Below are 144,179 nucleotides of genomic sequence, written 5' to 3' on the forward strand. Positions count from 1 at the left end.
GACTTAGTGGAAGAAATGGTGTGTCTGATGAAAAGTCAAGTTGAACCACTGACATAATAGAGGAAAGAAGGCATGAAGGATAACCGGTAAGGTGACATGTACTGACAAGGTTAGTGAACCGGTGAGCAAGCACTGATAATATTTCTTGGTTGGTGAATGAATCTAAACCAACTCAGTGGGCTGAATAGAGGTGGATGCCAACAAGGATGACAGGTGGATACCAAGTGGCAAGCATCTAGAGGTCGATGAAGTGTCCATCAACGTGGTAGGTGATGAGCAGGTCATCTTTAAATAAGGAACTTGTAAATTAAGGGTCAATGACAAAAGATGTGTGGCTCAAGGAAGATCAAGATGTAAAATATTTTTTATGTAAACCAAGCAAGACAATCCAATCTTCATTCTCATTGGTTGAAGGAAGCAACTTACGCATTAATGGTGATTGACATAGCAAAGTCAAAAAATAAGTTGCAGGTTGCTAAATATAGAAAGTGTGTATAGATGTCATAAGAAAAATGGTAGTGATGTTTGATCTACTACAGATCATCAATCGAAGAGATGAGATCCAATCAGATTTGATACAGATTGAGTTGTTGGAGAAAATCCCTAGCGCACCACTGTTTGAACTCTAGTCTTGGCGGGAAAGCCAGGTACAAATATGCAGACCAAAAATGAAAGAAGATGATGCTAGATGTCGGAAAAGACAAAGTAACTGAGAGAGAAAAGAGTGATTAAAGAGAAGATCAAAAGCATATAAGTGTTGGAGTTGACTGAAAGAAAAGTAGAACTGGTAAGAGGGTTTATCAGAGGTTTTACCAGTAAGATTAGAACAACCAACAAGATACCAAAAAGGATAAAATTTGTGTGAACCGGGAAGGGAGATTCAAGAAGAAAGTTGTTGAAGGTGAAGGAGAAAAGAGAGTGTACCGATGGAGGTCATGCAAGACAGAATGAGGGTGAAAAGGATATAAATAGAGGATAGCAAACAAGTAGAGAACTGAGTAGAGGAGAATCGGTAGAGAAGAGTTAAATTGGTGACATATTTAGATTGCAAGTGTTACAAAACTTATTTGTAACAAGACTATAACTATTGTATTGTTTATAATCATTGTGATCACTGAGTTGGAGCTCGGTGTAGGGGTTGGTGCTCCTTGGGTTGGTTCCCTAAATATTGTAACCATGTTTATTGTGAGGCTGGATTGGAGCAGTAGAATCCAATAGAATTTGTCACCGAGGTTTTTCCCACATTGGGTTTCTCTCGTATATCCGATGTTATGTGTTGAGTGTCCTTGTGTGTTTGCATTTGATCACTTTCCTTATCTCACCATTATATCCTCCTTGTGTTTGATTTGCTAACTGGTACCAAGATTTAGATTTAAAAGGTTTATAATATTGGGAAACACTGATTGACCCCCCTCTCAGTGGTACATTGTGTTCAAAAATTAGTATTACAGCCTAGGTTCCTGATCATATAAGATTTCTCTATCTTGGGTAAATTCTGGCCTTAGAACACAATGGCAAGAAATGAGTTCTCCTCCTCTTCTAAAGCTCCCATGTTTGATGGAACCAACTATGCTTTTTGGTGTAGAATAATGGAAACATATCTGTCCTCTCTAGGATTTGATTTTTGGATGTCTATAAAGAATGGGTATATTGTCCCTAGTGTTCCTCCCACTAACCTAGATTATAAGGAGTATGAGAACAATGCAAAGGCTAAACATGTTATTCTCAGTAGACAATCAGATAATGAGTTTGTTATGGTTATGCACTACTGATCTGCCAAGGAGACTTGGGATAAATTACAGAGATTATTTGAAGGAGATGCCAAAGTCAAGGAGGCCAAGCTGCAATCACTAAGAGGTCATCTTGAAGGCTTGAAGATGAAAGATGAAGAAAAGATTGCAGATTATCTTTATAGGGTAGACAAAACTGTGAGCTCCATTAGGGAACTTGGAGAAGAGGTTGTTGATGAAGTTACTATCAAAAAGGTACTTAGATCACTCACATCTAAGTATGATACTAAGGTTTCTGCTATATATGAAGCCAAGGATCTAAAAAACCTTCACAATGGATGAGTTATTTGGCTCCTTAACCGCTTATGAGATGAGGACAACTGAAGAAGGATCTTCAAGGAAAGAAGTTGCTTTCAAATCCATCAAAAAGGGAAAGGAAGAGGTTTCTCATAAAGGATCCAATGAAGACTCGGATGTAGAGGTAGCAAACTTTTTTAGAAATCTCAAGAGAGGATCTGGTAAGTATAAAGGAAAGTGGTCACTCAAATGCTTCAACTATGGTAAAATATGACACTTTTCTACAAAATGTCCCTATAGTGAAACCGATGGAGATAAGAACAGGAGCTCTAGAAGATCTTTCACCAAAGACAAAGAGAAGAAAGTTTACTGGCAACAAAGAAAAATTTGTTGAACATAATGTACCATTGGGAGGGGGGTGAATCAGTGGTTCCCAATATTCTAAACCTTTTAAACCAAACTCTTGGTACTAGTTAGATAATCAAGCACAAGGAGGATATATCGATGAGCTAAGGAAAGAGATCAAATGAAAACACACAAATATACTCAACACATAACACTAGATATATGAGGAAAACCCAATGTGGGAAAACCCTCAGTGAGAAATGTTTTTGGAGACTACTACTCCAATACAACCTCACAATAAGCATTGATTACAAAGTTTAGGGCACCAACCCAAGGAGAACCAACCCTTGCATCAATCTCCAAATTAGTGATGTACTAAAGATCAGATTAATACAATAGTTTTAATCTTGTTACAAATGAGTTTTGTAACTCTTACAATGAAAAACTTCACCAGTTTAACTCTTCTCAATCGGTACTTTGTTCTTTGTTTATACCTTTTTCTACCCATATTTTATCTTGCATAGCCTTCACTAGTACACTCTCTTATCTCCTTCACCTTCTACAAATTTCTTCCCAAATCCCCCTTGTTAGTTTAAACAATTGTAGTTCTATTTGGCAGCTTGCCGATTGCTCTAACCTTGTCGGTAAAACCTCTAATAAACCTTCTACCGATTCTACCTCTGTGTTAAAAAATCCAAGACTCAGATGATTTTGATCTTCTCTCTGACCAGTCTCTACTCTCTCAGTTACTCTATTTTTGTCGGCATCAAGCATCATCATCTTAAGTCTTTAGTTTACATATTTATACTTGATTATTCCCATCAACACCTGGATTCAAACTAGGCATGTTAGGGTTTTTTCTCCATGGAGTTTGTTTGTATTAAATCTAATCAGACCTTCTCTCCTTGATTGATGATTTGCATTAGACCAAACACCACCACCATTTCCGATGACATCTATATGCGCTTTCTATCTTTAGAAACTTGCAACTTGTTTTTCCAGCCTTTCTCTATCATTCACCATTAATGCCTCGGGTATTTCCTTCAACCATTGAGCACAAATATCGAATTGTCCTACTTGATTTATCTCACCAAAAACCTTCTACATCTTGATCCGCCTCAAGCCACACTTCTTCTGTCATTGACCTGTGATTCACGGGTTCTTTATTTAAAGTTGACCTACTCATCACCTATCACATAAATGGACGGTTTTCCTACCACTGCATGCCTACCACATGGAACCTACATGTCATCCTCAGACACCATCCAACTCAACCTAGTCTTCTATGTTGATTTCAGTTCATTCACTGACCAAGAAACATGACTGGTGTTTTACCAGCTCATATACCCTATTGATAGATCATATTGACTTGGAATTCTTCTGGTTTTGTGTCCATACTTCATGTGATTCAGCAATCATTCACTATGTTGGTTTTTCTTCTTCGTGTCCATACATGCTCACTAGTGGATCTCCTTATTTCATCTTCATACTCGTAACATACCTACCAATTGTCATTTCATACTAGTTTCAAATGTTGTCAATTGACACTCATTGGATTCATATGCGGTCATTGAAGGCAGCAAGATTCTGTAGAAGGCATACACTAGCATTGGAGGCATACATCGGCAGATACTGACATTGGAGTAATCAAGGTCATAACCAGCACCAACACTGACATCCAACACTTATGTGAAGCCGATATCAGTCTGGGATCTGAAAAGTTTTATTTAATCATTTTATAATTATTGTATAGGGTTGACATTGAATATCTTTTGTAATGTATTGTAATCTGACATAAGGCATATTGTTTTTAAAGGGTATATAAGTCAGTTTATTAGGTCATTGTGATATAGAAGAGTGTGTAGGACAAGGAAGCAAAATAGTGTGATGTTAAGGACATGTATATAGATCATTTGTATGCGAAAGTAATATCATGCAATGATCAGTAGATGGTTTGTAAAGCAATCTTGGAGAAAATGAGATATCAGTAAAAGGGTTTAAGAATTGGTACAAAAAAGAGCTATAACTGAAACTCTTTTTGGCATAGCAGATGCATTTTGTGAGCTCACCATTCTTGTTTTATCTTAGCAGAAGCTTGTAGTCAGTGAGACCTTTTTGTGTTGAGCAGTGTGCTCTAGGCAGTGTGCCTTCCGGCATGTGTAGGTCCCCATACTTTGCAATATCTTTCACATGGCCAGTGAATTGATATTGTGGGTCATAAATCCCACCATGGTTTTTCCTTTTTGAGGTTTTCCATGTATAAATTCTATGTGTTATGATTTTCATTCATGTGGCTTGTTTATTTACTTCATGTTATATGTTTCTTCATTTACCGGTTTATATGTGTATGTTGTAATAAGGTAAAATCTTATATTACCAACAGAACATCGATTCACCGCCCCCTCTCAGTGTTATTGGATTCATTGTTTTCAAACATCCAATACTTACTTGTCAATTATAATCCCATACCGGTTGACATCAATGACAACACAATAACAACAATCTCCTCATTTGGCATTGATGTCAACACACTCTATTCCTTCACCCTACCCATTGGACCATTCTCCCCCTTTGACAACAATGACAAAGGGTCGGGGCATCCTTCCATCTAATTCATTCTCCACCGGTTATACAGTGTATTCTCCCCGTTTTATTTCTATCCGTTCAACCAACAACATATAAGATGGAGGATAGAGACACCAACTGACATCAATTGTTCATAAGAGTCAAATGTGATTGTACTATGAGTGCTACAAATTGGGAAAGTAGATTCTCCTAATCATGAAATTCTCTTGGGTATTCCTACAATAATTTCCTTCTTCTACAATTTGTTCTTCCAATACACGTGTCTAGTGTTCCTTTCACCCGATGGTCCAATTGTGATTTGTATCGAAGTCAAAATTGAATAGACATTGAAGGAACTTTCAAATGAGGACCAATGAGTACTACCCAAAAGCTCAAGCATGTCGGTACTGTAGCATAATCACTTGATCTCTCCCTATGTCCAACATATGGTCCAAGAGATAGGAGATTTTACAATGAACTCCCCATGAACCATAGATATTCATACACATTTAAGTGCATGAAACAGGTGATACCACTCCTAACTTGTGTCTCAGATACTCAAAACTCTTTAGTGGTAGAGGCTTGGTGAGGATATCAACCACTTGTTTACCTATAGGGACATACTCTACCTTGATTTCATAGATCTATCACCTTGTTGGGAGTATTTAAAATTGAGTCAAAGTTTGTAGGCCTATTTCAAAATTTTGCTCAGTATGATAGAAAGGCACCTAAATAAGTCAGTTTGAATGGCTTAGTTTGCGAGAGGGCAGAGTAGAGCCGGTTGATTTTCAGAGGGTAAGGCTCGGGATTCATGCCCCACACCTTTCATTTGGCCTATTTAGTGATGTGCAACTTTCAGAATTCAATTTGGATAAGTTTATGAGGTACCCGTTTTGAGGGGTGAGCTGGAAGTGCATTTTAGGCACAAATGCAGATTTTATTGAGTAGCCTACTTTGAGCGATTACATCTTTTGCCCTGTTGATTGTCATGAAGAAATTAAATATGGATTCAATTCTATGCATAAATTCGAGTGAGCTCACAAATTTTCAAGTCTTAACGAATCCATTTGCTCAGTTTTTGAAGCCGATTCCGTTTGCAGTTTGTGTGTTTTGGCAAGTCTCTGTTTTGACAGCTAGTCGGAGCCCTGTTTCGCATAAGTGTAAAAGTTGCCTCAGTAAGCGTCATGCCATAATGTTTGTTCCGAGCTGATGTTGGTATAAATGATGAGCTAAGTTTCAAATTTCAAAGCTCTACCAATCCGTTTGATCGGTTTTCAAAAGAGCTCATTTCGCCATCAAATTCAGTTACCCGCACTCCAGTGTTAGATCAGTTAATGTTGCCATTTTTATGTGTGCGCCATTTGCATCCTGTCAGTCGGGTGATCGAACTGAGAATTCAAAGATTTAATATGTACTTAAAGGTACCTATGTTCTGAATTTGAGGACCCAAGGAGGTCGTTTGATATTTTTGAGAAAGGCGTCATGTGTTGCCAGGACATTGACTTCATCAGGTCTGTAGTGTCGACAAAGCCAATTGGGCATTTTCGGAAATTAATACCTCTTCGCTCGGGACTCATCTTGAGAAACCATTTGGTAGAAGTCATCCTTGTATATCAGAGTACACGCCTGTCAGATGGCGAGCTCCAGAAAGGTGTTTTGACAGGTTTGAAAATTACGTCTTCGCGATTAAATGCGAAAATTGTAGCGTAATTGTCTGAAGGTTGTAAAATGTGGATTAATGATCCGAAAATGATGCCAATCATTTCTAGAGGTATGTTTGAGGTCCGTGAAGCATTTCAAAGGCCAGTTGCTTGAAATCAAAATTTTTTTTAGTCGGACCCACTTTCGGGCCCGACTTGGCTCATGCCCGCGGATTGATTTTATTAGAGATTTTTGTTACTGGGGGAATTTCAGAATATTCATGAATGATGCAATTCACCAAGTCAAAAGTCAAGAAAGGACAGTTAATGAGTGTTTGGGGAATATATGGTCATTCATTAGGCGTGAAAGTCGGTGTATATTTTCATTTACGGGGGATGCAAGGAATGCACATTTGAAAAGGCTAGAAGGGGCAAAGGAGTGGCTTGAACTTCTGAATGTGGTTCTGTGGGACTATGACTCACTTTTCACTACAATCAATGGGTGTATTGGAGTTTTGTTTTTGCTTTTTTTTATGCAACATGCCTGGTTCCTTCATATAGAATGTCAAACCCAGAGTGATGATTAGTCCTGCTATGAAGGGAGTTTTGAATATATTGAAGGCATGTTTAGTGGCCAAAGTGAGGCATGTAATTAGAGCATCATCTATAGTTGATTCTATTTAGTACCCAAAACCTTGCTTATGAAACTCATGCTCCAGCAAGGTAATATTTATGTTTAACTAATGCAATTACAACTAACATTTGCAAAGCAAGTAAATCACGGTGCATATTCTTTCCTCACGTGATAGCTGGAGAAGGCGATGCCAAAGACCTCCCTCCAGTGGTGGCCCCTCCCTCACACTCCTCCCTCGCACTTCATAGCTCTCCCCTTGCGTGCAACGTGGAGTTAAGTGGTGAGCTACATGGTTTTTGGGAGCTATGTTAAAACAAAACAGATTCATGTAAATACAAAACCTCCCCCTCACGTGGTCTCAGCAGCAACCAAGAACCTGGCGGTGGATGTGTTTGCTAGGTGCTGAAAGCATGATCCAAAGCAAAGGCTTCCAATGGAAATTGGTATGCAAATTTTGGAGCTCCCTTCCACATCGTCCTCCCTGCACATTGCATGGTAGAAGACTGAAGTCTTCAAAACTCAACAAGGTGCTCGATGTTGAATCCCTTGCATGGAGTATGGTGGGAGAAGACAATGCCAACCGCATCCCTGCAGCGTGGCTATGGAGTGTAACCGAGCTTTGAGTGTTTCCCCTATGTGGAGTTAAGTGGTGAGCTGCGTGGAGTTTAGGAGGCATTCAAAACATTTCAAGCAAATAATTTGTCAAGTCTTCCCTCCTTCATGTAGCATTTGATTGGTGTCTGGAGAGGGCGTTGGAAATAATTCACAAGGGGCAAATTCTTTATGAGGTTGCAGAAGGTTCCTAGGTGATGCCTTTGCTGGGGAGTGTGGAGTGTTTCAAAATAAATCATGAGCCATGTGCCATCGATCTTCATATGATGGGGAGATAGGTGTGGGTTTGTTGGGACTCCCTGGACCATTCAACAGAGCTGAATAACATGGAATTTCCCCATCCTACAATGCTTGACTCAGGCAGTGGCGATTGCAAGGTTAAGATATGGTGCGCACGGTAAGATGCAAAATGTTTGACACATACTTTGTTTTGTTTTCCATTCTAATTGCTTCGATAGCTTAATGGAGGAGATAAACCATGGCAACACGGGTGCTCATATCCTCAAGGAAATAGGAGAACCTCCACCACTGGTGCCATTAAGACTTAAAGACCTTCAGAAAGTGCAGTTTCTGGGCATGTTGTTAATCCCACATTGATTGGGAGAGGGACATTTTTAGTATTTATATCCAAAAACGCACAATAATATAATGTCTAAGCTTTAAAGGCTTTTGACAGATGGTGCCCATGGGCGCCCAAGGTGGGGCCATACATGAGCACACTTCCCGAGGTGATGGAGGAGTTGACTGGACCAAGACAAAATGGACCCCATGCAGGCAAGCTTCCCAAGGCAAACAGGCAAAATTTTGCAGACGAAGGCCGGGTTAACGAGCGAGCAGGTTCGAGAGAGATCAATGGCTCGCACTATTTCGTGAAAGGAAGATGCACGTGAGTTAAACCAGCGAAATAGCAAAAGTGAACAAGAGCCGTCCATGTGTCGGTACAGTCAGCGGTCCAGCAGGCGGGTCTCAGTGAGGTGGCACCCAGTGGTGATGACGTGGCATATGAGTAAGCAGCCCAGTGGCGATAACGTGGCAGCCAAGTGGTAGAAGATGAGGTGTCATCCCAGGTGGCGCCCAGTAGACCCCATCAGCCAATCAGACCCCACCACATGGCAAGACATCAGAGCATAAATGGAGGCAAAAATTTAAATTTAAAATTGTTTATTATATAGTTTAGACTATATTAATAAATGAAAAATTTAAATGTTTGAGCACAATGGGGAATTAATTCGCCCAGGATTCAATGTTTGGCCAAGATATAAAGTGTTATATATTTTCAGAAAACTCTCTGAGCGAGGAATCCGATTATGAGGTTAATTTGGACAAATGTGAGATATTTTAGAAGCAGTTTCAACGGGAACAAAATTCAGTTACAGAGGAGAGACACTTGGCAATTTTCAGTTGTGAATTTGTTTTTCTTCCCTCCTCTTTTTATTCCCCATTCTTCTTAGTTGTAAGGGTTCCAGAACTCTGTGAGGAAGTGCTCCAGTTTTCATGGCTTCCATTTTCTGAAATTCTTGACCCAAACTTGTAAAGTTCTATGGATCTACTCAGGGTATAGAGGCTACATTGCAGGATGACAGATTGTTTTCTAGTTGCAGGTCTTACTTGTGTCAGGCATGAGTAAATTTCCCATGATATTGTCTTTGTGATATGTTTTTTCATTATTATGAATTCAACCCTCAAGGAGGATGAAATTTGTCATCTCAAGGAGGTTGTGTGACTGTTTATAGGTATCCTTCAAGGAAGGTTTTAAATTCTATAGTCAATCATAAATGATGAAATGTATTTCCAGATCTGATAAATTTGTGAATGAATCAAATAGTGCATTAATATCAGGTATTGGTGCATGAATATCTTGTTTAAGGAAAACAAATTTGCATCTATGATTCATATTTGCAGTTCTGTCTGTAGCTCTGTTGCCCAATGAACAAGGCACTGGTCTTGCAAGTTTAGGGATGGTTTCAAATCAACATTTTAAAAGACAAATCTATTTCCCTTTATGTTTAGGGGTGAGTTCTTCTCATTCCAAGCTCTGTTTCATCCTATTGTTTGTACAGATCTAGCCAATCTGTAATGTTCCCTAACCTGTTGAGCTTGTGAAATGATCTATCTGCTTAATGTTGATGCAGTTACATGTCTGTAATTGTTGTATTTAGTGCATCAAAAGGGTGTCCCCCCTTATGTCTAGCAGAACCTGAAGTGCAGGAGGATCAATTGGGGTCCTATGTTATGTTGTCCAAGCCCTGATGTGTTTTTGTAGACTAAAATTGGCCATTTCATAGAAAGATTTGCAGGTGTTCTTGGGTTATCACTTTTGGTGAACAACACACCTCTCTGGGAAAATGATATTTGATGGAAATATGCTTTGTCCTTGAGTGCATAACCGGATTCTTTGATATGTTAATTACACCAGAATTGTCACACTAGTCGGAAATAGGGTCAAACATCTCTACCTGAATATCCTTGAGGGTCTTCTTCATCCATAGCACCTAAGAATAGCATGTGGTAGCAACAATATATTATGCCTCAGTAGTAGATAGAGAAACTGAATCCTTCTTCTTACTGTGCTATGACCAACCGATTACCTGGGAGGAATGCACCACCACTTGTTCTCTTACGATCATCAATGTAGCCTACCAAATCAGCATCAGTGTAGGCATGCAAGATAAAATCCCCTTTCTGGGGATACCATAGTCCATAATCAAGTGTCCCTTGTATATACCAGAATATCCTTCTGACTGCAAAATCATAAAATGTCCTGAAAAAGATCTTAAAAATCATAAAATGTCCTGAAAAAATCTTAAAAATCATAAAATGTCTTGAAAAAATCATAAAAATAATAAAATGTCCTAAAAAAAACCATAAAAATCATAAAATATCTTGAAAAGCGCCTAAAAAATTAAAACATTCATAAAAAGCCTAAAAAAACCATAAACATCCAAAAATATGTAATAGACATTGTGAAGACACGAACACTTAAGACAAGCATGCAGTTTTGCACTTCAATGAATTCATGACATGATGAGATTATGATTGAGCAAACATAAAAACAACCGATCGACTTATTAAAACTAAACACATTAACTATGAACAAAAAAAACATTCGGCATGAAACATATTGTTTGCTTGTTTGCCTATTTTCTCTTGATTGTTTCTGATTTTCTTTTTTGGTGACATATCTTTTAGCTTTTCTAGGATGTCTCTGACTAGAGATTTAATCTCGAGGATGTCATTGACTATAAAGGCGAGGATGGGGCATGTTCACTTGTTTGCTACTTGTGGGATATTCATTAGGAATATGATGACACATCTTAGGGCATGATCACTTAAGATCATCAAGGACATATTGGTCTGATACACACTGAGTCATTCCTTTATTGTTTGATATATTTTCTTTCTCGTAATTGGTGTGACTGATTCATTTGGGTCTAATTGATATCCAAATGATTTTTTGCCTTTTTCTTAATTAGCTCAATCAGCTTAATCAGCTTATCAATTCAACTATACTGTTCATTTCCATCAATTGTTCACTTACGCCTCATCAACTGTGCATTTCTATTAAATGTACATCTCAATCTAATCACTTGTGCAATATCAATCATCCAATATTCTCTCTTGCGATCTATCGAGAGATCAATCTCCATCATTATGTTCAATCAATCTCTCGAGGGGGCATAGCCAATCAATCATTATCCTTACCAGGACACCTTTGGGGCATATATCAGTTGATCATTTTCTTTGAAACAATGCGACAAGCTGCATTGTCTCAAAGAGGGGCAAAATGTAGACACATAAAAATTTCCATTAATTTGTCCTCATTTAATTTTAAATTTCTCCGAACATCGGACGAGTCCTTATTATTACATTATTATTTCTCCATAATTCATTATTCATAATTTCCATCTTTTATTATATTATTATTAATATCTTATCATTTATCCATTAAATTTATTAAATAAAATATTATATCATATTTATGCATACACCTCCATGCATTCACGTTATACACATTTCTCTATTTATTTAATAAAACCCTTAAATATCTCCTCCTACCACTTACCATTCACCACTAATCTTCCCTATACCACTCATCTTGCATTATCACATATTCATCTGACAACATGAACTCGCCAAGAGAAAATCTATTTAAACAAGGCCCCCTCTCTTATTTGGGAATCTCATCTTTATGTGTCGAGCTTATGTCAATTTGCATCCCATTATATTAACATCTTATCCGCTATCTTTGCATTCTCAAATCTTGATTTCCTCATAGCTTTTTGCATAAGTGCTTCTGAGAGAAAATATATATTAAATGTAAAATCTTGGGGAATAAGAGTGCAATGGAGTGGATTTTTGTTGCATGCATGTGTGTTTTAGCTTAGATATTTTCATTTGCATGTGTGTGTTTTGCAGGTACTTCATTGTTGGATGTTGGAAGATTGAATCTTGTATTCAATCCTTTTCCTCCATCTACACTTATAAATATCCCCCACTTTGGAGCACAAAGGATCCCATCTCATATTAATTTAGGCATTGTTACTATAGGCATATCCATTCTAGAATATCATTTGAGCATTGTTATTATAGGCAATTTCATCTTAGATCTAGTTTAATTTGATCATTTTCTAGCTTAATTGCATCAACATCATAGTTTAATCATGCATATCATTAGCTTAATTATACTCTTGGATTAATCTATCATTATCAGTCTCATCTAGCTTTCATATCATCATCATTTCAAATCCTTCGTCTACATGTAGTCAAGTCACTGGGATTGCTTATCCAAATTTGAGAGAAAATCCATACTCGCATCTCTTAGGAGGCGATAGGTCTCTTTGTCACGGTTTATCTTCTGTTTGATTTCAATTTTCTAGCCATGCTTGTAATGATCTATGGAGTGTTTGTTTTGTAGCTGCAACTACCCTACTTCACACACACGACAGTATCTGTTAACATATTTGCTTGTTCAGATGTTTTTGGTACTTTATTGCTAGGTGATTTTGTGTTAGTTTCTTGTAGAGGTTGCCTCATATCTTCACCATCTGATTCCATACTAGGATATGTTGGTGCTCTCCTGCTTCTTTGAGATGAAGAGGGAAATACTCGTATTGTTAATAAATTATGAGGTATGTATTTTGAGGGTAGCGTAGGCTTGTTCAATATATCTAGTGTACGTTTCCTTGCCTCTGTTATCTTTGGTACATGTTTATATCCCAAACCTTTATTATTTGGGTTTTCATGTGGTGAAACAGGTTCTAATCGACCTTGCTTCTTTAATCCCAATCCTATGGTACCATCATGCCCATGTTTTTGTAGCATCTTGAAACTATTGTCATATTGGTGTAGAGGTAACCTGGGTATTGTCATGTCATCTTCTTCTCTATATATCCACTAATTAAAATCTCCCTTTAGAGATTCTTCTTGTAAGTCTCCCCATCTAATGAAAGAGTATGAATCTAAGTACTTCACTATCTCTTTTCCTTTATCTTGCTTCATCACTATGTTCTAAGGCTTCCCAAAAGACCTAGGCAAAAGGGATGATTGTCTGCCATTCAAGGTACTTGAAATGGAATATTACCCACAACCAGCTTCCTTAATTTGTAAAGAAGATGTGGTAGGTGTATTTTTTTCTATTTTTATGACTTTCAATGATTCCATTTGTAAGTGAAGTGGAGATGTTTGATTGTTTGGTACTTGATTGTCTATGCTCGCCCTTAAATAATTGCAGTGTTGAAAAGGGTTTGGGTCGCCATGAACGATGATCTGAATGCCATTGTATGGGAACTTCACACATTGGTAAAAAGTTGAAGGTACTTCCTACATGGCATGTATCCATTAACGACCTAATAGCATATTGTACCCCAATTCTTTGTTTAGGACTTGAAAGGTGATGTCTGTTGTGACTGGTCCTATTTGTATTGGCAAAGTCACTACACCCTTAGAAAGGTGTTCCTCATCATCATAAGATTTGATATTGATTCTCTTAGTACAATCAATATAATGTTCAGAATATCCTAAAGCTTTAATTAAATGCAATGTGTGTATGTTAAGGCCAGCTCCACCATCTATAAGTACTCTTTGAACTTTCTTTAGGTCAATCAAATCTTTCAAGTGTAAGGGATCATTATGCATGGGTCAATATGTAGGTACATCCTACTCAATGAATGCGACCTTTGAAGTTGCCAAGTTTCCAACTATGGAATGGAATGTGTTCTCGTTAATATCTCTGGCAACAATTGAATCTTGTAATGCTTTGTCAAGGACTGCCTTATGAACTGGCGAGATGTGCAGTAACTCAAATAATAAAATTTGAGCTAGATTTCGCTTCAACTGATCCACCATATTGTAAATGCTATTTGTTGAAGGGGGATTTGAAGTTACCCCTTGCAATGTGACCTTTGATCTTCTAGTGGTGACAACATAGTCTTTGCTTGTGGGATTTATTGTGATTGTAGCCACTATGTCATATACTGCACTAAGTGCGTTTATGGCATAATAAAATGCAACATTAGTATAATTGGCATTATTATTTTGTGCTTTGGAACTAGAAGCCTTTCCTTTGATCTTTGAAGATGGTATGATCTGTGTTTGGTGTCTTACTAGAATCCATAGTAATGTCACCTTGATCAATGAGATCTTGTATGAGGTTCTTTAGTTTGTAGCAACTTGTTGTATTATGACCTTTATTGCGGTGGTATTCATAGAAACCATTGTCATTCCACCAAGTGGGCTTAAATGTGATGGCATATGATGAACCGAAATGTGTTCATCATTATTCATCAATTGGTATTAGAGCAACTCCAAGTCCTCGGTGATATAAGCTTAACCACTTGAGGTAAAAGATCCCACCTTAATGATGAAGAGGGAAGGTCCTAAGTTTAATAGAGATAACTTCAAAATATGGAAGGACATAATGAAGATCTATATCAAGAGTTTGGGTGCTCAACACTTGAGCTATGTTGAAAATGTCTATGTAATTCCCATTGGCACTTTAACTGATGATAAAAAAAGAGAGATTCAAGAAAATGGGAAAGTCATGGAAGCCCTTATTAGCATTTTGTTTGATATTCAGTTCATTGATGTACAAGATAAGGACATTCCTAAAGATGTACAGGACACATTGGAAACTATTTATGGCAGTGATGAGCATGTTAGACAATCTAAGGAAGAGAGCCTTAGAGGAAAATTTGAAGACACGAGGATGGTTGAAGGTGAGACCATTCAAAAATATGGCATAAGAATCAAGACTGTTGTTGGAGATATCAAGAAAACTGGTTGAACAATTGATGATGCCACCATTGTCAATAAAGTCTTGAGATCATTGTTACCAGCCATGCAATCAGAGTTGCTACTATTAAGGAACTAAGGTCTATTGACAAACCCAAGGTATCCTTAGACTCTATCATTGCAAAGTTAACTACATATGAGTTGAATAGCTATGATGGCAGTGTTCAAAAGACTGAGTCATCTTTTAGAGAATCTGTTGCACCAACCGGAAAAGGAAAAGAAGCAAGTACCAGTTATGAATCCATGCAAAGAAGAGGTATGGATGATGAAGAAATTCTGATGGAGTTTGAAGCTCTTCTTGCCAAGAGACTTCCAAAAGGTACTGGAAAATACAGAGGTGAGCTTCCTTTAAAGTGTTTTTCCTGCAATAAGATAGGACATATAGCTGTTAACTATCCTAACAATGAGAATAAGGATAAACTAGAGAGGTTTAGAAAGTATAAAGGAGGAAATAGAAGAAATTGTCTTCTTGCAGTGGATGAAGCTATTACTAATGAAGAATCCGAGGATGAAGAAAATGAAGACATGGTATTTGTAGCTGTAAAGGAAGAAGTGTCTGACAAGAAAGAACTTGTCTCTTGCATTGACAAATCTAATGAGTGGATAATTGATAGTGGTTGTTCTCACCACATGACTAGTGATAGGAGAATTTTTTTGTCTCTAGAAGAATATGATGGAGGTGTTGTCAGATTTGGCAATGATGCACCATGTTTTGTGAAAGGTAAAGGATCCATCTGACTGAATGGAAAAAGCAGTGTAGATGATGTCTACTGGGTAGAAGGTCTTAAGCATAACCTGTTGAGTTTTGCTTAGCTAAATGATAAAGGACTCATTCTGGAGTTCAAAGGTGGAGTCTGCAGTATAAATGGTAAAAGTGGTGAACTTATTGCCATCGGTAAGCAGACTAGAGGTAACCTGTTTCAGTTGAATGCCAAGATAAGTCGGTGCCTGATGGTGAAGTTTGATGACAGTTGGATATGGCATAGGAAACTTTGTCATATGAACTTTGATAATATTATAAAGGCTAGTAAGATCAAGGTAGTAAGAGGATTGCCTTTTTTGAACAAACTAGATAATTCTTTGTGCAGAGAATGTCAACTTGGGAGATGTCTTCCTCAACTTTCAAAGGTAAGTCTTTTTCAGCAGAAAACCTACTTGATCTTATGCATACTAATTTGTGTGGTTCTATGAAAACTAGAAGTATTCAGGGAGATAGGTATTTCATGATTCTTACTGATGACTGCTCAAGAATGATGTGGGTCACATTCTTGAAAGACAAGTCTGAGGCATTTGGAAAGTTAAAAACCTTTAGAGCATTAGCAGAGAAGGAAAGTGGTCAAAAGATAAAATGCCTAAGAACTGATCAAGGAGGTGAATTCACTTCTGATGAATTCAACAAGTACTATGAAGATAGAGGTATCAAGAGGTAGTTGTTTGCCCCAAGGACACCACAATAGAATGGCATAGCAGAAAGGAATAACAAGACTATAATTGAAGCGGCTAGAATAGTGTTGATCCAAGGAAAGCTTTCTCACACTTTTTGGAGAGAAGCAGTGAGCACTGCAGTCTATACTATGAACTGGGTACTCATCAAGAAAGGTAGAGTTAAAATCCCTTATGAGTATTGGACCGGGAAAACTCCCGTTGTGAGTTATATTAAAGTGTTTGGTAGTAAGTGTTATATCAAGAGAGCTAAGCATCTGAGAAAATTTGATGCTAAAAGTGATGAAGGAATATTTCTAGGATATTCCACTAAGAGTAAAGCTCTCAAGTGCTCCAACAATAGAACATAGAAAATTGTTGAGAGTATCAATGTCAAGGTTGATGAATCTCCTGAAAAACCTAAGGAAACCTGCAGGGAAGAAGTGGAAGATGAACCGCGTATAGCCTTCTAGGAACTGGTTAAGAAAGAAACAAGTAAAGATCTCGGTGTTCCTATACCGATAAATGCTGCAGTAGGAGAAGAAGAAGAGGTAAGTGAAGAAGAAGAAGAAAAACTAGCAGCACAAGCTAGAGTCATTCCTAGGTATGTAAAATTGCATCATGATCCGAAGAAAATCATAGGAGATAAAGATGCAGGGATACTCACAAGAAGAAAGGTGAAAGAAAACTCTTGCATGATTTCCAAATTAGAGCCCAAGACTTCCAGAGAAGCACTTACATATGAAGATTGGATTAAAGCAATGGAAGAGGAGCTAGACCAAATAGAAAAGAATGCAACATGGTCCTTGGTACCCAGAATAGAACACAAGAATGTCATAGGTACCAAATGGGTCTTCAGGAATAAGCTAAATGAAGAAGGCACAATTGTGAGGAACAAGGCAAGACTTGTATGCAAAGGATATGCTCAGGAAGAGGGAGAAGACTATGGAGAAACCTTTGCTCCTGTGGCTAGACTGGAAGGTGTCTGAATGCTACTTGCATTTGCAGCATTTAAGGGATTTAAGGTTTATCAGATGGATGTCAAGTCTACGTTTTTCAATGGAATCCTAGAAGAGGAAGTATATATTGAACAACCGGAAGGGTTTGCCTTATCAGAAGATAGTAACATGGTGTGTAGATTACACAAAGCCCTGTATGGATTAAAACAAGCACCTAGGGCATGGTATGAACGGTTACACTCTCATCTTGTGAAGATTGGATTTCAGAGAAAAAGTGAGGATAGCAACATCTATCTAAAATCTAAAGGTGATCAGATTTTGATCTATGAAGTATTTGTAGATGACATAATCTTTAGAGGAGATGATAAAATGAGTCATGCTTTTGCAGATGGAATGAAGAAAGAGTTTGAGATGTCTCTGATTGGAGAGATAAAGTTCTTCATTGGTTTATAGATTCAACAAATGAAAGAGGGTATCTTTATTACCCAGTCCAAGTATGTCAAAGAGGTATTAAAGACCTTTGGCATGGAGGAGAGAAAACCGGTTGGTACACCGATGGTGACCAGCTGTAAACTAACTAAGGAAGATGATTCAGTGTTGGTGAATGAGAAGGAGTACCAGTCAATGATCTGTAGGCTGCACTATGTGGTGCACAATAGACCAGATATTGCTCATGCAATGGGCATAGTAGCTTGTTTTCAAAACAATCCAAGAGAATCCCACTTGGTAGCTGTCAAGAGGATTCTTAGATATCTGAAAGGAACAGTTGACTATGGATTGTGGTATCCATATAATGGAAACTTTAACCTCAAATTATATACTGATGATAATTGGGCAGGTAATGTGGATGACCGAAAGAGAACAACTGGTGGAGCATTCTTTCTTGGTGGAAGACTAGTCTCATGGATGAGTAAGAAGCAGAGCTATATTTCTCATTCTACAGCTGAAGTAGAATATGTGGTAGCATTTATGAATGGCACTCAAGCAAGCAATCTGGATGAAACATGTATTGGAAGGGTTCAAAGTACTTGTATCTGAACCAGTGAATATATTTTGTGACAACACAAGTGCAATAAATATTTCCAGGAATCTGGTATTGCATGGTAGAAATAAGCACATTGAGCTTAAGTATCACTTCTTGAGAGAAAAGGTTCAGAATAAGGAGCTTGTACTAGAACATGTTTCCAGTAAGGAGCAACTAGCAGATATATTCACTAAGCCCTTATCGAAGACTACATTTACCTATTTGAGAGGTGAATTAGGGGCTCTACCCCTTCATGAAGTCAACTAAAGTTGTGTCATCCACATCAGTCAGGTACTATAGTGTCAAATCTTTCAAGATTGATGTGTTGAAGGATGCTACTCCATACGAGGAGCAGCATAGTGGAGAATGGAAGCTTGTGCCTCCACTTTGGCATTGTTGTCAAAGGAGGAGAAGATATTTGATGTATGGGGAGAAGATATCTGATGATGTAGAATACACTGGTCTATGATGTCTATAGTTGCAATGCTACATTGACTATTGCCATCAATGCCAAAGGGGGAGATTGTTGGCATATGATGAATCAACATGTTGATATGATGATAATGTATGTTGTCATTGATGTCATTATGTGTAAGTGAATCGGTATGCAGACTGGAAGAAGTTGGTGAACCGGTATGAAGAAATGCAGTGAATCGATGTCGGGGTTTCACTGAGTGTGACTACCGGTTGGTAATCTCAGTTCTAGGGTTTTCAATTTGGCAATCTCACTTGTGCGATGCAACCGATGAAATTTTGTGTTAAGTTAGCTAAGAGATGAAGATGAGATTGTGATGCCACATTAGCTTTGTGCATGTGAAGGATTTCCTTGAGGATCTTGCATGAGAAGATCGACTGCAGTAAATGTCTACCTCGGGAATGAACATTCTTCTTAGTGGTATGAGAAGAAAGCGTGATGAGGTACTGATTTCTATGTGCGGTGAAGAATGGATGATGCAAATTGTCTTGTGATCTGTTTGAAATTGTATTGCTCTATGCAAAGTGTTTGGACGGTCAAGATTGGACCGCTTGTATTGTAAACCTAAAATGCCTAGGGTTTAGGGTTTATGCTACCGACCTAATTGTTGTCTATAATGTCGATGATGTTTGTTATTGTAAGTTGTTGGCTAATGTTGTTTGTGTATCCGAGTGATGAGATACTTGACAGACCAGTAAGAGAAAACTACAGAGTGTGATTGCTGAAGTATAGGAACTGAAAAGGATCTACCTTAGCATATAGTGTTGTTATCAGATCAAAGCTTTACCTATTGTCTTCTAACCATTTCAACAGAAGGAAAATCCCTTTGCTGGGTAGCTTTAACAGGCTTACTATAAATCCTCTAATCAGGTGACTCAAGATTCATTAAGTTCTTCAAATCCTCTAGCAAGGTAACCTTTAATAGGGTATATAGCCATCCCTTAACTGGGTGATCTTTAATATGATTGGTTCCTAGCAGAACGTTATTGTAAAGTCTTTAACCAAACTAGGCTCCTAACAAAGAAAGCTTCAAATGAGTTCAAAAACAAGCTTGTGGGTATTCATTCCCATCGTGGTTTTTCCCATTTGGGTTTCCACGTGAAAAATTTGTGTATCATGTGTTGTGCATTTTTCATGCGATGATTAAGTGTTCTTTGGTTAAGTGATTATGCATGTAGAGCTAATGGTTATGGTATTGGTGACATAGCACATGCATATGTTTATGGTTAAAGTAGCTATCAAGTATTAAATGTATTTGAAGTGTTCAGACTTACCAGTCTATGTTGTCTGAAGTCTTACTGTGTTTAACCGGTATTTCCATGGTTAAGTTCAGTAATGAAGACAACTGGTTAGTGTTGTTTTATCTTGAAAAGATTGTTAGAAAGTCTTTGACTATACTGATTCACCCCCCCCCTCTCAGTACTAGTAAGGGTATCTATTGTTCATCATTATTCATCAAAATGGACCTAGTTCATAAGGTCTAACTTTTGGTAAAGTTATGGAATTACTTTGTATCAATTTTTTGAGTGTTAATTCAATAGGTTCACCAAGGGGTGTAAATCTTCTTCTGGGTGCCCTGCCCTTGGTGGTCTTGGATTGCTTGATTTTAGTGCATTGGTGTTGTTTATTTGAGCTAGATTCTTACTAGCAAGATCAACTGGTCCTTGTAGAGATACTATTGGTTGAGCTCTATTTACAACACATGCATAAACAACTCCATCATTTGTGACATTCTTGTTCCTAGACCAAAATTTTGGTCTTTCATTGTTTGTACTTGTGTTTGGCCCATTATCTTTGTGGTGTTTCATTATCCCTTGCTCTAATATGCCTCTTTCACATTTGATGCCTTTTTTCGTCATGTCTTTAAAATTGTTTAGGCATTGCATTTGTAATGGATACTTAATTGGAGGTACACGATTTTCATTGAAAATGTCTACTTGCTCAGCTTTGGGGATATGACTAAGACATCTATGGTATAAACCTCTCCATCTTTGCAAGAATGTAGTAAAGGTTTCTCCTTTCTTTTTCTTTGTTGCACATAAATCTATCAAGGTAACTAGAATATCTATATTGAATGTAAATTTTGATATGAATAACTCAACTAGTTCACCCCATGAAGAAATCTTAGGTGGGAGGTGTGAAAACCATTATAATGTTGTCCCTCCAAGACTTTTGGAAAATAGCCTCATTAAGTATGTATCATCGTGGGCTACCTCGATACATATCATGAAGAATTCACTGACATGATCTCAAGGATCACCTTTCCCTCTATATTTGTTGAAACTTGGAGTTTCAAAATGCATGGGAAAAGGTGGCATGTATAACTTTTTATCAAAAGGATATGGACAAAGGTCCTCCATTGTATAGTTCCTTTTATCATTTACTGTTTGCATACTGGTCATCTATTTCTAAAGATTCTCCATTTGTTGAGTTAGGATCTATGTTTACATCAATGGTGTACTGACTTGATGAGTATTTCTCACAAAGGAACAATATTGGAGTAACTTGAGCTTTCTGAAATGTAGATTGACCATGTAGTTGTGTACCATAAGTCCCACTAGGTTGTGTAAAGTATGCAAATTGTGTATTGACATTCGACTAAGTTGATCTTGTTATCCCTTGATTCACATTTTGGCCACTGTAGGTAGATCCACCTAAAACTGAAGGTTGAGTTATACTTGTTGAAGAAGGGTTTTGAGCTATTTTAGCTTGCATTGTTACACTAGGCATTGTTTGAGATTTAACATTAGTACTTGCCAATGCAACTGTTGATGGTGTTGAAGTTGTAGTTGCTTGAGTATTTTGAGATACACCCTAGGTTGATGTTGCAAGTGTTGCTTGAGTCTGTGTAATAGTAGGTACTCAAGGAACAAAATTAATGCAATGTCACACTTGGCGGCAATATAGCCGAAATGTTCACTCCTAGAGGTAATTTGGCCCCATTTTGGACTAATCGTGCGAGATATTTGTCTCTATCATTATTGATGAGAGCGTTGCAAGATCTTGTTGGGCTGCTTCCAATTCTTTTTTAGTTAGATTATGTTGTATTTCATCAATGGAGGGCATCATGTTTATGTTTGTTGATAAGTTTGCGGGTCTCCAACTTGGTGTTTGTTGATTTGTGGACAAGTTCATATTCCATGTTGGGTTAACCGAAGGGTCATTATTAGGTTCCATCTAATGTTTTGCCTTTTGAGCACATGCTAATGGCATGAATTTTATTTCAACGTGATCTTGACTCTTTAAGACTCTCTAAAATGCGAATGCAAGACTCAACTAAATGTAACCAGGTATGCTTCTAAGACTTTCTAAAGACTAAAATGCAGACAATGCAATCTATGAGTGAAGACTTGCTATCAAGGATTTCAGAATTCAAACACAAGATCTTCAGTGTATTGCTGAAATGCTTCAAAATCTTCCTCTTCTTTGATTTGATTTTCATGGTCTTTGTCAATTTGTATTGACTTTCAAACTTCCTCATCTATGACAGCTTGGACTATGTCGTATTGGTCTTGATCAACTATCAATTCTTCAGCAAGAATATTTAAACCATCAATTATTTCTAATTGAACGTTGTTTGACCCATGATTGGGTTGCTCAAATGGGAATTTGTCATCTCCTTTTAGACCCATATGCTAAAGATTATAATGCAAACTATATGGAAAACCTAGGAATGATTGACACTTTGTTTTAAGGAATCTAACGAGGATTTAGAAACTCTGCTATAGTCTTTTCAACCAATTGTCTGATGGCTTCCTTTTGAGATGCCTTTTTTTTTTTTTAATCTTTTTCCTCAATTTTTCATCAAGATGAACAGATTTCTGGATCTCATTATCTATGATGGTCTCAACTATATCATACTGAGCACGATCAACTTTTAGTTTCCAAGCAAGGTTGTCCAAACTATCAATTATTCCTAATTGGTCATTGTTTGGCCCAAGATCGGGTTGCTCAAATGGAAATTCGTCATCTACTTTCAGACCCATGTATTGAGGTATGTTTCTTAGACTCTAATGCAATACTTAATTCTATATGAGTGGATGCAACTTGATTGAAGACTACTCTTTTTGTGATGTGAGGACTTGTGCAAAAACTTTGTGCAATATGATGACACTAAAGGACTTATACATTAACTAGATGTCTATGACTTAAGATCACTTGATAAAGACATGTTTTTCATCTTTGAATTTTGCAAAAGTTTTGGTTTGATGTTGGTGTTGATGTTGACACTTGACTTTGTTGAGGGACTTGATCTTGTTGATGTTTTGACTAAACCTGGTTGAGGTTCCACTTTGTTTTTGGTATTTTCTAAAATGTTTGAATTTGGTGAAATGTAGAAAAGGACACAATAGACACATCAAAAAGAATAATAACACATAAATAATACTTGTTTAAAGAACTTTTTCAAATTCTCATGAATGTTGGAGTCTTTTTTAAAACCCCATTTTGCTTTCATTGTAATTGGTCAATCGATAGAACATCAAACAGACTCTCCTAATGGTCAAAAGGTCACAAGTATTACCACAAACCACATCTTGATACTCCATTAGCTCAAACAACCCTATCACACCCTAGGGTGCGCCCATTCTTTTACCTTTTTTAGGAAATTAGACCAAAGAAGATTGCTCCTCAATTGGCCTGTTATCCTAGGAGATATATGGTGAGTGTCTTGGGAGGAAATTGTTCCCCACCCTTGCACTGTGATAATCCAAGTGTCTAGTTACTGACTTAGTTGGGCTTCTAATTTCTAGGGTGTTTAGAAAGAGTTTCGTTCGAGTGGTCACAATCAACATTGTTTTACATTCTGTTGAGGGAGCTCTCCCAGTCTATAGAAGTTACACTCTATAGATTTTAACATACCGTATAGGCACTGAGGGAGGCATAATGTTGTTGTGACAACATGTAACACTCATCGCATATGATTTTTATCACATATGCATTTATTTAGGATGGCTTGGATTACTTGGCTTTAGTCGTTTCCACTTAGGTTGTTCCCTCTCACTTGGCCTTATGGGATACTTGGGAGGCGAGCCTTCTAAAGGTGTTATCCTAATGTAGTAAATGAAATAAACCATGAAAAAGGTGGGTATGACTTTTTGATTACCCAAAAAAGGGGAGAGCATATACCTATCACCTTGAAGACATGAAGAACAATGATTCCTTTTAAACCTTCATTGCAATGTTTTCTAAACATTAGAGATGTTGCTCCAAAAAGGTATGGGGTTCATTTCAACCGTCATAGAAATGATGAAAATTGTATTGTTCTTTTTAACAACACCAAAAGAATTTTTCTACTCTAACCATACAGAGAAAATAACATTAGTAGACATATGGTGGGCTATCCAACCTAATTTTCTCAGTTAAAAATCTATATATTTTCACAAATAGAGAGCAATCTTGATAAAAACCAGAACTAAATAGAGATAGAATGCAAAAAACCTAAACTAGCAATTGTGAATTACTACGATAGAAATTGCAAATTGATATTTGAGCAATTGTGTAGCAATATCAGGTTAATTGCTCATCAGTTAAATGCAAAAAGAAATTTTTTTGTTTATTTTTAAATAAACAACAACAAAAGACAGAAGATAGAAATTTGATTCTGTAATGATTCTATCCAAAATCACATGAGCCATCACATTAATATCTTCATAAAATTTGTATTTGGCAATTAATCAATGGATGCTTCTATGATATTGGTCAATTGCTTATTTTTCTTCAATTTCCCAAAGCTCTCTATCTTCTTTTAAGAGTCTTTGGTATGCTCTTTGTTCTATCCTATCTTGTCTTTCCCTCCTTGCACTTGAGATTTCGAAGGTTACCTTTCCTACCATTGGATTAGACACATTTTATGCAAAAAGTAAAAAATTCTCAGAATTGAAAGATTTTTATGGGTTAGGTGCGCAAGATCAACTAATTAAGAAACAACAAATAAACAATTATTTTTCCCCTTTTTTGAGCAATTGCAGTGGATTTTACTGTCAATTACAATGGATTTTGATGGCAATTGCAGATAAATATTTGCAATTGCGAATTTTTGTTTGATCAATTGTGGATTCTGGTTTTCTGTGCACACACGTATCTGCAAAACCAATTAAAACAATAGACGAAGGTTAGATCTGATTCACGTCAGGTTCTCCAATTGTTCTCATGTATGAAATCATCAAATCCAAGCTAATTAGACTAAAAGGATGAATCACAAAATCCTTAACTAATTAAATCGATTTTAAACACTGTATAATGAAATGAATGATAGAAATAGAAAGATTAAACTAAATTAAAACTCCATATTCTCCACTTGTGCTTCCATTTTTCTTCTCCATAATTGTTGGTGTAGGTGGCTCTCAGGTATTGCATCGATTTCTTGCATAAGATGGACAATAACTTTGAAGACTCTGATTCTAGCTTGAATTGAGAAAAAGAGGTTGAATTTATATATTTTCAACACAAAGAAGGTGAGAATTTGAACTCAAGTGTTGATTGATAGACAACTAAAACTGATTGATCTGTTAACTCATTAGATTGATCTATTAATAGAATTGATTGAAGAGTCAACTCAATTGATTAACTAGTAGACTGAATAGACTAGCTAGTTGACTGAGTTGATGAATCAGATGCCTGAATTGATTGGAGAGATAAGTAGATTAATTGATCATTCAGAAAAGGTGATTGAGAGTTAAAAAGGGTGATTGATGAGTTAGCTGCATTAACTAATTAGATAACAAATTTGATCAATCAGTTCATATTTTATCATGTGTTGTAGGGAATTAAAATTGAATTTGATTTTCATTTTCAATTTGGATTTGAATTTGGACTTTCGAATGTTAAAATGCACATGAAATTAACTGAAATTCAGATTTGGTGAAAAATGAATTTGGAAGAAATGAAATTAATTGAAATGAAGTGAAATTCGAATTAGTGGAAAATGACATGAAATTAGATGGAATTAATTGGAATTATAATTTGGGGATTGGAAGAATTAATTAATTAATTAATTAATTGAAATGAAATTATTTAATCAAAGGAAATTGAATTCATTAAATCATAACGATTATTTAACTAAGGAAATTTTTGCAATTAATTAAATAATTGATATTTAATTAATAATTGAGATAGGGTTAATTGATTAAATGATGAAATGATAAGAATTCGATAATTAAAAATGTTAAATGTTCTGATCAGAATAAATATTTAACTTAATCAAATAATTAAAGAATTACTTAATTAAATAGATGAATAATTAGTGTAGAATTAATGAGACATTTTTAGGTGTCTACACTAATATTATTAGATAAATGTATAAATATAATTTTTTAAATTACATAATTAATTAAAAATATTGAAAATAAATTTAAATAAAATTTTAAAAAATGAATCTATTATTTGATAATTAAAATTTATTAAATATAAAAAAAATTATTAACAGATCTTAAGGAAATTTAGTTTCTTTTAATAAAATATGTTTTTTAATATTTTATAAAATAATAGTAAATATAATAGTTTGAAATAAAATAAAATAAATTTTAATAAATGAAATAGCTTTAAAATTGATATCATTTTAGATTTTCTCAAGACTATTGAAAATACCTATACCAATTTATATAATGTATACAATAATATTATAAAAAATATATAATATTCTATATGCGATTATTCTCAAGTAAATAAAATAATCTAAACTTGTATATGTACAACGTATAGAGTTTGAACTCGACGTGATGTTGCATTAATTAGATAACTAAAAATGGCTATTAATAGATAACGAAAATGGCAATGAATTTATGAAATTGCCAATAAAATATTTAGTTTTCCATAAATAACAAAATATTATCCAATAAAATTAAATAATTTTCAAATGGTAGATAAAAATCGCTAATACACTTAAATGATTTTTCCTTCGGAGTATAACTTTTCGCTTATACACTTATATATTTTTTCCTTTAAATGAAAAACATTTGCCTCCTACATTATATATTTTCACCACACAATAATGAATTATTCGCTAGGATTTTATGGAGTTTTCATACCCTAAAAAAATATCCACCAATACAAATTATTATTTTTTTCAAATTTGAAAAAAATTTCGCCATCAATATGAAATTTTCCCCCAAAAAATAATGTTTGTTTCAAAAGGATTTTACACTTTTGATCGGGGGGTGGTTTCTTAAAGTTGTCCCTATTGGCTAGTAACTGGGATAGATTGGAGTGTAAATGGGAACTACCCAAGGAGGGATGGTATAAATTAAACTTTGATGGAGCGGCCAGAGGAGATCGAGGAATATTAGGTGCTAGATTTTTTATTTCAGAATGGGATGGAAGGATCATAGATAAAATGACAAAGCCTTTAGAATAGGGTACCAACAATCAAGCAAAATTCCAAGCTTTGGTGTTAGGGCTTAAGAAATGTAGAGATCTAGATATAAAACTTTTAGAGATCCAAGGGGATTTTGCCACAGTAATCAATGAATTGAGAAGAGAGATAACACAAAATTAAAGATTAAATGCATTATTAAAAAAATCTTTAAGTATTGTTAGCTCCTTTGAAGCAGAGTGGTTTTCAACCATATTTACAAGGAAGGAAATTGGGCAGCAAATGTTTTGGCTAATAAAGTAGTAGACGGTATTCGTATAGATGTAGAGTATCCAATTTAAGTCATGTTTGGTTTGTCAATTATTTTTATTAGTTTTGGTTTAGTAAGGTTTTAAAATCCTTTGGAGCGGGAATTCAATCCGAATTTTGAAAATTAAAATGGAGACTTCTAGGCCCATAGTGATTTAAGTTGGAACGACACATCATCAATAATAAGAACGGGATAATAAGAATGGGCATATTTTATTTAAAAAGTAAAAAGAAATAAGAAGTGAAGTGATGTAGACAAATTGTTAGGGAAAGTATTGATGAGTAAGAAAGCATGCGATCATAGCATCATCATATAACATAATTGAGCGGGGATTCAAGAACTTTTTGCTAGATATGTCAAAGGAAGTACTCCCTTGCCAACTCTTTAGCCTAAAATCTTACAATGATCACACGAGTGAAGTTGGATACATATATTTCAATAGATTTATTTTGTGTGTCTCCAAGGATTCATTATGGGATGTAAATTTTGCGTGAGAAGCTTCATCGCCTCTATTAAACCAAGATTTTATAACCATTCTTCATTCATTTTCTCTTTGTGTTTAGGAAAGCTATGTGGATAATTTTAGTGGATTCTAATATCAGGCTGGTAGTGAAGAAGTGATAAATGGAACTCTTGGGTCCTATCACAAGTAGAATGCTTCAACAAGTGACAAATATTTCAAATCCACTCTTGTTGGATGTAATCTATGACATACTCCAGGAGTTTAGTTTCTCATAGCCAACCATAGGTATAGAGTCAATACCGACATCCCGACTCATTTCTTGGCTACTATCTTGAAATTGGGGGAATCCAAAGTGGTAGCGAAATCTAATTATGTTTGAGGATTTTTAAGGCAGGCTTTTTGGGGGATATGGACAGAGCTCTCTATGAGAATGATCACAACCTTATTATCCCTCCATCTTCCTTTTACAGGTTAGCAAGTAGGAATGGAGTCCCAACACCTAGGTTTCCAATACTTTTCATATGGGATCAAGAGTGTTGGGAAGTGAGTATTCATTTGAAGAGAAGATGCTTAGACTTTATCAAAAAATTTATGGGATTTGTAGATGATGGAGTTTTGGTTCCCCCTATAGGGGATGATATTGATGTCACTCTGCAGTGGGTTCGTGAGTTCAAACATTTGACTGGAAGGTGTGACAAAGATGATCCTTTCTCAGAGAGTGGGAGTAGCAACAATAGTGAAGAAGATGAGGAAGGCCTAGTTATAGGGAGGGAGTGAGCCCAATATTGACTTATAGCCCTATCATGGTGTTGATAATATATACATGATAATATTTAGAAAGGTATGTATGGTCGAGATATGATAGTAAAATATCTCTGGCTTTATTAATTGTTAGAGATAGTAGATCTACTATGGTTTCCATCCCTATTTTTCTATTTAGGGATTGTTGTAGCTTATAAGTCTCCTCCGAGATAAATTAGTAGTGATATGGCTCAATATATGATTTAAAGAGATCTGAGAAGGTTTATTTTTTAAGATGTAAATTTCTTCTTATATTAATACAAAATGACTATATGCCCTTTACCGAGCAAAATATATAAATCTGATTGTATAATTAAACATAGCTATTATATCATTTAAATTCTCATCATAACCTAATTGTACAATTAAATTGTAGAGAAACTAACAAATTAGGTTTATGTTATAATTGACATCTTTTTAAGATAAATAATGTACTATTATGCTTATCCTAACCCTAACTTTGATGTAAACCCTAAACATAATTGTAACCCTGACACTAAACCCTAACCATAAATGTCCCTAATATTAAATCGCATCCATAACCCTAATCCTAAACACAATCTGAATTGTAATCCTAAACCATAACGCTAGCCATAATCCTCAACCAAAATCAAACCCTAACATTGATGCTAACCGCAACCATGATAGAAATCCTAATCATTATCATAAGCCTAACGGTAAACTCTAACCCTAATCATAGACCTAACCCGAACCATGATGTAAACGTTAACCCTGACAATAACACTAAACTTAACCCTATCACCAACCATAACCATAATACTCATGATTAAATAAAGTTTAATATATCTTAGATTTTAGTATTTGCTTTGATCTTGCAACACATATATATTATAAAAAATAGTCTAAATAGATATATAAAATTTCATATATCTTTGTGTAATAATATAATAATATAATTTATTTTAATAGAAAGGTACTATATAAAATTATATATTGATTTATTTTATGTTTTCCATATTGTGCCGCACGACTTTGGCTAGCATATACACCTTAAATTTTAATTTAATCTATTTTATATAGATTAAATTACAACTTAAGGTATATATGCTAGTTCTTAAGCCTTCCTTACTTTCAATCATATAGAGCACTTTCTAAATTGAGGAGGAAAGGAATCATTGTACAATGGTAGCAAAGGTAGAGTGTAAAGGTGTGAATATGTTAACAAAGAACTTTATTTTGTATCTTCAATTTGACAACCATTTAGACATCAAAAAGTTGATTTATTTTCAATATTTGTTTTTATTATTTAGTTTAAACAATTGTATTTCTATATTTATCTAAAAATTATAGTTTAATTTAAAAAAAATTCTATTTATTTTTTATTTATTTTGAAATTATTATGTTTATATTAAATTAAATAAAGAACAAATAGAAATAAAATTTTAAAATACAGCTATATTTTTAGATAATTGTATTTAAAATAAATGATTAATTAAAAATATTGAAAATAAATAAAAATAAAATTTTAAAAATGAATGTAAAAAAATATTAAGATCTTAAGGAAAATTAATTTCTTTTAATAAAATATGTTTTTTGATATTTTGTAAAATAATAGTAAATATAATAGTTTGCAATAAAATAAAATAAATTTTAATAAATGAAATAGCTTAAAAATTGATATCATTTTAGATTTTCTCAAGAGTGTTGAAAATATTTATACCAATTTATATAATATATACAATAATATTATAAAAAAAATTATAATCTTCTAAATGTGATAATTATCAAGTGAATAAAATAATCTAAACTACTATATATTTAATCTTTAATAAAAACATAATTCTCAAGTGAATAAAATTAATAATAAGAAGAAGCATCTACCTTTACCAATTTATACAATATATACAATAATATTATAAAAAAATATATAATCTTCTAAATGTTATAATTCTCAAGTGAATAATATAATCTAAACTATTATATATATAATCTTTAATAAAAACATAATTCTCAAGTGAATAAAATTAATAAGAAGAAGAAGCACCTACCTTTGTTGTAGATTTATAAAGAAATTTTTTTTATTAGATTTAATGACATCGTGTGAAACAATGAAAATTAATTGAATTCAATAACAGTACAATCTGTGCAGGTATTAGGTAATTAATGTAAGAAAACCAGTGGTTAATTCACTTCTTTGCCGCCTGTTTTGTGAACTAATAAAGAGGCATTACAAAGTTATGTCTTAACAACAAAAAAAACAAAGAAGAAGAAAGAGTCGTTGTCTTAACAACAAAAAAACAAAGAAGAGGAAAGAGTTGCTTTGTTTTGTATGAGCTATGGATGGAGAGTCAAAGAAACAGAAGGAGAAGAAGAATTCGCAAAAGAGAGCCCTGCGCAGGAGGCATAATCTCAACCACAGCCTGCAGGCATAAGCACGAGCCCACACTTAATCTACACAATGCAACTTATTTAAGTGTAAGTCAATCTCTTACAATGCATCACTATTTTTATCACGGCTGGCAAATCCAACAAGTGATGTCCAGAGAAATAATTGGTTGTGTTCCTGAGATGGTGTTTCACTCCTTGTGTGCAATGTTTTAGTTTGCCCCGATTTGCCATCATATTTCTCCTTGTATTTTTATTGTATGCGAAAATGCATGTGGTTTAGAATGAAAAAACTTTCTTTTGCGAGAGGATGTTTCCTTGTGTCATAAGCTTTTTTTCTATTTGTATGGGTTCATGATTTATCATTCTTATGTATTTGCAACTTAGATTTAGATGATGTTTTAGTGTATGCGAAAACCCCTTCTATTTTTTTTTTTTCCCCCTTTCAAGAGGATGTATAATTCTGACTGTATCCAATCTTATGTATTTGCAACTCAGATTTAGATCATGTTTTAGTGTATGCGAAAACCCCTTCTGTTTTTTTTTTTTTCCCTCTTTCAAGAGAATGTATAATTCTGGTTGTATCCAATTTTCAATTCGCTTGGGTTTAGGGGACCTAAACCCACAAGAATTGAACACTTTCCTTTTGGTGATTGCTCCAACTTGTACGCTACAATTCCGTTGATGGTTTTAATTTTTGCAATGGCTTAGGTTTTGTTATGGAATATAACTAAGGTCTTATTTATAAATTTGGAGCGGGTAGGGTTGTATAGTTCAAACCAACATAAGGTAAATGGAAAAAATAAATCATCTAGTGAAATGCTTGCATGAGTGTACTCCCATACATCAAAATGGCGTCTTGTTTGGTGGTGATCTTAAAAAACTGATATCTTGTTTGGTGGTGATCTAGTATAGGAGTTGTCCTCCTAATTTTATTTTTAGATGTCTATGAAGTTATCTGATTGTCCATGAACTTGAAGTTTGGAAGATATCTAACATTTTTTCAGCTTTACATAGGGTAGAATAATCCCCTACTCCAGGGGCATTTGCTGTTATATTCTTAAGTCTTAACAGTTTCAGTTGATATCATAGTTAATGAAAACTTATTGTAAAGACATGTTAATAACAATGCAGTGTTTGTAGCCAAATGAAGAAATAAATCATATAAATGTAAACCAAATTCTTTGTTACTAGTGGACATTATTATAATTTCTTGGATTATATTTCATGCCTGTGTGCACTTCATGTCTTATGGTACTTATGTATACTTGCTTCATGCCTTAAGTGAATTCATGTGAATACTTCATGCATACACTTCATGATTTACATGTATTCGTGCCTTATGTGTATATTCTATGTTTTGCATGGATGCTTCTTGCCTTATGTAATTCATTTGTATACTTTGTACTTTACACCTTATGTGTATTCATGAGTATGACTCATGCCTTATGTATTCATCTGTATGCTTCATACTTGATGTATTGGATTCATTCATAAAGTGTTTCTATATACCTTTCTCATGTATGCTTCTGCCTCTATGTGTATTGCCTCCCATGTGTTCATCCATGGATGTGCTTTGTATCTTATGCAATTGTTTCATGTACTTTCAGCACTAATTTTTTTTGTTTTGAATGAATGCCCCTTATCTTACATGTTTTAATGTGATTGAATATGCTTAGTTATTCCATGAGTATGCTTTATGAGTACTTATAAATGGGGTGATTGTTTTAAATCACCTGGGCCCTTCTTTTTGCAAACATGGGTTTCATACTCCTAATAACATGGGAAGGACAACATAGGGATTACTGAAACATGACGATACCATGAAAATCTATAGGATGAAAGAATGTGTAAGAGTAATATAGGAAGGAAGAATGTGTAAGAGTACAACTGCTCAAACCATGAGGTGATAATATAAGAGCTCGATGAGTATAGAGATTTTGCCCATAAATCGTCATAACAAGAGAAAGGAAACATGTTGAGAATGCAGTCAGACAAAGATAATATTAGCCATGTTCAATTTATTCGTGATATATTTAATACCAATCTACCACCTAAGTTTACCAATACGTCAATATCCAATCATAACAATCTATATGGTTACAGACTGTACAACATGAAGGAGTGATACCAGACTTAATTAATTGAGATCTTATTCATTACCCACCTCTATTTGGTAACTATGATGTCAGTGACATTCACGATGCCCACTAAAATTTTTCATTGACTAAACAATTTCCAATATTAATACATACTCTTTATGGATATTAAGATTAAGCCAAGTTATTATTATTAACTTTTCATGTTGTCATCGAGATCAAACATCTTGCACATTCTCTAATTAATACAACCTCTACATTCTGGGAAATTTATCCCTCTAATTGGGGATTCAGACATATTCATCCAACAAATTATAAATCAATAAGTTTAGACATATCTCATATATGTATTCCTCTCATGAACAGTATGTAATGATAGAGTAAAATCATCATTTGTGGTTTCCTTAGAATAACTCCTGCAATTAGAAGTGATACTCAAAAACAGTATTTATCATTTCACAAACTCCTTATCACAAAATGTTATGTTGAAAATTTGTACCAAGCGTGACTAAAAATAATCATCTTCCACGATATCAAACCCCTTTACAAATGTTATAGCATTTTATCATTTCTCGAGCAATGGTGTTAGGCTACAACTACCATACAAAACAACAATATTTAGTGAACAAATTTCTAAGGGCCCTATTCTATAAGGCATTGGGAGCATGATAATCTCACAATTAAGGTCATTTTTCAAATCATCATATTGCCAACCTAACTAGTTTTTGCAAACACAATTGGATGGCCTTGATCCTTTCCTCTAGAAGAGAGCGTGCTTGTCTTAAGCTAAATCATGCCAATTTCCCACTATTGGTTATAACTCACACTCAAATTAAAGGTAAAAGCATATATGCCTTAATTCAAACCTTCAACATGTAGCAATATCAGAGTAGAGTCATCTTGAGCACTACCATTGTGATCACCCTAATTTGAAATTGCTTGAGGACAAGCAATCTGGGGAAGGGAAGGCTATCATGTCCCCACATTTATAGTAGAAATAATTACTATAGTTTTTGCCATATAAAATTATATGTTAAAAACATATCAAAATTATATTATATCACATTAACATTAAAATAATATTATATATTATCAATTTACATTTTATATTGAATGATGTTATTATATTAATAATAAATAATATTATATTATCAATTTAAATTTTTTATTGAATTTTATTATATTAACAATACACATTATATTATAATGGTGGTTTGTATTAAAACTTATATTATTTCTGTTAACCAATTAATCCCTATATTTTCCAAGGCCCGAAACGTACAAAAACTGCCAGCAAGGATAATAAAAGAGAAATGTACAGAAACTGCCAGCAAGGATAAGAAAAGAGAAGAGGGCTTGTAATGGAATATAATAGCTGATATTATATATATAAAAAAATTTTATGGTCTTAATTAAATTAATGGAATTAATATGATATAAAGTTCAGAATAAAATAATGTATAAAAATTAAAATAGCATTAAAATGATTATACATGAGAACACTATTGGACATAAGACACACACATATATATCTGTTAATGAATTCAAAAGGAATAAGGTAATCAAATTCAGTTTTTATAAGTTGCTATAATACTGTACCATGCTAATAACATAAAATACAAGAATAACAATTAATGAATAATTCTGATTTAAAGTAATACTAACACAAATAACTGTTAACAATCTGATATAAGACACTAAGGCAATGTAATATGATGAAGTATAATAACCATGTCAAGTACAAATTGATTATCATAATTAGTTCAACTGAATGAAAAATATGACTTCATTGGAATATCACAAAAGGTTCATTGTAAATGAGGGACTCTCTTAAGTATGCCACTCCATAGTGGATGCCTAACACCTCCCACATGGAGCCAAGAGGGGTGAAGCATCTTCTCTTGGGCTTAAGAGAGAAGGTGGTTGTGATGAGGGGGAACGACGATAGAACACCTCGCTGGGTATGCCACTCAATGATGGATGCCTAACACCTGCCATATGGAGCCAAGGGGGATATGGTATTCTACCCTTGGGCCTAGGAGGGATGGTTTCTAGGACACCCTATCCAACTAATGGACTAAAGGAATTGATTAGGTTCGCTTCGCCTATGGTTCAGACAGGGTTTGTGGTTCACAGGCTTGGTTCAAACTAGGGCAAACGCAAGATGACCCAGGGTCAAACCCAAGAGGACCCAAGACGAACCCAGGGGTCTGATAGCCCAAAAATGGATTTTTTTTTTGTAAAATATATTTTTTTGAATTCCACCACATAAAAAATTAAAATGACCCTATGTCTCAAGCCACACACCTATGCATCTTACAACCAAGAGAGAAGCACAAGTCTTTACGAAAGAACAAGACAGAAATCACAATTCCCTTATGGGAAAATGCACCTTGATCAGAATTTTGACTTCTTTGGCCTAGTTCCTGACATCTTAAAAAAGTAGAAAATTGATGCACACCATGGAGTTCCATGTGGGTTTGAAGGTTGTAATTTGGTGTTGGCAGTGGGGGCACAACCCCTCGACCCCGCCCTCTATAGTGAAAGCGAGCGCGCCCTGGGCGCTGCCCTGGGACCGTGCGAGGGGCACTGCATATATATATATAATTTACATGTTTTTGTACTAACGAACCCAAACCCCTTTTCAAAATTTTTCCATATCGGCGTACCAGGTTCTTCGAACCCGAACCGGTGCCCGAACCCAAACCGGTAACTTAGATTATATCCCACAATTATAATTCTAACAACCATTAATATAGCAAATTTGATATCAATTAATATAGTTCATTTTTTAGTTTAAGTATTATTTCATATATGTTCTCTAATTTTATTGTAGGAAAATAGTATACAAAGGTACACCTATAAAACCCAATTACCTATTTATAGATTTGGCCAAATTTAGGTTAATTTAAAGTGTAACTAATTAGGGGACATTGCAGTGGTATCACAGCATGATTCTGCCAGCTTGTTGGATAAAACAACTACTCAGTTAGGACTAATTATTCTAGTCTCTTCTCAAATAAATAAAAAATTGAATTGGTTAGGCCAACATTGCATTCTTATGAGTGTGCCTTTAACTGCTTCATGTCTTATGTTTTTCTTATGTGTTTTGAGCATGCCTACTCCATGGGTGTTTTATATGTAAACTTTCCTCATGTATACCTTGTGCTTGCACCATGTCTATCATGTGTCTGGCATATGTGTTTTATATCTTATGTGTAGTTGTGTTACTTCATGAATGAGATGTTTTCAGATGTCTATTCCATGAATACCTCTCTCTTGTATGCTTCATGATCAATGTGTCTTTAGCGTGTCCACTCCAGAAGTACCTTTCTCATATATGCTTGTACCTTTTGTGTATTTATGTATTCCTTCATGGTTTAAATGTATGATTCATGTCTTGCATGTATTCATATGTATGGTTCATGCCTTACATAGCTCCTTCATGCCTTGTGTGCATTACTTGATGCCTTGCATTCAGTCATGTATGTTGCTTCTTGGCTTACATGTATCCATTATTTCATGCCTGTGTGCACTTCATGTCTTTTGGTACTTATGTATACTTGCTTCATGCCTTAACTGAATTCATGTGTATACTTCATGCATACACTTCATGCTTTACATGTATTCGTGCCTTATGTGTATATTCTATGTTTTGCATGCATGCTTCTTGCCTTATGTAATTCATTTGTATACTTTGGACTTTACACCTTACGTATATTCGTGTGTATGACACATGCCTTACGTATTCATCCGTATGCTTCATACTTGATGCATTGGATTCATTCATACTTGATGTATTCGATTCATTCATAAAGTGTTTCTGTATACCTTTCTCATGTATGCTTCCGCCTCTATGTGTATTGCCTCCCATGTGTTCATCCATGGATGTGCTTTGTATCTTATGCAATTGTTTCATGTACTTCTAGCATGAATTCTTTTTGTTTTGAATGAATGCTCCTTATCTTACTTGTTTCAATGTGATTGAATATGCTTAGTTATTCCATGAGTATGCTTTATGAGTACTTATAAATGGGGTAATTGTTTTAAATCACCTGGGCCCTTCTTTTTGCAAAGATGGGTTTCATACTCCTAATAACATGGGAAGGACAACATAGGGATTACGAAAACATGATGATACTATGAAAATTTATTGGATGGAAGAATGTGTAAGAGTACAATTGCTCAAACCATGAGGTGATAATATAAGAACTTGATGAGTATAGAGATTTTGCCTGTAAATCATCATAAGAGGAGAAAGGAAACATGTTGAGAATGCAGTTAGACAAAGATAATACTAGCCATGTTCAATTTATTCATGATATATTTAATACCAATCTACCACCTAAGTTTACCAATACGTGAATATCCAATCATAACAATCTATATGGTTATAGACTGCACAACACAAAGGAGAGATACGAGACTTAATTAATTGAGATCTTATTCATTACCCACCTCTATTTGGTAACTATGATGTCATTGACATTCACGCTGCCCATTGAAATTTTTCATTGACTAAACATTTTCCAATATTAATACATACTCTTTATGGATATTAAGATTAAGCCAAGTTATTATTATTAACTTTTCATGTTGTCATCTAGATCAAACATCTTGCACATTCTCTAATTAATACAACCTCTACATTCTGGGAAATTTATCCCTCTAATTGGGGATTCAGACATATTCATCCAACAAATTATAAATCAATAAATTTAGACATATCTCATATATGTATTCCTCTCATGAACAGTATGTAATGATAGAGTAAAATCATCATTTGTTGTTTCCTTACAATAGCTCCTGCAATCAGAAGTGATACTCAAAAACAACATTTATCATTTCACAAACTGTTTATCACAAATTGCTATGTTCAAAATTTTTACCAAGCATGACTGAACATAATCATCTTCCATGATATCAAACCCTTTTACAAATGTTATAGCGTTTTATCATCTCTCGAGCAATGGTGTTAGGCTACAACTACCATACAAAACAATAATATTTAGTGACCAAATTTCTAAGGGCCCCATTCCATAAGGCATAGGCAGCATGATAATCTCACAATTAAGGTCATTTTTCAAATCATCATATGCCAACCTAACCAGTTTTTGAAAACACAATTGGATGGCCTTGATCCTTTCCTCTAGAAGAGAGCAGGCTTGTCTTAAGTTAAATCATGCCAATTTCCCACTATTGGTTATAGCTCACACTCAAATTAAAAGTAAAAGCACATATGCCTTAATTCAAACCTACAACATGTAGTAATATCAGAGTAGAGTCATCTTGAGCACTACCATTGTGATCACCCTAATTTGAAATTGCTTGAGGACAAGCAATCTGGGGAAGGGGAGACTGTCATGTCCCCACATTTATACTAGAAATAATTAATATAGTTTTTGCCATATAAAATTATATGTTAAAAACATATCAAAATTATATTATATCACATTAACATTAAAATAATATTATATATTATCAATTTACATTTTATATTAAATGATGTTATTATATGAACAATAAATAATATTATATTATCAATTTACTTTTTTATTGAATGATTTTATTATATTAACAATACACATTATATTATAATGGTGCTTTGTATTAAAAATTATATTATTTCTATTAACCAATTAACTCCTATATTTACCAAGGCCCGATAACCATTCTTTAAAGGGTGTTTTGAATAGTTCCAAATTAGGTTTTATATGAAGCGATGCTCTTCTTGAAAAGAGCCGTCAGAAATAGAGGGACATCAACTCTTCAAAAAGGGGGGTGCTACCTATTAGGAGAGCATCGTGGCTCTTCACCACATGGGGAGGTAGGATAAATACCCCCCTGTGCAAATGGGAATAGGGAGAATACACGAGGGGAACAAGAAAGTCAGATCTGGGAGCAAGGATAGAGAAATTTACAGAAACTTCCAGCAAGGATAATAAAAGAGAAGAGGGCCTATAATGGAATATAATAGCTGATATTATATATATAAAATTTATATGGTCTTAATTAAATTAATAGAATTAAGATGATACAAAGTTCAGAAGCAAATAATGTATAATTACTAAAATAGCATTAAAATAATTATAGATGAGAATAATATTAGACATAAAACACACACATATATATATATCTGTTAATGAATTCAGAAGGAATAAGGCAATCAAATTTAGTTTGTATAAGTTGCTATAATACTGTACCATGCTAATAACATAAAATACCACAATAACAATTAATGAATAATTCTGATTTAAAGTAATACTAACACAAATAACTATTGACAATCTGATATAAGACACTAAGGCAATATAATATGATGAAGTATAATAACTATGTCAAGTACAAATTGATTATCATAATTAGTTGAACTGAATGACAAATATGACTTCATTGGAATATCACAAAAGGTTCATTGTAAATGAGGGACTCTCTTAAGTATGCCACTCCATAGAGGATGCCTAACACCTACCACACGGAGCCAAGAGGGGTAAAGCATCTGCTCTTGGCCTTAAGAAAGAAGGTAGTTGTGATGAGGGGAAATGCTGATAGAACACCTCGCTGGGTGCGCCACTCCATGATGGATGCCTAACACCTTCCATATGGAGGCAACGGGAATATGGTATTCTGCCCTTGGGCCTAGGAGGGATGGTTTCTAGGACACGCTATCCAACTAATGGAGTAAAGGAATTGATAAGTAACTGACTTTCAAACTAACTTTATATAATAATCTAATCTCATTTAGGAAATATAATAATATGATTATATCCTGAGTTACTGGGTTCGGCCCCCTAGACCCTTGGTACTGGTCTGGTACGGTCTTGGTTAGGGGTTTGGGTCTGGTTTGCATGTGGTTCGGATAGGGTTTGTGGTTCATAGGCCTGGTTCAAACCAGGCTGAACCCAAGATGACCTTGCATCGAACCCAAGAGGACCCAAGACAAACCCAGGGGTCTGACAGCCCAAAAATGGATTTTTTTTTTGGAAAATATATTTTTTTTAATTCCACCACATAAAAAATTAAAATGACCCTATGTCTCAAGCCACACACCTATGCATCTTACAACCAAGAGAGAAGCACAAGTCTTTACAAAATAAAATGTCAGAAATCACAATTCCCATATGGGAGAATGCACCTTGATCAGAATTTTGACTTCTTTGGCCTTGTTCCTGACATCTTAAAAAAGCAGAAAATTGATGCACACCATGGAGTTCCATGTGGGTTTGAAGGTTGTAATTTGGTGTTGGTAGCAGGGGCACAGCCCCTCGACCCCACCCTCTACAACGACAGGGAGCGTGCCCTGGGTGCTGCCCCGGGACCATCTCAAGGGCACTGCATATATATATATATAATTTACATATTTTTGTACTAAAGAACACAAACCGCTTTTAAAATTTTTGCCATACCGGCGTACCAGGTTCTTCGAACCCAAACCGGTAACTTAGATTATATCCCACAATTATAATTCTAACAGCCATTCATATAGCAAATTTGATATCATTTAATATAGTTCATTTTTCAGTTTAAGTATTATTTCATATATGTTCTCTAATTTTGTTGCAGGAAAACAGTATACAAAGGTACACCTATAAAACCCAATTACCTATTTATAGATTTGGCCAAATTTAGGTTAAATTAAAGTGTAACTAATTAGGGGACATTATAGTGGTATCAGAGCATGATTCTACCAGCCTGTTGGACAAAACAGCTACTCAGTTAGGACTAATTATTCTAGTCTCTTCTCAAATAAATAGAAAATTGAATTGGTTAGGCCAACATTGCATTCTTATGATTGTGCCTTTAACTACTTCGTGTCTTACATTTTTCTTATGTGTTTTGAGCATGCCTACTCCATGGGTGTTTTATATGTACACTTTCCTCATGTATACCTTGTGCTTGCACCATGTCGATCATGTGTCTGGCATATGTGTTTTATATCTTATGTGTATTTGTGTTACTTCATGAATGACATTTCTTTAAATGTCTATTCCGTGAATACCTCTCTCTTGTATGCTTCATGATTGATGTGTTTTCAACATGTCCACTCCATGAGTACCTTTCTCATATATGCTTGTACCTTTTGTGTATTTATGTATTACTTCCTAGTTTACATGTATGATTCATGTCTTGCATGTATTCATATGTATGGTTTGTGCTTTACATAGCTCCTTCATGCCTTGTGTGCATTACATCATGCCTTGCATATAGTCATGTATGTTGCTTCTTGGCTTACATATATCCATTATTTCATGCTTGTGTGCACTTCATGTCTTATGGTGCTTATGTATACTTGCTTCATGCCTTAAGTGAATTCATGTCCATACTTCATGCGTAGACTTCATTCTTTACATGTATTCATGCCTTATGTGTATATTCTATGTTTTGCATGGATGCTTCTTGCCTTATGTAATTCATTTGTATACTTTGTACTTTACACCTTACGTGTATTCATGTGTATGACTCATGCCTTATGTATTCATCTGTATGCTTCATACTTGATGTATTGGATTCATTCATAAAGTGTTTCTATATACCTTTCTCATGTATGCTTTCTCCTCTATGTGTAGTGCCTCCCTTGTGTTCATCCATGGACGTGCTTTGTATCTTATGCAATTGTTTCATGTACTTTCAACATGAATTCTTTTTGTTTTGAACGAATGCCCCTTATTTTACATGTTTCAATGTGATTGAATATGCTTAGTTATTCCATTAGTATGCTTTATGAGTACTTATAAATGGGGTGATTGTTTGAAATCACCTGCCCCTTCTTTTTGCAGACATGGGTTTCATACTCCTAATAACATGGGGAGCAGAACATAGGGATTACTGAAACATGACGATACTATGAAAATCTATAGGATGGAAGAATGTGTAAGAGTAATATAGGAAGGAAGAATGTGTAAGAGTACAATTGCTCAAACCAGTAGGTGATAATATAAGAACTTGATGAGTATAGAGATTTTGCCCATAAATCATCATAAGAGGAGAAAGGAAACATGATGAGAATGCAGTCAAACAAAGATAGTATTATGCATGTTCAATTTATTTGTGATATATTTAATACCAATCTACCACCTATGTTTACCAATACGTCAATATACAATCATAACAACCTATATGATTACAGACTGTACGACACGAAGGAGCGATACGAGACTTAATTAATTGAGATCTTATTCATTACCCACCTCTATTTGGTAACTATGATGTCAATGACATTCACGCTGCCCACTAAAATTTTTCATTGACTAAACATTTTCCAATATTAATAAATACTCTTTATGGATGTTAAGATTAAGCCAAGTTATTATAATTAACTTTTCATGTTGTCATCTAGATCAAACATCTTGCACATTCTCTAATTAATACAACCTCTACATTTTGGGAAATTTATCCCTCTAATTGGGGATTCAGACATATTCATCCAACAAATTATAAATTAATAAATTTAAACATATCTCATATATGTATTCCTCTCATGAACAGTATGTAATGATAGAGTAAAATCATCATTTGTGGTTTCCTTACAATAACTCCTGCAATCAGAAGTGTTACTCAAAAATAGTATTTATCATTTCACAAACTGCTTATCACAAATTGTTATGTTCAAAATTTGTACCAAGCGTGACTGAACATAATCATCTTCCACGATATCAAACCCCTTTACAAATGTTATAGCATTTTATCATCTCTCGATCAATGGTGTTAGGCTACAACTACCATACAAAACAACGATATTCAGTGAACAAATTTCTAAGGGCCCCATTCTATAAGGCATAGGCAGCATGATAATCTCACAATTAAGGTCATTTTTCAAATCATCATATTGCCAACCTAACCAGTTTTTGCAAACACAATTGGATGGCCTTGATCCTTTCCTCTAGAAGAGAGCGGGCTTGTCTGAAGTTAAATCATGCCAATTTCCCACTATTGGTTATAACTCACACTCAAATTAAAGGTAAAAGCATATATGCCCTAATTTAAACCTACAACATGTAGTAATATCAGAGTAGAGTCATCTTGAGCACTACCATTGTGATCACCCTAATTTGAAATTGCTTGAGGACAAGCAATCTAGGGAAGGGAAGACTGTCATGTCCCAACATTTATAGTAGAAATAATTAATATAGTTTTTTCCATATAAAATTATATGTTAAAAAAATATCAAATTTATATTATATCACATTAACATTAAAATAATATTATATATTATGAATTTACATTTTATATTGAATGATAAACCTAATTTTTTTTAGGTCCAAACAATGTCAGGAGCGGGAGCGAGAGCTCAAAATTCAAATTTCCAGCAAGGCGGGAACCCTGGTTCCAATGGTGAGGGAGGCCAGATGAATGGTGCTAGTCCTATTGATGATAAGGACAAGCCCCCGTACTTCCTAGTTCCTGTTGCTGACTCACAGTCTGATGGTACTCTGTTTGCCATGACAGCGGATTCTTCTAGGCATCTGGGGGAAGGGTCCAATGGGGGGCCCATGCCACTAGTTGACCTCGTGGATAATGGGAGGGAGGGGAAAAAATGGTCTTCCCTTTTTGGATCTAGACCAACTAGTAAATCCTCCCTTCCTCCTGTTAAGAACATTTTTGACCCTTCTGGTGGTAAGTTTGCTATCTCCATCCCTGACTAGGTTCTAGACCATAATATCAACAGTATGTCAAACTCCTTGGTAGGGAAATTTATGGGTCCACGCCCAAACATTGAAATTGTTAGGGCCTTTGTTATTTGAAAATGGGCCCTTAAAGGAAACGTTGAGGTCTCGGCACTACCCAAAGGTCTTCTATCTTTCTCTTTTTCATGCGAAGAAAGATAAGGTTAAGATCTTGTGCGGGAGTCCCTGGATGGTGGGAAAGACAGCCCTAGTTCTAAGAAAATGGCATCTGAAATTGAACATGAATGATTCTCTTCTGGCACAGGTTCCAGTTTGGATAAAACTCCTAGGATTGCCTCTTGAGTATTGGGCAGAAAGCATCTTCTTTGGAATAGCAAGTTCTTTTGGTGAGCTGCTCTCTATAGACCCAGTCACTACCTCAAAAAGAAGATTAACCCATGCAAGGTTCTAAGTTGGAGTAGCCCCTGAGGCAGATATGCTGGAACAGATTGATCTAGTTTCAAAACTGGGAACTTGGAAGAAACATATAGAATATGAAACTATTCCTTTTGCATGTTTCCACTGTAAAAAGGTAGGTCATTGGGCAAAATCTTGCCCAAAAAAGCAAAGGGCAGAGCCTAATCAGTTAAAACCTCAGATTGAAAGCCAGAATGTGCCAGAGAAACGGGTGTGGCAAGTTAAAAACATAGAAAATAAGGAAGAAAATTCCAATCGCTTTTCTCCTTTGGGGGAACAGAAGGAAGCCTCAAACTCTATCTTCAGTCCCATGGTACAGGAAGTAGATAGAAATGAAACAACCAAAGCTAGTCTGATAAAAACAACTCAGAAAAAGGATTTGAATGATCATAATGATCCTCCAAATGCGAAAGATGAAGTGGTTGATGACACATATGAAAACAAGGCAGTGGAAGCTAGAGACTATCAACCTGAGGAAGGTGAAATCCCAGATCCACAAGTGGAAAGGACAGACTCTTCTGTAGCAATACCTAGTTCTAAAATTCAAGAAGCCCAAAAGTGTGCGATTTTGGGATTGAGTCTTTCGGATTCAGATCAGAATTCAAGAACAGCAAACATTATTTCAATTGAGTCCAGAACTCCTAAATGGGGTAATGAAGATGAAATTTCCAAAATCCTCATCAATCCGGAAGTGGCTCCTATGTCAGAAATGAAATGGAAGTAGCCTAAACACAGGAGTAAAAAAGTAGCAACACCCTCAACATCCCTAAATAAGAAATCTAGTAGAATAGCTCAAGTTGATGTGGGATACGTCTCCTCTTCCCCAGGACGACCCTCTAACCACAAAGTTAGAGATATGGAGGCCAGCAAGAACATAGCAGATGGAACTCAAAAGACTCTCAAGGAGCTGGTAATTGGTAAGTAGCTATGAGGATAATTTCTTGGAACATAAGGGGTCTAAACAATCCCTATAAACATGATATTATTAGGAATATGATAAGAGATAGCAATCCTCACATTTTTCTTATTCAAGAAACCAAAATGAGTAGAAAAAAAGTTGAATCTTTGAAGTTCTTCAAAAATGGTAATATTAGTGGGGGAAGTTCTGAGGGTGCTTCTGGAGGCATTGCAACCATCTGGAATCTCAACATTGTTAAAGGCCAGGTCATTATTCAGGAAAGTAATTTTTCTTGTATTAAATTTGAGCATCTTAAAGATGGCTTTTCATGGGTTCTCACAAACATTTATGCTCCTAATACCTTAAAGGGTAGAAACTCTTTTTGGAAAAGGATTAGACAGGCTAGGGAAAGTTTCAAAAATCTAAGTTGGATGGTTATGGGGGATTTCAATATGCCTTTGAAAGAGGAGGAAAAATTTGGAGGCAGTCCTCCTCAGCTGGAAAGTAGGATGGCCCTTATGGATTTTATTTATTCCTTAGCTCTTAATGATTTGGAGATACAGGGTTGTAATTTCACTTGGACTAATAGAAGAAATGGTAATGACCTTATTCAAGTGCGCCTTGACTGAGCTCTAATTTCTAATGATTGGTATAGTTAGTATTTCTATTCTTTGTCTACACATATTCGGGTTGGTTCTGATCACTTTCCAATCACTTTCAATGCTGATCCAATCAATAGAAGAAAAAACTATCCCTTTAGATTTGAAAAAATGTGGACTCTTCACCCTAACATTAAAAAATATATTCAAAAATGGTGGAGTATCCAAGTTGAGGGAACGACAATGTTCAAAGTTGTTAAGAAGCTCAAAAGTGTGAAAGACAACATTCGAATCAGGAATAAGAACAACTTTGGGAATATATTTGAGGCTAAGAGTAAAATTTAGGAAAACCTTAAAGAAATACAGGACCAGATCCAGAAGGATGGTTTTAGTACTGTTTCTATTGCTGAGGAGAATAAGATTCTTAAGAAATACCATGACATTATTGCTAAAGAGGAAATGTTTTGGAAGCAGAGATCAAGATGCATGTGGCTCAAAGAAGGAGACAGGAATACAAAATTCTTCCATATGTCAACCATCAAACATAAAGCAACCAACAGGATTAACAAGTTAGTTGTGGACAGTGGGGAGTTGATCAAGGAAGATGAAATAAGGAATGAAGCTAAGAGGTATTTCTCGGACCTCCTAACAAGGGATCAAAGTCTGGATGCTGAAGCTCAGTCCTCTTTTCTCCAGAACATTCCTCATCTCATTGATGCCCAAAATAATGTTTTTCTCTCTTCCATTCCTTCCACCTTAGAAATTAAAAATGTTATTTTCTCCTTTGATGGAAACAAAGCTCCTGGTCTTGATGGTTTCCCAATGCTCTTTTTTCAATAGTTTTGGGACATTATCGAGACTGATGTTGCTAATGGGGTTAAGGAATTCTTTGGGGCTAAAAAACTCTTGAAGGAAATCAATGGTACTTTTATTGCTCTCATCCCCAAGACTCAAGGTGCCGACTGTTTGGATAAGTTCAGACCTATTAGCCTCTGCAATTCCTTGTACAAGATCATATCTAAGGTCCTGACTTCTAGACTCTTGTCTATTCTCCCAGTTTTAATTAAACACCAGCAAAATGGGTTTGTTCCTGGAAGACAAATTCTCGATTCCATTATTACTGTTCATGAGAATATTCACTCTCTTGATAAAGCAAAGAAGTAGGGCCTCATCCTTAAGCTTGACCTCTCCAAAGCCTATGATAGGGTTGACTAGTCTCTTCTTCAGGAAGTTCTCTCTTCCTTTGGGTTTGCCTCAAGAGTTGTGGATCTTTTCTCCCAACTTTCTACTTCTGCATCCTTTGCTGTCCTTGTCAATGGTTCCCCTTCAACCTTTTTCCAAGCTTCGAGAGGTCTTAGGAAACGAGATCCTATCTCCCCCATCCTTTTCATTATTTTGGCTGAATGCTTTGGTTGGACCATGGAAAACTTGGTGCAGATAGGATCCTTTAAGGGCCTTAAACCTTCTTCTGCTGAGCTTATTTGTTCACACCAGCAGTTTGTTGATGATACAATAATTATGGGGGAATCAAGCATCTTAGAAGCTAAAGTTCTAAAGAGTACTTTGTGTAAATATGCTTCTACTATGGGGCAGCTTATTAACTGGGCCAAAAGTGATGTCTTTTTCATTAATACCCCGGAGAGAAGACAACAAAGGATTAGCAGAATTTTGGAGTGTAAAATTGCTGACCTTCCTGCCACCTACCTTGGTCTCCACATGGGGATTTCCCCTCCTGATTCCTATTGGAGTTCGCTGGTTGATAAATTTCATAAAAAACTTGCAGTTTGGAAAGGGGCTCTCTTAAGTCAAGCTGGTAATCTCCTTCTCCTTAAGGCTACTCTTCAAAGTATTCCCATTTATGCTCTGAGCTTATTCAGAATTCCAGTCAAGTATGTTGAAACTATTGAGAAAATTCAAAGAAGATTCCTATGGTCTGGGGTTGAGGAAAAGCAAAGAATGCCCTTGGTGGCATGGGATCAGGTCTGCAAGCCAAAAAGAAAAGGTGGTCTGGAGCTCAGTAGGATTCGCACTTTAAATGAAGCTCTCTTGTCTAAACAAGCTTGGAGATGGTTTCACTTTGATTCTGAATGGTGCAAAATTTGGAGAAGTAAGTATTCTCTTCTATCATTTTCTCTTTCTTCTTTTCTTAATTCGGACATCAGTATAAATGGATCACATATCTGGAACCATGTTTCTAAATGTAAAGATGTGACTACTAAAGGGGTGACATGGAAAATTGGAAATGGCAGAAAAGTTAGATTCTGGGAGGATCCTTGGCTTTTTGACAAACCCCTTTTGGATTTCTATGAGTGGGCTTCCCATGCCCCCTCATGTATTGGCTCTTTTGGTACCTTAGTGGCAGATTATTGGAATGGGAACAACTGGTAGAACATTGATAGTATTCATCCGAGTCTCTCTAAGCTCAAAACCCAATTGTCTGCTATTTGGCTGAATAAGGAAGAGGATTCCCTGATCTGGAAATATAACCCCAAAGGTATTTTTACTGTATCTTCGATTTATTGTATCCTCTCCCCTTCCCGTCCTATGAATCCCTTCTAGTCTAAAGCTTGGTTAAAAGGTCTCACTTCCAAAATCAATTTGTTCTTCTGGACTATTCTCTAGAATAAGATCCTTACTGTTGACAACCTTAAATGCAGAGGTTTTGCCCTTCCAAACAGGTGTGTGTTGTGCTTTTAAGAGGAAGAGTCAGTGGACCATCTTGCCCTCCACTATTCTTTCTCAACCTCTATTTGGGAAAGCTTCCTCAAGAGCTTTAGTCTAGCTTGGGTGTTTCCCAGTAACATCAGAGATTTGTTCTCCTCCTGGCAAATCCATTGGACCAAATCTTTTATGAGATGTATGTGGCAACTCTCTCTTCCACACATTTTGTGGGGTCTTTAGAAGGAAAGAAACAACTGAATATTCAGGGATGTGTCCTTAAATCAAGACATTGTTTTTCAAAAAATTCAGAGGGCTATTCAGGAAAATATGGGAACTATGGAGGTTTCTTGTTACTCTAACAACTCCTTGGAGTCAAATATCTTAAGAGCTTGGAATATGAAGATCACTGATGGTCATAATATCAGTTATAATAAAAGGCTTGAAGTTAAGTGGCAAACCCCTCCCCAAGGTTGGCTCAAAATCAATTTCAATGGAGCAGCCAAAGGAAACCCAGGTCCCTCAGGCTGTGGAGCTATTCTCAGAGACAATAGATGCATTTGCAAAGGTATGATTGCTATCCCTATTGGCATTCAAACCAATCATAAAGCAGAAGCTATGGCAGCCCTTCAAGGCATTATTCTAGCCAAAAAATGGAACTGTCCCTATCTCTGGATAGAAGGGGATTCCAATAATATAATTAAGTGTCTCAATGGGACCTCAAAGCCCTCTTGGTCGATTCACAATATAATTTTTTCTGCCATTGATATCATTAGAACCTTCAAAAAATGCCACATATCCAATATTTATCAGGAGGCCAACTGTTCTGTTGATTGGGCTACAAACGTGGTGGTTAAGAATGAGATGATTACCACGTGGACAGGTGAGAGCGGTCTCCCTAAAGATGTCAGACAAATCATAATTAATGAAAGATATCGAAGTACCCCAAAGTCTCTTGATTGACAGGGCAATTATGATAAGTACTGAAGTAAGCACTTCGAGTTACTTCTATAATGAGGGAACTACTCATTATAATATCAAAGCTAGTAGAACGTGTGTTATAACCCATCAAATCATAATTGCTACACACACTTTCTGGGTTTTTGTTTTAAATTCGAAAAGCTTTCTTTTTCACCAGTTCTGTAATCTAAACTTGACTGTGAGAAACAACACCATGGGCAGAAACAGAAGAAGATATGAGCCAAGCAGTTGCAAGGAGTGGAAATAGAAAGAAGAGGTGTGGGAAATTCAGCAGAAGGGTGGTCTTTCGAGCTTCATTGACAGACTCCATGGTCAGGATGGAAAGATAACTAGCTTCTTCTTGAAAAATTGGAAGAAGGGCATGCTTAAAATGGGCGACCGACTGGTGGAAATTGATAAAGACTTAATAGCTAAAGCCAAGGGGCTCAAAAGGGAGGGCTACAACTTCTACAGAGACAGGAAGGTCAGCAGGGAAGCCATTGAAAGGTACCCGGTCACAGAGAAAGAGAAGAAAAGACTGGTAAAGTTGAGTAAAACCTATTACCCGCCTAGGACTTTTGCAAAACCCTAGCAGGAAATTCTCTTTGTTTTAATGAGGCATATAATGCTAGATGGTAGGTTTATGAAAGTGTATGGGTATCATTTTGTCCTCTTAAATCATTTTAGGCATAATGATAAGGTGAATTTCCCTTACTTCTTGCTCTGTTCTATGAATGCCTCCCTAAAAGCCTATAAAGAAAATCCCCGGGGTGATACTGCAATGCACCAGGGACTTATGGTCCTCATTTATGACCATTTAAAGGCTAGTAAAATCAACCGAATGCAGCTCTTTATGGATTCAGAAGATGATTTGTCTAATTTTGATTTCTCAGAGGAGGAGGAATAAGACAATGATTCCTTGACTGATAATGAGGAAAGCTCTGACGACTCAGAGTATGAGAGTAGTAAGAAGAGGAAATCAAGACCCTCTTCTTCTAAGAGCAAAAAACCCCAAAGAAAACCCTTGATTAGTATTTCTTCGGAAGAAGAGTACTTTGATCTCCTTGAGGAGAAGAAGAACCCTAAGGGGGTGCTGAAGGAAAAAAGTAAGAACCAAGCCTAGCCAAGGAAGAAGCAAAAGAAAACAAAGGAGACTGGAAAAGAACTGGAGGAGACCGGCAAGGAACCGGAAGAGGACAAGCAAACAAGGGTCCTGGAAGCTAAACAAAGCCTGGATATGGAGACTATGGAGGAGACTCTCAGGGCCACTGATACTATTTCTGCCCTGCATATCTCTAAAGATGAACAGACAACCCCTGGAAATGTGACTCCTTCTCCTGGTCCACCTCCCGAGGCCTTGAAGGGTTTTATGAAAACCATAGAATGGCTTATTGATGGGAATAAGAAAACTACGGATGAGTACAAAAAACTATGCAATAGAGTCCTGATACTAGATACTATTAACATTGGAGAGGGGAACACTATGGCTGATTATATCGAAGATCTGAAGAACACAATTGCTAAAGCGGAAGACATCAGAGATGCCTTTAATCCCCGATTTGAGAAAATTGAAAAGGAGATACAAGATGGAAAGACTATGGAGGAAACAAGTGAGAAAATGCTCTCGGACACAGTTGCCAAAGTGGACAAGATAAAGGAGTGCCTCAAGAACATTGCAGAGCAGAGCCTCAACATTCTAAAAATCTCGACCAACAACACCCATACCCTCATCAGCAAACTTGATGATGAAAAGGAAACCCAAGAAATTGACCTGGATGCAAAAGGAACAAGGGAAGCCCAAGGTCCCAGAACCCGTACCCGTGGAAAGAGGAAGGAAAAGAAAGCGAATAAGGACCTGGAGGAGCTAAAAGTAGTTCGGGTGACCTATGATGAGCTGGTGACTAAGGCAGAGGATCTGCTAAAGAAAATTACTATGTAGTGTCTCTCTCGGTTCTTTGCTGTTTAGCTATTTTTTCTGTTTGCTGGTCTTTTGACCAGTCACTCTCTATGTGGACTCTATTTTCTCAACTTTCTTCATAAATATGTTGTAATGGTTTCAGGTCCTTAAAACCTGTTTTTCAATTAATAAGAACAATAAATAATATTATATTATCAATTTACATTTTTTATTGAATGATTTTATTATATTAACAATACACATTATATTATAATGGTGCTTTGTATTAAAACTTATATTATTTCTGTTAACCAAATAACCCCTATATTTACCAAGGCCTGATAACCATTCTTTAGAGGGTGGTTTGAATAGTTCCAAATCGGGTTTTATATGAAGTGATGCTCTTCTTGAAAAGAGCCGTCAGAAATAGAGGGACATCAACTCTTCAAAAAGGGGGGTGTTGCCTATTAGGAGACCATCGTGGCACTTCAGCACATGGGGAGGTAGGATAAATACCCCCCTGTGCAAATGGGAATAGGGAGAATACAGAAGGGGAACAAGAAAGTCAGATCTACCAGCAAGGATAGAGAAATATATAGAAACTAGCAGCAAGGATAATAAAAGAGAAGATGGCCTATAATGGAATATAATAGCTGATATTATATATATTAAATTTTATATGGTCTTAATTAAATTAGTGGAATTAATATAATATAAAGTTCAGAAGAAAATAATGTATAATTATTAAAATAGCATTAAAATGATTGTACATGAGAACACTATTAGACATAAGACACACACATATATATCTGTTAATGAATTCAGAAGGAATAAGGCAATCAAATTCAGTTTGTATAAGTTTCTATAATATTGTACCATGCTAATAACATAAAATACAACAATAACAATTAATGAATAATTCTAATTTAAAGTAATACTACCAGAAATAACTGTTAACAATCTGATATAAGACACTAAGGCAATATAATATGATGAAGTATAATAACTATGTCAAGTACAAATTGATTATCATGATTTGTTCAACTGAATGACAAATATGACTTCATTGGAATATCACAAAAGGTTCATTGTAAATGAGGGACTCTCTTAAGTATGCCACTCCATAGTGGATGCCTAACACCTGCCACATGAAGCCAAGAGGGGTGAAGCATCTTCTCTTGGGCTTAAGAGAGAAGGTGGTTGTGATGATGGGGTACAGCGATAGAACACCTCACTAGGTACGCCACTCCATGATGGACGCCTAACACCTGCCATATGGAGCCAAGGGGGATATGGTATTCTTCCCTTGGGCCTAGGAGGGATGGTTTCTAGGACACCCTATCCAGCTAATGTACTAAAGGAATTGATTACTAAATGACTTACAAACTAACTTTATATAATAATCTGATCTCAGTTAGGAAATATAATAATATGATTATATCCTGAGTTACCGGGTTCGGCCCCTGGGCCCTTGGTACTGGTCTGGTATGGTCCTGGTTCGGGGTTCGGGTCCGATTCGCCTGTGGTTTAGATAGGGTTTGTGTTTCACAGGTCTGGTTCGAACTAGGGTGAACCCAAGACAACCCAAGGTTGAACCCAAGATGACCCAGGGTCGAACCTAAGAGGACCCAAGACGAACCCAGGGGTCTGACAGCCCAAAAATGGATTTTTTTTTTGCAAATTTTTTTGTTTTTGAATTCTACCACATAAAAAATTAAAATGGCCCTATGTCTCAAGCCACACACTTATGCATCTTACAACCAAGAGAGAAGCACAAGAATTTACGAAAGAACAAGTCAGAAATCACAATTCCCATATGGGAGAATGCACCTTGATCAGAATTTTGACTTCTTTGGCCTTGTTCCTGACATCTTAAAAAAGAAAAAAATTGATGCACGCCATGAAGTTCTGTGTGGGTTTGAAGGTTGTAATTTGGTGTTGGCAGTGGGGGCACAACCCCTCGACCCCGCCCTCTACAGCGACAAGGAGTGCACCCTGGGTGTTGCCAAGGGACCCTGCGGGAGGCACTGCATATATATATATATATATATATATATATATATATATATATATATATATATATATATATATATATATATATATATATATATATATAATTTACATGTTTTTATACTAACGAACCCAAACCCCTTTTCAAAATTTTGCCGTATTGGCATACTGGTTTATTCGAACCCGAACCGGTAACTTAGATTATATCCCACAATTATAAATCTAACAACCAATAATATAGCAAATTTGATATCATTTCATATAGTTCATTTTTCAGTTTAAGTATTATTTCATACATGTTCTCTAATTTTGTTGCAGGAAAATAGTTTACAAAGGTACACCTATAAAACCCAATTACCTATTTATAGATTTGGCCAAATGTAGGTTAAACTAAAGTGTAACTAATTAGGGGACATTATAGTGGTATCAGAGCATGATGATGCCAGCTTGTTGGACAAAATAACTACTCGGTTAGGACTAATTATTCTAGTCTCTTCTCAAATAAATAGAAAATTGAATTGGTTAGGCCAACATTGCATTCTTATGAGTGTGCCTTTCAATGCTTCATGTCTTACGTTTTTCTTATGTGTTTTGAGCATGCCTACTCCATGGGTCTTTTATATGTACACTTTCCTCATGTATACCTTGTGCTTGCACCATGTCTATCATGTGTCTGGCATATGTGTTTTATATCTTATGTGTATTTGTGTTACTTCATGAATGAGATGTTTTGAGATGTCTATTCCATGAATACCTCTCTCTGTATGCTTCATGATCGATGTGTCTTCAGCATGTCCACTCCACGAGTACCTTTCTCATGTATGCTTGTACCTTTTGTTTATTTATGTATTACTTCATGGTTTACATATATGATTCATGTCTTGCATGTATTCATATGTATGGTTCATGCTTTACATAGCTCCCTCATGCCTTGTGTGCATTACTTCATGCCTTGCATATAGTCATGTATGTTGCTTCTAGGCTTACATCTATCCATTATTTCATGCCTATGTGCACTTCATGTCTTATGGTACTTATGTATACTTGCTTCACGCCTTAAGTGAATTCATGTGTATACTTCATGCATACACTTCATGCTTTACATGTATTCGTGCCTTATGTATATAATCTATTTTTTGCATGGATGCTTCTTCCCTTATGTTATTCATTTGAATAATTTGTACTTTACACCTTACATGTATTCATGTGTATGACTCATGCCTTATGTATTCATCTGTATGCTTCATACTTGATGTATTGGATTCATTCATAAAGTGTTTCTGTATACCTTTCTCATGTATGCTTCCGCCTCTATGTGTATTGCCTCCCATGTGTTCATCCACGGATGTGCTTTGTATCTTATGCAATTGTTTCATGTACTTTTAGCATGAATTTTTTTTGTTTTAAACGAATGCCCCCTATCTTACATGTTTCAACATGATTGAATATGCTTAGTTATTCCATGAGTATGCTTTATGAGTACTTATAAATGGGGTGATTGTTTTAAATCACCTGAGCCCTTCTTTTTGCAAACATGGGTTTCATAATCCTAATAACATGGGAAGGACAACATAGGGATTACTGAAACATGACGATACTATGAAAATATATAGGATGGAAGAATGTGTAAGAGTAATATAGGAAGGAAGAATGTGTAAGAGTACAATTGCTCACACTAGGAGGTGATAATATAAGAACTTCATGAGTATAGAGATTTTGCCCATAAATCATCATAAGAGGAGAAAGGAAACATGTTGAGAATGCAGTTAGAAAAAGATCATATTATCCATGATCAATTTATTCGTGATATATTTAATACCAATCTACCAACTAAGTTTACCAATACATCAATATCCAATCATAACAATCTATATGGTTACAGACTATACGACATGAAGGAGCGATACGATACTTAATTAATTGAGATCTTTTTCATTACCCACCTCTATTTGGTAACTGTGATGTCAGTGACATTCACGCTGCCCACTGAAATTTTTCATTGACTAAACATTTTCCAATATTAATACATTCTCTTTATGGATGTTAAGATTAAGCCAAGTTATTATTATTAACTTTTCATGTTGTCATCTAGATCAAACATCTTGCACATTCTCTAATTAATACAACCTCTACATTTTGGAAATTTATCCCTCTAATTTCGGATTCAGAGATATTCATCCAACAAATTATAAATCAATAAATTTAAACATATCTCATATATGTATTCCTCTCATGAACAGTATGTAATGATAGAGTAAAATCATCATTTGTGGTTTACTTACAATAACTCCTACAATCAAAAGTGATACTCAAAAACAATATTTATCATTTCACAAACTGCTTATCACAAATTGTTATGTTCAAAATTTGTACCAAGCGTCACTGAACATAATCATCTTCCATGATATCAAACCCCTTTACAAATGTTATGGCATTTTATCATCTCTCGAGCGATGGTATTAGGCTACAACTACCATAAAAAACAACAATACTCAGTGAACAAATTTCTAAGGGCCCCATTCTATAAGGCATAGGCAGCATGATAATCTCACAATTAAGGTCATTTTTCAAATCATCATATTGCCAACCTAACCGGTTTTTGCAAACACAATTGGATGGCCTTGATCCTTTCCTCTAGAAGAGAGCGGGCTTGTCTTAAGTTAAATCATGCCAATTTCCCACTATTGGTTATAACTCACACTCAAATTAAAGGTAAAAGCATATATGCCTTAATTCAAACCTACAACATATAGTAATATCAGAGTAGAGTCATGTTGAGTACTACCATTGTGATCACTCTAATTTGAAATCGCTTGAGGACAAGCAATCTGTGGAAGGGAAGACTGTCATGTCCCCACATTTATAGTAGAAATAATTACTATAGTTTTTGCCATATAAAATTATATGTTAAAAACATATCAAACTTATATTATAACACATTAACATTACAATAATATTATATATTATCAATTTACATTTTATATTGAATGATGTTATTATAATAACAATAAATAATATTATATTATCAATTTACATTTTTTATTGAATGATTTTATTATATTAACAATACATATTATATTATAATGGTGCTTTGTGGTAAAAATTCTATTATTTCTATTAACCAATTAACCCCTATATTTACCAAGGCCCGATAACCATTGTTTAAAGGGTGGTTTGAATAGTTCCAAATCGGGTTTTATATGAAGCGATTCTCTTCTTGAAAAGAGCCATCAGAAATAGAGTGACATCAACTCTTCAAAAAGGGGGGTGCTACCTATTAGGAGACCATCATGGCTCTTCACCACATGGGGAGGTAGGATAAATACCCCCCTATGCAAATGGGAATAGGGAGAATACAGGAGGGGAAAAAGAAAGTCAGATCTGCCAGCAAGGATAGAGAAATGTACAAAAACTACCAGCAAGGATAATAAAAGAGAAGAGGGCCTATGATGGAATATAATAGCTGATATTATATATATAAAATTTTATATGGTCTTAATTTAATTAATGGAATTAATATGATATAAAGTTCAAAAGTGAATAATGTATAATTATTAAAATAGCATTGAAATGATTATACATGAGAACACTATTAGACATAAGACACACACATATATATCTGTTAATGAATTCAAAGGGAATAAGGCAATCAAATTCAATTTGTATAAGTTTCTATAACATTGTACCATGCTAATAACATAAAATATAACAATAACAATTAATGAATAATTCTGATTTAAAGTAATACTAACAGAAATAACTGTTAACAATCTGATATAACACACTAAGGCAATATAATATGATGAAGTATAATAACTATGTCAAGTACAAATTGATTATCATAATTAGTTCAATTGAATGACAAATATGATTTCATTGGAATATCACAAAAGGTTCATTGTAAATGAGGGACTCTCTTAAGAATGCCACTCCATAGTGGATGCCTAACACCTACCACATGGAGCCAAGAGGGGTGAAGCATCTGCTCTTGGGCTTAAGAGAGAAGGCGGTTGTGATGAGGGGGAATAGTGATAGAACACCTCGCTAGGTACGCCACTCCATGATGGATGCCTAACACCTGCCATATGGAGCCAAGGGGGATATGGTATTCTGCCCTTGGGCCTAGGAGGGATGGTTTCTAGGACAACCTATCCAACTAATGGACTAAAGGAATTGATTAGTAACTGACTTACAACCTAACTTTATATAATAATTTGATCTCATTTAGGAAATATAATAATATGATTATATCCTGAGTTACCGCGTTCGGCACCCTAGACCATTGGTACTGGTCCGGTACGGTCCTGGTTCGGGGTTCGGGTCCCGTTTGCCTGTGGTTCGAAAAGGGTTTGTGGTTCACAGGCTTGGTTCAAGCCAAGGTGAACCCAAGATGTCCTAGGGTCAAACCCAAGAGGACCCAAGATGAACCCAGGGGTCTGACAGTCCAAAAATGGAATTTTTTTCTGCAATTATTTTTTTTTTGAATTACAACAAATAAAAAATTCAAATGACCCTATGTCTCAAGCCACACACCTATGCATCTTACAACCAAGAGAGAAGCACAAGTCTTTATGAAAGAACAAGTCAAAAATCACAATTCCCGTATGGGAGAATGCACCTTGATCAGAATTTTGACTTCTTTGGCCTGGTTCCTGACATCTTAAAAAAGCAAAAAATTGATGCATGCCATGGAGTTTCATATGGGTTTGAAGGTTGTAATTTGGTGTTGGCAATAGGGGCATAGCCCCTTGACCCTACCCTCTATAGCGATAGGGAGCGTGTCCTGGGCGTTGCCCCAGGACCCTATGAGGGGCACTGCATATATATATAATTTACATGTTTTTGTACTAACGAACCCAAACCCCTTTTCAAAATTTTTCCGTATCGGCGTACCATGTTCTTCAAACCCAAACTGATGCCTAAACCCGAACTGGTAACTTAGATTATATCCCAGAATTATAATTCTAATGGCCTATAATATAGCAAATTTGATATCATTTAATATAGTTCATTTTCCAATTTAAGTATTATTTCATATATGTTCTCTAATTTTGTTATAGGAAAATAGTATACAAAGGTACACCTATAAAACCCAATTACCTAATTATAGATTTGGCCAAATTTAGGTTAAATTAAAGTGTAACTAATTAGGGGACATTACAATGGTATCAGAGCATGATTCTACCAGCCTGTTGGACAAAACAACTACTCAGTTAGGACTAATTATTCCAGTCTCTTATCAAATCAATAGAAAATTGAATTGGTTAGGCCAACATTGCATTCTTATGAGTGTGCCTTTAACTGCTTCGTGTCTTACGTGTTTCTGATGTGTTTTGAGCATGCCTACTTCATGGGTGTTTTATATGTACACTTTCCTCATGTATACCTTGTGCTTGCACCATGTCTATCATGTGTCTATCATATGTGTTTTATATTTTATGTGTATTTGTGTTACTTCATGAATGAGATGTTTTCAGATGTCTATTCCATGAATACCTCTCTCTTGTATGCTTCATGATCGATGTGTCTTCAGCATGTCCACTCCACGAGTACCTTTCTCATATATGCTAGTACCTTTTGTGTATTTATGTATTACTTCATGGTTTACATATATTATTCATGTCTTGCATGTATTCATATGTATGGATCATGCTTTACATAACTCCTTCATGCCTTCTATGCATTACTTCATGCCTTGCATATAGTTATGTATGTTACTTCTTGGCTTACATGTATCCATTATTTCATGCCTGTGTGCACTTCATGTCTTATGGTACTTATGTATACTTGCTTGATGACTAAAGTGAATTCATGTGTATACTTCATGCGTACACTTCATGCTTTACATGTATTCGTGCCTTATGTGTATATTCTATGTTTTGCATGGATGGTTCTTGCCTTATGTAATTCATTTGTATACCTTGTACTTTACACCTTACGTGTATTCATGTGTATGACTGATGCCTTATGTATTCCTCCATATGCTTCATACTTGATGTATTGGATTCATTCATATGTGATGTATTGGATTCATTGATAAAGTGTTTCTGTATACCGTTCTCACGTATGCTTCCACCTCTATGTGTATTCCTTCCCATGTGTTCATCCATGGATGTCTTTTGTATCTTATGCAATTGTTTCATTTACTTTCAGCTTGAATTCTTTTTGGTTTGAATGAATGCCCCTTATCTTACATGTTTCAACATGATTGAATATGCTTAAATATTCCATGAGTATGCTTTATGAGTACTTATAAATGGGGTGATTGTTTTAAATCAATTGGGCCCTTCTTTTTGCAAACATGGGTTTCATACTCCTAATAACATGGGAAGGACAACATAGGGATTACTGAAACATGATGATACTATGAAAATCTATAGGATGGAAGAATGTGCAAGAGTAATATAGGAAGGAAGAATGTGTAAGAGTACAATTGCTCGAACCATGAGGTGATAATATAAGAACTTGATGAGTATAGAGATTTTTCCCATAAGTCGTCTTAAGAGGAGAAAGGAAACATGTTGAGAATGCATTCAGACAAAGACAATATTAGCCATGTTCAATTTATTCATGATATATTTAATACCAATCTACCACCTAAGTTTACCAATACGTCAATATCCAATCATAACAATCTATATGGTTACATACTGTACGACACGAAGGAGTGATACTAGACCTAATTAACTAAGATCTTATTCATTACCCACCTCTATTTGGTAACTATGATGTCGGTGACATTCACGCTGCCCACTGAAATTTTTCATTGACTAAACATTTTCCAATATTAATACATACTCTTTATGGATGTTAAGATTAAGCCAAGTTATTATTATTAAATTTTCATGTTGTCATCTAGGTCAAACATCTTGCACATTCTCTAATTAATACAACCTCTACATTTTGGGAAATTTATCCCTCTAATTGGGGATTCAGACATATTCATCCAACAAATTATAAATCAATAAACTTAGATATATCTCATATATGTATTCCTCTCATAAACCGTATCTAACAATTAACAAAGATTATATCCCACAATTATAATTCTAATAGCCATTAATATAGCAAATTTCATATCATTTAATATAGTTCATTTTTCAGTCTAAGTATTATTTCATATATGTTCTCTACTTTTGTTGCAGGAAAATAGTATACATAGGTACACCTATAAAACCCAATTACCTATTTATAGATTTGGCCAAAATTAGGTTAAATTAAAGTGTAACCAATTATGGGACATTACAGTGGTATCAGAGCATGATTCTGCCAGCCTGTTGGACAAAACAACTACTCTATTAGGACTAATTATTCCAGTCTCTTCTCAAATAAATAAAAAATTAAATTGGTTAGGCCAACATTGCATTCTTATGAGTGTGCCTTTAACTGCTTTGTGTCTTACGTTTTTCTTATGTGTTTTGAGCATGCCTACCCGATGGGTGTTTTATATGTACACTTTCCTCATGTATACCTTGTTCTTGCATCATGTCTATAATGTGTCTGGCATATGTGTTTTATATGTTATGTGTATTTGTGTTATTTCATGAATGAGATGTTTTCAGATGTCTATTCCATGAACACCTCTCTCTTGTATGCTTCATGATCGATGTGTCTTCAGCATGTCCACTCCAAGAGTACCTTTCTCATATATGCTTGTACCTTTTGTGTATTTATGTATTACTTCATGGTTTACGTGTATGATTCATGTCTTGCATGTATTCATATGTATGGTTCATGCTTTACATAGGTCCTTCATGCCTTGTGAGCATTACTTCATTCTATTTTTTGCATGGATGCTTCTTGCCTTATGTAATTCATTTGTATACTTTGTACTTTACACCTTACGTGTATTCGTGTGTATGACTCATGCCTTATGTATTCATCTGTATGCTTCATACTCGATGTATTGGATTCATTCATACTTGATGTATTTAATTAATTCATAAAGTGTTTCTGTATACCGTTCTCATGTATGCTTATGCCTCTATGTGTATTGCCTCCCATGTGTTCATCCATGGATGTGCTTTGTATCTTATGCAATTGTTTCATGTACTTTTAACATGAATTCTTTTTGTTTTGAATGAATGCCTCTTATCTTACATTTTTCAACGTGATTGAATATGCTTAGTTATTCCATGAGTATGCTTTATGAGTACTTATAAATGGAGTGATTATTTTAAATCACCTGGGCCCTTCTTTTTGTAAACATGGGTTTCATACTCCTAATAACATGGGAAGGACAACATAGGGATTACTGAAACATGACGATACTATGAAAATCTATAGGATGAAAGAATGTTTAAGTCTAATATAGGAAGGAAGAATGTGTAAGAGTACAATTTCATAAACCATGACGTGATAATATAAGAACTTGATGAGTATAGAGATTTTGCCCATAAATCGTCATAAGAGGAGAAAGGAAACATGTTGAGAATGCAGTCAGACAAAGATAATATTAGCCATGTTCAATTTATTCATGATATATTTAATACTAATCTACAACCTAAGTTTACCAATACGTCAATATCCAATCATAACAATCTATATGGTTACAGACTGTACGACACGAAGGAGCGATACCAGACTTAATTAATTGAGATCTTATTCATTACCCACCTCTATTTGGTAACTATGATGTCAGTGACATTCACACTACCCACTGAAATTTTTCATTGACTAAACATTTTCCAATATTAATACATACTCTTTATGGATGTTAAGATTAAGCCAAGTTATTATTAATATCTTTTCATGTGGTCATCTAGGTCAACCATCCTGAACATTCTCTAATTAATACAACCTCTACATTTTGTAAAATTTATCCCTCTAATTGGGGTTTCAGACATATTCATCCAAGAAATTATAAATCAATAAATTTAGACATATCTCATATATGTATTCCTCTCATGAATAGTATGTAATGATAGAGTAAAATCATCATTTGTGGTTTCCTTACAATAACTCCTGCAATCAGAAGTGATACTCAAAAATAGTATTTATCATTTCACAAACTGCTTATCAAAAATTGTTATGTTCAAAATTTTTACCAAGCGTGACTGAACATAATCATCTTCCATGATATCAGACCCCTTTACAAATGTTATAGCATTTTATCATCTCTCAAGCAATGGTGTTAGGCTACAACTAGCATACAAAACAACAATATTCAGTGAACAAATTTCTAAGGGCCCCATTCTATAAGGCATAGGCAACATGATAATCTCACAATTAAGGTCATTTTTCAAATCATCATATTGCCAACCTAACCGGTTTTTGCAAACACAATTGGATGGCCTTGATCCTTTCCTCTAGAAGAGAGCGGGCTTGTCTTAAGTTAAATCATGCCAATTTCCCACTATTGGTTATAACTCACACTCAAATTAAAGGTAAAAGCATATATGCCTTAATTCAAACCTACAACATATAGTAATATCAGAGTAGAGTCATCTTGAGTACTACCATTGTGATCACTCTAATTTGAAATTGCTTGAGGACAAGCAATCTAGGGAAGGGAAGACTATCATGTCCCCACATTTATAGTAAAAATAATTAATAAAGTTTTTGCCATATCAAATTATATGTTAAAAACATATCAAAATTATATTATATCACATTAACATTAAAATAATATTATATATTATCAATTTACATTTTATATTGAATGATGTTATTATATTAACAATAAAAAATATTATATTATCACTTTATATTTTTTATTGAATGGTTTTATTATATTAACAATACACATTATATTATAATGGTGCTTTGTATTAAAACTTATATTATTTTTGTTAACCAATTAACCCCTATATTTACCAAGGCCAGATAACCATTCTTTAAAGGGTGGTTTCAATAGTTCCAAATCAGGTTTTATATGAAGCGATGCTCTTCTTGAAAAGAGCCGTCAGAAATAGAGCGACATCAACTCTTCAAAAAGGGGGGTGTTGCCTATTAGGAGACCACTGTGGCTCTTCACCACATGGGGAGGTAGGTTAAATACCCCCCTGTGCAAATGGGAATAGGGAGAATACAGGAGGGGAACAAGAAAGTCAGATCTGCCAGCAAGGATAGAGAAATGTACAAAAACTGGCAGCAAGGATAATAAAAGAGAAGAGGGCCTGTAATGGAATATAATAGCTGATATTATATATATAAAATTTTATATGGTCTTAATTAAATTAATGGAATTAATATGATACAAAGTTCAGAAGTAAATAATGTATAATTATTAACATAGCATTAAAATGATTATAGATGAGAACACTATTAGACATAAAACACACACATATATATATGTTAATGAATTCAAAAGGAATAAGGCAATCAAATTCAGTCTGTACAAGTTGCTATAATAATGTACCATGCTAATAATGTAAAATATAGCAATAACAATTAATGAATAATTCTGATTTAAAGTAATATTAGCAGAAATAACTGTTAACAATCTGAAATAAGACACTAAGGCAATATAATATGATGAAGTATAATAACTATGTCAAGTACAAATTGATTATCATAATTAGTTCAACTAAATGACAAATATGACTTCATTGGAATATCACAAAAGGTTCATTGTAAATGAGGGACTCTCTTAAGTATGCCACTCCATAGTGGATGCCTAACACCTGCCACATGGAGCCAAGAGGAATGAAGCATCTGTGTAATGCCCCGCCAGGAAACCTTGAAGGGATAAGCCAAAACACAAGAATAGAGTGCAATAATTTTTTTTTTTTAAAGTTACACCACATTTAGATACAACAAGATATCAAAGATTCAGATTACATAGCGGAAGACATCAACTAACACCTAAAGAGTTTCCCAATGAGATTACTTAAATTTCACAATTCACTTAACTCACACAATTAATCCAATAAGCTAACTATCTTATAATGAGATCATTCTTAACTAAGGATAATTTCTTTCGGAAGATGGAAATATAAATCACAAGCAAAGATTCATCCATTAAGATCTATTCATAATCTTCATTCAAGCTTTTCACTAAAATACAAGCCATTCATCTAATATTCTAACACACTAGAATTTCATCATAAACATATGAGATCTTTTCAAGCGTACTTAATTTCCCTAACAACAATTGAATATATTCCATTACTCTAAGTTACATTCTTTCATATTCCGATTTATTGCATTTTAAAGGACGATTGCATACATGCATCTATGATAAATCTCATCTAAACCACTTATGCATTCGATCAAAATGGCATTCAAGAAAGAACTGCATATAAGCATTTAAAGTTAATTCCATTTATCCACTTATCCATTCTAACATAAGCTAATCATACATGATAAAGCTAAATAAAGGAAACATAAGAGAATAACATCACATAACACCATAATGATCTCGGAGTTCACCCCTAAAGGCTACATCTCTGGGTCTGCTCAATGGCAAGACCCCTCTGATAATTAATAAAGTTAAGACTACATGAGGTTACACCATTACAATCCGGCCATTAAGGTGAAACATAAACAATATACAAACGACCACATCGGTCAATTAATACATAAATGATGCCTCAAAAGAAAAAGATCCAGTTAAACATAATCAAAGCTAATACAAAGGTCCATTGGAGCATCCACAAAACTGAGTCATCACCACCAAAGGTCTAACATGAAACCAATACTCACAAGGGCATAGACAAAAGGACGACCCACAAAGGTACTCCTAACAGGACAAAATGACAACACACTAGCGAACGTAGGGACAAGTGTCATCACACAACCTGGTATGGTTACCATGGCAGGTCTTCATAGGCCCCGGCCCCATACACTGGGTTACCTTGGCAACCTAATCCCTCCGGCCCATCCAAGCCTCATGTGGACCCACACATCCTCTCGTGAAGACAAGGATGATGGTTTGCCATTTCGGGCCTTCTCACAGCATGTCGAGTCTGTGTTAGCACTCGTCCCATGTGTGAGGCACAATTATCTTACTTAGAGATTAACATTCAAATCTACTGATAGGTTATCACTTATTAGACTCCCTTTCGATGGGTTACCCAGCATCCACTTTGGACATGGCCCCCAATCGAAAGCCACTTTCCATACGACACAAGACTATACTCAGACGAACTCAAAACCAGGGAATAGACATGGTCTGACGAACGGAGTTCAAGAAGGAGGGAACAACCATCTTGTCAAACATGACTCAAAAGTGGTACACTTACTGAAGGTACTCTAACTAGAGACCCGACCAACTATGGTCAACCACAAATCATCATTCGACACCCACACAGAGGATATGACCAAATACAACACTACCACAAAACAACAGTCAACTCGGAATCCGAGGACTGAAACAGGTACCCCCAAATCAATCCATACAATAAGGTCCTATCAAACAAGCACGACTTGCCATTACATAAGCAAAAGCGAATACATAAATTAAACTCGCATAGGCAATAACTGGAAAAGACAATATTTTCTCATATTGATATGAACATTAATAGTTAACCAAGTTTTCTAATGATCTAAGTTTCCAAAAATACACTAATAGGAAATCATCATTGCAAGGTGATTACAATATCACAATTTGCAATAGTACCATTGTCTATTTCTCAAACAGAGGAAAAATATAAATTAACCATTCATTTTACTAAATGAGAATATTAGTAACTAAACAATTTTCCCAAATGATACTTAATTAAATTTCCAAAAGCACATCGTTTAAATTCATAATGTCCAAGGGTTAAATATTCATTTCTAACATTTCCAGATGGCCTATATCATTAAAATCTTCAAACAATATATATTCTTGAATAAAGTATGCTTTAACTCGAAAATTTTTCCAATATAACAATATTTCATCTTCCCAAAATATACACAATTAGTATTAAATCTTGCATAATAACCTAATCAAATATTCATTAGCATATATACATTTATCCCCTTTGATAAATATATATTAATATTAATTAAAAATTGATTAATCACTTTATGTAAAAAAAAGAGACTTTTAAACTAATAAGTTTATTTATTAATTTATTTATTTTTTTTATAATAATTTTCTTTTTTTAAATTTTTTTTAAAAGGTCACTGTTAAAAAAAAAACAACAGTTCCAGCCAGTCTTAGCAGAGACTAAAAAAAAAAAAAAATTTTTATTTTATTCTCCATTTGCAATTCCAAAGGAAACCCAGATACTCTTAAACCAACAGCATATTTGCCAAATAAGATCTATTAACTTCCATATATTCAACCAAAAACATATATCTCTGATTTAAAGCATTAAGTTGAAGGTATTCATATGGAACTTAATTTTTTATTTTTTATTTTTCAAACAACACAGAAATTTCCAGAATATGAGAGGTTTTCAAAATTGAAAGGATAATTCTTTTGGGCATAAGAAAGCTCATTTTCCATGCAAGGATGCAAACAATAAACCAATACCAACTAATTCCACAATGATTCATAACCTTGAGGCAATCAATGGAGAAATTAAAACCAAATAGCTTGAAGAACATCCAATGCCCATTTTTTTTTTTAATTTAAACAATAACTAACTGATAACCAGAATCCTACCTCAGTAAGCATTCCTGGAAAGGATCTGATGAAGAGCCCCAACCTGTAGCTCAAGAAATCCTTCTCCTTCCAAAACCCCCAAATTTCATCCCAAAAATAATTTTCCAACAAAACATTTTTCCAAAAAAAATCCCTCCTCCAAAATTTCCAAAAGTCTAGGTTATAAGGAAGAGTTGACCAAAATTTCATTTTTGGAATTAAAATTTTTATTTAAAAATAATTCCCCAAAATTACTAGTTTCCAACTATATCAACAAATTAAATTGCTTTTCCCATTTAAAATTGATTTTTTCAATTAATTCAATTTAACCTTTCTAATTTAAAAAGCCAATAGAATACAATTAAATCTATTGCAATTAAATACAAAACATTCTTTTTCAACAACATATACAAAATGCATTTAATATTCAAAATCAACCATTTAATTGAACTTACTCCCAATTTAAGACGAGCAATCCAATATCAACGATAATCACATAACGAAATCCCGATTAATTTGGTCCATTAATCTTTAATGCACAAACACATATTTAATCAAATTAAATACTAAGGACTAATTAATCAATTTAACCATACACACCAAGCACGCAAACCAAGAAAGTCAACCAGACAGACGACTCACAAACCCAAACAAAAAGGGAATACCGACGACAAATGACGATGCTCACTTGAGCACGACTATGGTCAACTAGGGTCTTACGACCACCTAATCCAACTCTAAGGATTAAAGAGGTACACTCAAACCTGCAAATCCAGGTGAAGACGAACCTCGCACTCATGCGGCATTGTACCTGAAATCACCTGCAACCAAGAGTCATACATGCATACATATATAAACTTAATGAAAGCATTAGCCCAATATTAATACCACGAAATAGGAACACTAAACAACTTGCATACAACTAGTGTGAAAACCACATCAACAACTATGCATTAAATCAAACATCTGACTATAACATTATATTAAGATAAACTGACCAAGATTAAACCGAGATTAGAAATTGATTAGGGCAGGGGTACTACATTCTCCCCCCCTAGGTTCCGACTTACTCTTGGAAGTCGTAAGGCTAGATGGAGAACATGTCGTACGCATCAGCCCTGAAACTCATTCAACAAAGATCAAATTGCACATAGATATCTTTCCATAATCAAATGAAATATTATTGCTAAATCCTCTACAAATGCCATTACCCATTGGCAAGATACATCTAAATCCATACATTTCTTATAACATTCTAGAAATTATCCACAATCATAGCAGAGAAACATGAATTTTCTCTCTTTCATTACCCCAAATTAAAGCATTACAAGGAGGTAAACAACAATTACCATAATCATCTACCAAAAATGACAAGAAAACATGCCATCATGATCAATTTCTTTTACCAATCCATCTTTATCATAACATTTTATTGCATAGAACTAGCTTTAAATATCAATTTCTACAACCAAATTAACTTCCAATAAATAAGAGCAACAAAATAACTCAATTGATTACACTTGTCAGGCATAAGAAAACCTTTCCAAAGACTATGTCCCATAACATAGTGAAAAGTTAACACAATTTACTCCATGATACAATTAATAACCATCCACATAACTGGAATACATAACTCAAAAGGCCACATGTGAGCATGTCTAATGCTCAGTCAAAGATAACATGCATGATCAGCATCTCTATGCTTGATCTCAGAACAACAATATGATCATAAATATCCAATATCTCACTCAAGGCTCGATGGTGCTAGGCACACCATAGCGGTGCTACCTTCCATACGAGACCTTTGTGAATATCCCTTGTTGAGCAATGTGGTTAGCCTCCAAGAGATAGTCACCACACATAGGTAGGTAGTGGATCCTAGCTGCATCATAGCCTCACATACCCCCATCCTCAAGGTTCCTTATGACCACTTCCTCGCACACACTCTACCAAGTCCGTATCATACGTCTTTGGAGAGGAATTTCACATTTCAACACAAGACCAGCATACGAAAACAATAAGAATAACCAGTTTAGCCACCAAAGTACAGATGAATAAAGATAATAAATCATCAATTCCAACAGTAAGGCAAGAAAATAATCCGGAATTGCAACACCAAGTCAAAAGTGCAAAAGATCACAAGATCGTGGCTAAACCTTCAAAGTCAAAGTAAAATAAATTGCTGGTCCCCAAAGAAATACAAAGAATATCACAATTGCACATAACATCACTATGTGACTAACATCTAGCCACCAACGAGGAAGGAAGGAACAACTAACTAGCTATTGTAGTAGCTCATCATGTGGTGCGACATAGTCACACTACCCACATGGCATGGCGGTGTGCACCTCGACATCACCCTGCATCATGTCGTCACACAGCATGGCAATACCCCAAGTGGAGAAAACACGCAATGAACGTATCCTGCATGGTAGTGTACCTCACGGAAAAAGCATGCGTAGGTCACATCCTGCGTAGCGATGTATCTAGAAGGATACTCATCGTAAGTCAGAGGTATACATGACTAGGGTCCACCCACATGCCCACCAGCACATACTAACTGGCAGCACATGTGAATAAACCTACCTTTCATGAAGACAAGGCAAAGGATTGTCCAAATTACACCATCACTATACACAAGAATCACCATCCAAATGCTCAAATAAAGGAAAGGAATAGGCTGTCACACATAAACCTATAAATAGATTCATCAAAAGGGAAAGTATTGAGCACACCTTTGATACAGTTTAATAGTACAACTATATCATTCCTCGAAGTAGAGAAGCTAAATTTTCTTCGCACTGACATTACTCATACGCCAATCCATACTATTCAAGGAACGATTACTTCGAATACTACCCCTTAACATACTGAGTTACCCACAACCCGAGGTTTGGTACTCAGTAGGGAAACAATTAAGCAACATCACATAAACAGTATGGTTTCCCATACTCATAAGCAACATATCCTCCATGGTTGATTACTTCACCAATCCATGGGTACATATAATAAGCACTGGTTTCTTACAATACACACAGTTACACCAGTACTGGTTTAGTCACATTTACGGGGAGTACTTTTCAGTACGCTAACATCTATACCAGGAAGATTTTAATTATGCTTTCTATATAAATAACTGAATCAAGTTTACTCTAGATACAAGTACTAAAATTATTAACAATTCACAATTACATAAGGAAATAACATCATTCTTATAGCTTTCTCGAATCTCACTAAGCATTCATAACTAAATTACTAACTATGCAAATTCTTTTCCCAAAGAGGACTTTCATCTTTCAATATGAAGCCAAAATGCAATAGTACAATTTCACATGTTTTATAAACATTCTATTTAAATCAATGCATTCTTTAATACCATTTCTAAAAAATCTTATGATTAGGCAAAGAGAAGGGAAAGAGAGTTTGATAGCCAAACTATTTCCTACAAAGACACAAGATCAACCAAATCACACTATAATATCAAATTTCTCACTATAAGCCTATCATTTTAATTACACGGTTTTCATTTCGCTACCATTTTAGAAGGATGACAATCAGCCTAACAAAACACTTCCAATAATTATGGTTGCAACAGAATGTTCTAGTTTTCCAACCAATAGAGATCAAAATAGGCAATCTTTTCGATAATACCAAACCTCTTGAAAACACTCACTTATAATAATACAATACAGACACATGTCATAATTTGCAACCTATTAGAGAAAATCAAATTACTATCAAAGATAAGCAAGAAGCTATCAACTAAATAATACATCTTAATGCATGCACATCAAACAAGCTTTTCATTCACACTTTCTAAACACATTAAGGTAATTACATATACCCAAAAGCAAGTTCAATGGAGCATTTGCTAAAATAAATCTTCAATCAAACTGGTTTAATGAAACACATAAAACAATCTTTCGGGGAACACATTAATACTCTCTCGAAGCTACAATAACATGCTCCTTTTAATACTTCTTCTACAAACCAAGCACTTTCACATAATTCAACTATTCGCATAGAAATGCACCTTACTAAGATAGAATTTAATTATGCTACTCCTACAAAATACACATGGAGAATTCTTTAATTGCACACATACAACTTTCTCCCAATAGCCAATATTAACTTTCAAACCCAAAGCCCTTTTTATTATTTAAAAACACATAAGCATCATAAGGCTCACACAAGGGTTCAAGAAGTCACACCCTTTTCTCTCTTGCAAACAAGAAAACTCAAATCAAAGATAATTACACATATCCTAATCATTTTAATTTCTAGAGAGAGAGAGAGAGAGGAATGGTGATGATCATTTAATTTTCTACAAAATAAGCATTCAATAATTGCCATACTAGTCCTTCAAGTGACCAACACTAAACTAGATCATAATCTTAAACAAGCATGATACGCACTTTAAGATTCAAGACAAGCACTGACCAACCCAAATGGATTAGTCTATAGAGTACAACACTCAAAAAGGAAGGTACATACGACTCTCTTTCAGAATAAGAGTAATCATAGACCAAGACATCAATAAGCACAAAAAGCACATATAATCACTCAAAAACCAACATCAAGAAGGTGAAAACAAGGTGTGAACACACACGTTACACACAAGTTAAGGTTTGCTCAATCACTCACATGCAAAAGGAGGACAAGCATACACATAAGGTCGATACACCTCACACTAATAGAGGCACACACGACACCAGAGATCCCAGTGTTTGCAACATGTGCTTTGATACCAAATGTAATGCCCCGCCAGGAAACCCGAAGGGATAAGCCAAAACACAAGAATAGAGTGCAATAATTTTTTTTTTTAAAGTTACACCACATTTAGATACAACAAGATATCAAAGATTCAGATTACATAGCGGAAGACATCAACTAACACCTAAAGAGTTTCCCAATGAGATTACTTAAATTTCACAATTCACTTAACTCACACAATTAATCCAATAAGCTAACTATCTTATAACGAGATCATTCTTAACTAAGGATAATTTCTTTCAGAAGATGGAAATATAAATCACAAGCAAAGATTCATCCATTAAGATCTATTCATAATCTTCATTAAAGATTTCACTAAAATACAAGCCATTCATCTAATATTCTAACACACTAGAATTTCATCATAAACATATGAGATCTTTTCAAGCGTACTTAATTTCCTTAACAACAACTGAATATATTCCATTACTCTAAGTTACATTCTTTCATATTCCAATTTATTGCATTTTAAAGGACGATTCCATACATGCATCTACGATAAATCTCATCTAAACCACTTATGCATTCAATCAAAATGGCATTCAAGAAAGAACTGCATATAAGCATTTAAAGTTAATTCCATTTATCCACTTATCCATTCTAACATAAGCTAATCATACATGATAAAGCTGAATAAAGGAAACATAAGAGAATAACATCACATAACACCATAATGATCTTGGAGTTCACCACTAAAGGCTACATCTTCGGGTCTGCTCAACTGCAAGACCCCTCTGATAATTAATAAAGTTAAGACTACATGAGGTTACACCATTACATTCTGCCCATCAAGGTGAAACATAAACAATATACAAACGACTACATCAGTCAATTAATACATAAACGATCCCTGAAAAGAAAAGGATCCAGCTGAACATAATCAAAGCTAATACAAAGGTCCATTGGAGCATCCACAAAACTGAGTCATCACCACCCAAGGTCTAACATGAAACCGATACTCACAAGGGCATAGACAAAAGGATGACCCACAAAGGTACTCCTAACAGGACAAAATGACAACACACTATCGAACGTACGAACAAGTGTCATCACACAATCTGGTATGGTTACCATGGCAGGTCTTCGTAGGCCCTGGCCCCATACACTGGGTTACCTTGGCAACCTAATCTGAGCCTCTGGCCCATCCAAGCCTCATGTGGACCCACACATCCTCTCGTGAAGACAAGGATGATGGTTTGCCATTTCAGGCCTTCTCATAGCATGTCGAGTCTGTGTTAGCACTTGTCCCATGTGTGAGGCACAATTATCTTACTTAGAGATTAACATTCAAATCTACTGATAGGTTATCACTTATTAGACTCACTTTCGATGGGTTACCCAATAGCCACTTTGGGCGCAGCCCCCAATCAAAAGCCACTTTCCATACGACACTAGACTATACTCAGACGAACTCAAAACCAGGGAATAGACATGGTTTGACGAACGGAGTTCAAGAAGGAGGGAACAACCATCTGGTCAAACATGACTCAAAGGTGGTAAACTTACTGATAGTACTCTAACTAGAGACCCGACCAGCTATGGTCAACCAAAAATCATCATTCGACACCCACACAAAGGATATGACCAAATACGACACTACCACAAAACAACAGTCAACTTAGAATCCGAGGACTGAAACAGGTACCCCAAATCAATCCATACAATAGGGTCCTATCAAACAAGCACGACTTGCCATTACATAAGCAAAAGAGAATACAAAAATTAAACTCGCATAGGCAATAACTTGAAAAGACAATATTTTCTCATATTGATATGAACATTAATAGTCAACCAAGTTTTCTAATGATCTAAGTTTCCAAAAATACACTAATAGGAAATCATCATTGCAAGGTGATTACAATATCACAATTTGCAATAGTACCATTGTCTATTTCTCAAACAGAGGAAAAATATAAATTAACCATTCATTTTACTAAATGAGAATATCAGTAACTAAACAATTTTCCCAAATGATACTTAATTAAATTTCCAAAAGCACATCGTTTAAATTCATAATGTCCAAGGGTTAAATATTCATTTCTAACATTTCCAAATGGTCTATATCATTAAAATCTTCAAACAATATATATTCTTGAATAAAGTATGCTTTATCTCGAAAATTTTTCCAATATAACAATATTTCATCTTCCCAAAATATACACAATTAGTATTAAATCTTGCATAATAACCTAATCAAATATTCATTAGCATATATACATTTATCCCCTTTGATAAATATATATTAATATTAATTAAAAATTGATTAATCACTTTATGTAAAAAAAAAGAGACTTTTAAACTAATAAGTTTATTTATTAATTTATATTTTTTTTTTATAATAATTTTCTTTTTTTAAAATTTTTTTAAAAGGTCACTGTTAAAAAAAAAACAACAGTTCCAGCCAGTCTCAGCAGAGACTAAAAAAAAATTTAAATTTTTTTTTTATTCTCCATTTGCAATTCCAAAGGAAACCCAGATACTCTTAAACCAACAGCATATTTGCCAAATAAGATCTATTAACTTCCATATATTCAACCACAAATAGATATCTTTGATTTAAAGCATGAAGTTGAAGGTATTCATATGGAACTTAATTTTTTTTATTTTATTTTTAAAACAACACAGAGATTTCCAGAATATGAGAGGTTTTCAAAATTGAAAGGATAATTCTTTTGGGCATAAGAAAGCTCATTTTCCATGCAAGGATGCAAACAATAAACCAATACCAACTAATTCCACAATGATTCATAACCTTGAGGCAATCAATGGAGAAATTAAAACCAAATAGCTTGAAGAACAGCCAATGCCTATTTTTTTTAAAATTTAAACAATAACTAACTGATAACCAGAATCCTACCTCAGTAAGCATTCCTGGAAAGGATCTGATGAAGAGCCCCAACCTGCAGCTCAAGAAATCCTTCTCCTTCCAAAACCCCCAAATTTCATCCCAAAAATATTTTTCCAACAAAACATTTTTCCAAAAAATATCCCTCCTCCAAAATTTCCAAAAGTCTAGGTTATAAGGAAGAGTTGACCAAAATTTCATTTTTGTAATTAAAATTTTTATTTAAATATAATTCCCAAAAATTACTATTTTCCAACTATATCAACAAATTAAATTGCTTTTCCCATTTAAAATTGATTTTCTCAATTAATTAAATTTAACCTTTCTAATTTAAAAAGCCAACAGAATACAATTAAATCTATTGCAATTAAATACAAAACTTTCTTTTTCAACAGCATATACAAAATGCATTTAATATTCAAAATCAACCATTTAATTGAACTTACTCCCAATTTTAGACGAGCAATCCAATATCAACGATAATTGCATAACGAAATCCCGATTAATTTGGTCCATTAATCTTTAATGCACAAACACATATTTAATCAAATTAAATACTAAGGACTAATTAATTAATTTAACCATACACACCAAGCATGCAAACCAAGAAAGTCAACTAGAAAGACAACTTGCAAACCCAAACAAAAAGGGAATATCGACAACGACAGACGATGCTCACTTGAGCACGACTATGGTCAACTAGGGTCTTACGACCACCTAATCCAACTCTAAGGATTAAAGAGGTACACTCAAACCTACAAATCTAGGTGAAGATGAACCTCGCACTCATGCGGCGTTGTACCTGAAATCACCTGCAACCAAGAGTCATACATGCATACATATTTAAACTTAATGAAAGCGTTAGCCCGATATTAATACCACAAAATAGGAACACTAAACAACTTGCATACAACTAGTGTTAAAACCACATCAACAGCTATGCATTAAATAAAACATCTAACTATAACATTATATTAAGATAAACTGACCAAGATTAAACCGAGATTAGAAATTGATTAGGGCATGGGTACTACAATCTGCTCTTGGGCTTAAGAGAGAAGGCAGTTGTGATAAGGGGGAACAGCGATAGAACACCTCGGTGGGTACGTTACTCCATGATGGATGCCTAACACCTGCCATATGGAGCCAAGGGGGATATGGTATTCAACCCTTGGGCCTAGGAGGGATGGTTTCTAGGACACCCTATCCAACTAATGGATTAAAGGAACTGATTAGTAACTAACTTACAAACTAACTTTATATAATAATATTATTATATCCTGAGTTAATGGGTTCAGCCCCATAGACCCTTGGTACTGGTCCGGTACGGTCCTGGTTCGGGGTTCGGATCCGGTTTGCCTGTGGTTTGGATAGGGTTTGTAGTTCATAGCCCTGGTTTGAACTAGGGCGAATCTGTGATGACCTAGGGTCGAACCCAAGAGGACCCAGGACGAACCCAGGGTTCTGACAGCACAAAAATGGATTTTTTTTTTGCAAATTTTTTTTTGAATTTCACCACATAAAAAATTAAAACGATCCTTTATGTCAAGCCACACACCTATGCATCTTACAACCAAGAGAGAAGCACAAGTATTTATGAAAGAACAAGTCAAAAATCACAATACCCATATGGGAGAATGCACCTTGATCAGAATTTTGACTTCTTTGGCCTTGTTCCTGACATCTTAAAAAAGTAGAAAATTGATGCACGCGAAGGAGTTCCATGTGGGTTTGAAGGTTGTAATTTTCTGTTGGCAGTAGGGGAACAGCCCCTCGGCCCTGCCCTCTACAACATCAGGGAGCATGCCCTGGGCGCTGCCCCAGGACCCTGCGAGGGGCACTAGATATATATATATATATATATATATATATATATATATATATATATATATATATATATATATATATATATATATATATATATATATATATATATATATAATTTACATGTTTTTGTACTAACGAACCCAAACCCCTTTTCAAAATTTTGTCGTACCGGCGTACCGAGTTCTTCGAACCCGAACCAGTGCTTGAACCCGAACTGGTAACTTAGATCATATCCCACAATTATAATTCTAACAGCCATTAATATAGCACATTTGATATCATTTAATATAGTTCATTTTGAAGTTTAAGTATTATTTCATATATGTTCTCTAATTTTATTGTAGGAAAATAGTACACAAAGGTACACCTATAAAACCCAATTACCTATTTATAGATTTGGCAAAATTTAGGTAAAATTAAAGTGTAACTAATTAGGGGACATTACAGTGGTATCAGAGCATGATTCTCCCAGCTTGTTGGAAAAAACAACTACTCAGTTAGGACTAATTATTCCAGTCTCTTCTCAAATAAATAGAAAATTGAATTGGTTAGGCCAACATTGCATTCTTATGAGTGTGCCTTTAACTGCTTCATGTCTTATGTTTTTCTTATGTGTTTTGAGCATGCCTACTCCATGGGTGTTTTGAGAATACCTATCCTTGTATGCTTCTTGATCAATGTGTCTTTAGCATGTCCACTCCACGAGTACCTTTCTCATATATGCTTCTACCTTTTATGTATTTATGTATTACTTCATGGTTTACATATATGATTCATGTCTTGCATGTATTCATATGTATGGTTCATGCTTTACATAGCTCCTTCATGCCTTGTGTTCATTACCTCATGCCTTGCATATAGTCATGTATGTTGCTTCTTGGCTTACATGTATCCATTATTTCATGCCTGTGTGCACTTCATGTCTTATGGTACTTATGTATACTTGTTTCATGCCTTAAGTTAATTCATGTGTATACTTCATGCATACACTTCATGCTTTACATGTATTCGTGCCTTATGTATATATTCTATTTTTTGCATGGATGCTTCTTGCCTTATGTAATTCATTTGTATACTTTGTACTTTACACCTTACATGTGTTCGTGTGTATGACTCATGCCTTATGTATTCATCTGTATGCTTGATACTTGTCGTATTGGATTCATTCATACTTGATGTATTTAATTCATTCATAAAGTGTTTCTGTATAACTTTCTCATGTATGCTTCCGCCTCTATGTGTATTTCCTCCCATGTGTTCATCCATGGATGTGCTTTGTATCTTATGCAATTGTTTCATGTACTTTCAACATGAATTATTTTTGTTTTGAATGAATGCCCCTTATCTTACATGTATCAACATGATTGAATATGCTTAGTTATTCCATGAGTATGCTTTATGAGTACTTATAAATGGGGTTATTGTTTTAAATCCCCTGATCCCTTCTTTTTGCGAACATGGGTTTCATACTCCTAATAACATGGGAAGGACAACATAGGGATTACTGAAACATGATGATACTATGAAAATCTATAGGATGGAAGAATCTATAAGAGTAATATAGGAAGGAAGAATGTGTAAGAGTACAATTGCTCAAACCATGAGATGATAATATAAGAACTTGATGAGTATAGAGATTTTGCCCATACATCGTCATCAGAGGAGAAAGGAAACATGTTGAGAATGCAGTCAGACAAAGATAATATAAGCCATGTTCAATTTATTTGTGATATATTTAATACCAATCTAGCACCTAAGATTACCAATACGTCAATATCCAATCATAACAATCTATATGGTTACAGACTATACGACATGAAGGAGCGATACCAGACTTAATTAATTGAGATCTTATTCATTACCGACCTCTATTTGGTAACTATGATGTCAGTGACATTCATGCTGCCCACTGAAATTTTTCATTGACTAAACATTTTCCAATATTAATACATAATCTTTATGGATGTTAAGATTAAGCCAAGTTATTATTATTAACTTTTCATGTTGTCATCTAGATCAAACATCTTGCACATTCTCTAATTAATACAACCTCTACATTTTTGGAAATTTATCCCTCTAATTGGGGATTCAAACATATTCATCCAACAAATTATAAATCAATAAATTTAGATATATCTCATATATGTATTCCTCTCACGAACAGTATGTAATGATAGAGTAAAATCATCATTTGTGGTTTCCTTACAATAATTCTTGCAATCAGAAGTGATACTCAAAAACGATATTTATCATTTCACAAACTGCTTATCACAAATTGTTATGTTCAAAATTTGTACCAAGCGTGACTGAACATAATCATCTTCCATGATATCAAACCCCTTTACAAATGTTATAGCATTTTATCATCTCTCGAGCAATTGTGTTAGGCTACAACTACCATACAAACCAACAATATTTAGTGAACAAATTTCTAAGGGCCCCATTCTATAAGGCATAGGCAACATGATAATCTCGCAATTAAGCCCATTTTTCAAATAATCATATTGCCAACCTAACCAGTTTTTGCAAACATAATTGGATGGCCTTGATCCTTTCCTCTAGAAGAGAGAGGGCTTGTCTTAAGTTAAATCATGCCAATTTCCCACTATTGGTTATAACTCACACTCAAATTAAAGGTAAAAGCATATATGCCTTAATTCAAACCTACAACATGTAGTAATATCAGAGTAGAGTCATCTTGAGCACTACCATTATGATCACCCTAATTTTAAATTGCTTGAGGACAAGCAATCTGGGGAAGGGAGGACTGTCATGTCCCCACATTTATAGTAGAAATAATTAATATAGTTTTTGCCATATAAAATTATATGTTAAAAACATATCAAAATTATATTATATCACATTAACATTAAAATAATATTATATATTATCAATTTACATTATATATTGAATGATGTTATTATATTAACAATAAATAATATTATATTTATTAATTTAAATTTTTTATTCCATGATTTTATTATATTAACAATACACATTATATTATAATGGTGCTTTGTATTAAAACTTATATTATTTTTGTTAACCAATTAAACATGCTCTTCTTGATAAGAGCTGTCAGAAATAGAGGGACATCAACTCTTAAAAAAGGGGGGTGCTACCTATTAGGAGACCATCGTGGCTCTTCACCACATGGGGAGGAAGGATAAATACCCCTCTATGAAAATGGGAATAGGGAGAATACAGGAGGGGAACAAGAAAGTCAAATCTACCAGCAAGGATAGAGAAATGTACAGAAACTGCCAGCAAGGATAATAAAAGAGAAGAGGGCCTGTAATGGAATATAATAGCTGATATTATATATATAAAATTTTATATGGTCTTAATTAAATTAGTGGAATTAATATGATATAATGTTCAGAAGCAAATAATGTATTATTATTGAAATAGCATTAAAATGATTATACATGAGAACATTATTAGACATAAGACACACACATATATATCTGTTAATGAATTCAGAAGGAATAAGGCAATCAAATTCAGTTTGTATAAGTTGCTATAATACTATACCATGCTAATAACATAAAATACAGCAATAACAATTAATGAATAATTCTGATTTAAAGTAATACTAACAGAAATAACTATTAACAATCTGATATAAGACACTAAGGCAATATGATATGATGAAGCATAATAACCATGTCAAGTACAAATTGATTATCATAATTAGTTCAACTGAGTGACAAATATGACTTCATTGGAATATTACAAAAAGTTCATTCTAAATGAGGGACTCTCTTAAGTATGCCACTCCATAGTGGATGCCTAACACCTTCCACATGGAGCCAAGATGGGTGAAGCATTTTCTCTTGGGCTTAAGAGAGAAGGTAGTTGTGGAGAGGGGGAACAGCGATAGAACACCTCGCTGGGTATGCCACTCCATGATGGATGCCTAACACCTGCCATATGGAGCCAAGGGGGATATGGTATTCTGCCATTTGGCCTAGGAGGGATGGTTTCTAGGACACCCTATCCAACTAATGGACTAAAGGAATTGATTAGTAACTGACTTACAAACTAACTTTATATAATAATCTGATCTCGTTTCAGAAATATAATAATATGATTATATCCTGAGTTACCGGGTTTGACCCCCTAGACCCTTGGTATTAGTCTGGTATGGTCCTGGTCTGGGGTTTAGGTTCAGTTCACATGTGGTTTAGACAAGGTTTGTGGTTCACAGGCCTGGTTTGAACCAGGGCGAACCCAAGATGACCCACGGTCGAACCTAAGAGGACCCAAGACAAACCCAGGGGTTTGATAGCCCAAAAATGGATTTTTTTTTTCCAAATTTTGTGTTTTGAATTCCACCACATAAAAAATTAAAATGACCCTATGTCTCAAGCCACACACCTATGCATCTTACAGCCAAGAGAAAAGCACAAGTCTTTACGAAAGAACAAGTCAGAAATCACAATTCCTATTTTGGAGAATGCACCTTGATCAGAATTTTGACTTCTTTGGCCTGGTTCTTGACATCTTAAAAAAGCAGAAAATTGATGCACGCCATGGAGTTCCTTGTGGGTTTGAAGGTTGTAATTTGGTGTTGGCAATGGGGGAACAGCCCCTTGACCCTGCCCTCTATAGCGACAGGGAGCGTGCCCTGGGCATTGCGCCGGGACCCTACGAGGGGCACTGCATACATATATAATTTACATATTTTTGTACTAACGAACCCAAACCCCTTTTCAAAATTGTGCCGTACCAGCATACCGGGTTCTTTGAACCCGAACCAGTGCATGAACCCGAACCAGTAACTTAGATTATATCCCACAATTATAATTCTAACATCCATTAATATAGCAAATTTGATATCATTTAATATAGTTCATTTTTTAGTTTAAGTATTATTTCATATATGTTCTCTAATTTTGTTGTAGGAAAATAGTATACAAAGGTACACCTATAAAACCCAATTACCTATTTATAGATTTGGCCAAATTTAGGTTAAATTAAAGTGTAACTAATTAGGGGACATTACAGTGGTATAAGAGCATGATTCTGCCAGCCTGTTGGACAAAACAACTACTCAGTTAGGACTAATTATTCCAAACTCTTCTCAAATAAATAAAAAATTGAATTGGTTAGGCCAACATTGCATTCCTATGAGTGTGCCTTTAACGTCTTCGTGTCTTACATGTTTCTTATGTGTTTTTAGCATGCCTACTCCATGGGTGTTTTATATGTACACTTTCCACATGTATACCTTGTGCTTGTACCATGTCTATCATGTGTCTGGCATATGTGTTTTATATCTTATGTGTTTTTATCACTGATTAAATATGGGTTTTTCCTTTCCCATAATTTGCTATGATTTTTGAAATTTTAAGTAAGCCACATTTTTTATTGCTTCAGCTCTGTGCTAGGACTTAAGGGTTTAGGTTTTGATTTTAAATCACTTAATGTTTGATTAAAAATCCTCTGGTTTCTATTCTTTCATTACTTTATCCACTTAAGTAATCGGTCCTGGGGTCATAGGAAGTGTCCCCCCTTGTCTTTTGCCTAGGCGGTCATGTCAATTAATCATAAAATTTAGGCCTTATATATTTTCCTCTTAAAGTTGTCGGGCCCAGTAAGTGGTGTGCATCTCGTGGGTGGATCTATTGCTTTCATTATTTTGCTAGGCGAAGTTGCATGCAATTTAAAACCAGCGAAGTTGTGAAAATGACATGGCATGCCAAGTAGATAGTCTAGCTGGTCGAGAGGGTGAGTAAGATGGTGGAACATGGCATAGGCTACAATAGTCAGCAAGCCAGGATTAAGGGTTAAAAGGCGGGTCCCAGAGGTGAGTCAGGTCCCGGGATAGGAGATGACCTGGCAGATACAGGTGGTAAGAATTAATTGGAGCCTTATTCTTTCTCTCGACAAATGAAAGACTGACATGTCAGCTCTCAAGGTGACTAGATGCCTGGTGTTCAAAGTTGAGTAAGAGGGCCCACGCCTCCTGGAGTCTATTCAGATGGTTAAGCGTCGAGCAACTAGAAAATGATCTGACGGCCCACATGATTTTGCAAGGGTAAGATGCTCGTTCTTTATACCCTACGAAATAGTGAAAGTAAGAGAGGTTCATCCATGTGTCATGATAGATGGTGACGTGTCCATGGACACGTGGTTTTGGAAGAAGTTGTGGGCCTGCCAAGGTGGAACAGGTGGTATAAAGGAGAGACACGTAGCGGACGTTGAATTGAATATGAAAGGTTTTCCAAAGCTAGTGGCTGAGTGCCACGTGGTAGCCAGTAGCCAATAAAGAGGCAAGACGCTGCGCAGAGCCAAGACTGTTAAGTCAATGTAACGGTCGATCAAGTTTCTTTTGATCAGACGGTTGGCGCTATTTCGCAGGACCAAATTGCCTAATGGTTATGCTTCATGAAGCTACGAAAGAGTGAGAGGAAAGAATTGCAGGAACATTGTGGCCCGTTGGAGCGAAAAATATGAATTCTCTCATGAATTCAATTTTGAAAGGACGACTGAAGCATGCGGAATCAATGTTGCAGTTAAGACCTTGGGTACAATATATGATTTCCTATCAACCGGATGAAGGTATCTTTCTAAAAAATTATTGTAGAGGAGTAGATATAGAGCTATTTTCTTCTTATATAGAGCAAGTCAATTCAGTTGCAGAGCGAATTCCTTCGAGCTAAGAACTTTGTGCATCAGTTTGATGCCAGCTATGACCCATTGTCTATCTTTTTCCCTCAGGAGGAGAAAATAAAGTTTTTAATTGTTTACTTTGAGGATGTGATGCAGACCCTGAAGGAGAAGAGGGAAGCTATGATTAAAGGCAACCCTGAAAAGGAAAGAATGGTTCTAAGTAGGTTTGCCTCTAGCAAAGCAATCCCTCCTGGTGACTATAGACTACACAAGAAATCTAGTTATAGTGTGATGATGCCTACAACAGGGGAGCCCTCTACCTCCAAATGAAAGAGGAACATACAAGATGTCATTGACATCTAAGAGAGCCCAAAGAAGTAGAGAGTAGGGAAAGAAGTACAATCTAATACACCTTTGTACTCTCCATCCCAAACCCCTATCCACATAGGAGATGAGAAAGTAGCAGCTGAGCAAATTCTACAGTTAGGCAGTCTAGGGGAAATTGCTTATACTTATGATGAAGTGGAAGAAGGAATGCCAGAAGAACCCCTTGCAGCTGAAATGAATATTACCACCACTAAACTCAAAGGCTAGGAGCGGGATCCTAAGATAAGGCAGGCAAGTGATGACTTCTTGGCTGACAACAATTTCGTCAGATCAGGAGCATTTATACAATTTATATGGAAAAGGAATATAGATAAGTACAATGCAAGATGTGAGAAGAGAAAAGGTGAGCAGCCTAATAAAGATCCAGCCTTGGTATAGGAGGAAATAAAACAAGACATGAGGGCAGAATTTAAGACCATCACTCTTGAGCAAGGGAGAGATATGGTGGGACAAGCTAGAGTGCTTATTTTACTTGAGTGTGATATAGCAGATGCCCTGGTAATAGAGGCAGTGAGAAAGGAGACCAAGCCCATGGAGGGAATTACTTTCAGTAAGGATAATTTTGCACTCATCATGTGGTCTCTCAAGAGAAATGAGAGTAAGAAAAGCAAAGATACCCCAGGGTCAAGTTACCCTGGTGGAATGATGGTGAAGAGAGTGCAGAACACGAGGGTGGTGGAAGCTACTAGCACTATGCTAGAGACTAAAAAATTTAGTGTTGCAGCAGCAAAAAAGGAGGCCAAGGAAAAAGAGATCCTCCAAGTCAGGTTGGAGACAGTTTTGAAGGCCTACAATAGTGCTAAGGAGGAGGTAAGAGGTAAGGATAGCATCACTGCTAAACTGCAAAGCCTGTTGACTGGACATCACCATCAAGGTGAGTCTTCAACACTGATGATCTCCTCTTCCCCTGCAAGACCTCCACCTACTAGCCCTATCATTGAGTTCCCACCATCTCCCGCACCCTCCAACTCTCAAATGGTTGAGATTACTCCTCAAGAGCTAGAAAATTTGAATCATGCTCAGGCCTTGTATGCAAAGAAATATGAGGAGAGAGTAAGGGCTACAATTTTTAGTTTTGCAGATACAATGAGTGCCTCATTACTATATAATAACATAGGCAAGATTTTGGATATGAGGAATGAACTCAATGGGGATAAGGCCATTTTGACACCTATTCTTGACAAGTGGAAGCCTAGAGAGCAGGACTTGGATTCTATTTGTGCATCTTATGATGAAGTAGGGGTTGATCCTATCATTAAATCCACTTGTGACACTGCCAAGGATCTAGTAAAATTGGTAGGAGAGGTAGACAATGCTGACAGGAAAATCGACCTGTACAAAAAGGGATACACTAATCATGTTTTTGAATTGATTCCAGGAGTTTTTGCTAGCCCAAATCAGTTAAAGGACAAACAAGTATGGTTTAAAGAATTAGAGGCCAAATTGTCAGCCAGAATAAAAGGAATTATTGATTTAGATGATGCTTCCTTTTTTGTTGTAACAATTCAGGAGATAGAGAGAATTAAATCTCACTATGGTTTCCTCAATTCAGAGGTTAAAAAGATGAGAAATTCTTGGAAAAGGTTGACCAAGGCTAAGACAAAAGTGATTGATTTCACGTGGCCAACTGATGATGTGTACAATGAATGGAAAACGAAATATGCCATCCAGGACGTAGAGCAGTTAGAGGGCACTCCGGAATAGTTGGAAGAGTTTGCAATAGGACAGCAAGTTGAAGAAGCTGTAGAGGTCGAAAAGGACTTGTAACTGTTTTTGTAAAAGGCTTTGTAACCTCTTTTGTAAAAGAAATGATTGTAACAAATTCTCCTAGGAAAGTCTGAAGCTATTGTGTATCCATATTGTTATAAATGGATACGAGGACTATGTAAAAGGGCATCACAAAGAATTGTAAGAAAATGCTATAGAAATTTATCTGAGCTTTTCTAAGTTTAATGGAGAATATTCAAAAGTTTTTGTAATGCTTTCTTGAAGATAATATCAATATACAGACCATTGGTTTTGAGTAAAGATTTGTGTCATCTTCAAATGTGTTTGCATTTATTTACTATTTCATATTGAATGATCCAGGGTTATTTTGTTTGAATAGGGTTTGTAAGGCAACTTTCAGTAGATGTGTTTACTATATTTTCTCTTTAGGAGGGAAATTAAATATGCGGGGATCACTTCTACCAGTAAATTACCTATAAGACATCTTGAATCTTGATGAGCATAGTTTGATTTGGTATGCATAATTTGTCATGTATGTTAGGTATATATAGGGATTAAAAGAAGCTGAGCCAATCAGATGTGTAGAGCTATTCTGTTTGGGGAGTATTGTTTGAATTTTGATGACTCTATGACCTTAGGTAAGGCACTGGTATCGATCAAGGTTGTCTATTGCATGTTTTGTAGATCAAAAATACTGAATATGAGTATAATTTTCATTCCTTTGCTTCAGTTAGTTTCAAGGTGAATAGATCCACTGGTTTTCTGGACTGGTTTGCTATGGATTTTTCTTTTGAAAGTGTGAATTTAGTTCACAAAGGTATACCCGCTTGGACTCTGAATAAGTTCAAAGTGTAGAAGGTTAAATCAAACCTTGTCATATGTTGTCCTAAGAGTTTCCTTCCCCTTAACATCTCTCCTGCACAAAGTTTAATCATCTTATTATAATGATGTTGAAGTGAATTAGATTTTGAAGACAACAAAAGTGGTGACTCTATTGGGGAGTGTCACATTAAGGATCCAGACGCAGATTTGTGCTTAAGTATGTAAAGAAAAACATTATGTTTGTGGAATCCTTGCATATTATTCTAAAAAATTTTTCTCATAATTCCCATATTCTTGTGGGTGGCAACTCTATTTTATTGGAACCAGTCGTTGTGAATTGTAAATCATTTCAAAAGAAAACAAGCATAATGCAAGGAGGAAAAAATACTAGGTCATTCATGAAGAAACATCCTCGTGAAACTTTGCAGGAAGGTTGGCCAGAGCAGTCACGAAGGGGCTAAAAGAGATCTGTGCTGCATGAGCCATCAAACGCTGCTTGGGTACAGAAGAATAATAATATTGGTAAGATGCCTGATCGACCTATTTATGCAAAGTCTAATTCATCTTCCAGAGATTCTGAATATGATATATTAGGTTTCCTTTCAGGATTGTTTGGAAATATTGATAATGCACCTGTTTTAAATCAAGATTTATCTCATGTTAGTGTTTCTGCAAGAGATAGGACTAGTTCAAATGCAATTAGACACTCTGTGCCTAGAACAATAGATGAAAACATTAGTTTGATTGACATAGACCAAGTCAATATATCTAATTCTGAGGAAAATTTCCTTGATGAAGATAAAGTGTCCCAAGAGATTGAAGACTTGAATAGAAGAGTTCACCATTTAATCTCCCTAAGAGCCCAAAAGGAAGCAAATAAGGAGAAGGAAGTCAAAGCTAAATTAATGGAAAGAGATAGGCTTCTTAGACAGATAGCTGATCTTGAGGTGCTGGCTAAGGAGAAAGAAAAAAGTGATGAAGAAGGCCTTGTGATTAGAGAAATCTTGATCCCCAAGGTTAAGTCAACATATAGGTCAGTAGTCTAGCCAAGTAAGGAAACACTCGGTGATTCACAGTTTCCTAGGACAAAGGTGGATAAGGGAAAATAGAAATGGGTAGATGATGGAATTGAATCTAAAACTACAGAGGAGATTTCTCATAGGCTATCAGCACATGAGAAAGAAATGGAAAGAATGTGGAAAGAAAAGGAGGATCTCCAAATGGAATTAGAGAAAGTTGAATTGGAAGCAGCAAATCAGGAGGTAAAAAGAAAAATTAGTTACTTAAAGGCTCCCCCTATCACGTTTCCATCAAAAGATTTGAATAAGCCTGATCCTTAGCAAATTTCCCTTCCCCCTGTTAAAATTCAACCTGTAGTGCCTACTAATGTAGCATCAGTGAGTCAAACCCCTATGAATATTCATCACACCCAAATATCTCAGCTTCCAATTCCAACAATTAGAATGAACATGGGAAATAATAATGCCCTTGCCCCTTTTCAAAGGAGACCAATCAATTTAGTACAATACAGACAATTGTTTTTTGATGGGATCCCAGGATATCCCAATCATGTTCCTACTGAGCTAAGAGACAAACTACATAAATTTGCTGGAAACAATGCCATTAGTGCTGAGGATCATCTAAAATCTTTTGGGGACCTAATAAATTATTATGAGATAGTGGATGAAGATGTTATTATGAAACTGTTTGTTCAATCCTTGGTTGATGATGCAAGAGATTGGCTCAAAGGTCTTCCAGTAAACAACATAGGGTCATGGGAGGATTTTAAAAAGTGTTTTCAAGAATAGTATGTTGATAAGACTAATGTGAGCTTTATGCTCGATGAGTTCAATAATATCAGAAAGTCTGATAATGAAATGGTCACTGATTTCAATGCCAGATTCCAAAAGGCCATGCACAGATTGTATCAAGTGATGAGATTAGATGATAACATGTGTTTAAATACTTAATACAATGCATTTGATTCTAAGATGGCCTATATCTTGAGAGATAAGAATCCACATAATTTGAGAGATTCTTTTAGAATTGCCATTAATGTAGAAAGTAATAGAAAAGAATCCGGGAAGTTGGGAAGAAGAATAGATGGTAGATTATGGCAAGAGACAAAATAGCAGCCCCATAAAGCACCAAAGGAGGAAGACAAGATAGAGAAGTTGGTCATTGCAATGAAGGATCTGACTACCAAGGTAAACAAAAATGCTAAACCTCATTATAACTGGCAAGATAGACCCCCTAGATTGCATGACATGCCATATAATAATAACTGGAAAGATGGCAAACCCCAAAATGAGAAGCCCAAAATTGCCCAAAATCAGGACACTCCAGATCCCTTGAAAGGGAAAACGGTCCATAATATAGAAAACACTCCCTAGTGTATTGCTTGTGATGGACCACATTCTCCTCATTAGTCTGTGGTGGATCAGGCTCTTGAAGAATCTATGAGACAAGAAGCCGAGCCTGATATCAATATGTTTGAAATCATCATAGAAAGTTTTGAGGAGTCTACACAAAGTGAATACAGTGATGTATTAGATAATGAAAGGTTTGTTCAAAGACAACTAACCTTAGATTGGCATCCTACATTGAATGTGGTAACAATTGAGGATGAAGAAGTTCATCTTAGAAGGCCTAGTGAGGAAGAGATCAAAAATCTCACTAAAGCTGCCATTGCCAAAGCAAAACACAACTATAACTTGAGAAGCACTAAGAGGGACACTGATCAAAGTGAACCTAGTTCCATGTTCACAAAAGAGATCATCCAAAAAGGGGCAGTAGGTAGTGCTACTACTGTTCCTAAGATTAGTCAAGAAAAGAAGGAACAAGTCAAAGATGTACCCAACAGTACAAATATCGGTGATATACAAGGGGCTGCCACAATGAAAAAGACAAGTCAACTCAATACAGAAAGAGTTAGAGCTAGTACTGAAACAAGCAATAGTTCTACATTTGACATGGCTCAAGCTCTTACTCAAATGAAGGTCACTGTTCCATTAGTAGAATTACTGAAGATTAAAGAACATAGGAATGCAGCTTTGTCTTTATTCTCTAGTATATCTGATAGTGACACAGTCTTATCCACCGGTTTAGCTAGAATTGGAAAGGATCAAGAGTTCCAAACCCCAGAGGTTTATGTTGGAACCACTATCACTCAAGAGCCTTCACAGGTAGATACCTTCTATGTTACTTTGTTAGTCAATAACAGGTTGATTAAAAACTGCTTGATAGATTGAGGAGTTGTTGCTAATGTAGTGCCCTATGGTGTTATGAAAGAATTAGGACTATCAATAATCACTGTGTATGGGAAATGTTATGCCATGGATAACAGAGAAGTGCCCGTGATAGGTACAATGAAAGATGTAGAAGTAAAAATAGTAGCATTCCCTGAGGCAACTTATAAGATGGATGTTATTGTTACTGATACTAAGCCCCATTATGGTATGTTACTTTCCAGGAAGTGGGTAGCAACAGTAGGAGGAAATGTTCAACTGGACCTATCCTATGCCACCATTCCAATCAATGGAAATGAGGTCAAATTGTACAGAGAGCCACATGCTCCTAGGGTAATTGAAAATGTAGACCCTAATATGCTCAATTGTATGATTGATGTAGATCTTGATAACTTTAGACTTCAACCAATTTTACCTCAACTAAACAATACTGACCCTATTGTGGTCGAATTAGAAGCACAACAGTATGGACTATGGCAGATGTATTTTGATGGAGCTTGCTCCAAAGAAGGATCTGGAGCAAGTGTTCTTTTTGTATCCCCATCAGGTATGACCTTTAAGTATTCACTCTTATTGGCCTTCCAATGCACAAATAATACTGCAGAGTATGAAGCTCTATTTCTAGGGCTTGAAGTTGCAAAGAAGCATGGAATTTAGTTGTTGATAGTGTCAGGGGATTCGGAATTGGTTGTATCTTAGGTAAGATCCAAATATGCATCCAAGAATGATAGATTAAAGAGATATAAACATGCAGTTTGGGATGTTATTGAGCATTTTAGTGCATTTTCTATTAATTGGATAGAGCGATCAAAGAACATTATGGCTGATTTCCTAGCCAATGTTGCCTTGAATAATGATGATGCAACATTAACTGGTATTTCTACTATGGAGATAAAGTCTAGGCTTGGCATTCTTGACAATGTGTACAATTGGAAAGTTTTTGTTGATGATGAAGACATCCTTAGGTTCATCCAATGTGTTGATGATTATGATGGATAGAAGATTGATTGCAATGCACCGGTGGAGGTGGTTGACAATAAGGAAACAGTGTTTGGAAATGATTTAGTCTAGTTGGAAACTAATGAGATACCTAAAGGGTTGGTAGAGTTGGAAAGCATGTTCAGTTATAATGATAGTCACTTACATCAGCAGTCTACCACCAAGTTGGAAGAGTTAGAGGAGGTAAACCTGGGGACTGAATCATCCCCTAAGTTAGTATATATTGGAAAGAAGTTACCCCCTCATGTTAGGACTAACCTTATTAATTTATAGAAGAAATATAAACATGTTTTTTCTTGGTCTTATGAAGACCTAAAGGCGTATAGACAAGATCTTTTTCAGCATGAAGTTCCTTTACTTCTAGATGCTAAGCCTTTCAGACAGAAACAGAGGCCCATCAATCCCTTGTTAGAAACTAAACTACAACAAGAGTTGACTAAATTGAGAGAAGGGGGATTATCAAACCAATAAGGCATTCTTCATGGGTCTCTAATCTAGTCCTAGTAAGAAAGAAGAATGGGGACATTAGATTGTGTGTAGATTTCAGAAATTTAAATGTTGCCTCTTTGAAAGATAACTACTCTTCCCCAAATATGGAAGCCATGCTATAGAGAGTGACAGGATGTGACCTTTTATCTATGATGGATGGTTTTTCTAGATAGAATCAAGTGTTAGTGAAGGAATCTGAATGGTTTAAAACTGCCTTCACTACTCCATGGGGAACATATGTCTATGTGAGAATGTCGTTCGGATTGAAAAATACTGGAGCTACATTTCAGAGGGCCATGGATGTAGCCTTTAAAGAATTCATCAATATCATCATGGTGGTTTATCAAGATGATCTAACCTGTTTCTCTAAAAGGGTTGATGATCATTGTGGACATTTGGAAAAGGTGTTCAATAAAGCTTTGGAATTTGGTGTGTCACTAAACCGAAGAAATGCCATTTTGGAGTTACAGAAGGAAAACTACTGGGACACATTGTTTCCAAGGAAGGGGTAAGGATAGACCCTGAAAAAATTGAGGCAATAAATAAGGTGTCTGAACCTAAGAATGTGAAAGGCATTCAATCTTTTCTAAGCAAAGTGAATTTTGTTAGGAGGTTCATTGCAAACTTTGTAGAGATAGTCAAGCCTATTGTCAAGTTGCTAAAAAAGGATACCAAATTTTGTTGGGATCAAGAAGCCTCCAAGGCTTTTGCTGAAATTAAGAAAGCCATTCAGGAAGCACCAGTGCTAAAATCTCCTGATTATAGTAAGCCCTTTTCCCTATTCTCTTTTGCTTCATATCATATAGTAGCTGTAGTATTGTTACAAAAGGACAATGAGGGATATGAACATCCCATAGCCTTCTATAGTAAGTCTTTGCAGGTGGCAGAACTAAAATATGAGACCATGGAGAAACAAGCCTATGCTCTAGTTAAAGTTTTTAAGGCTTTTAGGCCATACTTAGTGAATGCAAATATCATTGCCTATGTCCCACATGCCGCAGTTAAGGATATTTTGTCCCAGTCTGAAGTTACAGGGAGAAGATGTAGATGGATTAATAGTATCCAAGAATTTGAATTGGAGATAAAGATTACCAAATTGGTAAGAGGTTTAGGTTTGGCTAAACTCATGACTGAGTCCAATCTTATGAACGTTGAAATACATAATGTTGAAGTCAGAGATACCTCAGTCACTAGCATTGAAAGGCAGCCTTGGTACTCAGAGATAATTAGATTTTTAAGAGATGTTACATTCTTAGAAGAAATGACACATAATCAGAAAAGAACTTTGAAACTCAAGTCCCAAAAATATGTGCTCATTTAGGGTGATCTGTTCTGGAGGAAAAGAGATGGAGAGTTACTAATGTGTCTAGATGAATTCCAGGCCAAACGAGTGTTGACTGAAATGCATGATGGAGTATGTGGAGGTCACTACTCTGCTAAGACTACTGCTGGTAAGATAATCCATGCTGGATACTATTGGCCCACTTTATTCAAAGATGCTCATGCATATGTTCGGAAATGTGACCCATGTCAGAAATTTTCATCCTAGCTGAAGTATGAAGGAGCCTTACCCCTAAATCTAGTCTTTGTAGAAGCTCCTTTTGCCTAGTGGAGCATTGATATTATTGGAGAGATTGCTGAGAGGTCAATTAGAGGTCACAGATGGATCATAGTAGCCACTGATTATTTCACAAAATGGATAGAAGCCATTCCTACAAGAAGAGCTACTAGTAAGGTTGTCATTGATTTTCTGATGGATAATTTTGTGACTAGATTTGGAATACCTGCAAAATTGGTGATGGATAATCCCATGTGTTTCAGATCAGAAGACTTTATAGGCTTTTGTACCAGTCACGGAATACTCATGTCTTACTCTTCACCTTATCACCCCCAGGGGAATGGACAAGCAGAATCTAGCAATAAAAGCCTTTTGACTATCATCAAGAAAATCCTTGAAGAAAATAAGAGATCTTGGGATCAAAAATTGAAGTTGGCCTTGTGGGTAGATAGAATAACAGTCAAGAAGGTCATTGGAATGTCCCCTTTTGAACTGGTTTATGGTGCTTAGGCCAGATTGCCAGTAAATAATCTTCTTCCAATTTACAAGTTCTTGCAAGATGAGGATATGGAGCTATCTAAACCTATGGTAGACAGAATGATCCAAATTGTGGAGGTGGAAGAGCTCAAAGCTTTAGCTCACAAAAGAAATCAAAAGATCCAATTGCAATCCAAATACCTTTTTGATAAAAGAACATCATTAAGGAAGTTTCAAATTGATGACATTGTTCTTCAGTGGAATGCAAAAGGACAGGACAAGGGAAAGCATAAAAAATTTGAATCATTATGGATTGGCCCTTTTGTGGTCTATGACATAAATGGTAAGGATTCATATTTTGTGAAGAATATGAACGATGAAGTACAGGAATTTCCAGTGCATGGACAATTCCTAAAACATTACTTCTCTTGATGTCCATGCACAATAGGTCCTTTGTTTGTACATATTTTGTTTCCTTCCTATTTTTCTATTTGGGTCTATGTTTTGGTCAGTTTCTCCAGAGTTTTTGAGTTTTCTTGTGTTGACCTTGTGATCAACCATCCCCAGTCAGACCCGCTATTATCACTAATTAAATATGGGTTTTTCCTTTCCCGTAATTGGCTATGATTTTTGAAATTTTAAGTAAGGCACATTTTTTATTGCTTCAGCTTTGTGCTAGGTCTTAAGGGTTTAGGGTTTTGATTTTAAATCGCTTAATGTTTGATAAAAAACCCTCTGGTTTCTATTCTTTTGTTACTTTATCCTCTTAAGTAATGGGTCTTGGGGTCATAGGAAGTTCCCCCCCTTGTCTTTTGCCTAGGCGGTCGTGTGAATTAATCGTAAAATTTAGGCTTTATGTATTTTCCTCCTAAAGTTGTCAGGCCCAGTAAGTGGTGTGCATCTCACAGGTGGATCTATGGCTTTCACTATTTCGCTAGGCAAAGTTGCATGCAGTTTAAAACCAGCGAAGTTGCAAAAATGACATGGCATGCCAAGTAGACGGTCTAGCTGGTCGAGAGGGTGAGTAAGATGGTGGCACATGGCATAGGCTACAATAGTCAGCAAGCCAGGATTAAGCGTTAAAAGGCGTGTCCCAGAGGTGAGTCAGGTCGCTAGATAGGAGATGACCTGGCAGATACAGGTGGTAAGAATTAATTGCAGCCCAGTGCTTTCTCTCGGCAAATGAAAGACTGACATGTCAGCTCTGAAGGTGACTAGATGCCAGGTGTTCAAAGTTGAGTCAGATGGCCCACGCCTCTCAGAGTCTATTCAGATGGTTAAGCACCGAGCAACTAGAAAATGATTTGATGGCCCACATGATTTTGCAAGGGTAAGATGCTAGTTCTTTATACCCTGCAAAATAGTGAAAATAAAAAGGTTCGTCCATGTGTCATGATAGATGGTGACGTGTCCATGGACACATGGTTTTGGAAGAAGCTGTGTGCCTGCCAAGGTGGAACCAGTGGTATAAAGGAGAGGCACGTGGCTGATGTTGAATTGAATGCAAAAGGTTTTCCAAAGCCAATGGTTGAGTGCCACGTGGTAGCCAATAGCCAATAAAGAGGCGGGACCTTGCGCAGAGCCAAGACTGTTAAGTCATTGTAATGGTCAATCAAGTTTCTTTGGCGCTATTTCGCAGGACCAAATTGTCTAATGGTTATGCTTCGCAAAGTTGTGAAAGAGCAAGAGGAAAGAATTGGAGGAACATTGTGGCCTGTTGGAGCGAAAAATATGAATTCTCTCATGAATTCAATTTTGAAAGGACGACTAAAGCATGCGGAATCAATGTTGTAGTTAAGACCTTGGGTACAATATATGATTTCCTATCAACCGGATGAAGGTATCTTTCTAAAAAATTATTGTAGAGGAGAAGATATAGAGCTATTTTCTTCAAATACAGAGTAAGTAAATTTAGTTGCAGATCGAATTCCTTCAAGCTAAGAATAGGTTTTCTTGTACTCTCATTTACCAATTTCTTTGTGGTGTGTTTAAATAAGATATTGATTTATCATAGAACTATTTGGGGGCTGTAATCTGATTTCTTACATTTTCAAAATGGCACCTAAGAGAGAATTTTCTAGGAAACTCAATTATCCAGAAAGAGCCATTTGTGATTATTTTCTTGAATAGTTGATGTTGTCAACTAATCAGGCATCGAAAGAAAAAGAATTAGTGCCTAGAGCTCCTCGTTTGAAAATAGGAAAAGAACTATATGACAAGGGTAACTGGTTGAGAGACCCACAGGTCAGATTGTCTGGGTTGGGGTCATTTAAGGTTGGATTTGGAATGAGAAATTCTCCGGCCCCACAAAATAGTATTTGGGAATTAGATGTTGGGAAGTTGGTAGTCCCAAGGGTATTTATGGATATGGATCTATTGACCCAAATTGCACTTAATTATGATCCAGTCACAAGAAGCATTTGGGATATAAATGGAAAAGCCCTTATTGAGATTAATACTGAAGAATTCAGAAGTGCTTTTGTGCTGAATGAGTTTACAAATTTTCTGGAACCCATAAATTTCAAATCATTAGCTCAAATATATAGTGCATAGAGGAATCATCTTAGGAATGGGCCTCTCAAGGAATTTTTTGTGAAGATAGGTGGGTTGACAGTTGTAGGACCCAACACAGAAGAGCCCTTTTCATTGACTCTGTTCATCCTTAGGGCTAAGGGAATGTATTGGGCACTTTGCCAAGTTTTGGTTGAAGATGCTGAAGCGAATATGCCCAATCACTACTTGTTAACAATTGCTCATATTTTGAATCCTTCCCTTGCAGTAACATTTGATTATGCTTCTTTCATTGCTGATGCTATCCATGGGGGGTTAATAGGAATAAATAATGGAAAGGTGGATAGGCCTTTTGGATGGTACTCACTCATGATGCATCTATTTCTTTTCAAAGGTGGTGATTACTTTGCCAGTGGATTGGACCTCGTCAAAGAGAAAGAAGGAGAAAAGATGCTAGTACAACTATGGAGTATTGTGTTGTCATGGGATAGAGAGGATGCCAGTTTCTTGAAGTTTGATAAATAATTTGCATCCAAGATCAGGACTCTCGACCTCTGCTCAGAGAACCCAAGAATCCCCAAGGTTCTTTTGGAATTCACTAGACCAAAAGAATTTGCAGAGAGCATAAAGATTGTTCACAATTGGGGTGACATTTATCTGTATCCAGTCTCAATAGTTTTCAAAGTTTTTGGTTTTAGAGGCACCCGATTCTTGTTACCCTATTAGGTCCCTCTCAAAGTAGGAATTGCAGAGGTCCTTAGACAAATTGGTAGTGTACAAGAGGTAGAACTAACAGGCAGGGGTAAAGGGACTATTTTCCCTACGGTTACCATAGCCAACCAATTTGTAAGAACTAAGGGATGTTGGAATTGCTTTGAGGATTTTCTCAAGCCTTATGATTTGTCAACTACAGTATCCAGGTGTGCTGATCCAGAAGATTTCTTTAGTGGCATGTTTAGAAAGAGAGCAACGTGCAGAGGTAGACCCCATCAATTTTAATTTCTTGAAGACCTCATCAGAAATGAGTTTGATCTAGATGAGCAGGAGCTAAGAAAGGAGAAATGGGTGGCTTATAAGAAAGCCTTAGACTTTGTGCATCAGTTTGATTCCAGCTATGACCCATTGCCTAGCTTTTTCCCTCTAGAGGAGAAAATAAAGTTTTTAATTATTTGCTTTGAGGATGTGATGAAGACCCTGAAGGAGAAGAGGGAAGCTGTGATTAAAGGCAACCTTGAAGAGGAAAGAATGGTTCTACGTAGGTCTGCCTCCAGCAAACCAATCCCTCCTGGTGACTATACACTGCACAAGAAATCTAGTTATAGTGTGCTAATGCCTACAACAGGGGAGCCCTCTACCTCCAAAAGAAAGAGGAAGATACAAGATGTCATTGACATCCAAGAGAGCCCAAAGAAGCAGAGAGTAGGGAAAGAAGTACAATCTGATACACCTTTGTACTCTCCATCCAAATCCCCTATCCACATAGGAGATGAGAAAGCAGTAGCTGAGCAACTTCTACAGTTAGGCAGTCTAGGGGAAATTGCTTATACTTATGATGAAGTGGAAGAAGGAATGCCAAAAGAACGCCTTGCTGCTGAAATGAATATTACCACCACTGAACTCAAAGGCTAGGAGTGGGATCCTGAGATAAGGCAGGCAAGTGATGACTTCTTGGCTGACAACAATTTCGTCACATCAGGAGCATTTATGCAATTTATATGGAAACAGAATATAGATAAGTACAATGTAAGATGTGAGAAGAGAAAATGTGAGCAGCCTAATAAAGATCCAGCCCTGGTAGAGGAGGAAATAAAACAAGAGCTAATGGAAGAATTTAAGACCATCACTCCTAAGCAAGGGAGAGATATGGTGGCACATGCTACAGTGCTTATTCTACCTATGTGGGATATAGCAGATGCCCTGGTACTAGAGGCAGTGAGAAAGGAGACCAAGACCATGCAGGGAATTACTTTCAGTAAGGATAATGTTACACTTGTCATGTGGTCTCTCAAGAGAAATGAGAGTAAGAAAAGCAAAGATACCCCAAGGTCAAGTTACCTTGGTGGAATGATGGTGAAGAGAGTGCAGAACACAGGGGTGGTGGAAGCTGCTAGCACTGTGCTAGAGACTGAAAAATTTAGTGTTGCAGTAGCAGAAAAGGAGGCCAAGGAAAAAGAGATCCTCCAAGTCAAGTTGAAGACAGTTTTGAAGGCCTACAACAGTGCTAAGGAGGAGGTAAGAGGTAAGGAAAGCATCATTGCTAAGCTGCAAAGGTAGTTGACTGGACATCACCATCAAGGTGAGTCTTCAACACTGATGATCTCCTCTTCCCCTGCAAGACCTCTACCTACCAGCCCTATCATTGAGTTCCCACCGTCTCCCGCACCCTCTAGCTCTCAAATGGTTAAGATTACTCCTCAAGAGCTAGAAAATTTAAAATAGGCTCAAGCCTTATATGCAAAGAAATATGAGGAGAGAGTAAGGGCTACTATTTCCAGTTTTGTAGATATAATGAGTGCCTCATTACTATATATTAACATAGGAAATATTTTGGATATGAGGAATGAACTCAATGGGGATAAGGCCATTTTGACACCTATTCTTGACAAGTGGAAGCCTAGAGAGAAGGACTTGGAATCTATTTGTGCATCTTATGATGAAGTAGGGGCTGATCCTATCATTAAATCCACTTGTGACACCCTCAAGGATCTAGTAAAATTGGCAGGAGAGGTAGACAATGTTGATAGGAAAATCAACCTGTATAAAAAGGAATACACTGATCAGGTTTTTGAATTTATTCCTGGAGTTTTTGCTAGCCCAAATAAGTTAAAGGACAAACAAGTATGGCTTAAAGAATTAGAGGCCAAATTGTCAGCCAAAATAAAAGGAATTATTGATTTAGATGATGCTTCCTTTTTTGTTGTAACAATTCAAGAGATAGAGAGAATTAAATCTCACTATGGTTTCCTCAATTCAGAGGTTAACAAGATGAGGAATTCTTGGAAAAGGTTGACCAAGGCTAAGACAAAAGTGATTGATTTCACATGGCCAACTGATGATGTGTACAATGAATGGACAACAGAATATGCTGTCTAGGATGTAGAGCAGTTAGAGGGCTCTCCAAAACAGTTGGAAGAGGTTGCAATAGTACATCAAGTTGAAGAAGTTGCAGAGGTCGAAAAGGACTTGTAACTATTTTTGTAAAAGGCTTTGTAACCTCTTTTGGAAAAGAAATGATTGTAACAAATTCTCCTAGGAAAGTCCGAAGCTATTGTGCATCCATATTGTTATAAATAGATACTAGGACTATGTAAAAAGGCATTGCATAGAATTGTAAGAAAACACTGCAAAAATTTATCTAAGCTTTTCTAAGTTTAATGGAGAATATTCAAAAGTTTTTGTAATGCTTTCTTGAAGATAATATCAATATACAGACCATCGGTTTTGAGTAAAGCTTTGTGTCATCTTCAAATGTGTTTGCATTTATTTACTGTTTCATACTGAATGATCTAGGGTTATTTTGTTTGAATAGGGTTTGTAAGGCAACATTCAGTAGATTTGTTTGCTAGCTTTTCTCTTTAAGGGGGAAATTAAATATGCGGGGATCACTTCTATCGGTAAATTACCTGTAAGACATCTTTAATCTTGATGAGCATAGTTTGATTTGGTATGCATAAATTCTCATGTATGTTAGGCATATATAGGGATTAAAAGATGTTGAGCCAATGCGATGTGTAGAGATATTCTGTTTGGGGAGTATTGTTTGAATTTTGATGACTCTATGACCTTGGATAAGGCATTGGTATCGATCAAGGTTGTCTATTGTAGGTTTTGTAGATCAAAAATATTGAATATGAGTATAATTTTCATTCCTTTGCTTCAGTTAGTTTCAAGGTGAATAGATTCACTAGTTTTCTGGACTGGTTTGCTGTGGATTTATCTTTTGAAAGTGTGAATTTAGTTCACAAAGGTATACTTGCCTGGACTCTGAATAAGTCCGAAGTGTAGAAGGTTAAATCAAAACTTGTCATATGTTGTCCTAAGAGTTTCCTTCCCCTTAACATCTCTCCTGCACAGTGTTTAATCATTTTATTATAAGGATGTTGAAGTGAATCAGATTTTTGGGTTCATTGTAATATCACAAAAGGTTCATTGTAAGTGAGGGACTCTCTTAAGTATTCCACTCCATAGTGGATGCCTAACACTTGCCACATGGAGCCAAGATGGGTGAAGCATCTGGTCTTGGGCTTAAGAGAGAAGGCGGTTGTGATGAGGGGGAACGGCGATAGAACACCTCGTTGGGTACGCCACTCCATGATGGATGCCTAACACCTGCCATATGGAGCCAAGGGGGATATGGTATTCTTCCCTTGGGCCTAGGAGGGATGGTTTCTAGGACACCCTATCCAACTAACGGACTAAAGGAATTGATTAGTAACTGACTTACAAACTAACTTTATATAATAATCTGATCTCATTTAGGAAATATAATAATTTGATTATATCCTGAGTTACTGGGTTTGGTCCCCTAGACCCTTGGTACTAGTTTGGGGTTTGGGTCCGGTTCACCTGTGGTTTGGACAGGGTTTGTGGTTCACAGGCCTAGTTCAAACCAGGGTGAACCCAAGACGACCCAGGGTCGAACCCAAGAGGACCCAAGACGAACCCAAGGGTCTCACAGCCCAAAAATGGATTTTTTTTTGAATTCCACCACATAAAAAATTAAAATGACCCTATGTATCAAGCCACACACCTATGCATCTTACAACCAAGAGAGAAGCACAAGTCTTTACGAAAGAACAAGTTGGAAATCACAATTCCCGTATGGGAGAATGCACCTTGATCAGAATTTTGACTTCTTTGGCCTTGTTCTTGACATCTTAAAAGAGAAAAAAATTAATGCACGCCATGGATTTCTATGTGGGTTTGAAGGTTGTAATTTGTTGTTGCCAGCGGGAGCACAGGCCCTCGACCCCTCCCTCTACAGCGACAGGAGCGCGCCTTGGGCACTGCCCCGAGACCCTGCGAGGGGCACTCCATATATATTGTTGTACCGAACACATACCCCTTTTCAAAATTTTGTTGTACCGGCATACTAGGTTCTTCGAACTCAAACCGGTGCCTAAACCCAAACTAGTAACTTAGATTATATCCCACAATTATAATTCTAACAACCATTAATATAGCAAATTTGATATCATTTAATATAGTTCATTTTTCAGTTTAAGTATTATTTCATATATGTTCTCTAATTTTGTTGCAGGAAAACAATATACAAAGGTACACCTATAAAACCCAATTATCTATTTATAGATTTGGCCAAATTTAGGTTAAATTAAAGTGTAACTAATTAGGGGACATTAGAATGGTATCAGAGCATGATTCTGCTAGGCTGTTGGACAAAACAACTACTTAGTTAGGACTAATTATTCCAGTCTCTTCTCAAATAAATAAAAAATTGAATTGGTTAGGCCAACATTGCATTCTTATGAGTGTGCCTTTAACTGCTTCGTGTCTTATGTGTTTCTTATGTGTTTTGAGCATGCATACTCCATGGGTGTTTTATATGTACACTTTCCTCATGTATACCTTGTGCTTGCACCATGTCTATCATGTGTCTGGCATATGTGTTTTATATCTTATGTGTATTTGTGTTACCTCATGAATGAGATGTTTTCAGATGTCTAATCCATGAATACCTCTCTCTTGTATGCTTCATGATCGATGTGTCTTCAGCATGTGCACTCCACGAGTACGTTTCTCATATATGCTTGTACCTTTTGTGTATTTATGTATTACTTCATGGTTTACATGTATGATTCATGTCTTGAATGTATTCATATGTATGGTTCATGCTTTACATAGCTCCTTCATGCCTTATGTGCATTACTTCATGCCTTGCATATAGTCATGTATGTTGCTTCTTGGCTTACATGTATCTATTATTTCATGCCTGTGTGCACTTCATGTCTTATGGTACTTATGTATACTTCCTTCATGCCTTAAGTGAATTCATGTGTATACTTCATGCATACTCTTCATGCTTCACATGTATTCATGCCTTATGTGTATATTCTATGTTTTGCATGGATTCTTCTTGCCTTATGTAATTCATTTGTATACTTTGTACTTTACACCTTACATGTATTCGTGTGTATGATTCATGCCTTATGTATTCATCCGTATGCTTCATACTTGATGTATTGGATTCATTCATAAAGTGTTTCTGTATACCTTTCTCATGTATGCTTCCACCTCTATGGGTATTTCCTCCCATGTGTTCATCCATGGATGTGCTTTGTATCTTATGCAATTGTTTCATGTACTTTCAGCATGAAATCTTTTTGTTTTGAACTAATGGCCCTTATATTACATGTTTCAACGTGATTGAATATGATTAGTTATTCCATGAGTATGCTTTATGAGTACTTATAAATGGGGTGATTGTCTTAAATCACCTGGGCTCTTCTTTTTGCAAACATGGGTTTCATACTGCTAATTACATGGGAAGGACAACATAGGGATTACTGAAACATGACAATACTATGAAAATCTATAGGATGGAAGAATGTGTAAGAGTAATATAGGAAGGAAGAATGTGTAAGAGTACAATTGCTCAAACCATGAGGTGATAATATAAGAACTTGATGAGTATAGAGATTTTGCCCATAAATCGTGATAAGAGGAGAAAGGAAACATGTTGAGAATGCAGTTAGATAGAGATAATATTAGCCATATTCAATTTATTCATGATATATTTAATACCAATCTACCACCTAAGTTTACCAATACGTCAATATCCAATCATAACAATCTATATGGTTACTGACTGTACGACACGAAGGAGTGATACCAGACATAATTAATTGAGATCTTATTCATTACCCACCTCTATTTGGTAACTATGATGTCAGTGACATTCACACTGCCCATTGAAATTTCTCATTGACTAAACATTTTCCAATATTAATACATACTCTTTATGGATGTTAAGATTAAGCCAAGTTATTATTATTAACTTTTCATGTTGTCATCTAGATCAAACATCTTACACATTCTCTAATTAATACAGCCTCTACATTTTGGGAAATTTATCCCTCTAATTGGGGATTCAGACATATTCATCCAACAAATTATAAATCAATAAATTTAGACATATCTCATAGATGTATTCCTCTCATGAACAGTATGTAATGATACAATAAAATCATCATTTCTGGTTTCCTTACAATAACTCTTGCAATCAGAAGTGATACTCAAAAACAATATTTATCATTTCACAAATTGCTTATCACAAATTGTTATGTTCAAAATTTGTACCAAGCATAACTGAACATAATCATTTGCTATGATATCAAACCCCTTTACAAATGTTATAGCATTTTATCATCTCTTGAGCATTGGTGTTAGGCTACAACTACCATACAAAACAACAATATTCAGTGAAGAAATTTCTAAGGGCCCCATTCTATAAGGTATAGTCAGCATGATAATCTCACAATTAAGGTGTTAGGCTACAACTAGCATACTAAAGCTCTATAATTTGTTTAGGTAAGTTTTAAACTGAGTCTATTTTCTTCTTTGTTTTAGTATGCTAGTGTTCTTTAACATTTTACTTGGCAGAGATGAATATTTATGCTGATTTAAATAATAAATCATTTTTACTTTGAAAATTTTCTTCGCTTCTCATTGATCTGTGCTTTTTGAGTCATGGATACTTGAGACTTTTGTTTATTACAATACATCCATTATTCTATGCTTTTTTATGTAGATCATTGTGGATTTCTCATTTATCTTGAAAAAGCCTCTAAATTATTTTGATTTCTTTTCTCAAGTGCATAAAACTGCTGGTCCTTCGAATCAGATAGAGAGCATGAATGTGCAGGTAACCGATAGAGTTCTCAGCTGCTCTTTCCAAGAAATTTGTACTCGTTACGTTGTCAAATATGTAGGCATCTTTCATGATTAAATTTGTATGTTGAAGTTGCTTATACTGGCAGTCACATACGTCCACTCCACCTCATTCTACAAGAAACAGGACAAATTCTGTCAATTTAGAGGATTATGAAACAGATAACATAGACACAGAGGATGTAGATCTGATGGTAGGATTTTCTCCAATCTCCATTGTTTCTGGTTTTTGTGAAGATATTACTTCTCTTTCCCAATACTTTGTTGCATAATATTATAAGTTTGGGTATCAATGGCTGCAGAGACAAACATATCGGCTAGCTACTATTAAAGTTGAGAATAATCCTAGCTAGGATGAGTAGTCCAGTCCAATGCAAGAGAAGAGCACAAGAGATACTATATCTTTGCCATGGCGAGAAGGACTTCGGCCTCGAAAGTCAACCATCCGACATTCTTCTCAAGATTCTAAAGACCAGGAATGCACAGAGGAGGAAGATGATAGAAATAAAGGGGAGGCTGGGGATGAAGGAGAGGAAGATGAAGTTGAGGAAGTTGAGGAAGAGGGTGAGGAGGGTAAAGAACAAGAATGAAGGAGATGGTATGCTCTCCAAAATCGCACTGAGGCGAGGAGGTTTTCTCTTGAAAAAGAAGAAAAGTAGCGACTGCAGTCTCTACCACGTAAAGTACTACATAAAGGAATGGGAATAAAAAATGCATGTGATGCGAGACAAGGTGGCTCAAGGGCGGAAAAACATCGTTGTGCACAAAGAGTTGATGATTCAGATGATTCTCTTCTTCTGGATGAGATGGATCAGGGTCCTGTTGGTTCATCATCATGGATGCATGTGGGAAATACAAACTCTGGTCAGGAATGGGTTTGTGGCGGACTTGACATGCATAACATAACTACATGGGGTTTGAAAGTTACAGCATCTGGATGGGGACACCAAGGTGATACGTTTGGTTATGGAGGTGTAGGTGCACAACCTGCTGAGCCTAGTTCAAAAGGTGTAGCTGACATTCAACCCTTGCAGGTTGATGAAACAGTGAGTTTTGATGATATTGGAGGGCTTTCTGACCACATTGATGCATTGAAAGAAATGGTTTTTTCCCCTCTTCTTTATCCTGATTTCTTTGCAAATTATCACATCTCTCCTCCAAGGGGAGTCTTATTGTGTGGTCCTTCGGGAACTTCAAAAACATTGATTGCAAGGGCTTTAGCATGTGCAGCTTCCAAGGTAGGACAGAAAGTAAACTTTTACATGCGAAAGGGAGCTAATGTGCTCAGCAAGTGGGTTGGGGAAGCTGAGCGGCAGCTGAAATTACTTTTTGAAGAAGCACAAAGGAACCAACCATCCATAATATTTTTTGATGAAATAGATGGTCTTGCCCCAATGAGGTCTAGTAGACCAGAACAAATTCACAATTCTATTGTATCTACACTTCTTTCTCTAATGGATGGTCCAGACTCTAGAGGTAAAGTAGTGCTTATTGGAGCGACAAATAGGATTGATGCTATTGATGGAGCTCTTCGCCAGCCTGGTCGGTTTGATTGTGAATTTGTATTTTCCTTACCCGATTGTAAAGCACGAGCTGAGATATTAAAGATCCACACAAGAAAGTGGAAGAATCCTTTATCAGAGGAATTAAGAATGGAATTAGCAGCAGCTTGTATGGGTATTGTGGTGCTGATTTAAAAGCTTTGTGCACAGAAGCTGCAATTAATGCTTTCTGTGAGAAATATCCTCAAATATACACTAGTGATGATAAGTTTGTCATAGATTTGGATTATGTGAAAGTAGAGAAGCATGATTTCTTGGAAGCTATGTCTACTATTACTCCTGCTGCCCATAGAGGTGCAACAGTACAGTCAAGGCCATTGTCCCCAGTAATAGTTCCATGCTTACAAGGACAACTAAAAATAATCAGTGATTATATTTCTGACATCTTCTACATAGTGGCCAAGGGTGATAAAAAAGATTCGCTAAATGACAGTTCTCGCCATCTTGCCAAGTTACTTGGATTTCCCTATGGTTCTTCCATTCCATTTGTTTACAGACCAAGACTTCTACTTTGTGGGAAGGAGGGTGCTGGCTTGGTATGGTTAGAAATTGCTTTCATAGATGTTTACACATCTATAACATAAGTCTGTTTTTTAAAAATTTTGAATTGGCTGGCTTCTAATCTAGCTACATTTCTGAATGATGCTATATTTCTACTTTTCTTGCCAGGATCACATTGGCCCTATAGTTTTACACAAATTAGAGAGGTTCCCTATGCATTGTCTTGGGCTTCCATCACTTTTGTTTGACCCAAGTGCACGGACCCCTGAGGAAGCACTAGTACACATTGTAGGAGAAGCAAGGAGGACTACTCCTTCTATCTTGTATCTGCCTCAACTTCAACTTTGGTGGGAGATGGTGTGTATATCATTACATTAGTACACTTATACTTTTAAAGCTCTACGCCTTTGGGATTTCCTTTGATATATTTGAAATCGCTTTGTTTTTTTGCTAGAGCTTCTTAAAATGACTATATATCTGATTTTGTTTGTTTCACTGAGCTTCATAGGCCCATGATCAGCTAAGAGCTGTTCTACTATCTATACTGGAAGAATTGCCATCAAACCTTCCTTTATTACTTCTTGCAACCTCCTCTGTACCCTCTAATGAATTGGATGGAGAAGCTGCATCCTTGTTTGGTCATTGCTATATGTATGTATCAAGGACATCATTGTCTTAGTTTTTGTATTTTTTCTGCTTAGTTTGTTCAAGATTATGCTAAGGCATGTGAATCCATTCTATATAGCATTGAGTACCAGGTACCTCGTTAGCTTCTGACTCTGTATAAATTGAATTTGTCATTGAATTGAGTGTACATGAATTCGATGGTATCTGGTACACCTTGAATGCATTGCAAATTTTATTTTGGTTTATTATAATAGAAGGTAAAATCCTGAATGGATTACATTCTTTTGCTTTATGTGCAGTTACCAAGTAGAAAAACCAAGTTCAGATGACAGGTGTAGATTCATCTCGCAACTGGTTGATGTTGTTCTTACTATCCCTGATCAACAAGTAGTAATTACTCCTAAAAAGAATGTTTCTAATCCTGAACTTCCAAAGGTACCAAAAGCAGCAAGAGGATCAAGTGAAATTGAGCTACGTGCCAAGGTAGAAGCAGAGGAGCATGCTATTCGACGACTCCGAATGTGTCTTCGGGATGTCTGCAACAGTGATGCATCAATCATTATTTGATTCATTTATTGAGGACGTGTTTACCAAGTTAAAATTAATTTTGAGTTCTTATATGTATCCACATACAATGTGCAGACTTCTGTATGAAAAACGGTTCAGTGTCTTCCATTACCCTATCATGGATGAAGACGCTCCTGACTATTATGCAATAGTTCAAAATCCAATGGATATCACTACTTTACTGCAGCGAGTAGATAATCGACGTTACTTGACATGCTCAGCATTCCTGCAAGATGTGGAACTAATTCCAGCCAATGCAAAAGTAAGCATGATTGGACATGCCTATGATCCTATCAGCTTTATGGGGTTGAACAAAAATTTGTTTTCCATTCATTCCTGATAATAACTATCATTAGTTTTGCATAACAGGCATATAATGGTGATGACTACAATGGAGCTCGAATTGTCAGCAGAGCATATGCACTAAGGGATGTGGTATGGTTAAATATGCTAATAATAGAGACATACAGTAATCGAAGTTCAAATGTTTTATGTCAAGTAGTAAGCATTTATTGTTCACTTTGCTAATCCTTGTCTTACGCGTAGTCAGATTCTTGGCATGCTTTCCCAAATGGATCCTGCACTAGTTGCCTTTTGTGATAAAATTGCTGCTCAGGGTGGGCCAACTTGTTTGTCAGAGGATTCAACTAAAAATTTTCCTTTGAATCCTGTTGCTCAACCAGTTCATATTACAAGAGCAAGTGAATGCTTACGCAACGTTCAGCCTGATATGAATGTATCTCAAAGTTACGAGGTCTTGAAGCGCTCAAAGCAGAATAGTGATCCTGATCAAGGTGGAATTATACTTTGCACCATGCCACTTGTAATCCTTTTTAATTTTTGATATTTAGAATTAGAAACACAATTGTATTGAAATTCTCAGAATGTGTTTTTTCTACAGGTAAAGTTGTGGCTGGGGACTCTGATCCATTTGCTGAGGACAGATCACAACCCATGGAGATTGATACTCCTGGGCAGAATACTCTAAAAACAAAATGCCTTCATGGTAGTGTGACAAATGAGGCATTTAAAGGTGTGCAGCAATGTGAGGCAAATAATCAAGAAGAAATAATGAATCAACCGGAACGCAAATCCTCTTCCAAAGTGCCAATAAGCAATCACTTGGCAGAACAGATTGAATCAATAGAAGATAATTTTGTGAAATGTACCGAAGGTTATGGAATCTCAGAACTTGAAAGACTTTATGCTCTAATTTGTCGAAGGGTGATATCCTTAGCAGATGCGAACAAACCTACAATTATTAAATTCTTGAAGGACTTCTCATCTGATGAAAGCAATTTTCATAGATAGTTTTGTAACCGAATGTCCTATGAAGTGTTTTTGGGGCTCTAATTTGTCGAGGGGTGATATCATCGAAAGATGTGGACAAAACTATGGTTTTTAAATTTTTTAAGGACTTCTCATCCGCCGAACGAAATTTTTAAAGAGATTTTTGTAACGGAATGTCCTATGAACTGCTATGTTACCAGAAACGCGACAGGAGAACTTCGTTTCGCGTTTTCCCCGTCGCGAACGGCGGTTTCCAAACTGCTGTCTCACAGTCAGAGAAATTTAAAGGAGTGAATTTTGCAGTGAAGACCTTAATCCTGCTACAGGGGAAATAAGAGAAGATATCATTAATACTGTGATATATGCACAGGAAATCTTGGTAATACATAGGTTTCAGTGAGAATATGCTCACTTTGTAAACAGATTTCTTCATGATATTGTTCTCTTTCAGGTTGAAAAAATTGATTTTTTGTTATTGTCTCCATGGATGAGTGTGCATTGCTTTCAAATTGATATGTCAAGGACATTGATATTGGTCTTCGTAGTCTTTCTGAGTTGCATTTTCCATTTACTGTCTTCATTCAAGGAATGGATTAATCTGGTCTAAATGGAATATGGAGTAATGTATGTTCATCTTTGGATTTCTCGGAAGAATTGCAGAAAGTGTCTATTGGTGGGAGTGTTTCTATAATGTAATAATACAAAGGCGCCCCTTGGATGTGAATTTGTAGTGTCGTGATGAGTCTCTGCATGGTTTGGTATTTGACTTTGTTGCCAAGATGAAGCACTGATCTGAGTAGTTATTTGTTCAAAGGTCTAAGCATTCATTGGAATTCAAAGATGAATCATTTGAACACTCTATTTTCAGTTATGCTCTTTGCTTTGTTAGCTTAGGATTCTTCATGTTCTTTGATTTAAGAAGTGAGATAGTCGAGAACACTATCAGTTTGAGAAGATCTTGCATATTATTTTATATCTGCTTGTTGTTGCTGAATAATATATCATTTTTGATAAGGGATACCTTTAGGTCTAGCAGAGTTTAAAGAGCAAAAGGTGTCACCCTTTGGGTTGAGTTTTGTTTGTTGGCCAAACTAACATTTAAAATCAAGAATAAGTAATCGCAAAGCTTTGGGTTTTAATGGGTATAATTTTGGAAAAAAAAGTCAGCACACTCGACTTGTGACTACACAAGACTAATGGTTGTTAAAGCAACTAGGCATTCTACTACTATTGGAATTAGTATGACAAAAAATGTTCCAAACAAATTACAATGTAATATTGAAAATTTTTTATTAAGATGAGAGTAATAATATTAAAAATCACAGCTGTGAAAAATTTAAGATCTTTTTGAAATGCTGCATGTTTGATGTTTGTGGTTTGTGATTTGAACTGCTCGATTAAAAAATCTTTGTTTAATGCCTTTAGTACATCTTAAGATAAAATCAAGAGCATTAAGTTACATCATTCTCTTTTTTTAGGCTGCTAATAAGTCCATAATGAATTAAAGTTTTTACCTTAATGTATTGTGTTCAAACTCAATTGGAAGGAAATATTTTATCCCATAAACTATTTCATATGGTGTAAACAAGTTGTAGTCTTAGTAACAATCTATCAAAGAAATTGGCCTATGCCATATTTCAGTACCTTAGTAACAAACTATCAAAGCCTCTTTGATAGAAAATATCACCAAGGATAGTGAAGTATGGTGTACATTGGAGGAAAGTTTTGTGTTATTTATGTGAAAGGTTAGGTGGTGAAGTTTGACCATGGTGGTAAGCGTAAATATCATGATACTAGGGTGAATAAGGACCAATAAGCTATCATATAAGTTCAAAATTAGGGACATTGTGTGGGTATTAATAATTTCTCAACAAGAACTTAGAATATCGACTATTCTATGGCATATCCAAGACACATTCAATTATGGCTATAGTATCATCAACTAAATTGTTTTTCCAACTAGATTTGCAAGAAATTATTCTTGAAACTATTTGCCATGTATTTGTAGGTGATCAATTCACCATATTTTGTTTGATATTCATCATTAACCTTTTTTACTATTAGTTTAGAATAACCGTAAACAAGGATGTGTTGGATATTCCATTGAATTGTTATATTAAGACCAACAAGAAAAGCTTCATATTCAACAACATGGTTTGCTCATGGAAAGCTAAATCTAAATGCTTTCAACATGGAATTTCCTTGAGTATAAACAAGATTCAAACGCTTGCTCCATGACTAGTACAAGAACAATCAAGACATAACTTCTATATAGAGGGCTCTTCAATAGTAAAGATAGATTCATCAAGATTATCTATAACGAATGGATGATTATCTATAAGAGGTGCCTTAAATAATTGATCCATAGAAACCTATGCTTTAATTTATTTTTTATCTTAAAACTTACTGTCAAATTCACCTAACAACGTTACCCTCTTAGCCATATTAATTGTAAGAGAATTTTTGAATAAGAGGCATTTGAATGGATCCAATTAATAAATGAGATTTGCTTGGTGACTAAGCATGTAATGTCACAATTTTTGTGTACAAAAGAGACTACTAAACATTACCGTTCCATAGAAATATAGGAAAGCTCATTTTTCATGAGTGTTTGATTGATAATAGATTGTTTTCTCACAATCTTGTTTATCATTTTGTGCTAAGAGTGCGCCCAAGGAGACTAGTATAGTTGATATGTAGAAGTATGTGATTATTTTAATAGGAGACATAAGAACCATTGGTGATGCAATATAGTCTTTGATATGATCAAAATATTCTTAGTAGGATTCATTCCATTGAAACCCACCATTTTTCTTGAGATGGTGGGGAAATGGTTGACATTTGTAAAAAGTTGTGCTATTAATCTTCATATGTCTAGTAGCTTTCCTTGAAGTCAATTATATTATTTTAAAATTTTAAAGGGGTGGCATATCCATGATAGTTGTAAACTTAGAAATATAAACATCTATATATCATTGAGATATAATAAAGATCAAGATTTTTTTGATGTTATACCAAAAATACATTTCTTGGAATTAAGGCATATATATATATATATATATATATATATATATCTGTGTGTGTGTGTGTGTGTGTGTGTGTGTAAGGATTCAAATATAAATTCAAGGAAATGAGTGGTATTCTCTTATTTTCTATTTTCCCATTTGAAACATCATCTAAATAAACTTCCACAATTTCTATGGAGCATGTCATGAAATGTAACTATCATTGCCCTCTGATAAGTAGCTCCCACATTTATCCATCTAAAGGTGTCACTTGATAGAAAAAGATACCTCAAGGGAATTATGAAAGAAATTTTGTGTTGGTCTATAATAACAATTCAAATATGATTACAACTCAAAAAACAATCCACAAGTGATAGCATTTTATAACTAGCTTCGAAATCAATAATTATGCCAATGTTGGAAGGATGAAAATCATCTTTTGGGCAAGATGAAATAACATATTTGAAGGTTATACATATGCATATTCCTTTTATGTTTTTTGACATGAATTATAATGGATATCCATTCAACATAGTCAATTGGGAGTATGAAGTAAACATTTAAAAGTTTTTGTAGTTCTTCTTTGACTAGTAGGGCAATTTTAGGATGCATCTAATGTAGTTTTCCTTAATTGAAACTTAGCATTAAAAAACCATGCATGGAGGTGAACCAAAATAGAAGGGTCCAATCCAAACATGTTAGCATAGGACCAATAAAAATATATGAAATGTGCTTTGCAAAATTGATGACACTCTGTGTTCTTTTGGAGGATTTTAAGCTGCAAATATATAGATTATTTTTTATCCCCAAATTTTTATGAATACTAAGAGGTGGGGGGGGGGGTGAATTACTATGCTCAAACTTTTAACAAAACTCTTAAGCAATTTTACTACAAACCAGTATAGTAGTTTAAACAATAAACTGATTAAAACACAAACAAGCCAAATAGCAAATAGAGAATTCACCCACATAAGAACAATCACCATAACACAAGATATTTTGATGTGGAAACCCAAATGGGAAAAACCACGGTGAGTAAAACTCACAAGTCAACTATATGCAGAATAGTAACCAGACCGGTTAAGGTTAGATCGGTTAAGGTCAGACCGGTTAAGGCCTTACAATTTTCTTCATCAGAACAGATCTTGTTAGGAATCCAGATCTCTATTAGGAGATAAGTCCTGTTAAAGACTACCTTGTTAAAGGATTTCAGATTCACAACTGTGAACCACCTTGTTAGAGGATTTACAAAAGGCTTGACTGGGCCTACCCAGTTAAGGATTTCAGACTTGTCGAAGAGATTAGTAATCAACAAGTGAATGATCTAGACAATAGCATAGAATGCTTGATTAGATCCTTGACAACTATTTGTTAATGCATTGCAACATTACTTCAGTCTTCTATCCTTTTCATGTTCAATCTCTATCACACGATGCTTCTATAACAACTCCACTTCTTCAACATACATACACACATACATTCATTCCTATAAAAACCCTAGACATGATGTCCTTAAATAGGAAGCTGATTTCATGTCAGTCTAATGAGATTGGATTACAATTTCCTAGGTTCAAAGCATCTAGACACATTTGGTAACATGACACAGAAGCACCGCCAAAGTGTCGGTGGATGATAACTCATCACACTCTACCATTTTACTTCTTAAGCACAATATACTAATAAACAAAGACTGGTAAATTGGAACATAGTGTTTCAATAAAAAATATTGACTGCTGCTAGGGGTCCTTGTTCCACTTGAGGTCTTCATACCGCTTGAGGTCTTCAGTCATGCTTTGACCGGAAAGCATTTTCTGCAAAACATTGATAGTCTTCTACAAACAAAGACTATTCATTCAATGGCATATAATACCGGTGTGAACAATGCAACACATATTACCGGTGGGGATTAACTCATACATAAAATAAGTGTGTGTCCATCAATGGCAATCACAACTAAACATCATCAAAATACCAACAAATTTATGTCATTTTTATTTTCAATCAAGATTGCTAAGTGATATTTTCATTGTGGAAGTGCTAGGGGAAGATTGGATTCCTCATGTAATAAGGCCTCTGAGAATTTTTCATCACTAAAAAAATCTTTATTTTCATCTTTTCTATGTTTGATAGCACATTAGAGAGGGTTTCTCTAGGGGATTGTTTTTAAAAAAAGTACGACTAAGGAACTCTTCCTCTTCCCCAAAATAGATAGTGGTATCAAGATTGATTTCAAATTATTTTATATGATCTCTCATTTTAATACCATTGCAGAGTTCCAAGAATTTGACAATTATCTCATTATCTTGAAATGTTTTTAAAGGCATGAGGTTTTGCTAGTCTCAATTAATAAATGATGCATATATAAGTTTTGTGGAAGAGATTGGTGATATATAAAAAATTGAAAGAGGCAAGATGGTCCATCCCATGGTATTTTCAATATTGTCAAAGGTTTCCTTTGTATTCATAGAAGTTACATGGTGTACATTATTTTTCTAATTAAGTAGCATGTATCCTAATCAATGACGGTGAACATTGTATTGTACTTGAATCAATTCAAGAATATCTTACTCATGTCAGCCTAATTTTTACAATTCATGGTTTCACATATATGTGTAGACATCTAGAATTGCCTTAACGCCCATGAATGCCACTTTTACTAATTTTTCCTCTTAACTAATTAAATAATTTAAAAAAAATTTAATTCATCCAACTTTATTTTCCTATTCTAAATTTAAAAATTAAAATTCCCTCTCTTCTCATAATTAAATAATTTTTAATTATTTAATCATCTTATTTTATTGTAATATTAATTGGATATTTTTATTATTTAATTAACCCCCTCATCCCATTTAATTAAATAATCTATAATTAAATATCTTTCAAAATCAATTTCTTCCAAAATAGATAAAATATTTATTTTAATTATTTCTCCTACAACATATGTTTAAAATGGCTAATTATTCCCTCCCATTAATTACCACCAACTTCCACTTCAACTCATAATCACCTTTTTTTGATCAAGCCAATTAATCTACCTCACTCCCAATCAATTCAAATAATAGCTCAATCATCTATCCCAATACATCAATCAAGCCAATTGGCTAATCAGTCAGTCTGACTCACATGAGAAATCAACTCTCAATCAAATTGTCTCAACAATCCTCAACCATTGATAATTCCATTGCTATTCTAATGTGAATTGTTGATCAATATCATGAAATCTATAAAAGAAAACCTAATTATCATTCATCAATAATCATAGTCTTCAAATTTTTTTGTTATCATGTTGTAGGAAAAGTTTGACGATTTTGAGAGCCATCACATACAACACAAAAAGAAGGAGAGCAATGGAAGTCTCTTTCATGAATTTGACATTGGGTTTACTTTGTTATTGATTTTTATTTTTTACTCTTACATTGATCGCGATTGAGAATTTAGTAGTTGATTTGAGTTTGTGGTTTCTCGTTTGATCTATTACATGTTTCACATTTTATATTTGTTACATTTGATGAACCTGATGTGAAATCATGCATTAATTAAATCTATTTTGTGCGTTTTTAAATCTTACAAGTTGCAAGTTTTATGTACTACATTCATGGAATCTTCACTAGATTTGCTTTAATTGGTAATGCAATTGTAGGTTGCTATGCCACATTCACATAAAATAGTGATGTGTACACAAAGGAAAGTGTCGCACACACATAAATTCACAATGGGGTGACCCCACAATACTTGGTTACACTTTTTGGTACATCTTGATTTTTGTTGAAATCATACATTTTTTAAGAAAATATAGTGATTTAAGCTAGAAGAGGTCCCATTTGAAGTAATTAATTGAGGAGAGTTAGATCAAAGGCTCTTAGATCAAAATTTCTTGGATAGAGTCTCTCTACTTCTAAATCATACCCGCAATGGAGTCTCCTTCACAACTATCAAAATGTTGATTAAAATCCACCTTTACATTAGGTTTTGGGGGTCAAATGAATTCATTTAATAGTTTTGAGTTTTAAAGTATTTAGTCCTTATTATAAGCTTTCCTAATAGTCTAATTTTTAATATATTTAATTTCATTAATATATTTTATGTTTTATTTCTTATGAATTTAGGTTTTTCATCGAAAATTAAGGACGTGTTTCACACATGGAGAATTTGAAAAATAGAAAATAAAAATTGTACAAAAATATATTTTCCCTAGGTAGTGATATCCTCATTTCAACACAAAAAGAAGAAGCTAATTCAAATGCATAAAAAAAGAGTTATGCATTACAAAATATGCATCTGTCCAAATTACAATTACTCTATCTTCAAAAATTAACTAAAAAAAATTATGTAACAAAAAAATTATAAAAAATGTCCATTCACTAGATACCAGTGTGAGAATTCCATATTTCAAAAAGCAAGTGGGAGCATTGGAGAAACGTATTAACATCCATCACAAGACAAACTACATAGGATTAATTTTGTTGCATGTAGTTGAAAATGCCCTTGCAGGTCCGTGTATATAAAAAATTGTAAGCGTAGAAAAGGAATATGAATTATTTGATAGATTGCCTCAAAGAAATAATTTCTCAACCCCTTGATTGTAGGGATTAACAAAATGGATTTGGTTAAAAGGCTTTAGAAACTTGCAACCCAAATTAAATGGCAGGTGTGAAGTCAGAGTCTATAATATAAAAAAAATAGATAAAATGTCATTATAGGGGCGTAACATCTTCAAACATGAGGCCAATGGGGATAAATATTAAAAGGGTCTAATATATTCTTAAAACTAAGCGTATGATGAAGGTCTTGAAACCTAAACATGAATTAAGATTTGTCTCTTAATAATGAAGTTTTGATGTGTTCCTTAAAATTTTAATTTCTATGCATCAATGATTAATATCTTACCTTAGTCCTAAATTATGAAACAATATGTTCATATCCAAGTCAATTGTTTGACTTTTATGCATTACATACTATACACATTAATGTTCATGAGTGAATATTAAAATACTAGGAATTTCTTTGAAGATAAAATATAACTTAATTACATGTGACCACTATAGATCCAAACTCAACAGAAGGTCTATATTATCTAGCTATTAAACATAACATTGATAGCTTGTAAACCAAATAATATGAAATTTTATACAAGATTATAAAGATCACGCATTTTTAAATTCTCTACCGAATGACCACGTAACAATCTCTAGGGCCTATTAGTATTAGTCTCAAATCTTAATACCATTTTTTCATAGATGTGGCCAACAAATCTACTCTAGATCAAATTCTTATCAACTATTGAATTTGTTTTATGCCTTGTATTTTTCATACATTAGAGAGTGTTGGCTATTATAAATAGTATGTTCTATACATTCTAATCAAATTACTTCTACATGACCTTATCTATTGAATTAATTTGACTTTTGTTTACATATATAGAGACCTACAACATCTCTAATGGGGCCAAGCACAAGTTGATAGTTGAAACACCTAAAAAGTCAATAGCTATCATTCTCCACTCGTATAATAGCCATTATTTGGTATTTATAAATCTACTATGATATCAATAGTGACACAAGAGTGACCATGTATGTCCAGTCACCATTAATGAGTGGCTTTAAAACATAATGAGGCATCATGGTTAATTATTTCTTAGTTCTTCTTTCTACCATGAAATACCTAGGGTACTAATAAAAATATACCCTTCTTATTGTCTAATGTGCTTTAGCACAACACAAAAAGTATAAAAACTACTAAAATCAAAATTATAAGCAACTAATGATTACAACTATTGGATTTGACCATATAACTTCTTGATTATGGGGTACTACCCAGGAACATACCTTAATAGTGCCATCACTAGATCATGTATTCTCCTTTTATCATAGATAAATCTTCAAGGTGATCAACACCCTTGGTGTAAAAATAGGGATATTATTAAACATGCATTCGTAAAATTAAACCCAAAAATTTAAATGAAAAAAAAAATCGAACCCAAATTAGATCATACTTTCATTATTCAGATAAGAAATTTCCATAGACAATAACTTTTATCATTCAGGGTAAGATATTTCAATAGACAATTGCTTGTTTTGTCAAAGTAGGAATATTGTTGACCTTTACAATAAATGTGTGGTTTTGTATTCACAATTATACTAAGTTTATTCAACATTATAATTGTGGGATATTACTATACAGGTTATCTTGTTTTATATATGTGTAGAGTGATATTTATATGTGTAGAGTGATATTTATATAGTTTTATAGTATTTTATTTCAATGCTTTGTTTGTATCATTTTAGCATATGATTTGATTATTTTGATGTATTTATTAATTTAAAATTTAGTTGATTAAGATAGTATATTTTATTTTCTTGTTTAGAATCATGTTATTTCTTACTTGAATAGCTTATTCATCGTCAATAAAATTATACAAAGGATTTCTACAGATAATCTTCATTATTTTGGACAAGTTCCCTTTGTGATCTTGTATCTCCATTTTGTATCGCATTCTTAATTTTTTCTGATCCTTGAGGGATCTGGGCTAGACCGGAGGTTTTCTTCCCTCCATTCTTTCCTACTGGTGCCCACACTGAATGGAGGTGTAAATGTAATTCTATCTATTTTTTAAAAATTAATAAAATTCTTTGGCCTCGACCTTTTATCGATCAAAAAAAAAAAAATACAAATTTTCATATTTCAAATCTAATAATTCTCAGATCCAACCATTACTCACTTATATGAATGCCAAATTTTAATTTCATATATCGAGTGTTTACATATTTTAAAATTTCATCCTAAGACATTTTCACATTATTCAAGAATGTTTTGATAGAACATTGAAAAAATTCTTCTCTTTATTTGCATATGCATGTCATTCAATCACATCATAAATCAATCTAAAGTTAACTTTGTTCTATCAATTATCATCCATTATCAAGCTAACACTTAAAGGTACATTCTAGTACAAAACTTCAATTGGCTTACATTTGCAATATTAGGCACTTGATATAGTGATGTTCATTTTCCTATTGGTGTAAGGGCATGCTTTTGGAAAGTAAAATTCTACAATTTATGAAGTTTCGTAAGTAAGCTTTAGATTGTGTGTGGAAGAGGTAAGATCATGCAATGGCATAAATAGTGCCATGAGTTCTTCATGATTGATAAAACCACATTGTTTGCACATAATAGCAAAAAGATAGAGCACAAATGATTATAGTCAATGTAATGTCCACATGATAGTTGTGCATGAGTGATAGATGACAATCAAACAAGATCAATAATTAATTTTGGATGTCATTAGATGATCTAACCAATATTAACTATAACATTTTTAAGATTAGCAATGTATGTTGTGTCTTTAGGGCATTAGAGAAAGTTTATAACTTTTAATGTTGGAGCTTACTACATTGGTAATAAAATTCGGGTTTTAGCCACTAAATTATTTTATAATACCTTTTTGAGCCTAAGAAACTATGCAATATCTCATTATAAAATTTAATAAGTATTAATTTTGTGTATATAGTCAAGGTCTTGTCATTGTCCTTACAATAGGAGTTGAACCTAAATATTCATATAGTCAAGATTGGATATGTATATATTTTATCTGAAAATGTCTATTCATTGTTATTTGAGTTATTGAAAAGAATTGTTCTCATACCATCTCCTTGTTGAACACACCACAGGATTGAGAGGGGAGGGGGGGAAGGGTAGAAGTTGGGGAGGGGGGGGGATATTAGTCTGGACCTAAAAATTTACATAATTTCTAATCTTAAATTAAAGTTCAAGTCACAACTATAAAAAATTACTGCAATAAGAAATCATGAAAGCACAAAGCACAACAAACACATGAGCACAAGATCTAAAACAATCCTTGGAGTAATTTTTTGGCACATCACTTGGAGGGAAATTTCCAAACAATCCTTATAGGTTGCAAGTTAATGCAATTTGGCAATTTTATGTAATAATGGCTACCATAAGAATAATTGGGAGAATAAAAATGGGGGTCATCTAATGGTGCTTGAGGGCCTTGAGACATTTCATGGGCTTGATTAGGAGTTGCATGAACTATATCATCAAGTGAAGATTAGATGACTAATTCATGTGATATGATAATGAATACAAATGTGCAAGCCATTAGATCAAAGCAAGATCAATGGCCACCATTCTCTTTGCTAAATTTATATTATAAAATTATAGAAAATAACAAAAAGGAACTTATATAAGATAAATATCATCATAGGGGCATAACATCCTAAGAAGAGTGCATGTCCTAGGGGGATAGAGGCAAAATGATAATGAAAATGTTGAATTGACAAATGTTACCCCAAATATGAAACCCTTGGCATGAAATATCACACAAGCCTTGTTGTAGATTGGGTGAATTCACACAAAATGTTAGTGCATGATTTCATTAGGGAGAAACACAATGTAGTCGAACATGATTTTTGTAACAAAGTTGTATGCTTGAATGCTTTTCTCCTTGAATGCATACTTGAACTTGAATTGCTTGGTTATGCTTGGTTGAACCTGGTTTTAGAGACTTAGAGTTTGAAATGAGAGAGAGAGAGAGAGAGAGAGAGAGAGAGAGAGAGAGAGAGAGAGAGAGAGAGAGAGAGAGAGAGAGAGAGAGAGAGAGAGAGTTTGAAATTGGTTTTAGATACTTCAATTCAATGTGCTTGGTTCATGCATGCAAGACAGGGTTCTTTGAAATATTTATGACACTAGTATTGTCACATAAGATCTTTACAGGTTTTCTAAACTTCATCTTGAAACCTTCCAAAATGTATTTCATCTAGATAGCCTGGGTACAATTCATATAAGCTGCAACATACTCAGCTTCAACAATAGATTGTGAAATACAACTCTTCTTTTTTACTATTCCATGAAACGAGTCTTCCTCCAAGAAAGAATGCTCCACCGATTGTGCTTTTCTAGTCATCAACATTACCTGCCCAGTCTGCATTTGTGTACACCTTCAAATCAAAGTTTCCTCCATATGGATAGCATAATTCATAGTCAACAATACCTTTCAAATATCTGAAAATACTCTTAGTTGCTATCAAATGTGTTTCCTTTAGATTCTTCTGAAATCTTGCAACTAGACCAACTACATGAGCTATATCTGTTCTCCTGTGAACAACATAGTGCAATTTTCCAATCATTGACCTGTGCTCTTTCTCATCAATAGATGTGGCCTCATCTTCCTTAGACAATTTACAACCTGTAACCATTGGTGTCCCAATTGGTTTATAGTCACTTATACCAAATGTATTTAGTACCTCTTTCACATACTTATACAGTGTGATGAAAATACCACTCTTCATTTGTTGTATTTGCAAACCTATAAATTTTTTTTAGCTCCCACTAGAGATATTTCAAACTCACTTTTCATTTCTTTTGCAAAGTTATTACTCATTTCATCATTTCTTCCAAATATGATATCATCTACAAACACTTCACTAACCAATATTTTATCTCCTTCAGATTTAAGATATATTTTGCTATCTTCACTGGTTCTCTGAAATCCTATCTTCACTAGGTGTGAATGAAGCCTTTCATACCATGTTCTTGGTGCTATTTTCAATCCATATAGTGCCTTGTGCAAATTAAATACCATGTCCTTCTTGTTTGTTAAAGAATAACCATCTGGCTACTCAATGTATACTTCCTCTTCTAGTATTCCATTAAAAAATGTTGACTTTACATCCATCTAGTATACTTTGAATCCTTTATGAGCTGCAAAAGCCAGTAAAGTTTTGACACCTTCCAGTCTGGCCACTAGTACAAAAGTCTTACCATAATCTTCTCCTTCTTCTTGTGCACAACCTTTGCAAAACAATCTAGCTTTGTTGCGACCTACAACACCATCTTCATTGAACATGTTCATGAAAACCCACTTAGTACCTATTAAATTTTTATTTACCGACTGAGGTACTAGAGTCCATGTGTTGTTCTTCTCAATTTGTTCAAGCTCCTTCTCCATAGCTTTAATCCAATGATCATCACCAAATGCTTCCTTAGTAGTTTAGGCTCAATAGTGGACATCATGCAGGAATTTTCTCCAATTCTTCTTCTGGTTTGCACTCCAATATCCTTATCTCCAATAATTTATTCAGGATTGTTATTGAGTCTCACATACCTTGAAATAAGATGATCATTATCTTCGGGTTCATCTTCATTATCATCATCTTCTTCTGAGTCTACCTGTTCTGGTTAAACTAGTACATCAATATTTGCTTTACCAGTTTAAGGTTTCACAGGTTCTGGTTCCAAAAACAAAATGAAAGGGTCTTCATCCTTTTTCTCTACATTGGTTTCTCCTGAGACTTTAGGATACTCATCCACTCGACCATCAACACTCTCAATGATTCTTTGTGTCCAGTTGTTAAAACACTTGTAGGCCTTACTCTTGGTGGAATAAACAAGAAATATACCTTCATCACTTTTAGCCTCAAACTTGCTAATATAGTCACCTCTCTTAATAAAAAATTTGCTACCAAATATCTAAAAATAATCAACATTAGGTGATCTACCATACCAATATTCATAAGGAGTCTTGTCCTTACCTCTTTTTACCAAAATCTTGTTCATAGTGTAGACAGTTGTGCTGATAGCTTCTCTGTAAAAAATTTTCGCTACACCTCGTTGTATCAACATCATCCTAGCAGCTTCAACAACTAACTGGTTGTTTCTCTCTACAATAACATTCTATTGTGGTGTCCTCAGTACAGAAAGCTGTCGTTTGATACCATTCTCTTCACAATATCTAGTGAATTCCTAAGAAGTGAATTCTCCGCCTTGAGTTGTCCTCAGACACTTTGTCTTCTTTCCACTCTCCTTTTTAGCTAAGGCCCTAAATGCCTTGAATTTACCAAATGCCTCTATTTTATCCTTCAAGAATGTGACCCACATCATCCTTGAGCAATCACTAGTCAAGATCATAAAATATCTATCACCTTGAATACTTTTAGTCCTTATTGGTCCACATAGGGCTATATGAACCAAATCTAATAGTTTCTCTATGGAAAAAGACTTGCTCTTGAAAGTTGAGGATGTCATCTTTACTAACTAACATTCCTTAGACAGAGCATTAACCGGTTTGTTCAATTGAGGCAAACCTCTCATTGACTTTGACTTACTCACTTTAACAATGTTATAAAAATTCAAATGACAAAATCTCCTATGCCAAAGCCAACATTCATCTATTTTAGCAATTAAATAGTTGCTGACTTTAGGATTCAGGTGAAATAGGTTACCTTTAGTTTTCTTGCCGGTTGCAATCAGTTCACCTTTGCTATCATAGATTTTGCACATACCATTTTTAAACTCCAATGGATATCCTCTGCCATTGGGTTGGGCAACATTGAACAGATTGTGCTTTAGACCTTCAACCTAATAGACATCATCTACACTGCTCTTTCCATTAATAGAAATAGTTCCCTTACCTTTAATCATGCAGGGTGAGTCATTACCAAATCTTACAACTCCACCATCAAATTCCTTCAAAGAAAGAAATTTGCTCCAATCACCGGTCATATGATGTGAACAACCACTATCAATGATCCAATCATCAAAATTATCCATGCATGAAAATAAAGATTTCTGATCAAATAATTCTTTAATGCCTACAAACACAATGTCTTCATTAGCATCACCATCAGATTCCTCATCAGTGATACCACCATCAACTACAATAAGATAATCTCTTTGTCCTTTTCCCTTGTACTTCTTGAACTTGTCTCGCTTGTTCTAATTATCACCATTGGGACAATTAGCATCTTGATGAATACTAAGAGGGCGGGGTGAATTAGTATGCCAAAAATCTCTACACTAAAAAACTTAAATAGTCTGAAGACAAACCAGTAAAACAGTTTAACAGACAGACCGATTATCACACATGCAAACCAAAATGCAAGTAAAGAATTCACCCACAAAAGAAATACAACCATAACACATGATATTTGACGTGGAAACCCAAATGGGAAAAACCACAGTGAGATGGAACTCACAAGTCACTATCTGCAGAATAGAAACCAAACCGGTTAAGGTCTTACAATGTTCTTCACTAGAATAGATCCTTTTAGGAATCTCAATCTCTGTTAGGAGATAAGTCTGATTAAAGACTACCTTGTTAGAGGATTTTAGATTCACAGAAGTGAACCACCTTGTTAGAGCATTTTACAAAGGCTTTTGGGCCTACCCGGTTAAGGGCTACAAACTTGTCAAAGATGTGAGTAATCAACAAGTGTTTGATCTATCTAATAGCACAGACTGCTTGGTTAGATCTAGTATAGTTCACTGCTAATGCATTCCAGCATTACTTCAGTCTTCTCTATCTCTCTCTCTTAGTTATAAATTGATCTTCTCAGATAAGATCGCTCTTTCAACAACTCAACAATCACCTTAAACCCTAGCACAACATAGACCCTTTTAGCAACAACCTAAAACCCTAGACATGATGTCCTTTTAAAGGAATTTGATTTCATGTCGGTCCAATAGGATTTCATTACAATTTCCTAGGTTTAATGAATCTAGACATACTCAGTAACATGACACAAAAAGCACCGTCAATCAATCGGTGGATTGGTAACTCATAACAAAATGCCAGTTGGTAACTAATCACAGAGTATTACCAGTTCATACAAAATACCGATTGTCGGTTTGACAAAAATGAAGACTGGTAAGAATGTGTTATGCCGCTTTTCTTCCTCTTACCGCTTGAGATCTTCGAGCCGCTTGGGGTCGACATGCCGCTTCAGACCGGGAAACACATTTTGCAAAATCACCAATAGTCTAAAGACTAGAATACAACATACCGATTGGAAAAAATACTGGTTGAGCTCTAGCTCATACATATAAAGGAGATCTCAATACAAGTGTGTGTCCATCAATGACAATCACAACATAAACATCAAAAATGCCAACAATCTCCCCCTTTGGCATTAATGGCAACACTTAGGAAAATAAAATTTTGACATCTAAGTGTTTTACAACAAAAACATGCCTTTAAGAAAATTGCACCCCCTAGGCATATACACTATCCCTTAATCAATACAATGTATAACAATTTTGCATATAGAACATAAACATTGAGATATCAGAGCATATAGCATATATAAAAACATATATCAAAATTTTAAAACCAGATACTTCTCCCTATTTGTCTCCAAAATAGATAGAGTACTTCTCCCCCTTTGCCAACAATGAAAAAGTACCACTAAACAAGCTTGTTTCCATTTGATATTGAAATAATAAAAGTTTATGACAATAATGAATAATACCTGTCAAAAACTGATTTATAGTCCTGCAAAAATTCTCATTGATAGAGACCAGGACTCAAGTAGGGAGGTGGCAACTTCTTTCTCTGTTTGCATCTAGGATACCTATTCCTCCATGGCATCAACTGTGCTCAGCTCCTGCGTAACTATCAAGGCATCTAGGTTCAGAAAACACTTCTGAAGAATTTGTAGATGTGGAAGTAAAACCAGTTGTAGCTCCTACAAATCCCTAGATCGTGTACTGATCTCTTGCTCCACTTTGGCTGACTGGATCTGGAACCGGTGAACGGTTTGCCCATATGTTGCAAAGGAATCATAGGGTGGCTTAAATGTGCTCAGGTAGGACTATAAGTCCATTTGAAGTTTTTGCTTCTAAGTTAGCACATCATCGCAAAATAGATGGGGTTGACAGATTTTGCTTGGCAGCAAGTTTTCCTCATCCAAAGCGTCCCTTATATCCTTTTGGTCTTTCAAAAGTTTAGACCGGAGCTCATTCAACTTTTTCACCAGAGCAATGTTAAGAGTCTTTTGATGCTCTTTCTTGACATTTGCCTCAACTGCTTCTTCTAGGCTCTGCACCTGATCATCCACTACAGTACATAGTAGTTTGAGTTGTGCTAGTGATGATTCAGTGTTAGGAAGATTGGTACCGGGGATCAAACCGGTAAGGGTGTCTACAGCCGCCTAAATTGTGTCTTGCTCCTTTTTCCTTTGAATGATTTCAAGACGCTCTTGAGCAACCTTGATGCTCCGCATAAGCTCCGACTCACTTGGAGACCGGAGATCGATAGGACTAGAGATATCAGTCGGTTTGGCTTGACTCCCAGTTGCCTTCACAGTGTCTATCTGTGTGCTCTTCATTGCTTCCGTTGCCTTGTCTGCTTCTTCCTTCTTCCTTTTCTCTGCTTCCTTCTTCTATTCTTGTGCCTTGTCTTCCTCTTCTTTCTTTTTCCTCTCTGCTTCCTTCCTCTTCTCCTCTTCTTTCTTTTCTTCCTCTTCCTTCTTCTTTTCTTCCTCTTCCTTCTTCTTCTTTTCTTCCTCTTCCTCTTCTTCTTTCTTCTTCCTATCATCTTCTTGCTTCTTCTTCTCTTCATCTTTTCATTTCTCCTCTTCCTCTTTTCTCTTCTCTTCCTCTTTTCTCTTTTTCTCATCTTCATCCCTCTTCTTCTTCTCTTCCTATTCCTTGGCAGCTTCCTGTGTGTCCTTGGCTTGCTCATTGCCCTGTTCGACTTGTTGACCTTGCTCTGTTCCCTCGGAAGGTATGTCCAGTGCATCAACATCAATAGTGTCAATTGGTTCTTCAACCAGGTTTCCTTCTTCATCAAAAAATTCATCCGATTTGGATACAATCGGTTCTTTTTCCGCTTGGAGGTTGGCCATTCATTCTTTGTGAGAATTGATAGCATAGTCCATGTGGTGATGAGTGTCTTTTTCAACATCATCAATTCTCCCCTGTAACAGCCAGAGTCTTCTTCTCCTTGTGAAGAAGAGTCCTTTATTCTAATCCAAAACATCAAATAATTCTGAATTTGAGAGGTTGGGAAAGTACTGTGCAAAGACTTTCTCCCTAATCTCCCATTCTTTCTCAATAGCAATGCGCCATTTATTATCTAATGCTTTATATAAAGAATTCGGTGTCTGAGATTTTATCTTTGATGGCAACCGGTCATTTTTACAGAAATAAATAATGATTTCCTATAATACTTCTTCTTTATCCTCATCACTAAAATCATCATAATAATCTATTAAATCATGAAGTAATTTTCTCCTAATATTCTTTATTGTCCTCTGATAATGTGTCAAAGGTTTGTATGAGGAGATATCAATATTTACCGGTGCAGATGCTGCCAGTTAATTCTTCTTCATCTTCTTTGTTTGTCTAGCCTTCTTTGGCTTTTCATCAGACTCAGTCTCTTCGGAGTCTGGTTCATTTGACTTAGTCTTCCTTTTTCTTTCGAAGACTTTTGCCGGTGCCACTTCCGGTTTCTTCTTTGTAGGTGACCGCTTGGTCACTCTTGGAGTTGCAGTGGTAGCCGGTGCCGATGTTGCAGGCACTGCCTTTTCTTTCTTTGTTGTCGGTTCTTTTCCTTTCTTAACAGATGGTTCCTCAGCCGATGCAATCCTCTCCAAGTAGGTTCCGGTCCTCTTAGCCTTAGGATCAAGAGGCGAAGCAATAAGGGTTGAGGCATACCCTTCCAACATATCATACATAACCTCATAGCCCATTGGCTCCACTTCTTCCATTCTAGGCTCAACAACCTTCATTAAGCATTTGTCCACCTGAATGGTGAAACAGATGTCATCTTCATATTTCTTAACTATGTCACTTGAGATCCTTACCCTTTGACTCATCTTCCTTCTGAACTCATCAAAATATTTGTTCAGCACCTTAGGGTAACTAGTTCCAATGGCTTGTATGCTTTCCTTGATCTGCTTGGTTACCGGTTGGTCAGGAGACCACTGGACATCTCCTACTCCAAGAAAGTAGCCTTGGAAATAGAAAAACAACCCAACCAATAGTTGTTTGAAATTGAATCTCAGTGCATTATCCTGTTTAATCGACTTCAGATTAGACAGGAGTTGCCTCTGCATACCGGTGCATAAGTCAAATGATGCATCCTCTTTAATCATCTGGTAAGCGGCATTTACTGCTACAGCAGATACAAAATTAATCCTACTGGCTGAGAATGTTTTGTAGCCTATCACCATGCAGGTGTATTTCACCAGATCATCCTTGATAGGATTAACTGTCATAGCACGTGAGTCACTTGTTGAACCGGTGAGCTTGGCCATTTCCATTTTGCTTACCATTCTTAGGGCTGGCACTTCCCCTGTGTTATAGAAGCCAATGACTGCATGAATTGCCTGAGATGTGATATCATGCGTCCTCTCCAGGTACATCTTGTCACCATGGACTTTGCTCAAAATGATCCTGATACGATCCTTCATAAAATCTTCCCGAAAGTATACTGCATTATGGAGTTTCTTCTTCTCTAGGATACTAAACTCCGGTTTGATTTTCTTTTCCTTGCCGCAAAATAAACCTAATTGGGTGTGAATCACTAAGGACCCTAGGTCTTCTATTTTTCGATCAATATAATCTGAAGTTCCCTCTTCAACTATGACTCCAGCTGGAACTTGTGAAGGCATTAAATTTGGGCTTCCTTTGAATAAAATTTTCCGACTCAATGGATGTACTAGAACTGGTATGAGATGTGGAAGCCATTGTTGAGTATTTCAAGAACACGAAAAATACCTTTACAATGCAAATTTAGGGCTTCCTGATTCTGATCTTAGGGCTTACAGCCAGTTTGATAAAAAAGAAGATTGGTAAGAATGTGTTATGTCGCTTTGCTTCCTCGTACCACTTGAGATCTTCGAGCTGCTTGGGGTCGACATGTCGCTTCAGACTGGGAAACACATTCTGCAAAATCACCAATAGTCTAAAGACTAGAATACAACATACCGGATGGAACAAATACCGGTTGAGCTCTAGCTCATACATATAAAGGAGATCTCAATACAAGTGTGTGTCCATCAATGACAATCACAACATAAACATCAAAAATGCCAACACATCTATGTGTCCAATCTTGTTGCATGCAAAACATTTCAAAGGTAATTTACCTCTAAATTTATCGGTTCCTCTAGTCAATCACTAGGCCAACAAAGATTCAATCTAAAATAAATTATCTTCATCATTGGCTTCTTTGCTGGATCTAGATTCATAACTGTGACTGGCATCTCTACTTTTTCTCATAGATGGGTCAAAAACGGAAGCTTTAAATGGTGATTCAGATTTCTGAACACTACCATCATAACCATTTAATTCAAAAGCAGTAAGTTTACCAATGATGGAATCAAGGGTTACCTTGGTTTTTCTCAATAGATTTCAACTCCTAAATGGCTGCAACTCAGATAGCATAGACTGGTAGTAGGGTTCTCAATACCTTACTACCTACTATTGCATCATCCATTTTACTACCAACACCCTTGATCTCACCAACTATCTCTTTTATCCTCTAAACATACTGTTGGATATTCTCACTTTTTGCCATCCGTATGTCATCAAAATTCCCTCTTAGACTCCTTCCTTGACAATCTTCACATGTTCATTATCGCTATAAATCTCTTCAAGTTTCTTCCATACCTCACGTGCAGTCTCCAGACCATGAACTATTAGGATCTAGAGGCAACTGAGAGGGGGGGCGGGGGTGAATCAGTTGTCTATTAATTTCAACCCAAATACAACTTAACCAAACTTAATGCTGGGAGATAGTTTAGCAGTTAATAATAGTACCGGTAAAGTTTAATTCATGAAACAGAAAGACAAATAACATACATAACACATAACATAGTTATTTGTACGTGGAAACCCTGTAAGGGGAAAAACCATGGTGGGAAACCTTACCCACAATCAGATGATACTACTGCAGATAGTATGTGTGTACAAATGGGGTCTGCACGTGCAGAAAGGCCAACTGCCTAGATCTCACTGCTCAATCACAAAATGGGAGTAATACTGACTACAATTGGATGGTTAAATCCAATGATAATGTACTTCTCAAAATAGCATCTTCATATGCTAGATTCAGTACTAGTTAAGCTCTATTTGTCTTCCTCATACCTTCCTTAAATCTTGAAATGATGTCTGCATGTATAGCTCTGCTTATATTCACATATATCTTATTACAATCCTTTTCCTTACTCCTCTACATAATCTCACAACTAAGATCTTACATATATACCAAAACCTAAGACTAGATGTGTAGGTCGACTCACTAAGATATTACAATAAAATCAATTACAAATGAGTCAATATGTGATGCATCATGTTAGCTCAATACATTTATAATAGTAACAAATCATCTCCATTATGTGTCATGCTGATCTAGAATAGATCATGCTTGTCGGTCCATAACCTAGACCTATTTGTCGGTAACAACAAATATGCAAACTCGATTGTACCAATAATTAAATCACCAAAACCAAGTGTCTAAACAATGTCTTTGACATAACCAAGTAATCTCCAGATGATAACAGATCAGCCTTAGTTCCAGTGAACAATATAACCTGTAGGTTAATCAGATACCGGTGACTGTGCATAAGTCACTGAACATGCCGGTGAACATAACCAAATATCTCCACAAGGATAATTGTTGACAAGTGTTGACATCAATGACAAAACCAATGCAACACATCCATAATACTAACATGAACATAAACATATTCAGCATTAGATAAAGAACTGATAATAGCCTCTAGTGCTTGATTGTTTTCTTGTTGCTCTTTCTTCTGATCATCAATCATAATTCCAGTAGGTGCAACATATTGAGTATTAATATGTTCCCAGTATTGATTTCCAAGACACTTGATATAAATTTTCATTCTGTCACTCCATATCCTGTACTTCTATCTATTAAACTTTAGACCTTCCTTCTTCATCATGATTTACAAGATCTTTACTTCAAGTTGTTAGGATTAGACCTTAGAGGACCTAAGAACCTAGCTCTGATACCAATTGATGGTATTATGAAAGAACAAAGATCTGGTCAACTAATGAGGAGGGGGGGTGAATCAGTAGATAGAAAAACTGATAAAACTTCACCAATCTCAAAATCAATCTCTCAAAGTCAACTTAGAACTATCAATACAATATCTCTGTCAGGATAAAAACTGTCAAACTAAATTGGTTGACTGTTACAACAGATAACAATAATCAACTTGAAACTTATAACCATTTAAATAATTTTATTGACATAAGTAAAACTTCATTTCATATTGTTGTCGGTTATCACGACTTATCAAAGTGGAATAAGTAGTTAAGAAAATCAACCATAGAAACATAACCACAAAAACATTCACCACTTGACACAATATTTTTGATGTGGAAACCCAAATGGGAAAAACCATGGTGAGATGGAACTCACAAGAAATTTTGAACTCTTCTAAAGTTTGCCTTGTTAGGAGCCAAGCTTGTTAAAGCTTTACAAAAGGTCCTGTTAAGAACTAATCCTGTTAGGGACCACTGGGTTAAGGGATTGACTATAATGCCTTGTTAGAAGAAATACCTTGTAAGGAGTAACCTTTGTAAAAGATTTAGAATCCAAGATAATGGATCACCTTGTTATAGGATTTGAATAACACCAAGCTTGTTAGAGCTTACCCGGTTAGGGGATTTAACTGCTATAAATTTTAGAAAACAATAGGAGTTTTCTGATCTATTTGAATAACACTTCACTTGCTTGTTCATATCCTTTTCATGCTACTATCTTCCTGTACTCAAACTGCAGATACATCATCCGGTTCGGCAACCACACATTCAATTCAACTTTGCCAACACACTCAAACTAAACAAATCATCAACCTTATACACAAATCAACTAGGTCGATAACACAACAAAAACTTAATTCTCATAGAGATTACAAACAAGTAGGTTTAAGTATGACTGTTGGATTACATAACAATCTCTACACATCATTCAAGAAAGCCTTGACCACTCCTTGATCACCGCCTCATCGAACTTAGTAACTCATCACCCACTTTGCATTATATGCAATATACTTGCTCATTCCCAATACAAAAAAAATGTTACCTCAACATGCCAAAATCACTTTGAAACTCTCTTCATACAATATGCATATGTGTCATAATCATCACCGCTCGTCATCAAATCATAAACCAATATAACCAATTAACCAAACTTAATTGGTTAGGGTTTATCAAAAGAACAGGTAGGGTTTACCGGTTCAACCCTCCAATACTTAGCAATACCAATTCACTCCACAAACTTTCCTACCAGTTACAGTTCTTTCACTTAGCTCTTCCTACCATTTACAAAACATCATTACAATAATAACATTACCGGTTAATTGATATCAATGACAACATAACATATCATTAATGCAATCTTCATGCAAATGCCAACATTCACTATGGAGAGCACCCTTGAATTCTTCAATTTTCAGAAGTGGGTGGTTGAAAACATTACCAGCATGCAGCGTAAACAAAGGGAGCTGGAAGTTTAGATCAACAAGCTGATCAACATGTCTGACTTTGGGAAACAGCACGAGGAGATGGAGAATAGTGAAGCGAAGGAGGAAATGGAAATGGAAGACTGGCTAGAGAAAGATTTGATAAAAGGTGACCTGAAACATTTGGAGGACGTCATTAAAATAATGAAGGAACATGTGGAGGAGGATAAGGATAGTGTCAATGCCCAGATGGCCCGAAGCGAGAAAGCCTTTAAAAGCCTTATAAACCACAACCTCTAGGTTCTTAAAGTCTCCTCCCAGAATATGAACGTGCTGGTGAATCATCTAGAAAAGAAAAACTAGGAGAAGAACTTGGTAGTTATTGAAGATGCTCCTACTTCCAGCCTAAGCCACCAAACCCCTAGGTGCAAAACCAGGTAGACTACAACGGAGAAGGATATGAAGATGAAAGAAAGTCAGATTGCTCAGGAAAATACCGACTTGAGGGAAGCGGCCAAGGCAATGATGCTCTTGGTGCAGAATGCAGAAGAAACCATGAAGAATTTATAAATTTATTTTTATGCTGGACTTGGGGCCAATTTCTTGCTGGCCTGTTGCTGTCCTTTTCTCTGTTACTAGTTTTTTTGCTGGTCTTTTGCAGCCATTGTGTTTTGTTTCTTTCCTGAATATCTTTCGTATGTAACTGGGTTTCAGGTCCCTTAAAACCTGTTTTTAATTAATCAAAAATATTGACTATGGAGAAAATAATGACAATAATAATTGTGGTTTAGGATCTCCTTGTAAAATGAAATAAATAAAGGTACATGAGGAGGTGAAATTTTATGAATAATAGTCATAAATTTTCTATTGTAGAAGTATGGGAAAAAGGAACAAACATGCAAGTTGTAATATCCATAAGTGTATACATCACATAATTAGTTGTATGTTTGAATACCTATTAGTGTTCAATATTTTTAGATTGTGCATGCAATGAAATACTATTAGCATATCTTTTTTAGTTTCATTCTAGTGGAGCAACCTAACAATTTCCCTCATGATTCATACAATTCATATGAATTATATTATATTATCAATGAGACTTACAATTTTATGCTTCAATACCACACAAGTGTATGCATGGTGTAAATTAACTCTATGAAATTTGTAGAGGGATTTTATTCATTATAACAATCAAATAATCCTTAAGAGGAATCCACTACATTAATAGTGTAGATACTTAAAATTGTCCTATTTAATTAAATAAATTTTTATTTATTTAACAAATTCATTAATCCTCTTCTAAGCCTTTCCTCATTTAAATAAATACTTTTATTTATTTAAATTGTCCTTTTCCTAAATTAAATATATACTTATTTATTTAATTGATCCCATTTCCTCTACTAATTAAATAAATCTTTATTTATTTAATTAATTCATTAGCCTTTTCTATCCGTGACACATGTCATTCATCTCTTAATTCCTACACTACCTACCCCCTTTATCATTTTATTATTTCCTCTACCTACCCTCTAATCCTAGCCGACCATTTATCTTTACACCTCTTAATCGTATCCCTCCATTTCTTACAGTGTCTTTTATATAAGAGGATGTTTCTTTCATTATGAACCCTAATCATTCAAATCAGCTAATGAGCATTCTAATCAATCTTATGCAATCAAGCCTTTTTGCGATCAAACTATCAACCACATTTTCATTTTTTGTTGAGATCTTCTGCACACATAAAATCTAAGAGCAAATATATCAAGCAAGATCAATGGAGATAAGAAGAATGAAGATTCAAACCCTACTTGACATGTGATGGTATAATCTTTTTGATTTTGTTGATTTGCATTGTCTTAAGTAATCTTCATATGTTATGGTGGATCTTTGTTGTTGTTAGGCTAGGGTTTTGTGGTTGAATTCATTTAGTCTTTCAATATTGTTTTTCCATTATCAAGTTTTCACCATACACATTTTGGCACGCTCGGTGGGACTCTTGTCCCTTTTGCATTTTAACATCTTTTGTTGCAAATTTTGTGTTTTTGAACTTCCAAATCTGACATTTTCCAATGACATTTCAACTTTTTGCATCTGCACCTTCTGAAATCATGTTTTTGTTTTTCTGTCGCGTCTACGCATTCCAAAATCCCGTCTGTGTTCCCGACAACATTTTTAGTTTCCAGATCGCAGGTTTTCATTTTAGTCGCATCTATGCAGTCTTTAGGGGCATCTGTGAGTTTAAATCATGTCCACGCATTCCAAATCATGTTTGTATTCTTGACAACATTTTTTTTTCCCAGATTGCAATTTTTCATTTCAGTCGCGTTTATGCAGTATTCAGGGGCATCTATGAGTTTAAATCAAGTTTGTGATTGGTTTAATAGTGTTTGTGTTCTCTGCATTTTTTTTGTGTTCTGCATTTTTCAGTTCCTCACTTAGGGTTTCTATTTCATCATTTTGTCTTGCATTTAGGGTTTTAGATTTGGTTCATTTAAGCTAATATCTTGTGATCCAACTAATGAAGTGGTGCAATTTGTTTTTGGAAGCAAATCATGAATCAAAGGCCCCTATTTTTCACAAAGTGTTTTTGGATTTTGTTAAAATAAACCTAACTTGTTTGCTTGCAGGAAGGGGTAATTATTTGAAACAACCCAAATTACTAACAAATATTTGTTGTAGGGCCTTGGCATGGGTTTGATTTTGATTTTAATTGTGTGCTTTGTTTTCATAGATTAGCAAACACTTCAATTGGTGCACTAAAATTGAACCAATGTCTTTTGTGTCTTGAGCAATAAGCTCTTTGTGTTTAATCTTTAGAGGGTCTATCTCCCCACGTGGTCACTAGGACTACTAGTGAGGAGGGAATGACCCAAGTGGTAGCGAGGCAATACCCCCTCTTCCAAACCACTATAAAGAACTGTATCCATGGTGAAATCCATGGGTAACATGTGTTGATTAGTCCACACCGATACTATGTCTCCCCATAAACTTGTTTGATCAAATTAATTTCTTCAATAGTAGGGCATAACCCGTATAGGCTGGGAGCCTTCTGTAATTACAGAGTTGAAAGTGTCGCATGTATGGCCACACAAGTAGATGCCCTTACTGGCACCTTTTTGTTTTAGAAAGCCAAAATCCTTCTAGTTGCTAGGATAGGAGGTCGGACCTCTCGAGCAGCCCACACACATATGGTTCTTAGTAGAGGTACAAAGTTCTCCACGAGGAGTTTTCATGGGGACTAGTACTTGGCTGCCCCAAAGAAGTGAGTGTCGAGGGTGGAGCTAGTGGGGTCAAGCACCTAAGTATCCTCTTTGAATAGCATATCCTCGGGGGAAACCCCATGTGGGATCAACAACTATTGTCTTGGCCAACCATAAGATTTGTTCTTGTCTTCTTTTAAACATTCAAACATTCAAGGCCAACCATCAAATATTGTGTCTTTTGTCTCTTAAAGTGTATGCAAAACATTTTTACATCAAACAACACACTTTCTTTTGAGTCATTTTGTGTCTAAACACTTGCAAACATAGAGTCCTCATCAACATTGTGTCCTCTTGTCATGAAAAAATGGTCAAAGATTCAGATTTGGTCACAACAACAACTTCACAAATTGGAAAAATTGCACTCAAGCTTTATAAACGTGTCTGTGTCTGATAGAAATACATATGTATACTTTAACCACACCTGTGTAGGACAGCAACACGATCGTGACATCGTGCAAACTGTATATTCACAAGATTCTCAGAATCACGCTTGTACAATATCTAGTCAAGTTTGTCTTTAATATTTGTGTGTGTGAAGGATGCATGCACACCTTTGTTCAATATTGGGAAAACTTACAATCCAATGAACAAGAGCAATCAGTTTCAGAATTCTTGAGATTCCTAGCTTATTTCTCCAGGTTTTAATCTACCATTCAACCTATTTTTGGGTCTCATAGAGTTCATCACTGCTTTACATCTTGAATGACATTCACATTTTTCTAAACTTGAGTCAAAAGGTCACTTGGTTGTCCCCATCTTACTTTTTCAACACAATATATACAACAACATTTTGCTAAGTGGTCCCTCATCAAGGTCTATCACCTTTGGGTCTCATTTCATCTTACTTGGAGTCAAGGTCAACTTACTTCATCAAGAGATCTATCATCTCTTTTTTATTCACACCTACTCTACTACATACATATTTGGTCTTACACTTTGACATAGCAAATACACCTTAGATTCATTTACATTCCATCCAACTCTTGGTCTTCCATACTATTTCAATTTTCATCTAGTCTCACACATCTTGGTCAAGACCTAGTTTATGGTTGAAACCCGTTCCCAAAAATCTAGAATGGAAGCTAAAGAGGCTCAAGACTCTGCAAATATGAGTGGCTATGAGTACGACAATCATATCTTTTTCAATTCTGACCATACCACATTACCTAACATGGACATCTATAGAAACATTTAGAATATTGAGAACACAGATAATACAAACAATCATGATGAACAAGATGACAATATGGATAACACTTCAGTACACTCAGTAGAGGTGGAAGATGCAATCATGGATCCTCATTTCAACAAGATGATACAAGAAATCATGAAAAGAGAGATAATATTTCCTACAAGTGATGGCACAAAGTGGAGCTAAGATACCTCACGATTTTGGCATGTCCCAAATAATATAAAATTGACCTACTCAAGAAAATTAAGTCAACATGGATCAAGGAGACCTAATAGTCGAGGTAATAGAAGATCATGTCTCGTGCCTGAGTCACCATCATCCTTATTTTAAAAATCCAAGATTTCAAATACACGTGGTCAAGCTTATGATACTCAAGAAAGAACATCTCATGAACAATTTCGTCTACACAGACCTTGTGGAAATATTATGTGGATAAATACATCCAACCAAACACCAATACTAAGGACCAAACACAAAGAACTTGGATACCCAGAGGAATGCTCAAAATTTGGATACAAGAAAACAACATGTCAAATTTGGTGGCAATACACAAGAGAAAAATTGTGATATGCCTTATGACCCTATATCAGGTGGTCCCTACATTCATTATCATTATAGAGCCCCTCCATATGAACATGTTTACAATCAATACCATACATACATTTGGAACAATAGACCAAGGACTTACAAAAGAAGATGGAGGACATCAATACACCAAAACCAACTTACACAATCAGAGAAATATGTCCCTATCTATTTGATAGAAAAATTCCAATGCTTCCATTTCCTACACACTTTGTAACACCAAAATTTGAAAAGCACAGAGGCAAAGGGGACCCTAAGGCACATATAAGACAATTTTTCACAGCTTGCATTGAGGTAGCAGCAGAAGAAACATACTTGATGAGATTGTTTCCACAAAGCTTAGGTGAACAATCTATGGAAGGGTTCTCCCAACTTCCACCTAGAATTAAGTCACGGGGTGACTTAGCAGAGGCATTTATCCAGCATTTCTCATATAACATAGAGACATATATATTAGTTGCCACTTTTTGTAATACCAAACACAAAGTTGGGGAGTCCTTTTCATCATTCTTACAAAGATGGAGGAATTTAGCCAGCAAATGCTCTTGCGAAATTCCACAAAAACAATTGGTAGAGATGTTTACACAAAATGTCAATAGAGAAAGTGGTTATGACTTGAGGAAAGCTTGTTTGTCCACTTTTAAGGAAGTCGTTGAGAGAGGCTTAGCAACAGAGAAGGTCTTAATTGAGAAAGGTATCATCAAGATATTTTTTAAAAATAAAGAAGATTTTAAAGGAAAATACAAGCCACGATTTTGGAACAAGAAAAATAACACAGTAAATGATGGCATTGTTGATGCTAACATGATGAGACCAAAAACCACTCTTTCAAGACCAAGTTCTTCTACAAACAACCAAGTAAATACACAAGGAACTTCAAAACCATGAAGGAAATACACCCCATTGGGAGAACCACTTGAGTCAGCTTTTAGGAATGTAGTAGCAAACAAGCTAATAAAAATTCTAGACAATCCTCTATATGAACCAAAATTCAAACCAAATTGGTGGAATGAAGATGAGTATTGCAAATATCACAAGAGAAAGGGACATAAAATAGGAAATTTGCATCGCTTGAAGAACATTATAAAGGATCTTATTGATAGAGGTGACATTGAGATTAATGGACATGCATCCAATCAAGAACATGAAATGTTTAAGGAACCATTCCTTAAACATGACAAGGGAAAAGCCAAAGCCACAGATAATCAAGCCAACTATACCAAACTATCCTATGACTATGATTCAACCACCAACTACATTTCATTGGACAAACATGTTTCTACTACTATCGTAAAGGACAAAATGCCTGGAAGTTCTACCCAAAGAACCAAAGTTGTCTTAAAAGGAATTGTACCTTCTTTTGAATCCACCTGTAAATGTAATGTCACAACTCGTCGAGGTAAGGTCACCCTGCAAGGTGCTCTAGCTAAAATCACCACTTCATCTTTGGCCAAACATGAGTGCAACCTAGTAGAATAGTTTGGGAAGACACCCACGCTTATCTCAATCCTTGAACTATTATATATCTCTCCTTCGCATAAAGCCATACTTGACAAAGTCCTAAGAGAAACTTATGTACCCATTGATCTGAACATGGACCAGTTTCAAGCTATGGTGGGATACCTTTTCATTCCACATACCCTCACATTTATAGAATCTGATGAGGCATCTATAACCTAGCCTCATAATGCACCTCTACATATTGAAGCCTTTATCTATAAAAAATGCATCAAACGAGTCTTGATAGATGGGGGATCTGGTCTCAATATATATACTTTGAACACAATAACACAATTGGGATACTCGGATAAAGTTTTGAATGCTACAAATAAAATTACCGTTAAGGCATATGATGATGAAGAGTGTTCATCTAAAGGCATGGTCACTTTATCTCTCAGAGTTGGGCCAGTAACTAAGGATGTGGTTTGTCAAGTCCTTGATCTAGATCTCACATACAATACAATCTTGGGATGCCCATGGATTCACAAAATGAGAGTCATTCCCTCAACATATTATTAATGTATCAAATTCCCATACAATGGAGTTGAAGTGACCGTCAAAGGTAGCCTGAATCTGTTCATATATTGTAACAACCTGCAAAACTTGCGACATAGATTAGAAATAACAATACCAGTCAATCAAGAGGCTATTCCTTCATCAACATATGTGGATCCAGAATCCTTGATAGCTTCAACATCCAAACAAACATAGCTCAAAGAAAAGTTCAAGATTAAAGATATGGGATGTGATGAGTATATCTTTCATGTTGATCAACTCCCATTGTCTCCTAAGGTATTTGGTTGAAATGAAAAACCTACAAACAATTTGCAATGCCAACAAATTGGGTGTGAGCTACCTAGCATTGTGACTACTAATTCTAAATGCAAATCTCCTCTAGTGGTGCAAGAAGCTCTTGATATCAATAGTCCTAAGAGTGGTTCCAATGAGGAATCTATTGAGTGTATCATCATCCCTCTTGATAAATCACATAGCTTTACCATTTCATCCATTCATTCCATTTCCACTTATCTCCCAGTGTTGGATCAACAACAATCACAAAAGCCCATACTCATTGGGGATCAAAAATGAAGTTATGAAAAGAAAAATCTAAAAATCAAAAATAAAGGAAAGTCCTCTAGTCCAAATCAAAATCAAAAGCTATTGGACTCTACAAAAATCAAGGTCAAGGATAAAAATCCTATGAAAGACAAAGAGCAAGAGATGATCTCCCCTAATATCAAAATAACTGGGGGTGAAATTTCTACAATTTCAAGTCAAAAAGAATACTTGTTGATCCTAAGTCTCCATCATGCCATCCTACTTTCACTTCTTTTCGCAATCATAAGCCTTCATAACTCATCCACTTGCTTCACACATCCATTCCCTTTTGGTAATACATCATGTCAATAGACCTTTAATGGAACTTCCTCGAAGGAATTTGTTGTCAGGTATGCCCAAAATTCTTTATGTGAGACACATATGGGCATGTGTAGTCCACACGCTAGTAATTCTCTCAGTTACTTTACAAAATAAGACAGTCACTTGAGCTACACATCATTCAGTTAAGGAACAATGCAGTTACAATCATAAGGTAAAGCATCACACATTTGAGGTAGCTGACTTAGTTCTCAAGTAGAATCCAAGAAATCAACAGGACCAAGAGAAGAAAGGAAATTTTTAATCCAATTGGTTTGGTCATTATGTCATCACAATAATCTACGGATTAGGTGCATATCAACTTTTGACCCCAGATGGAGAACCTTTGGAAGATCCGATCAACAACATGCATCTTCATAGGTTTTACTTAGAGTTCTTCAGAGTATCCAAATTCAAAGATACAAGAAAAACCAAAAACATCAAAAATACAAAAGAAATTAAAAAAAAATCAACAATACAAAAAAAATAAAAAAATATCGAAAATACAAAAAAATTAAAAAATGATCAAAAATACAAAAAAATCATAAAAAATAAAAAATTGTTACTTGGTGAAAACCTAGCAAACAGGAGCCTTGTGACACAAAAAAAAATCCATACAAAATAAAGAAATAAATTCGTCCAACGGTGAAAACCATTTCGGTGGCACCCTGGGCAAGTACCATGGTGAAAACTGGGTTACTGACACCATGTGTAGAGACATTGCTCCTCCCTCCTTTAGGATTCAATCGCATCCCTTCACTTTGCATACACTCACAACCTATCCATCCATAATAAACTTACCCATTCCCATCATGACTTGTTATTGATCTACCTAAGATTGGTTAGCCATTCATAATAATCCATTCCTTTCACCCCTATCCATCCAAAATAAACTTACCCATTCCCATCATGGCTTGTTATTGATCTACCTTAGATTGGTTAGCCATTCATAATAATAATTCAATTTCACCCCTTTTCATCCATAATAAATCAGCTACTATTTTTGGCTAGGGCAAATCCCAAGTCTAGTGATGTGTGTGGAACTAAGAGTATCACACATTCTGACGAGTAGAGTTTCTTCCAGTTTTCTTTAGTCTATCTGTGCCCAATCCATAATAAATAAACACTTACATCACAGATCTGCAATAAAGTTTTGTCTTCTCCATTTTGATCAGTTTCAGATGAGATGTAAATAGCAGCAATGGGCTTCAACAAATCAAATCTTTCAATAGACTCAGACAACATTATGGTTTAGTACTATCTATCCTTTTTATGAAAGTAAACATTGTGACCAAAATCAAATAGATTTATACAAGTGATAAGAGACACTAAACTTGAGCACTGCAGTGGATGTTGGTGTCGAGTCTTGGTTCTCTTTTGACTTTATCTTTTGGTCACATGTCTTTTAGCTTTTTTGGGATGTCTCTAACTAGAGGTTCTATCTCCAGGATATCTTTGACTAGAAAGGTGAGGATGGGATATGTTCACCTATTGTTTTGTTGTTTGTGGATTGTCTCTTAGTAATGTATGACTTCCAAGGATATGAGGACACTATGAGTCTAGTATGAACTGGGGCATTCCTTGTTTGTGACTATTTGATCTCCATGCAAATGGGTACAATGACTTTCTGGGTCGAACCTATACCTCAATTGTCATAGCCTATTTGCCATAATAAAGATCAATGATGATAAAGAACAAGAACATTTTGCACTTCCATATCTTCTATCTTCCATCCCCCTTTCATGATTGACCTCCATCGTCCTTCCAGATTTCGTGTAGCCCGCTATCACATGACTGAGTAAAATGACATGCCAAAACTATTTGCATTTCATGTAGATTACACCTGCATTACCACATATTAGTATTTCATACATACATATAGATATCACAATCGCACTGCATTTTTTATATATCATTAGTTAGTATATGCATTCTCATATAAAACATAAAATGCCAAAATAATAACACAACACATGTTAGCACATTTTATATTCTCATCATGTAAATAACTATTCGCATTATCATATTCATCTGCATTTCATACATTCACATTTGTATAACATATAAAACATAAAAGAAGAAAAAATATCGCATTTCATCATGTATATATATGCATTCCTAGCATAATTAAACATCATAGATACATGTATCATTTACACATTCATACATCATAGAATCATAAATTTTATTAGCATATATAAACATGCATCACATAGAAGCAACATCACATAGGTACATATGCATATAGCTGTCGAAAGGATGAATCATCTCATATATATCTAAAAAATCATAAGTGTCATGATTCAATGATGTCAAAATCATATGTATACAATCACTCGAAGGTATTTACATCATCATACAAAAATGGTACAAAAACTGATACTTAGGGATCCATTTAAGACTATGATAAACTCCCTCCCTTAGAGCCAACCGACCTCGATGGAGTCTGAGCCCTAGAAATCACCGCCCTAGAATCATATCTCATGCCCTCTCTATCTAGTGGTGGTGGAGGACCCATGACCCCACCACTCAATGCCTGTCTCCTATCTCTCCCTCCAATGGTCATGCAAAATGTGTATGGTGAAAAGTGGATAATGGAAACAATAATATTGAAATAATAAATGAATTCAACCAGAAAACCCTATCCTAACAACAACAAAGATCCACCATAACGTATGAAGATTATCTAAGACAATGCAAACCAATAAAATAAAAAAGATTATACCATCACTGTCCACTAGGGTTTGAATCTCCATTCTTCCTATCTCCATTGATCTTGCTTGATATATTTGCTCTTAGATTTTATGTGTGCACAAGAGCTCAACAAAGAACAGAAATGTGGTTGATAGCTTGATCGCATAAGATTGATTAGAATGCTCCCTAGATGAATATAATGATTAGGGTTGATAATGGAGGAGAGTATCCTCTTATATAGATGACACTATAGGAAATGGAGGGATAAGATTAAGAGGTGTAAAGATAAATGGTCGGCTAGGATTAAATGGCAGGTAGAAGAAATAATTAAATAATAAAGGGGGTAGTTAGTGTAGGAATTAAGAGATGAATGACATGTGTCATGGGTAGAAAAGTCTAATGAATTAATTAAATAAATAAATATTTATTTAATTAATAGAGGATGTGGGATCAATTAAATAAATAAAATATTTATTTAATTTAGGAAAAAGGTAATTTAAATAAATAAAATTATTTATTTAAATGTGGAAAAAGCCTTAGAAGAGGATTAATAAATTAATTAAATAAATAAATATTTATTTAATTAATCTAAGAATTAGGATAAAATAATTAAATAAATAAAAATATTTATTTAATAAGACATGACAATTTTAGGTGTCTTCATTTTGCCCCTCTTTGAGACAATGTATCTTGTCATGTTGGCTAAAAGAAGATATGATAAACTAATACAAAGTTGCCCCATGACGAGAATGATATGCCCCCTCGAGAGATTGGATGAATACATTTGAAAAGATCACAGACAATCTCTCGATAATAAAGAAAGGCTAGAAAGGACTGACAAGATAGGATAGAGTGACATAGTCACGAGATAAAGAAGACTAATGCAAGAGACTAGGGCTAGGGTAGCCTATAAGATAGACTATGATGGAAAACATCCTCATTGGCATCCACATACCTAAGAGATCAAAGTGCAGAGAGAGTAAAGAGAAGAGAAGTCAGGAAAGATGACATTAGTGCACAGATTCAACCGTGTTCACCAATATCAGAGGCCAGCATATGTAGGAGAGCCAGTGAGTACCACAAAACCTCCTTGTACTTTGGTGTATTAATTGTTGTCATAAATGCATGTTAGGTAGGGATAGAAAATTTCAAGCAGGGGGAAAAACACTTTAAGGTGCGTATGTTGGTGCCAGGCATGTTTGGGAAGGATAGGCGCATCTGTTTCTAGTTTAAACGCATCTATGATTTCAAAGATGTTTGTGCCAGATGCAAGCGTGTCTATATTGAGAAGGTGGATTTATGCAAGATAGAGTCATGTCTGTGTGTTTTAGGTGTGTGTGTGTTCGGGGAAGGCACATTTGTGTATGTTTAAAGTGTGTTTATGTCTTCAAGGTCAAATCAATAGTTCTATGATAAACATATGATGTTGATTGGATAAGTTGTTGAGAGGATACACTCAAATAGGTCCTCTAGGGAAGACAAGGATAACAAATAGGGTTGTGATTGACAATTCTGTGATAGGACATATGTTGCCAATCAGGAAACTACTCAAGAAGATACACTCAAGCAGAGGCCCTAGAATAGGATAGAGATTCTTGTGCTTTATCATCATTGGGATTTATTATGGAAAATAGGTTATGCCAATCCAAATATAGGTTTGACCCAGAAAGCCATTGTACCTATTTGTATGGAGATCAGATAGTTGCAACCAACGAATGCCCCAGTTCATACTAGACTCACTGTGTCCTCATATCCTTAGATAGATCATAGAATTACTAAGAGACAATCCACAAACAACAAAACAATAGGTGAACATCAAAAGCACTTGGATACCCAGAGGCATGCTCAAAATTTGGACACAAGAAAACCCCATTCAAATTTGGGGGCAATACACATAAGCAAACCCATGATATGCCTATAGAACATGGTATAAAAAGACATTCCAATCCTCGTTATGGCCCTATATCAAAAGGTCCATACACACATCATCATTATAGACCCCCTCCATATGAACATGTTTATGATCAATACCATTCATACATGCATTATCCTCATCCTCCATGCGGTGGATCAGGCATGGGATATGGTCCAAGAAGTCAATGTCAACCCAAAATTTTTTTGGAACAATAGATCAAGGACATACAAAAAAATATGGAGGACATCAATACACCAAAACCAACAGAAGAAGCATACTTGATGAGATTGTTTCCACAAAGCTTAGGTGAACAAACATACTTGCAAACAAGGAATGCCCTAGTTCATACTAGACTCACGCTGTCCTCATATCCTTGGATAGGTCATAGCATTACTAAGAGACAAACCACAGACAACAAAACAATAGGTGAACATGAAAAGAACTTGGATACCCAGAGGCATGCTCAAAATTTGTACACAAGAAAACCCCATGTCAAATTTGGGGGCAATACACAAAAGCAAACTCATGATATGCCTATAGAACATGGTATAAACAAACATTCCAATCCTCATTATGGCCCTATATCAGAAGATCCCTACACACATCATCATTATAGAACCCCTCCATATGAGCATGTTTACGATCAATACCATTCATACATGCAATATCCTCATCCTCCACGTGGTGGCTCAG

At 35.5% G+C, this 144,179-nt stretch overlaps 1 pseudogene; it reads left to right on the forward strand.

The window, feature by feature from the left end:
* The first annotated feature begins 40,452 nt into the window (after window positions 1-40,452).
* Window positions 40,453-107,700, forward strand: LOC131057257 (ATPase family AAA domain-containing protein At1g05910-like; annotated as a pseudogene).
* Window positions 107,701-144,179: the final 36,479 nt, after the last annotated feature.

Source organism: Cryptomeria japonica, chromosome 2 (assembly GCF_030272615.1).
Source record: "Cryptomeria japonica chromosome 2, Sugi_1.0, whole genome shotgun sequence".
In the NCBI taxonomy this organism is placed as follows: Eukaryota; Viridiplantae; Streptophyta; class Pinopsida; order Cupressales; family Cupressaceae; genus Cryptomeria; species Cryptomeria japonica.